General features: G+C 47.1%; 3 protein-coding genes and 2 long non-coding RNA genes across 36 annotated transcripts; 2 read left to right on the top strand and 3 right to left on the bottom strand.

Annotated features, from left to right (window-relative positions):
* Positions 1-9,280: 9,280 nt before the first annotated feature.
* On the bottom strand, positions 9,281-16,924 carry LOC134482450 (uncharacterized). Of its 7 annotated transcripts, none has more exons than XR_015640185.1 (7): positions 16,363-16,718; positions 14,986-16,232; positions 13,830-13,985; positions 13,494-13,685; positions 12,808-13,113; positions 12,290-12,435; positions 9,281-10,060 (listed from the first exon to the last, which is right to left on the bottom strand). It is a non-coding gene; the product is annotated as an uncharacterized LOC134482450 (long non-coding RNA). The 7 variants fall into 7 exon arrangements; XR_015640181.1 differs by having other exon boundaries at positions 9,827-11,946; positions 13,494-13,700; positions 14,986-16,235; positions 16,363-16,924; XR_015640182.1 differs by having other exon boundaries at positions 9,827-11,946; positions 14,986-16,235; positions 16,363-16,924.
* On the top strand, positions 11,713-67,589 carry Colq (collagen like tail subunit of asymmetric acetylcholinesterase). 5 transcript variants are annotated; one of them, XM_087588039.1, is made up of 18 exons: positions 11,713-11,886; positions 12,293-12,409; positions 35,291-35,417; positions 36,190-36,288; positions 39,503-39,547; positions 39,884-39,910; positions 41,497-41,568; positions 43,949-44,011; positions 44,373-44,399; positions 44,857-44,901; positions 45,064-45,099; positions 48,458-48,538; positions 52,746-52,851; positions 59,621-59,760; positions 60,376-60,495; positions 60,859-60,979; positions 62,616-62,718; positions 66,196-67,581. In XM_087588039.1, the coding sequence occupies exons 3-18, from the start codon at positions 35,361-35,363 to the stop codon at positions 66,263-66,265; spliced, it is 1,212 nt and encodes a 403-aa protein (XP_087444165.1). In that variant the 5' UTR covers positions 11,713-11,886; positions 12,293-12,409; positions 35,291-35,360; the 3' UTR covers positions 66,266-67,581.
* Positions 42,933-46,898, bottom strand: LOC148000365 (uncharacterized). The gene is made up of 2 exons (XR_015640188.1): positions 46,730-46,898; positions 42,933-43,323 (listed from the first exon to the last, which is right to left on the bottom strand). It is a non-coding gene; the product is annotated as an uncharacterized LOC148000365 (long non-coding RNA).
* An 18,771-nt stretch (positions 67,590-86,360) lies between the features above and the next one.
* Positions 86,361-100,987, bottom strand: Eaf1 (ELL associated factor 1). The gene is given in 6 exon segments (NM_001107293.1): positions 86,361-89,558; positions 91,674-91,910; positions 93,680-93,870; positions 95,524-95,660; positions 97,793-97,887; positions 99,989-100,987. Coding segments are annotated over 6 exon segments (1,068 nt in total). The 5' UTR covers positions 100,350-100,987; the 3' UTR covers positions 86,361-89,511.
* Positions 100,327-128,799, top strand: Mettl6 (methyltransferase 6, tRNA N3-cytidine). 22 transcript variants are annotated; one of them, XR_015639307.1, is made up of 8 exons: positions 100,327-100,469; positions 101,426-101,784; positions 103,060-103,194; positions 107,743-107,913; positions 109,225-109,314; positions 109,684-109,834; positions 110,951-111,092; positions 114,245-114,975. XR_015639307.1 is itself a non-coding variant. In XM_087587667.1 (7 exons), exons 2-7 carry the CDS (start codon positions 101,560-101,562, stop codon positions 128,665-128,667), a joined length of 768 nt encoding a protein of 255 aa, XP_087443793.1. In that variant the 5' UTR covers positions 100,327-100,469; positions 101,426-101,559; the 3' UTR covers positions 128,668-128,799. The 22 variants fall into 22 exon arrangements, 11 of the variants coding, with proteins under 11 accessions (XP_087443793.1, XP_087443789.1, XP_087443792.1 ...); XR_015639308.1 differs by having other exon boundaries at positions 109,225-109,521; XR_015639310.1 differs by having other exon boundaries at positions 109,221-109,314.
* The last annotated feature ends 965 nt before the right edge of the window (positions 128,800-129,764 follow it).

The following is a 129,764-nucleotide window of genomic DNA, read 5'->3' as shown; positions in this document are numbered from 1 at the left end:
GGCTAAGTGTCTTCAAGCACTCCAAAGCCTAAAAGAGTAGGTGAAATGATGGCCACATTGAGCCTGAGATTTGCAGATTACGCTATCACAGTCTACAGGGTGGGAGCCCCAGGGTTTACAGAATCCCTGGGAAAGCATCTTGAGCCAACAGGACTGTGACAGTCTCTGTGTCTTTAGTGACTGTTTCCCAGGGTTGGCCAAGCTCTCCTTTCTCACAGCTGGGATCCCAGTATGTGGAATCACAGGTGCCAAAGGCGGGCAAAGCCCTTTACCACTCTGCCTTGTGGTGTCTGCATCAGCATTGAACTTTCCATGGGTTAGGAACACAAGTTCTAAGGCCTTGCCAAATACAACCACATGCCCTCAAGTCACTATTTGAAAGTGACCTTGGGTCAAGATAAACTAAATGGGTTTTCCCTGCATCACCCGGTCACTTGAAACACCAGGGGAACAAGTTCTTGGGAGGAGAGACTGGAGTGGAGAGGAACTTGGGGTAAAGCAGGAGTCAGGGAAAGGTCAGAATCTTCAGTCCCAGATGTTATAAACCACTCAGGATCTCCTGTAACAGTCCTATGTCCCTACCCAGATGTAGTTCCCAATCTCCAGAACTGACCTGTCCTTGGGTTCTCAGCATTTCTGAATCTGGTTTCTAGTAAAGGTTGATCCGTGTTTCACGGCTCTAAAATGTACACCAGAAGACGGTAAAGCAACGCTGTATTAGGCAGACTGCCGGGGCTGGTCTCTCCAGAATTGCTGCGCTGGCCACCCGCAGACTTTACTCTCAGCTGCCGTCTGTGATCTGACAATATTAACCAAAGCGATGTAAGGAATTCTGACTCACACTATGAAGGTCCAGTCTACCGCGGTAGCAAAGGCATAGAACTAAATAAAAAGGGGTTTGAGCATCAGATACGTTTAGGGTACGAGTGGTCAATAGAGTTCTCATTCTGAGAGGGTAGAGCTGCAGCGATTCTCAACATGAGAACTCCTCGACTTTTGCTTTATTATCATTTTAAAGCTTTTAGGATTGTGTGGTACATGATGGCTATGTCGATAGGTACATATACATGTTCTTATACATCATTACGACACAATGTATAGGTGTCTGCATGTGACGGGGTGCAAGTGGAGGTCAGAGGACAACTTCTTGGTGCAGCCGATTCTCTTCTTCCAGTTCTCTGTGGATTTTTGAGGAACTCAGGGATTGGGTTTGTGTAACAAATGCTTAACTTGCTGAGCCATCTTGCCCGCCCTCCTCTACCTCTTAAACAGCACCTTTTAGAATGAGTTCCCTATCCAGCACAGTGTAGGAAGCACAGTACCGGGGAAGATTGTTGCTACCGTCGTGACTGAGCTCCGGGCGGTGTGGATTGTCCTTCCCTGAGAGAGGAAACCTGACCTAACTGCAGACCGCCACCTGTCCCACGCGCGACCTTGCCAGCAAGAAAACATGCGGGGACATACGAATCCTTGCGGCAGCCAAAACCTTTTATTAAATCTTAAAGAGAGCCCCGCACGCCCGCATGGCGGGGCTTATATACACCCTAGAGCGGCGCATCCACACCTGATTGGTCGCTTACCCATTATCTCATTAGGCACGCCCCAGAGTGGGCAAAGACCTGGCACGAAGGCACTCTTGCACATGTGCACACAGTTAACTTCCTGAAAGGAAGTCGGCTGGCGCGGCAGAGGCCAGCGCCATCTTGTAATGGCGGAGGCTATCCTGGCCTTCCACGTGGGGCGCAGTGGAAGCCAGCACCATCTTGTGGTGGCAAATGTTAAAGCGGCCCTTTACATCTCCCCCTATTTATTTATATTTTATCACAAATCATTTATTTTATAACAAATCATGATCACCCTATCGCGTGCAATGAGGAAACCTCAGCGATGTGGAAGGGCTGATCAAAGGATCATTGAGTCTCTCTCCTCCCAGTGCAATGGATCCACAGATCCATGGGGTGCAAGAGCAGAGAACTCAGATACCGACTAATTCCTGAGCATAGATAACCAAATTCCAGGGGAGGCCTCTTGTACAATGGTCACAAGTGCTTGAGTGATAACGGCCTTGTCACATTTCTGTTGAGATCTGCATTTGCAAACCAACCATAGTATGAACACTAATCCACAGCATAGGGCAGCACCAAACAGAGCCACTCCCGATAAGTAGCGGGCACCTCATCTGGTTCACCTCAGTTGTTACCACCAAGGGCCGTAGTCAAGCCGCTCCTATAATAGAATTTAGAATTCCCAATTGTTAGTAACTACTCCAGAAAGTTTACCCACTGTGTTTGTCTAACAATAGATTGGGGGAGGATAATAACTCCAGACACTGCTATTGTAGCAGCAGTAATGGCTGCTACAATAGCAGCGAAAGTGTCAAGGTCTTTTCCAGGGCAGTTCAGGATCTCTGGAACAACCAGCAGGCAATGGAACCATTTCTGAGATCTGTACAACCAGGGCAGAGTTCCCCAGTCCACAGCAGGTGGCATTCCTGTGAAGCTACAGTCTGTAAAATGACCAGTTAAGGCAGCAAGAGTCACCAGGGAAAATGAGGGGGGGCAGCAACGGCTGGAGTCCAGTCTTCTCCAGGAAGCAGCAGTGCACAGAGGGTGAGAGAGCGGGCCACAGTGGGATGGGACACACGTGGTGGTAACACTGACTGCAGCAATGGCAAAATCTCTGTGGTGACAAAAGGTGAAGGGGAATCTTCTATCTTCCTCTCAGGGCAGAGGAATGACTCCAGGGACCCGAACCACGAGAGCTGAATCTTTATGCAACCAGGATCAGCAAGTCTCAGCAACCACTCAGGCTGCTGACACACTCTTGTAGCATCCTGTAGAAAAAACACAAACATTCCCTCTTCCCCATATAAAATATCTGGACAGGATCATGTCAATATGTGGATCTCTCTATTTCACCTAGGCAGAAGTATGCCTAGTTGTAGGGTGCCATAAACTTTGGCATCCAAATTTTTTTTTTTGGTTCTTTTATTTTTTTCGGAGCTGGGGACCGAACCCAGGGTCTTGCGCTTCCTAGGCAAGTGCTCTACCACTGAGCTAAATCCCCAACCCCAAAAGGCATCCAAATTTTAAAATTGAAATAAAAGGAGCATTATTTAGCATGCAGGGATAACTCCCCCTTTTTATTTATTAAGATATAGTAAAGATATTATTTATTAAGGTAAGTCCTCGAGGATTAAATTGAGGATACTGAGCACTTGTATTTATAAATTGACTTGTATACCAAATTATTGTCTCCAGCATTATTGTTTTGGATATATAAAGAATGAGATTTTTTGACTAATTGTTCCTATGTAAGGCCTATAATCTGTCTGGTATCATTGTCCTCCCTTGCTAAAGAGCCCAGGCAATCCAGTTTGAGTTCTTAAATGTCCTATAAAGGAATAGTACTTAGTGCTCTTAACCACTAAGCCATTTTTCTAGCACCTCACAAACTTTATTTACCTAAACATAAGCATTAATTAGAAATGTCAAATCTTGTAAATATTGTCCAATTTCAGTCTTACTAGAAATCCCTGAGCTGGCAGGGTGAGGCTGGGAGTTGAAAGTAAGCAAATGGAGTCTTCCTCTTTTCATATCAACTCCATTACCATTTTCAAAGAGCTGGGTCTATGGTTTTGTTTAGTTGTCTGAGCCAGAGCACTGAAAGGACAGTGAGTTGTCAGACAGTTTACACTGAAATCACTCACTGATTTTAAGTAGAAAACCTGTCTCTAATAAAGCATTAAGTAATTGAAATCAATTGTAAACCACAAGCCACACATTGGCTATCAGTATATGAATTGAAAGCTTGATTTAGAAACAGTGGCTAAACCACGGAATTTAATAATCTGTGTTGAAGCAACAGAAACTCAAGAGAATAAACAAGTGATCCAATCGTACATGTAGCCTTTTCATTAGATGAACCACCTATAAATACACTAAGCGCATTTCCTATGGGTTGTATGCACAAATATATAGGAAGAACAAAAGCATGCAAAGAGTAAAATTATCAATTTTGCCTGAAAAATTTGTATATGTAATAGGCCAAATATCAGTATTTAGTAGTAACCAATTAACTGGTGTTTGGAATAAGATATGTTTTATCAGGTTTCTTTTTAAAATACTCCCATGACTCTAGTCCACAACTCTGTATTAACACAGCTGAAGCTTTATCTCCAATGTGCATAACAAAGACCTAAGTCCTCTGGTAAGTTGAGGTACTTAGCCAATTAACATATCCTTAGAAGCTTGAAATTAGTTTCAAATATTCTTTTCTGGAGTAGTCTAACAGCTACTCCCCAAATATTAAAGCTCATATTGAGAGCAAAGGTTTGTAGTAAAAATTTCCATATACACTGAAAGATTCAAGCTTCTAACTTCTTACATCGAAGAAGCAACAAAATTACATAATAAAAGGCTATTAGCCATTCTTTTTTTTTTTTTTTTTTTTGGTTCTTTTTTTTTCAGAGCTGGGGACCGAACCCAGGGCCTTGCGCTTCCTAGGCAAGCGCTCTGCCACTGAGCCAAATCCCCAACCCCAGCTATTAGCCATTCTTAATGATATCACTCTATGGGCTCTCTAAAATTATAAGCAGGCTCACGAAATGAAAACTCAAAATCAATCCTCTAAATCTATCTTGAAATGGCAGTTGGAGTAAGTAAACTGGCTGTAATGTTCTCACAAGTTCCAAAACCTCATCAATCCTTCGTAAATCTTGTAACAATCTCTACCTGTTTGATTTTTTCTTAATTAAAAATAAGTTTGAGTTAGTCAATGTAACACTGGCAATCCTCAATCACAATCTTTAAGTTCTCTTTGTAACACCAGAGCACAACCACAAGGTCACCTGAGTTCTGAGTACCTGACTAGGCAGCTGTCCTTGGGGTAGTGGAACTAGCATTAAAATACAGATAGTTTCAGGGCAAACCACAACTAGGAAAGCATAACCCGACCTCCAACAAACTAGTACAAAGTTTGACTGCCAATTCCTATATATGAACGTACGATGGCGTAGTCTCTAGTACCTCAACAAAGAGACATTGTCCTAAATTCTTTTAGAAGCCTGGTTTCTAGAATAAGAATTCCATAAAAATATTATCTCAATTTAGACCTGTTTCCCTGGGTTGGCTCATGCTACATGTTGTCTAGAAATGACTCCATCCAAATTACGAGCTTTATGTCAACTTTCTGTTACCAATATTATACCTTTTTAACCATATCCAATAACTTGAAAGCCAATAGTCCATAACCAAGGCAAGTAGAGCATATTTACACATTTAAAACCAATGAGAAACAAAATTGAAGTGGCTACACATATCTTTAATATTTAGACCAAACACCATTTTTACCTTTTTAGCTATGATTTTAAGAGAAGCACCTTGTCACCTGTTGAGTCAAATAATAAGTCAGGGATTTCTCTAAGAGAAACAGCTCTCAACTCTTGTACCAAAGAAGCTGAGAAGCTGCTGGCACCTTTAAGATCAGCTCGTGCAGACGCTTAGCTTCTGGGCAGCTTCTCCAGCTGACCTATGTTCCCAGCTACAGGTGCAGGGCTCTAAAGGCCTGATTGAAACTGTTTTTTATTCATTTGTTCCTTTTTGAAACGAGTTAAAACCAAATCAAGGTGTGAACGACCAGCAGATAAAGCTTTTACCATTTTTTCTTTTGAACATGAAACATAAAACATTTAAACAAAGAGAAGCAAGAACCACAGACATAAACTGACAGACATGGGGACATCCTGGTGCACCAAGGACAGACAATAGACAAAGAGGGAAAAAACCAGATGGTGTTCACGGTGACTATCCACTCGAGTGGAGTCGATATGGACGATGGATTGTCTCAATTCCTGGACTAGTCCATCAACGTGTTGAAACCCAATTCCTGTAAGATACTGAGATATATTATCTGAGCAGCACGACTGACATTCGCCAATGGTATGGAAGTGAAACACAGTCCTGAGTATTTTCACTCACAACCCAATTACATTAACTCCATCAAGCTGTGCATGGGCATTGAGATGTCCTTTTGTTTGATTCTCCTGAATAAATTTTCAGGCGGTCTGACTCTATCAAGCCTAATCAGTATGACTCTGCAAACCTTATAGAGCCTGATCACACCTTTTACCAGCACAAAGACAAAATTTTTCTCCCAAAATACTGTGTTCATTTTATCTCCTTTTCTTTTCATTTTTTCTTTAGAGACCTTTTCTCCCTCCGACATACTTTCTTGTTGCTCTGTAAGGACCCTCTGACCTGTCCTAGCGACTGTAACGGCTTCCCACACAAAGAAAAAAATAAACAAAATTACCAGCCTTGTCCATGAAGGATCCATAACTTTCGGTTTCTTCACAGTGGGGGCCCCCATTTTTGCAGGGGTCCCTCCCTCAGTAGCTGAGGTGGCCACTGTCCCCGGGGTGTCCTTTCCCCACACTATCACCTCTGACGGTGGTAAGACCGCAGAGGGGCCTGGTGCTTGAGATCGATCAGTATCATTTTTTCGTTGCAACCTTTCACTACGCTACGTTTCTGACATGCTTTCCTATCATGTCTCTCGGAGTTTACCTCAATTCCTGCCGCTTCTGGATTCTCTCCGCGGACGGAGGACTCCCTCTCGGCACCTGGCGATGGTGTGGCGTTTTTTTATCCCGGGTTCTCGGCACCAAATGTCCCACGCGCGACCTCGCCAGCAAGAAAACACGCGGGGACATACGAATCCTTGCGGCAGCCAAAACCTTTTATTAAATCTTAAAGAGAACCCTGCGCGCCCGCATGGCGCGGCTTATATACACCCTAGCGCGGCGCATCCACACCTGATTGGTCGCTTACCCATGATCTCATTAGGCACGCCCCGGAGTGGGCAAAGACCTGGCACGAAGGCACTCTTGCACATGCGCACACAGTTAACTTTTTGAAAGGAAGTCGGCTGGCGCGGCGGAGGCCAGCGCCATCTTGTAATGGTGGAGGCTATCCTGGCCTTCCACGTGGGGCGCAGTGGAAGCCAGCACCATCTTGTGGTGGCGAATGTTAAAGTGGCCCTTTACAGCCACCCACGCATGTTTAATTTGCCCCAGCTTTCCACCCAGCAGCCCTTTATATTGTGAGGCGCCTTCCTACAGCTCTGGACTTGATTCAAGAAGATTCCAGAGGACAGACTGAGGCCTCTCACTGCCCAATTCTGTGTCTTCCCTGCTGGTGCACTGACAGAGGTCACTGGGACCTCTGTGGAACCGAACCACAGTTAGATCTGGGCCAGAAAGACTAGCCTCAGAGCTGTATGTGAACTCTGCCCGCCCCTGTGGCGTGTGGGCAAAGGACTTGGACTGGAGACTTACGGAAGAAATGCTATTTTTCTTTCTTCTTTACTCCTCAGTTGGATAGAATTTAATTCCTTGCATTGTTTAAAATTTTGTAAGATTTTGGGCTGGAGAGTTGACTCGGTGGTTAAGAGCCCTTGTTTTCTCAAAGGACCTGGGTTCAATTCCCAGCACCCACATGGAGAGGCTTACCACTTCCTTAGGCACCAGGCATGCATGTGGTGCAAAGCACACGTACTCACAAATAAAATAACGTAAAAAAAAAAAAGGCAGCAGTGGAGCCACACACCTTTAATCCCAGCCCTCTGGAGGCAGAGGCAGGTAGATCTCTGTAAGTTCAAGGCCAGCCTGGTCTACAGAGTGAGTTCTAGGATACCCAGCGCTGTTCCACAGAGAAACCATATCTGGAAAAACCAAGGTGAAATGTTTTTCTGTAAAAAATTTACATAATGCAACAATTTATAAGATTAAAAAGGAAGTCTCTAGTGGGACGTGCAACATTCTAGATCTTTCTATTTGCGAATATAAATAAAGTTTGCCCAATTGTTCAGCAGTTGAAGGACTGAGTGAAAAGAGTGTGTGGCATATGGAGAGGAGAGTAAGACGTACAGCCACATCCCTTACACGCCACAGCAGTCCACAGACAGTCTCCCGTGCCAGTACACAGGTCTGAACCTCCTCTTCAAAATATTTATTCACTTAATTATGCATTTATTTTGTGGGCATGTGGGTATGTATGTGCATGAGTATATGCACATGCATGACTTCATGTGTGTAAGTACGTGCACATATGTGTGAGTATGCGTGTATGTGCATGTGCAAGTGGGTGTGCATGTGTGTATGTGCACATGTGTGAGTGTGTATGTGTGTAGTGTATGTGTGTAAGTATGTATACATATATGAGTGTGCTTGTGTGTGAGTGTGCATGTGTGTAAGCATGTGCACATGTATGAGTGTGCATGTGTGCGAGTGCACATGTGTGTAAGTATGTGCACATATGTGTGAGTGAGTATGTGTGTAGTGTATGTGTGTAAGTATGTATACATGTATGAGTGTGCATGTGTGTGAGTGTGCCTGTGTGTAAGCATGTGCACATGTATGAGTGTGCATGTGTGCGAGTGCACATGTGTGTGAGTATGTGCATGTGTGTGTACATGTGTGAGTAAATGCACCTGTGTGAGTGTGCATGTGTGTGTGTGTAAGCACATGCACTAGTGTGGGTGTGCCACAGCACACATATGAAGGTGAGAGAACAACCTTTGGGAACTGGTTGTTTCCTTCCACTTCATGGATCCTAGGAATCAAACTCAGGTCATTGGGCTTGTCGGCAAGAGACCTTACCCACTTATCCATCTCATGTGTAACATGTCTTTTTGTCTGTTCTTACACATGATTTGTGCTTCTACCATAATAATTTAAGGTTACTAAAGGCGATTGGCTAACCTTAGTTGTTAATTTGATGAGATTTAGAGTCAACTAAGAGATACATCTCTGAGCATGCATGTGAGAATAATCCCAGGGAGGTTTAACTGCAACGACGACCCATGTTGATTGGTGGTGGCACCATCCCTGTGCTGGGATCCTGCACTGAATAAAAAGGAGAAAAACCCTAGAGCACCAACATCTCTCTCTCTGCTTCCTGACAGCCAGTGCCCTGTGACAAGCTGCCTCACACTCTGACTGCCATGCCTTCCCCACGGTAAACTGTACCCTTAAACTTTAAGCCAGAATCAACCTCCTTAGGCTGCTTCTGCCAGGTATTCATCACAGCAACAAGGGAAGTAGGAAGGCAATGCACTAAGATAGATCCTGCATTTAGGTCTATGATTTCTTTTGAACTGATATTTTAGGATACGTTATAATAGCCTGTGACTCTCCTGTGCAGTCTCCCAAGAGCTGTGATTATAGGCAGGCCCAGCTTGAACGAATTGTTTTTTATTATATTTATTCATTTATTTTTTTAAAGATCTATTTATTTATTTTAGTTATGTGAATACACTGCCACTCGCTTCAAACATATCAGAAGAGGACATCAGATCCCAATACAGATGGCTGTGAGCCACCATGTGGTTGCTGGGTCTCTGGAAGAAGAGTCAGTGCTCTTAACCAATGAACCATCTCTCCAGTCCTTACTTATTCATTTGTTGTGTGTGTTATTTGTGTATGTGTGCACACGTCTGGTGGAAGCATGGAAGGGTGTACACATGCACATGCCCATACACTCTCTTCCTCAATTACTTTCCCATCTTGGTGATTTTAGAGCCTCTCACTGAACCCAGACCTCATCAATTCCTCATCGATTCCTCTACACTGTTGGCCAGCAAGCCCCCGGAATCCACCACTCCCAGCCCTAGGTTTATGGGTGTGTGTCACCCTGTCTGGCTTTTACATAGGTTACATTAGAGTCTTCATGCTTTTTACAGCAAGCACCTTATGGAGCCTTCTCCCTAGCTCTTTGTCTTAGTTACGGTTTTACTACTGCGAACAGACACCATGACCAAGGCAACTCTCATAAGGACAACATTTAATTGGGGCTGGCTTACAGGTTCAGAGGTTCAGTCCATTATCATCAAGGCAGGATCATGGCAGCATCCAGGCAGGCATGGTGCAGGAGGAGCTGAGAGTTCTACATCTTCATTTGAAGGCCGATAGCAGAAGACTGACTTCCAGGCAGCTAGGATGAGGGTCTTAAGCCCATGCCCACAGTGACACAGCAAGGTCATGCCTCCTAATGGTGCCACCCTAGGCCAAGCATATACAAACCATCATTCTCCTGAGCTAATTCTTAACAGGTGGGCTAAGGTAAGAAAGAGTTACTCTTCATTTCTGTTTTGTATGTTGACGTTCCATTTTTTTCTAGCACCTCTTGGTACAAAGATTTTTGCATTTTTTTCTATGCTAGGGACTCCAACCCAGGGCCTCCTGCATTCTTGGCAAGTGCTCTACCACTGATGTATATTCCCTTCCTATATTTTTCAATGATTGCATACCATGGGTTACTATTTTCATTCCGATGAACAATGTATATTTTTGAACCTAGCCACTGGGCAGTTGACTGTTTCCCACAATTCCTCAGTACGGTGGTACCTATTTTTTAACAGGAATTATTCTCCAGCCAACATTCCTATCTGAACCGTCTAGGAGGCAGGTTCTGATTGGCTTCATTGGTGTGAGCCTCTCTCAAATGCTAGGTGACTTCCTCATGGACACATGGCCTCAGTTCCTAGATTCTGCAGGAGTCAGTCCTTCTGGAAGGGTCTGAATAAAATGATCATTCTGCCTTGGGTAGTTGGAGTATCATAGGAAAGAGGCTCATAAAATACACTGGCAAGCAGAAATTCCCTAAGAATTCCTTAAAGAGTGGAGGCTTGTAGGCACGTCTCTGAGGGGCCCCAAAGGGCAGCTGTCACTGTGGTGACTACATCAGCTTTTTATCAATTAGCTATTTCTGCTCTTTTTCTGGTACTTGAATGACGTACACACTGGAGATGTAAGGTATTTGGACGAGCATCTTTGTACCTCGCCTACCACAGCTCTTTGGATTTCACTGTCCTGCCTCTAAGTTCTAGCCTGAGTACAATTCATCCCACAGCTTCTCATTTAACCTTTCCAACAACCCTGTGAAGGGAACTATCTCTGTCTCTCGGATGAGACAGCAGAGGCGTACAGGGGAACAAACAGTTTGTCTTCAGCCACTTAGAGCTGAATCAGGGCCAAGTCTGGTTCCGAGCTGCAGAGCGTGGTATCGTCATACTCTCCACCCCGGCCTCAGCTTACCTTGCCCCAGATGAGTACCAGTACTCACTGGATCTGAATAAACCTTTACAATGAGTATATTATATAAATTAAAGCTAATCGAATATGGATTAGTATTTTAATTGTTTTTTTTAATCTAAGGATCACCGTAATAGTCTTTACAAACTCTTTTAATAGTATTTTTTGTTTTTTATTTATCTTTATGGAAGGTGCGGTAGGATGGGGTAGGGGTGGGGTATGTCCACATGAGCGCAGGTGCCCTGGGACATCAGAGGCATCAGATCTCCTTTCTTAGGGCCACAGGCAGTTGTGAGCTACAGTGCACAGAGGCCGGAAACTAAATTTTGCGTGTACATGCTCTTAACTGCTGAGACATCTCCCTAGCCCCTGGAATTACTTTTGTTTCAGGAAATTTCGCCTAACCAAGATTAAGTTGACGATGTCGTTGCTCCAAGAACAATTTGATAGCGAATGGCTCACTTCAACGTGCGTTCACTGTTTGCATCTGCTTTGTTTTGTGTGAGGTTAAAGGGTTGCAGCTTCTGGTGGTGGGGAGTGGGGGGTGGGGTGGGGTATCTTTTCATAGCAACAGCTGTTTGGAAGTGCAAGTTCCCCAGCAGAAAGTCCCAGCTCAACTCGAGACTTGAGTTTGCTACTGGTGGGTGAGACTGTCCCAGACCTGCAGCTTGTCCACACCGAAGGCAGTTTATGCCAGAGACTTGATCAGTGGTAGGGCAGGACAGTGCATTCCCAGTCTATAGCTGATGGTGGGCAATGGAGCAAGAAGTCCATCTGCCCTTGAGGGTGGTGAGGTAAACACTGGAGACTTGGCTGCCCTCTTTCTCATCTTTTCCGTAGCCACTTACCTCAGACTGAAAAAAAAGAGAAGATTCTGACATGTTAATTTTAATGTGGGCATTTGACCCAGTGCTTGAGATAAATATAACCCTGTGTAGTACGGAGAAGGTTTAATGGGACATGGCTGGCATTCTTTCTTGATAAAGGCATGGGGGACAGAGAGGGAGGGAGAGAGGGAGGGAGGCAAGCAAGGAGGGAGGCAAGCGGGAGGCAAGCAGAGGGAGAGGAGAGAGAGAGAGAGAGAGAGAGAGAGAGAGAGAGAGAGAGAGAGAGAGAGAGAGAGAGCACAAAAGCAGTTAGGACAAAGCTGAGCTAGGAGAGGCTCCCAGCAGCCTTGCCCTCTGACTTGATATTTACCAGACCCGGCCAGCATGGCTGTCCTGAATCCAATGACTTTGGGAATTTATCTCCAACTCTTCTTCTGCTCCATCGTGTCGCAGCCAACTTTCATCAACAGTGTCCTCCCAATCTCAGCAGGTAACTGATGACCACGGCTTCCCTCTCTTCCATCCAGCAGCGGCAGAAGGGGGTTGGGGGAATCAAGATTGTCTTGCAATATCCTGATATTTTTGCCATTCTGCTCTTAGCAGAGGAAGGCTCTGGGGCAGTGACCCCCAAGGTGCTTCCTGTCACCCGAGCTTGTCTCCAAAGCCCCTTCTGTCCTTGTTCCAACCGTCATCGTCACTACTCAGCTGCTCAAAGCCAGACTCTAAGCCACTGCTTCTATGTCTCTCTCTCTCTCTGCTGCCTGTTTACTGCATGAATCATTTTGGTCAGGGAACTGGGAGCCAGGGATAGAGAAGTGTAAGTTCTACAGAATCGAGTCCCCGGTGTTTCCATGAGTCTGTCTCTGATCTCCTCCCTGTTGGGCTTACCTTAGAATGTTGTGAAGCAAATATCTGTCAACCTCGCTGAAGGGCAAGGGATTCTGCCTGGCCACTGTCAGCAGGGCTTGCCGTCTCCTCAGCCCTGGTTGCTCTCATGTTAGGCTTTCTTCTCTTCAGCTCTGACAACCCATCTAGAGGTTCTAGGAGTGGCGAGGGCTTCCAGAGGGTCACTCTGGAAGCCAGATGTGCCTCTCTGAGTGCAGGGCTGGGAGGTTGAAGACGGCTTGCTTGGTCAGCCAGCCAGGCAACATTTTCTGCAGGCACCACCAGGCTGTCGCCCTTGTCCTTCCCGACCTGGTACAGGGGAAGTATTGGGTTACTGGAGGAAATTTGAATATTTCCAGAGGGCCCAAGGAAGCAAGCAGACCCCAGGGCTTGCTGCTTTCTCCACACCCTCCTCAGTTTATCCCAGCCACTGCTCTAAGGCTCCCTTAGTCCTTATTTTCTAAGCACTGAAGTTGATTCAGTGTCTTCGCCGGTGAAATACAAGGAGGGCATTCCTCCGGACTCACCGCCCACCTCTCTCTCCATTCATAAAAACAGCTCACGGGCTGTGCTGCCAAACTGCAGGCCCCGAGGGAGTGACAGGGAGATTGCCGTGAGGCTAATTATAAAAGTGTGAGAAACACAAGAAGCAGGGAAGAGAGACAAGAGGAGAGGGCTGGAGAGAATACCCGGGAGGCAGAAGAAGCAGGTGGCCGTATCACCAAGAGTGTGTGTCAGGAGGCACGTCTCTCAGGAGTTTGTCTGTGGCTCACTATTCTCTGATCCATTGGGAAGTTTGGTAGCTGAGCACGGTGCCACCCGCCTGAGGCTGTTCTTGGGAAGCTGGGGCAGAAGGATGATGTGTTCGAGACGGCCCTGGGCTACATAATGAGACCCTGTTTCAAAAATCCCAAGAGGACTTGGTAGCTCATTTGGTCTGACCTAATGTTTGCTTCTGTGTTATTTTCGGGTTATAGATCTCTTTGGGAATCTGCTGAGGACTTAAAAGAATTAGGGAAACTCACTTCTCTGGTTTCAGCTCGGCCTCTCATGAGCCATCTGACTTCTGGGAGACCATCTCGTGTAGACCGTGCACCATGGGGGCGGGGACTGTGTCATCTTGTGTGTCCATAACTATAGATGTTTCCAGTGTCAGAGCTGGATCTGCTGATGCCCAGTAGCTACCCATTGAATGAAAGAACAAAAAAAACTTTGCATCTGTGGATTGAGGGGGGTTATCTACATAAATTTTAATTATTTAACTTATGCAAAGTCAAGTCACTAACAAGGCCTTCATAAATCTAGACAGAAGAGAACCTGTAATTTCTTTGCCCTGCTCACTCAGGAGAGAACCCGCCCAATGGAGACCTCTCTCAGAGAAGGGATTTTAGAAGGTTGTCCTGGTCAGGGTACCACGGTGACAAGATACAGCTTAGCTGTGTCCAATGTACAGACTTGAATGAAGGGCTCACTTTCAGGGGGACGGGGTCAAGGACACTTGCAGTGTCCAGGGTCACAGGCACTTTTGACTACCACTCTGCTTGAGAAGGCAGGAAAAGGAAGTGGGGAAGTAGATCCCATAAGCCTTGGTGTCTTGCAGGAGCAGGTTGCAAGCATAAGTGATGTCACAGAGGGACTAAAGCAGGGAGGAGGGAACTCTCCCACCTCTCTCCTCCTAGCCCAACCACCTATCGCAGAGCCTTCCACTGCCCAACCCAACCCCAAGCCAAGGACTAGTAATATGGAAGTCCTTGACGCAGACCGTGGGGTCCATGTGCTGGGCACAGGTACCGAGGCTTCCTTTTCGTGGGGCTAGGGCCTCGAACAAGCCATACAAACACTTTGCAGCTAGGCTACACCCCCAGCCACACAAGGACCTCTAGATGCTTTGCAAACCCTGGATCTGGTGACTGGGAATGTGGGCTCCAGGAATTTGGCTAAACAGTGTAGTCAACCAGAGAAATCACTACCAATCTAGCACAAGTATCTGGGGTCTCCTGTGGGAGTCACTTCCCTCTGTCCCCTTCATTTAGTTGCCATGGCTGTCCAAAGCATCACTCTGAAATGGATTCAGGCCTTGGAATGAACCTGTTCCCTGAGTCAGGACCATAAGGAGTCCTTTAAAATACTTAGCAACCTGACCATCCGACCTCCTCTGTTCTAAGCTTTGCAGATTCTCACCATTTTGAAGAAGGTAAGTCGTGCAGGTGCTGAAACATGGCCACCAGGAAAACCATTTCTTGCAGTCCACGGGACCCTAGGAGAGTGCTGTGTGCTTGACGGGGTGTAAAGTCCTTCAGGGTTTCACTGGGAGAGTAGGACACAGCCAGTGTTCTAAAGGATTGTGCCGTGGCGCCGGCTCTGAGTCCTCCAGGACTGTGGCAGAAGAAGTTCTCTCACAGGATTGCAGGAAAAGCTTGCCCATATGGGGGGCGGGCATGACATAAGACAGGAGAGGGGACAGTGGGGGTCAGACAGGGGATGACCCTTCCTTTTCTTCAGGAAGGACCCCTCTCCTAAACCATACAATGGCCCCAACTCTCTGAATCGGGTGTACATTACCTGACAGGCTCCAGGGCAGCAGAGGAACCTAGCAGGGAGCAGAAAGCACTAAAGAGGCCACACTTGTGACATCATCAATTCTAGCACGTAAGTTCAGGTACTTGACAGACTACTAACTCGGGCTATCTCAGCTCTCACCCCGGTCTGTTAACATTGAACATCACTCTTCCGTGCTCGCACACTGCTTACAGTAGATACAATGACAAGCATTTTTACTTATTAATGTGGTAGCAAGGGGTGCACAGACGACAACTTAGAGGAGTTGGTTCTCTCCTTCCGCCACACAGGTCCAGGGATAGAACTTAGTTCATCAGACTTAGTTGCGGGTACTGAGTGTGATGGTGCACACCTGTGACCCAGCCTTCTCGTGACCTGGGGCGGGAGAAGCTCAAGTTTGAGACAAACTGGGCTGAATACCAGGACAGGAAAGAAAAAAACAGTAAAGAACTGGGAAATGGTTTCGCGACCACAAAGAGTGGTTGAGGGGGATGAGACAACACAACCCTTGTGGGTGACCCTGAGTAGGAACTGGTTCTCATTGTGGTGATCACGGATGGCCCAGTAAACACTGAGGAACTGTTGAACATCTGAAGGCAGGAAAGTGACAGATACAGCTCAGAACAGAGTTTGTTAAAAGTGCCAGGAGCTTGGAGTGCCTTGCCTTAGCCATTTTGGTGGGTAATAAGCTTACCCTCTGACGCTTAAAGTTGGGATCATTTATTGCTGAAGTTCATGTCTTGTGGGTCACTTGAAGGTCATCTCATCTGTCATGCTATGGGCTGACCCTGGCTGGCTGTGTTCTGTCTGGGTCCATAGACCAACTTGGCACTAGTGTCCACTTACGGGTAGACGTTCAGTAGGTGTGGCTGCTAGAAGGATAAGGCATAGACCCATAAGATGCATGTGATAATCACACACCTGGGGTGGAGTTAGAGCAACACTCTTGCTTCTTTGAAAAAGATACCCAGGTGCAGAGAGGTTAGTTAGAGAACTCACCCGAGGCCACACAGCTGGGCTGTGGGAGATCTGGAGAGTGGAGTCCGAATCTGCTTCAGGTCTGGATAAATGCGCAAGTGTCCTTCTCAGTACCGAGAGGCTGCCCCTCTGTCCTCGGAAACTCTCCTCTCTGTCCTTCGTCATTCCTTCCCTCCTACCTTGTTCTCAAGTGGTCCGTACCCAAAGTTCCAGCCAACAATTGAATCCTGACTTAGGTGGCTGCTGTTGTTGTTGGCTTTTGATCTCCTCTTATTGTCCTCGTGGCCTTGAACTCACCACACAGGTCAGAGTGGCCTAGGTATCAGTCACCGCTCTGTCTTAGTCTTCTCTCTCGTGTGCTCTGGTTCAGACACACAGCTCCCCGTTCAGCTGACTCTGCTTTGTAAGTGTGTGCGTGGCTTGCCCTGTCACCGGTTGATCTCTCTGACACTTTGATGTTAGTGGGAACCTAAAAATCAGAGTGAGTCAGGGTGTTTTGGACGATGGGGATCTCCTTGTAACCAAGGCAACCTCCACGAGCCACCCTACCCTCTGCCTACATGGACATAAGCTCTATAAAGGTTTCCCAGCCAGGCAGGAAGAAGGCAAGTGGGAACTTTCCCAGGACATTTGCGGATCCACATTTCAGAATCCAGATCAGGAAAAGGCACAAATCTAGTGCGGTAGAGCGTGACCACCGGGGAGGACGCGGTTCTGTTTGGGCGATGGAACCCCCCGTCGTTACTTTTGTGGTCTATACAATGTCCAGCTACACACTCTGTTGACTGGAAGCCTGCCAGACCACTGATCGGGGACATCCAGATTCTTGGCAGTCGATCACAGGTCATTTATTTGTGTCTGATGCTGGTCAGCTATTGCTTGACGTCCCATAATGCACTTGCAGGCCATCTCCTCTCATTTAGCTCCCCATATTTCCTCTGGATAATAAAATCAGAGAGGATTCTTAAGTTACAGGGCTCTCTAGGAGGTCTCAAGCATCTGCCATCCCCATCCCAAACCTCTATAGAAGCAGGGGCTTTCTCACTGCCTTCCCCCCAACCAAGCTCTATAAAAACAGATGTGCTCTGGGAGGTGGAAGGCTCGCCTTTGGCCATCCTGACCTCCTCTCCATCCCTCCCATTATCTTTCAGGATACCCAGGCCTGCCTCCTTTATGCACAATCATACAAAAGCAGCATAACTGCTTTGGGGACTGAGAGTCTCTGGCCTCCTTGTGACACACAAGAGGCTGGTGACCAGCCTGCCTTATGTGCTCCTATTGCCCCTGAGTTCTGCCCATGACTGTTACCAATGCCCATGCCCCAGACCTCCCTGTTGCAGAGCTCTCTGACATCTAGAGAAGGACCTGCTCCTTACAGCATCCCCCACAGTAAGGGGTCCCAGGTTTGAACGCTGATCATCACGGCTAGGAACTGAATTGTGATGGGACTTGACTTCACTGGGGTGAGCTTCAAGTTCCTGTCTGTAAAATGAGCAGAGCAGTCTCTGTCCCACAGACATACTCTGGGAGAATTTATTCATTCAGCCAAATTCCAATGAGAGCCAACCATGTGTCTACACAGACACAACTATCCCACCCACAGGGAGCTTCTGTCAGCCATCTGTGAGAACTTGTCCTGGCTGGCCTGCTGGTCACTGCTGGTCACTGCCTTTATGCTTTGGATCATGGAGAGAACAGGGAGTTGAAGGTTAAGTTGTTTTAATTGTTAATGGTTAAAATGTGGATGGTTTTATATTTTAATATATTTCTGGTATCTCTTAAAAACAAATCTCTTGGGATGTTGACTGACCTGGTGGTTCTGAATCCTCCTTTTGGGATGGCACATCCACTGTGTGTAGAATCTGCTCCTGTCATCCAGAGTCCATGTCCTCCTACCTCACACCTACCCCACACCTGCCTCACACCTGCCTCACACCTGCCTCACACCTGCCTCACACCTGCCTCACACCTGTCTCACACTTGTCTCACACCTGTCTCACACCTGCCTCACACCTGCCTCACACCTGCCTCACACCTGCCTCACACCTGCCTCACACCCATCTCACTCTTCTCATTGTATCTGCTGCTTTGGGCCCCTCTGGGCATGTGACTGTAAGCCCTGGGGACAGAAGTCCTGCTGGCCTTTCCCTCCCTTTACAGTCTCCAGACTGTCTTTCTAGATTCCAAAGGTCTGCACGGTTGAACTAAAAGGCAGCAGTCCACGGCAGCAATCTCCACAACATGGTTCTGGAGAACAGCAGTCTGTGACAGTGACCCCCTCCCCATAACACAGTGCTGGAGAGCAGCACTCCACATCAGTTTCCTCCCCATAACACGGTCTGGGCTGGGCTCCACGAGCTAGACCCACCTAGCATGGGCAACATTTCAAGTCTTCCTGGTGATCAGAAGGTTTAGCCATAGCTAACCACTGCACTGTAGCCAACCGCAGAATCAGTGAGGCTAAAATGCAGACCCGTGGGACCCGCCAGGAGGTTCTGGTTCTGAGGGTTCTAGGGTGGGGTTAAGCACATGCATCTCTGTGGTGCTTCAGACGCCTCCAGACTTCAGGCCCGCAGTCCACACTGAAAACCACTGCTGCAGCTCACTGCAGGGCTACGTCATTAGCTTCCCGTGGACACAAATCACCTCCAGCTTTCCTACAGTCCCAGAGGACCAAAGTCGGAGATGATTTCCAGTGGGTGGAGGTCAAGGGCCCAAGGAAGACTCCGTTCCCTTGCCATTTTAGAGCTAAGCTGTAGTTCTCAGATTCTTTGCTTCTTTCTGTGTTCATACGCAGCCATGCTACATGTTGCCTCTCACTCTCCTTTCTCAGTCTGCTGTGTTTGTTTGTGATCTTAGGGTATGAACCCAGGGGCTTGTATGTTTTTAGGCAAGCACTTTAACACGTAGCTACCTCCCCAGCCTCCGCCTGGCTCTTAACGGAACACTTGTGATTGCATCTGGGAAGGCAGATAACACAGGATCGCCTCCTCAGTCTAAGTATCTTAGTTACCCACAATGCCCCTTTTCTCACAGAAGGTCACATTTACAACCACTAGGTCTAGACACTCATAGAGGCCACGTTTGCCTCATTCTTTGTTTAGACGCTATGGGATTTGATGTGGAGTGTGGTTGCCAGCAGTTTATTACCCAGTGGGGCAGTTGTTGTGTCCAGATCAGGAAAACCCCAGAGAGACCACCAGGAGCCACAACTCTGATGCAAGCCCATGAGAGTCTTTATTCAAGCTCGAGCTTGGGCCACAAACCTTCCTGATGCAACAGGATAGGAGAGCATCCCCAAGGTCTAGGGGAAGGGGTTTATAAAGGAAAAAAAACCTCAAGCTGGGGTTTCCAAGCCTTGGCATTTTATGTGAGGGTAAAGGAATGTTGGTCTTTCAGCTAATTGGTTTACAGCCACAAGGAGGTAGCCTACATCAAAAAGAGCACCTTGACCTGGGAAAGACATAGGTTTCCTTAGCCCCCTCTGTTATTGTCAGCCATCTGCAGCTGCTGTGTCTATTTTGCCACTGCCAGGGACATTTCATGATTTTTTTTCAGACCTCAAAGGTGGGGGCCATGCCTCCCTAAGGGCAAGTTAACTTAGAATGGAGTCTTAAGCACAAAATGGAGTTTATTCAGCTACCTCAGTTCCTTCACAGTGAAGAAAGTGAAACTCGAAGTTCTGGTGAAGTGTTTGCCTGAACTCGTCACCACGTGGGTCACTGGATTTCAATGCTACTCAGGACCTGGGGAAGACAGGGATCTGGACTAGTTCCAAGCCGAGTCGTGGGGACCAAGCTTTCTCCCCTCCAGTGGCATCAGGAGTAACACTTCCAGTACTCTGCTCCCTGGGGTCAAGGTTTTTGTTTCTCGCAGTAGTATGACTTTAAGCCACTTGCCATCCGTGAGGCTAAAGGACTCACAAATACTTCGTCAGGACGGAGGGGGCTCATTGTGAACAATGTTTATCGCACCCAAACCAAAACTCGAAATAGCTTTTTGCTTAAAACACGTAGTGAATTAAAGCAAGAAATCCACATTTCTACCACTTTTCGTTTGCAAACGAGGCCTTAAGGAAGGATGGTGCTGGGCAGCTACTCCACGAAGAAGGCTTCCCTTCCCTAGTGATGGGCTTCCCCTGATGTCTTAAAAATATACCTGGCTCTCTCCCATCTGTGAGCCCCAGGCATCTCCCGATTCTCATCCATGCTTATCTCCCCATGGCAACCAACGAAAACATGGGGGGGGGTGGGAGTTGCTCGTTTGAGAACTGGGAACAGCTGAAGGAAGCTGGTGGCTGGTGTGGTCTTTCAGTCAACTACTGAGATAAGGACTGAAGAGAGGAAAGAGGGGAGCATGAATGAATCATGCAAGCCCCGCCCCTTCCGACCTCCCCACTTCCGGCCTCTCCTTTTGGACTTCCCCAGGCCCTCCTCCACTCACCCTCTAGCTATTTCCTTTTGAAGAGCTTGGGAAACCCCTGGCAGCTGTCCTCTTGCTTCAGGGACTTCCCTCTGGGACTCGTGCTCCAGAGAGGCCTTCCTGACTTCAGGCAGAGTGTACAACTCTTCAGTGACAGGGATGGCAGGAGGTAGGGTGACCACAGCCGTTCTACTTACAGAAATCTGCATATACAACTGGAGCGCCCCTGTTGCGGCGATCCTCGTTCAGTCCAGGGGTGAGCATGTGCCTTATGTGAGGGGACTGGAGGGTCTCGCTATCGGGAGAGGTTGACGCTGGTTGGTGTGCCACTTTGTGCCCATACAGGGTCAACTTATCTTCCACCGCCATCTTTATTGGGGTAGACGTCACCGTGGTCCCTAGAAGCTTCCAAATGCTCCATGATCAGACAGAAACCAAGTTCTCAATATGGAGAGTTAATGTTTGGAGGGATGAAGACTCCAGGGTCTAGAAGGCAGCAGGGTCTTGTGAGAGCCGTATTGGTTTGGCTGACATACTCCCTCAGTAGAGGGATTTCTATAGGAAGCAGAAGTAGACGCCTGAGTCGGCTCAGAGAGAGTTGGGCCCAATGAATGAGCTAATGGACAGTTCTCAGAGGAAGCAAGAATGGCCAACGAATATATGAAAAAAATGTTCACATCCTTAGTCATCAGGGACATGCTAATCAAAACTGCACTGATTTTTTTCACCCCAGTCAGACTGGCTATCATGGGATAACAAGGTGGGGGGTGTGGAGGAACCCTATGTACAGATGGTGGGAAAGCAAAACTCATGAAGCTGCAGTAGAAGTCCATGTGGAGGAACCTCAGAAAACTGAAGATACAGCCACTGTATGGCCCAGCCACACCACTCCTGAGCCCACCCAAAAGGACTGTGTCAGTGTTCTTCCGAGATGCCAGCACACCCATGTTTATTCTAGTCCTAGTCACAGAGACCAAGATACAGAAGCTGGCTAAATGTCCATCTACAGATACAAGGACAAGGAAAAGGTGGTGTGTAAACACAGTGAGGTTTTCTTCAGCCATAATGAACAAAATTACACCATTTTCAGGAAACTGTCTGCAACTGGAGATCATTGTGTGGAGCAAAATAAACTAGATTTAGGCAAATATATTTCTCTCACAAAAGGACTCTAGATGCTATTTATAAACACAGAGATAATATCTGTTTATAACGTGCATAATTATTAAAACATTGTACACACACACACACACACACACACACACACACACACACATATATATATATATATATATATATATATATATATATATATATATATATATATATGAAATAGGAAGGAACCTAGACAGAGGAAGGAAATGGACAGGGAGACAAGGAAGAAAGACAGAAGATAATGTCGCTCACATGCAGAGTCTATGTTTAGGTGCAGTTTGATTGTGTGCAGGTTGTCACAGCTGCAGTGAGTCTATGAGTGCCTCAGCTGTGTCAACTCCATAGCAACCCCACCAGCAGCTCTTGAAGGCTTCCCTGAGGCTTGTGGATGTGTGTGTGCAAATGGCCCGTTTGTAGCCAAGAGTCACTCACTCTCAGCTCTTTGAGTTCTGAATCTCTGTATGAACCATTACAGGAGGCAGTTCCCCCAAACCTGTGGATAGAAATGGAAACATGTCAGGGCAGTTTGTTGCTCAACCATTTAGCAAAGCAACAGTATGAGGGACAAAGATGTGTGTTCTCTCCCCTCATGTGTGGAACACACACACACACACACACACACACACACACACACACACACACACACACAAAGACTATTTTGGAGAAGAGAGGAGACCAACAAGAGTAAAAAGTAAAAAGGGGGACAAGGAATGGCAGGGACAGGTACATATGAGTAAAATGAATTATAATTATATATATCAAACATGATAAAACCCCATTATTTTGTATGCTAACTTAAAAATTAATAAAAAGGAAAAGTAACTATCTAAGAAAAAGTAAACACATTTATATCTTATACTGTAATTAATTACAAACTAGTTAAATAGAAAATACCGGGATAGATATATTTTAAATATTAAATAGGTACTGTAAAATTATTAAAAGAAAGCTTACGAGATTATATATATCCCCCACTGAAAAATGTGTGTCACAGCTGGACACTCATTGGTTAAGAGCACTGGTCTTTCCAAGGACCCAGGTTCAATTCCCAGCACCCCCATGGCAGCTCACAGTATCCCCTGACTCCATTTCCAGGGCTTCTGACACCCTCATACATACAGGCAAAACACCAACAGATACAAGATAAGTTCTAGCTGGGCAGTGGTGGCACACGCCTTTTATCACAACACTCTGGAGGCACAGGCAGGGACTCAAAGTTCCTAGTTCAAAGACAGCCTGGTCTAAAGAGTGAGTTCTAGGACAGCCAAGGCTACACAGTGAAACCCTGCCTCATAAAAGTAAAGAGAGCGAGAGAGAGAGAGAGAGAGAGAGAGAGAGAGAGAGAGAGAGAGAGAGAGAAAATGTTTGAGGCCTTAACAAACAGAGAAAAGAAAGGAAGGAGATGAAGAGGGGTGGGGGGAGGAAGAGGAAGAGTAGTCATATAGTGGGATATAACTCTCCTTATTGATAAGAAAAAAGAATTAGTTCCAGCAGCCCCCTGAAGAAGGTGGGAAGGTTCTGCAGCATGTGACAGTGTCATCCACTGTGAGGGAATCGTAAATGAGAACCATAGGACCATGCTATGTCTCACTTCTCACAGCTATGGCAGTGGGCTGTCCGTGACAGCGCGGAGACAGACAGACAGACAGACGCTTTCATCCCCTGCTCCTAGGAAGGAAGGTTGGCTGCCGACACTTTGTGGAGTGAAGCAGACAGCACGTGCAAACCCCACGCCCTGACTGGTGTAAATCCTCTCATACACAAAGCGTAAAGGAGCAGGAGGTGGTTTTGTGGCCTCAGTTGCGTGAGTGTTTGCAAGCTGCCCCCTTGCACATCAAAAGGAGAAGAGCAAGCAAATTTTGGTTCTTTGGAGTGAAGAAATATTACAAAGCTGAATAAAAGAATGCGTGTGCCTTGTATACAGTGCGGCGGCCTCTGCAGCCACCTCAGCCAGCAGCGTGATGGTCCCTGGGAGGCCAGTTTGGTTCAACATAACTAGGCAGTGCTTGTACATAACCAGCCAGTGTTTGTACATAACTAGCCAGTGTTTGTACATAACTAGCCAGTGTTTGTACACAACTAGACAGTGTTTGTACATAACTAGCCAGTGTTTGTACATAACTAGCCAGTGTTTGTACATAACTAGCCAGTGTTTGTACACAACTAGCTAGTGTTTGTACATAACAACTAGCCAGTGTTTGTACATAACAACTAGCCAGTGTTTGTACATAACTAGCCAGTGTTTGTACACAACTAGCTAGTGTTTGTACATAACAACTAGCCAGTGTTTGTACATAACAACTAGCCAGTGTTTGTACATAACAACTAGCCAGTGTTTGTACATAACCAGTCAGTGTTTGTACATAACAACTAGCCAGTGTTTCTACATAACTAGCCAGTATTTGTACATAACAACTAGCCAGTGTTTGTACATAACAACTAGCCAGTGTTTGTACATAACTAGCCAGTGTTTGTACATAACTAGCCAGTGTTTGTTCAAACTTCTGGTGTCTGACCCCGATTAGTATGTTTTAGATATGTTTAAGCACAGCACAAGTTAGTGAAAACTTATTCTGGTGTTTAATTAGCTCAGCCCCATGTGCACCACAAAGCATACTTAAATCTCTTAGAGGAACAAAATAAGCTAAGTCCACAGCGGATGTGACTACATCAAACCTTCTTGTAAAGTCCATAAAGATGAGTGCTACAGGGGTGGGGATTTAGCTCAGTGGTAGAGCGCTTGCCTAGCAAGCGCAAGGCCCTGGGTTCGGTCCCCAGCTCTGAAAAAGGGGAAAAAAAAAAAAAAGATGAGTGCTACAGATTGCCTGGAGAAAGCTGGCTTATAATAAGGTCTCTGTCACACAGATAGTGTGAAGGTCACCGAGCTATTAACCATGTCTGCTTACAGCTTTCTGGGCAGATAACAGGTTACACATTCCTTCCCTTGAAGGAACAGCACCTTGTGTTTAGTATTCCAGGTTCCCCTAGTGCTTACTGTGAGCACAAAGACCATTGCACCTCCTATGACACAGCGAGACGGAATAATCCTAGGGGTGCTAGAAAGGGGCTCAAAGGGCTGGGCATGAGAAATCCAAAAGTGCTCCTAGTACTTAGGAAGTGAGGGCAGGAGGATGTCTGCAGTTACAAGGTTACAAAAAGCCTGGCTTTATTTTGGCAACTTGCTCCATTGAAACGTTGTTGCTCAGTGGAGTCCAAAGAGGCAACCCTGTGTCCCCCTAAGTTCTGGAATACAGGGATTCGTGAGTTGGCTAGATACAGTATCTCTGGGCCTTGAGCAGCCAAAGGCTCCGGGAGTCCAGCTTCTCTCCTTTTCACCTGTGGAACTCCCTCACTGCAAGTGAGATAGAAAAAGCATTTAGGGGAAGGGGTTAAGGGAGCCACAGAGTTTTGTATTCCAAGTTTCCATAGTGACGTGTCACTGTGGAAAAATGAAGGCATGGTCTTTCCACCCGGCCACAGCTGTCAGCAGGTGTTGAAAATAACTCACCCTGCAGGCCCAGGGCAGCTGACCTGTGGCCAGATTTCCTGAATAATTGCACAAACTTGGCCTTCCCTGTCAAGCCCAGCAGAAGATTTAATAGTGCCTGTTGATTGATGCCGGCTGCTGTAATCCAATTCTGAGCCAAGGCACAGCCAGCCTCCAGGAGGCTTCTTCATGTTCCTGGCCTCCTAATAACATTGTCTCTCCTCCTCTCTCTCTCCATCCACCACAGGCCATTTGGTCAAATTAGAAGATGAACTCAAAGAAGCAGATGCCTTTCTTTAGATAAGATCCAAAACAACTCCCCTGTGGAAGGAAAGGGGGATGGGTTTGTTTTCTTTTGTTCTTGTGGGCTAAGAAGGCGTTGTTGATATGTGGCTTTAGTTAAAATAATAACAACCAGGAGGTGGCGCTCTTTCACCCTTGTGGCTCCTCTCAAGGTGTGTGTGTGTGTGTGTGTGTGTGTGGCAGGGGTTGGGGGTCTTGTCCTCATGATGAGTGGCTGCAAACTCCCAAAGCATTGACACCTAAGTTCTGTGTAGCCTCAGTGTCCCCAGATTGGTCAACAGAGGCTCAAGGCAGGCTGACCTGCCTTAACCTTTATCTCGGGGTTCTAAGTAGCTTGTTTTCTCTTTTTAGTATTATAACTATTTTCAAAAAATTCAACAGGAATTGTGGAAAGAATCATTCAGGAGTCACCAGTATTCAGCTCACTGCTCTGGGCTAAACAGTGCCCCCTTAAGTCACCAGTATTCAGCTCACTGCTCTGGGCTAAACAGTGCCCCCTTAAGACTCCTCTCCTCTACCCACGGCCTGTACATCAGAGTGGAACTGTTAAGGCCAAGGGGGTCTTTAAAGAAGCAACTGAGTTAAACAAGGCCTGAGGGTGAGCCCTAATCCACTCTGACAGTGGCCCGATGAAAATTAGGCTTTGGCATACCAAGAGAGACCAGGGACACAGGCACAGAGGAGATGAGTGGAGGGGCACAGCAAGATGGCACCTAGTTGCCCACAAGTCAATGAGGAAGGGCACAGGAGAATCTAACCCGTCAACACGTTGACTTTGGCCTTCTGGTGACCAGACTTGTAAGGCATGAGGGGGTGTTAATGAAGCCACCTGGTCTGAGATGGGCGGGCAGTAGCCGGGAGGGAGGTAGCCAGCTACCTCCTAGAGAGGTAGAGATTGCTCCGAATGGCGGGGAGCTGCTGGCCCACGGAAGCAGTGGGAAGAACGGGAAGGGTGGAAGTGGCTGCAGAGCTGTCCACCAAGCTTGGCTAGGGCGGCTGTGGGACGCTGCCTCCTCACAGGGTTCTGCGCAAAATTCCTTATGCACTCCAGTCTGCTCTAGCTCTATAGCCCAGACCCATTAACATGGTTTCACCAAGAGTCATTTTCCCCTTCGCCAAATGGAAATGGTCAGCCAAGAGGACGAACAACAGAATGTGTGCAAAGTGCTGATCCAGATCACCATTATTTGAGGGTAGAAGAGGCACAGGCATTTAAGAAATATTTGAGGACTCCAGTAGAATGTAGGGCTATCCTACCAGAGCACTGGATCTGGAGACAGAATTTAATACATTTCAAGGCCTTTGCCATTGGCGTAAAGACTAGCCCAGAGGGAAACAAAGGTTTAGATCAGCTCCAATACAAGGACAAGTGGGGACTTACAGCCAAGGAACCAGCTGGATGGGTGGATGGATGGAAAGGTACTGAGAAGAGACCTTAGGGGATTCTGGCAGAACCAGCTCGGGGGGTTTTGCAGGCCAGAGTCATTCAGTGTCAAGGGTGGCAATGAGGACTTGACCTGATGATGCCAAGGATGAGGAATTCCTTTAGACTGATTAACTGGGGGAGGGAGAGGCGGCTACAACTGTGAGAACGGATGTAGGAGCCCAAATTCAAGCTGGAGTCTTAGTCAAGAGAGGGAGGCAGGGAGGTTTGGCCAAAACTTGGTCAAGGGGAGGGGGCAGTCTTTGCCAGTAGGCGTCTTTGACCCATCTCACTGCCCATCAAAGTCTGAAGATGGGACTATAGATTTGAAGGGGTCTAGGACTGGTGGGATCCCACACTCTGCTCCCAAACATGGTGTGTATGTGTGTGTGTGTGCGTGCGTGCACACGCGTGATGACACAAGGTCAAGGGTCCGCTCTCAGGAGTTGATTCTCTCTTTCCACCATGTGGTGCCTTGGGCCTGAACTTTGATTGTCAGGGTTGGTGACAAGTGCCTAAATCACTGAGCCATCTCAATGACTCTTTCCCTTGAACTGTGAAATAGGGTTTCACTATGTAGCCCAGGCTGACTCACAACCCTCCTTCCTCAGTCTCTAGAGTGCTAGGATTACAGGATCATAGCTGTTCACCACCATATCTGGCTCCAGTGTAGACACCTTCGCCTCATATAAGAACTTGGGTGCCCGGGGTCAGGTGCTGGAAGTAGGGTGGCTCACAGATATCTATCTGAGCAGCAGTAGTAGGAGAGCCAGAGGAGGCAGACGCTGTGACAGAATCCATTTTGGCTGTGAATGTCAACTACAGGCCCGTACAACAGTGGGGACTGGAAGGTCTGGAACGGTGCCCGAGGAGGCAGAGCTCCAGAAGTGGTCTTCTAGCCTGGTTGATAAATCCCAGAGCCACAATTAAGACAAAGCACTGTGAATGTGACACCTGTTGACAGCGGCAGGATGGGCCAGAAACTGATTATGAATGTGGCTTTGCAGGCAGCTCGTCGGTAGTAAGCTGGGCCTGGCCCACACATAGGAGTGAAGCTAAGGGCAAGACTTGATACCGGGGAGGAGGGCTCACCTCTAGTTATCCAGGGCCTTGTGGAGGGTCCCCCTTGTCCAGGAAGTACAGCCTCTATAGAGTGAAGCAGGAGAGAGCTCAGAGCTCACCTTTCACATGCAGGGAAAATAAGTCATTCCCATTCAAACAGCAGTTTCCGGCCAGGGATCTTGACCAGGGATCCTAAGTCCCTGGCTGCTAGGAGCTTGGGGAGCAGCAGGAAGGTGGAGATGTGCCTAAGTGTTTGACTTAAGGAAATGCCGCTGTGGGTGCCTGAGAAGACAGAGGACAAAGACAGTAGGTGAATGAGATAGAAAAAGAGTGGTCAAAAGACATACACGGAAAGATGCAGGTCACAAACTTGCAGCCCGTTATGAAGATCAATAGAAATTGGGAGCCAGCCAGGGCCCAGTGTCTGCAGAAGCCCGTTGCCTTGCTTTCACAGTAGTGACGTGTCCGGCTGAGCTGGCTACATAAGTAAACCTTTAAAAAGAAAAAGTTTGGGGTTGGGGATTTAACTCAGTGGTAGAGCGCTTGCCTAGGAAGCGCAAGGCCCTGGGTTCGGTCCCCAGCTCTGAAAAAAAGAACCAAAAAAAAAAAAAAAAGAAAAAAGAAAGAAAAAGTTTAATGTTGGGATCTGGAGAGACGGCTCAGCAGTTAAAAGCACATGTTGCTCTTGCCAGGGACCCAGGTTCTATTCCCTGCACTCACACAGTGGTTCACCACCATCCACAACTCCAGTTCTAGGAGATCTGATGCTTTCTTCTTAGCTCTGAGGGCACCAAGCACATACTGGGTGCACATTAATGTATGCAGGCAAGGCATTCATACATGAAATAAAGTGAATACATATATTTTTTAAAAAAGTTTGGTGCTACGTGGTTAAAAAAAAAAGATTTTTGCGGTGAAACTGGGCAAAACATCCAAGGGCTGAAAAACGTCCATGATGCTGGGGGGGAAATGAAGATCTAATCAGACGTGGTGGCAAAGCCTGCTATCCCAGCATGGAGAGCGCAGGCAGGGGAATTACTTGAAATACTTAACTACACAGTGAGTCTTAGGATGCCTTGGGTTACAGAATGAGACTTCTCCAAAGAAAGAAAAGGATTAGGATTAGGAGGAGGAGGAGGAGGAAGAGGAAGAAGAGGACTAGGATGAGGAAGAGAAAAACAAAGAGGGGGAAGCAGGAGGAGGAAGAGGAGGAGGAAGAGAGACAACAAGGGGACAGTCTTAGTTACTTTTCTATTGCTGTGACAAAACACCATGACCAAGGCAACTTACAGAAGAAAGCATTTAGCTGGCCCCGGCTTCAAAGGATTAGATCCATGACGGTAGAGCAGAGTCAGGGCAGCAGAACCAGCTGATAGCTCACATCTGGGCAAGCAAGAGGTAGAAGAGAACACAGCAGAACCTCAGGCTGCCCACCTAACCCCAGTGACACACCTCTCCCACAAAGCTAACCCTGATCCTTCCCAAGCCAACCCATCAACTGAGGATGGAGTATTCAAGCAAATGAGCCTGGGGGGGCCACTCTCATTCAAACCATCACATCAACATGGCCACACAGGGAAACCGGGGAAGACCTGCAGGTGCTATTGTTCAACTGTTGGGCCTCTGAACTGAGTGTGCCCTGTCCTTGCGCTGCTGGCTCTGAGGTCTTAGACCTGGTTCCCAGAGGAACTGAGCCCAAGCCTTTCTCTCTCCCTCCTCCCCGAGTTGTGCCAGAAAAATCTCTGCTTTTAAGGCTCATCTCAGATGCCACCTCTTCCAGGAAGCCTGTTCTGACTACTCACTTCATTCTCTCTCCAACTATCTCTTCCTCCCGTAACTCCCTCCAGACACCCCTAAGCCTATGCTCCCTCTTTCATCCTGACCAAGTTACCCAAAAATAGGTTAATAAAGAGCCCTCGTCTGTGCCAGAAATGGGAAAGCCTTGGTTCCAGTCCTTTCGGATGAGTAGCAGAGTAGCTTATGCAACACCCACTTTACAGGTGAGAAAGCTGAGGCTCAGATAGATGAAGCATCTTGCTCAGAGGCAACAGCCATTAGGTGCCAAGCCCAGGAGTTCAGGATCAGGACTGTTAATGCGGCCCAGAGCAGCACACTCCTGAGCCCAGATATTAGGTCTGGTCACTGCGTGTCCACACAGTTGGCCTTCTCTAACGAGTTCCCAGAGGATGGTGCATACAATGAATGGATCTAGTCACCGAGCTTAGCTTTCCTTTGGTGCTTCAGGGCTGGGGTTGACAGACTACATTTTGGGGGCACCCCTCCTATTTTTATAAATAAAGTGTTATCAGAACCTGGTCACACTTATCTTTAGATATTGTCCATGACTGCTTTTTATACTTAATAGCAAAGTTCTTCGACACAGACTATGTAGCCCATGAATCCTGAAACATTTAATATTGGTCCTTTGTAGAGTAACTCTGCTCCTCTCGTTACAAAGCTCATCACCAAGCTTCTTAAGTCAGTGCTTGTTACTAAGTACCAATAAGTCAGTGCTTGTTACTAAGTACCAATAAGTCAGTGCTTATTACTAAGTACCAATAACCTTATCTTTTATGGTTTAGAATATTACGTTTGTTCATGCTTTGGGCACATTTCAGTGGATATCTGGCATGTGCCACTTTGTTATTTTATAGACAAGGTTCTTATAAAAAAAAAGATTTGAGACTGGGAATATAGCTCAGTGGTAGACTACATGCTTAGCTTGCATGAGGTCCAGGTTCAACTCTCATGGTCTTTGGAAAATACATATATGTATGTGTATGTGCATATGTATATTTATTTACATATGTGAAGACTACATAGCTACATACACACACACACACACACACACACACACACACAGGTAGAGTTTGTGTTCTGTTATTTTGCATGTGACTTATTGGCAGCGCCTTGCTAGATTTAGCAAACACTGAGCAAGGCAGATCTTCCCTGAAGCAGAAGAGGGCAGAGTCTCCATGGACACCCTCTGTGGGATGTGACTCTGATGCATGCTGAACAGTACTGATGAGGCAGTTTTGAGGCAAATGAAAAGCCTCCTGGTTGACAGATTGTGCTGTCTCCTCTTTGCGGTGTCTGAGGTGATCATTGTACGGAGCTCCCAACCTCCCATCCTGCTAGGGTAGAGGCTACTGTGTCTTCACGTTCTGCCCTGCAGGAGCATCCTGAGCGGTTAGAGCTGCCTACCCAGCCCAGCTCCCTGGACCTCAGGACTGGCCCCAGAAAGGCTGGCATCTGGGGCAGGAGCAACATCAAAGCAGGGATTGGCCGACTCCCACCACAAATGCCAAGCAGGCCAGGCGCGGGCAGCACTCTGGGGCGTGACAAATCTCAGCCTGTCTCTAGCTTGTGTTCCCCAGGCCAGTCTGCCTTGGGCTTGCCACATGATGATAGGTCTGTCATTCAGCTTCACTCCTCTTCTCCTCATTGTCTCGGGACTTCTCTGTCACTCAGCTGGCTACTGGGGTAAGTGTTTGTGTGTGTGTGTGTGTGTGTGTGTGTGTGTGTGTGTGTGTGTGAGAGAGAGAGAGAGAGAGAGAGAGAGAGAGATGGAGAGAGAGAATTTGAGAGACAGAGAGAGAGAGAATATGCATGTATTATTTTTTAAAAAAAGACTTGAAAAGTAGGCTTGTCCTGGTAGCATCAGCAGACTTGAAACTTGAAACTTCTCAGTGAGCGTTAAGATGGCAGGGTGAAGGGATAGGACGGAGTCCGCGGGGGCCTTGCTTGCATGCTTATGTGTGTGAAGTTCTTTGTTGTCCCTCTTGTGACCTTGACTCCAGAGTGGCCGGCAGCTGCTGTCCCTCCCCTTGACTTTGCAGTAAAACAGTGCTCTGTGGTCCACAACTCCCCCTGGCATTAGGTGGCTGGGGTGCTCGCCATCATTCCCGGCCAACTGGCTTGGGTGATGTGGCTCAAAGACAGCAGCCACCAAGCCACCAGATCGCTTTCTTTGCAGGTGTGTCCTCCCTTGCTGCTTACGCTCATACAGGTGCAAGCCTTGGCTGATGCAAAGTCCCAAGGAGGCGGGCTTCTTTGGATCTGTGCAGTGTGGGCAAGTTTGGGCAAACTGCAGCCAGCTAGCAAGTGAAGAATGTCACTGTTGCTGGGCCTTGCAGCCTATCATGGGTGTTCCCAGAGACACCATGGAACATGTGTCTCTCACTTTCTCACTTGTTCTCCCCACTCCCCCAACAGGCGGGGGAGAAGTGGACAGGCTAGGCTCAGACAGGTACAGCATCACTAGCAGAAGACTGCACTCGGCCTTTTCCAGCCCAAGGTGGGCTTTCTTCCCTGGCTGCTTCCTTTGCTGGCTGTGGTGACACACTGGCTCGCCTTGAGGGGTGGCACTTGGTGTGAGAAGTTGGAATAGGAACCTGGTGGTCTGCTGATGGACTTGTCATGTAATGTAGGGAAAATGAGAGATAGACCCAGTGGCGATCCTGGCACTACACCTCCTGTCATCGGAGGTGGTATGGGCCAAACTCTCGATGGTACAGAAGAGGAAACTGAGTCCTTGGGTTGAGGAAGTGAGTGTACGGGGGCGCCACATGCACTCCAGACTCAAACTCTTAGATGCAAGTTCCTGCATTTCCAGGAGTCCATTGGTGTGGATCGATTTCCAAGAATGTGCCTCAGTTTCTCAAAACAAAGCAGGGAAAAGGCTCCTTTCCAATGAGGGGGAAAAGAAACAAAAAACAAATGCTTGCCAAAACCTTCATTGGTCAATTGCCTATCCTCGGGTAGAGCAATACTGGGAGATACAATGGCGTCAGTATCAATAAGTGAAGACCAGTGGTCCTGGAGTCCCTTGGTAGTTGACATTGCTGAGGCAGAGCCATGCACGTGGTGGTATAGCAAGTCACAACAGGCACCACGAGCTACACGCCCAACAGTTTCCATTACAATGGAACCTTCTGGGACTCTTCCAGGCTGGACCCTGAGCTTGGGTACTGTTCCCAGGGAGACAGCACAAGCCTGGGAGAGATACATAGGGCCATTCAGCACCAAAATAGACATGTGAAGCCCTGGCTTAGCTGACAGGGAGAGCGAAGAGGGGAAGCTACTCCCAGACGCATCCACCTGATGGAAATACTCAGTGCTGGAATGAGCTGTAAATAAACCAGACTGTGCTAAAAACAAACAGCTCCTGGGGCTGGGGGAGGGGCAGAAGGCGGAGGCCCTACACCTGCTGGCACAAAGTAGGTCAAAGGGGGAGGAAGGGATGGGGGGCGGGTAGAGTAAAGGCCGATGCTTTGGCAGCAAAAGCAGCTGATAATTTATGTTCGCTGGAGATGCCTCTCATTTCCAGGAAGAAGCAGAAGTGATTGCCTTGAGAGACCCAAGATCTTTCACTAGGGGACTTCCAGTGTGCTGGACAGGCAACATTAGAGACCATATATGGCCTTGGAAATCAATGGTCATGGTGCAAACTAACCACATGGCCCACCCAGCTCCCAGGTGTCCCTTCCAGGAGGGCTGCAGCCCTGCTGTCTACTGAGACAAAAGGCAGGCAAGGGAACCTGGATCTGGAGGGGCTCTAACAGGCTTCAGTGGCTAATGTGTACCTGCCGTCCTCTTCAATAGCCCAGCATAGCATGGAGAAACCAACGTTGTCCACTCCTGGCTTCCCGATGCTGGCCAAGAGCTGGTGATAGTTTGAAAACATAACTATCAAACCAAGAAAGAGAATGGTGGAGAGTGGAGGGATGGCTCTGTAGTTAAGAGTGATGTCTGCTCTTCCAGAGGACCAGGGTTCAAATCCCAGCGCCTCTGTGGAGGCTATGTCCCAGGTCCAGGAGATGCCCTCTTCTGGCTGTCTCAAACACTGCATGGGCGTCATGCACAGATGGAGCTCAGGGATGTGAGGCATGGGGAGACACACCTAGGCTTGTTCTGTGAGGTCAGAGATCCAGGAATCTGAGGTCCAAGCTAGGAACTGGAAAAATATGGCTCTCCTTGTTGTCGTTGCTACAAGCATTCTAGGTCACCTGCACTTTCTGTTAGTGAAATCCTAGAAGTGAAATCGCTGAGCCGTACCTTCTGTCCACATCCGGCTTTAATAGAAAACACCACGCAGTTTCCCAAAGACCATACCGATTTCCATTCCTACCTGCTAGAATAGGATAACAGTTCTGATTGCCCCCGCTCCTTGCCATATTTTTCTCCTGTCCCTTTTCACTGTAGCCACTCTGGTATGTAAGCATCAGTACCACCTCATGCATACCAGTGACACTCGGCGGAATGGGTAAGAATGTTCTGGTCTAGCCACACAGCAGAACTCTGTAAGAACTGTAATTACAGCCTGTTCTGCTCCCTCGAGTGCTGTGTTGAGAAGGAGAAGACAGACATAGGGATTCACGTTGTGAAACTCAATTTGCTTAAAATATAAACATCCTCCTGATGCATCCCTAGTGTTAAGATCCAGCGGTGTGTGGGGAGTGCGGAGGTTAGAGGTTACGGGCCTCTGCAGCTGGCAGGGTTTTTCTAGCTCTGAGGTGCTGTCGTCTAGGCTCTGTTCTCTTTGTAGAACTCTACTGTGTTACAGTGTGGGATCTAAGTCTTTTTACCTTAACACCGGCCACATATTAAGGCCAAACATAGATAAGACTCTGTGAAAATCAAATATGTAGAAGTCTAGTGGCCCATTCACCTCCTCGTGTCAGGAATTTGGTTACCTACATAATGAGACTTTTACGTGGGACTCCTTAGCAAGTGGAGCATCCGCCATGGCTCTGAGCACCTTGGAGTCAACACTGCCTCCAGCCCTGGTTACCTCCCTGTTTCCTGAGGACAGCATCACACGCACTTCCTCTGCCCAACTTTGGGACCATGATAGGTCTGTCTAAACTTTGCATTCCTTGCCACACTTACAGAGTTAGTTTCTGAAGGGGAAAAAGACACACACAGCATCTGGGACATTTCCCTTCAGCAGAGGCAAGAGAGGGTCTGTGTATGTCGTCATTGCCTCGAGGTGATGAACGGGGGTCTGCTCCGATGTCAGGTGACCATGTATGTGCCCCCTGAGCATGGTGGGCATGACGCAGATGACCGTCCTACCCCGTGCTAAGGAACAGCAGTTTTCTCTGAACAGCCCTTCCTGGCCTGGATCAGAAGAAACGAGGCAACCACAAAGCATGCTGCCTACTGATGCCCCCGCCACCCCCACTCTTCCCACCGCCATTCTTCAGAGGCAGCCGAAGCCCGGTGAGTACGCTGGACTCGGTGAGTGAAAAATCTCCAGACTCCGCCACGTCAGCCCCATTCCCGGCTCGACATGGTCACCTCAGAACCCCACTTAAGAGGGGCAGCTCTGATGTCACTCGAGGACAGAGGCCTGGAGTGGGCATTGTGTCAGTTGTACCAATTCATTCACACGTCTGTTCCCTTGCCAGGTCCGGTCTGTGAAGAGGGGACCTTTTTCTCGTCTGGGAGTTAGATGGGACCAGGCTTGGCAGCAAGACACCTCATCTTTTTGAAAACACGAGGGGTTGGGGATTTAGCTCAGTGGTAGAGCGCTTGCCTAGCAAGCGCAAGGCCCTGGGTTCGGTCCCCAGCTCCGAAAAAAAGAACCAAAAAAAAAAAAAAAAAAAAAAAAAAAAACACCACGAAGGTGCATTCAGAGGTTCCAAATCCCCATGGGCTGCAGAGTTCCCCCATTTTCATTGCTTTGCTTTAATCAAGCATTCATGGAAATCTGTGCAGTGGGGGCGAGGATGGAAGAAAGAAGACGGAAATGGGAAGTGGAGGATAGAAAAAGAGAAGCAGGCTAGAGAGACACTCAGTAGCAAGCATCAAAATACAGTTAGAGTAAAGCACTGGGATGCTACAGTCTGATACAATGTACTGTCTACTTAAAAGGGAAAAAAACATGGGGGGGGTGCAGAGGTTCCCACTGCATAGAAATATAGCGGGGGCCAGCCAGGAGGCAGCTCTTTCGTTGGTCTGACCTCTAACCCATTGTCACCTTCCTCTGTAGCTTCTCTCCCCAGACATGAAGAATCTTCTGGAACTTGAGGCCTCCCCATCACCCTGCATGCAAGGCTCTCTAGGCTCTCCTGGCCCCCCTGGGCCCCAGGTGAGTTCGCCCTTCCAGGCCCCCTCCTGTGTCTTCACATAACCCAATGGACACAGCCTCCTAGCGTCTGCCCTGTGATGTGCTGTGCGGCTCCTCTCCAGCCTCGGGGCACTGAAGAGCCTCTGGGTGAATCCGGCCTCGCCTGTGCAGCCCCTGCCACGATAGATTTGAGGGTCTCACATCATATTTGAGGATGCTGCTTATAGGCGGTGGCTGTTGTCATTGTCATCGGATAGAACGTGACCATCCACCCCACCTGTGGACTAGAAGGTTTCATGCTCAATTCAGGAAAGTGGCTCTCTGAGGGACCTTAGGTTTCCCGGGCTCTGGACTGCTATGAGCACCAGCAGCCCCCAAGCGAGGTACAAGAGAAGATCACTGCTAGAGAAAGAACCTTTGCACTCCGCAGACTCCCATCCCAGGCTGATCTGCTGCCATGAGTTCATGCTGCCAACTGCTCCAAGGCTCTGGGTCCTCCACCAGGTGGAGTAAGAGGATGCCATGAGCTTGTATGTCCCAAGTGTCATCCTAGACGGGAGGCATCGAAATCACCACTCAGCTACTTGACCCTCTCATGGCTTCCTAGCATTAGGGGACTAAAAGCCAAATGTCCTGACCTGGAAGACAAAGTCCCAAGACTCTGGCTCCCTCAGCTTGCACATTCTCCACCTTGAGCTTAGCTATGATGTCTGCCTCTCTTCCTCACGCACTGCAAGCTTGCCTCAGCCTTGGGGTGTGCACTCCAGGGCCCCGCTCAAGTTTTGATGTACTCCTCCTAGTCTCTCAGAGGCTGATTTCCATGTTCCCTCCTTAGAGCCAAGCATAGCTCTAACTCCAGCACTCAGAGGAGGCTGAGGCAGGAGGATTACTATGAGTTTGAGACCAGACTGGAACCCACTATATGAGTTCCAAGACTGCTCGGGGTACAGAATGAAACCCTACCTCAGGGAGCAGAGGAGGGGAAGAGAGGGGAGAGGATGGGAGGGAAGAGGAGGTGGGGTGCAGGAGGGGGAGAGGTGAGCCTTTCACTATTGCCAAGTCTGAGAGTGTGGCTCTGAATGCAGCCCTACCTCTTTCTGTAACTACAGTTTTACTGTCTGTGGCTGCTTGCAGGCCAGCAGGGCAGAGCTGAGGATGTGACAGATGTGGCCCTCCAAGCCTAAGAGAATCACTCTCTGACTTTGTAGAGGAAAAGTTATTGATCCACTTTGGACAGGGACAGGGATAACATCCACCCCACTTCCTAGTCTACCCAACCTGGGGGCTATAACTAGCCTGCTCTCCATAAACATTCATTGACCGTGTGTGATAGCATAATTGTAATCCCAGCACTTGGAAGGCTGAAGCAGGAGGACCCTGAGCTTAAGACTAGCCTGAGACCCTATCTCGAAAACAAAATGAATGAGGAAGCAAACGATAAAATCATCTGTTAGATGTTATAAATGAAAATGGGACCCAGAACTCAGAAGCCAGAGGCTATCATAAAGGGGCTGGGGAGTGCAGGAAGTCCAGGTGAGGTACTGTAAGGTGGACTCCTTTCTTCAGCACCCTTCTCTGATGGGTCTTGATGTGCATGAGAACCAACCAAGCATTTGGAAGGAGGTGGGGGGGGGTCCTCTGGCCATCTCAGATCAGCAGTCCCAGTCATACTAGTGGACCTCTGAGCTCCCACAAGCCTGAGTCACATAGAGGCTCCTCTGCCCACACACGGAGTCTGTGCAATGTGAGATCTCTAAACCTGCAACTAGCATCATTAGAAAGGCAATCTCACCAGGTGCAGTGGCTTAGGCCTGTAAACCCAGCACTCAGCAGATAGAGGCAGGGAGACTGCCTTGAGTTAGCCATTTTGAGTACCAGGACAGCCAGGGTAAGACTTCTACCACAGCAAAGAAGAAATGGAGGGGGAATGAAGAAAGGAAAAAGGGAGGAAGGGAGGGAAAGAGGGAGGAAGGGAGGGAGGGAAGGAGGGAGGGAAAGAGGGAGGAAGGGAAGGAGGGAGGGAAAGAGGGAGGAAGGGAAGGAGGGAAAAAGGAAAGGAAGGAAGATCTCGGGTACACGTGTATGTGCGTGCCCACACACACACACACAGACACAGACACACACACAGACACACACAGAAACAGACACAAACACACACACACATTCACACACACACATACACACACCCCTCCATTCGATCAGAATCCATATTTGTTTGGTGCGTGCTAAGCTCGATGATCTTTGAAAACAGTTCTATAACCGTTTCAAGAAACAAAAGTCTTGGAAATAGAAAGCAACTTCCCAACTCTGCCTCCTAAACCAGAAGGCAGATAACCCAAAGGTGGTTCCTCCCAGCTCTGTCTTCCCCTGAGATCCCCGGGAAAGGCAAACACTCTCAGAGCTCTCCCACTCGCACTGCCCCAGATGACCAAGTGATTGCTCTGGGTTTGGCCTGAACTTTGGGAAATTGTAACGTGAGGACAGGATCGTTTGGACAAGTTTTGGAGAAATCTCACTTGAGACAGGCTGTCATGTTGGTCACTTGTAGACAGTAGGGGTATGGAGGCCAAGGGATTGGGCAGATTACTCTCTGCTATTCCCAGAAATTTGGAAAACAGTCGTGAGCTTTTCAGAGATATGAGAGCAGAAAGCAGGCGCTTCTGGCTGTGAATGTTCAAAACACTGGCGTTTTTACAGCCTCTGCTGGAGCCTCCTGTCTCCCAGATGGGATGGCAGCCATTGTAAACAATGTAACAACTCTTTACCTTTCATTAAGAAAGTCTCTGGCAGGAAAGGATTATTCCGCACCTGGAGCCCACAAATCATTTGTGGAAAATCTTTTTCTTTCCTTTTTTTGTTACTTATAAGACAGGATTTCAAGTAGCCTAGGCTGGCCATGAATACCTGATCTCCCGCCTCCAGTACTCATGTTCTGAGATTACTGGACTGGGCCACCAAGCCCAGCTCCTCCCTGAGGTTATCAGAATCAGTTGCTCTCCATGCAGAACTAAACTTTCTTTCCTGTCAGGGCCTCAGAGAAGTGTAGCCAGAGCACAGAAGGAAGAGAGCCAGCAAGGGGAGTGGGTTGCAGGACTGAGAGGTCCCTGCGGGTGTCCCTGGACCTCCCCTCCCCGACCAGGGTCAGCCTGCTCTGTAAAGGCCCAGTGGCAGTCTCTCCTGCAGTCTCGCCTTGGTCAGACACATGTTTTCTTCACCTCTTTTCTCGGTTGTGTAGGGTCCACCTGGGCTTCCTGGCAAGGCAGGACCAAAGGGAGAAAAGGTATGAACTTCTGCTTTCTAATCAAACCTCACCTTGGTAGCCACCACTTGCTTTCTGGCCATGCCACTGAGAATGTTCTGGTCGGGATTTCAAAACATGTGCACATTCCGTTTTGGCAGATGAGAAGGGCTCCCCATTGAGTGGATGCAGCTATAATAGGGGGTGGCGTTGGTGTGTCCCGCTTCAGGCCGCTGGTATGGCAGGGGTGCTGTAACTGGTCAAGTGACCAACTGATTGACTAAGCCACAGCATGGCCAGGCCTCAGCCCTCCTAAGTTGTCAGTCCCAGAACTCCTCTTTCAAACAACCTCTGTTTATCTGTCTTCTCCATGCACAGGGGGATCTTGGCCGCCCAGGAAGGAAGGTAGGACCCATGCTGTTTTGTCGGGTAACTGTGCTGCGTGTGCATGCAAATGTGTTCAGTGGCAGCCAATACCCTGGGGGAGTGGCGGTGCTGGCGCCCACTGATGACGTCAGCACTGATGACGTCAGCACCCGATGACGTCAGCACGCTCGCCTTTTCTGCCAACGCTTTGGTTAAGAGCTGGAGCACGAGGCTGCTAGCATCTGACCAACCTCTTCCAGAGGCTGCTGGTCACACTTCCCCAGCTTCATCCTGCCACCCAAAGGGGAACTCTCCAAGTCCCCAACCGGTGACACAAAATGACTGTCATCAAACTGGAATAAAGTGTCGGAGTAGACGGGAGTGAAGGTCTTTGCTTTGGACATTCCAGGGGCTCTGAGTGGACTAGCCTCGCACCATCATTAGCGTCAGCGGAAGAGCCAGCAGGCTACGTCACCGAGGTCAGCGAGTGGTAGCTCTTAAAGTTCTTAAGGGATTGAAGGAAGAGCAAATCCATCCTAAAAGATGCCAGTGACTTTATTAGCGACCGAAGCCATAAATGGACCTTTGCGTGGTACAAATAACAAGGCCAGCCACAGCTCAGTGACTGTTGAATGCTGTCCTGAAGAAACTGTGGTGGTAGGAACCTGCAAGGTCTGTGTTGATTAGTAATGTCTGCCATGCCCGTGAGCATGGTCTGTGTTGATTAGTAATGTCTGCCATGCCCGTGGAAGGCAAAAGCAGAGTGAACATGCCAGCACCTGGCATCCCTGAGCTCTCAGCTGAGTTTTTGGAATCCCTAGCTAACTGTGAAGTGAGCCACCAAGTGTAGAGCTCAAAACAGACACCTCCACCCCCCAGTCTCATCCTCGTTCACGAAGGTCATTCTTCTGTAACCCTTAGCTGAGATGGGGTTCTCTGGAAGCAGAGACAGGTACGAGTGAATAGATTATGGAGGAACACTAGCAGGAGGAACCTGCAAAGAGGGGAGAAGGGTGTCACGAGAGTGTGCAGAGGGGAAGTCCAGCTCTAGCAGCCTGAGCTTGGGTGTATCGACAGCCTGTCTGTTTGTCCTTCCTTGACGCCTTCATGGTAAGAGGTCTGTGATGCTGGGTATAGAAAGGGAAGGTTCATAAGTTACCGGGATGTTCCAGTGCCCAGAAGTGAGCTTCATGGATGCAGGCTTTTATGGAAGCCGACAGTGTAGCCACTGATGGGTGGTACAGCAAGCAGGCAAAATGCTTCTGAGGGAGTCCCAACAGCATCTGCTGCTGCTCCCAACACTGTCCCAGCTCGTGCCACAGGACAACCTGTGGAGAACTCACAGGAAACAAGTGACAGGCAGGTATGCTCTATAGAGATAATGAAATTTGAGAGACCGAGAAGTTTAGAATCCTGCTGGCCACTGGTCTCCATTTCTTAAGTAAAATAAAATGTTTGGTTTTAAAAATCCAACTCTGTTTGACACGGGTTTTTAAGCCTTCATTCTTGGTAGGGTAGGGATGGGCCCATGTCTGGTGGCCTCATACTCTTATCAGGACCCCAGTTATTCCTGGCTGGAGGGAAGCATACCAAGGTATCTTGACTTTTGTTCTTGGTCTTTGAAGGGTAGACCTGGACCCCCAGGTGTTCCTGGCGAGCCCGGGCCCGTTGGCTGGCCAGGCCCTGAAGGACCCAGGGTAAGTGTCATATATGTTTGGGGCTCATGTAGTATCAGAATATGAGGGGGACGATGGCTACCTTGGGTCAAGCACATCACTTCCTTCAGAGGGAAATAGCTGGAATGCAGCTCCCAGCCCCTAAGTGCTTCTTCTTCCTGTCGCCTGCAGACCTTGGTCAGTGCTGTGACTCTGCTCCTGTAGAGAAACGGGGGCTGCTCCCTTCTTTCCCAGGATCTCCACTTCCCCTTTGTCCCGAGAATGAGTGTGCTAGTCTGATTTCTCTGAGAGGACCCAAAGGGAACTTGGGTCTGGGAAGCTCTCGCCTGTTCCACCGATCTGACGGGTGGACAGTCCAGGACTCTAGGCAGGCTGGAAGGATACAGATTCCCCTCTGAGAGAGTGCACAAAGCAAACACACCCCCATCTTCCTTTGTCTTGTGTTCCTGCCGCCTGCCACAGACCGCAGGGTGCCGAGGCCATGACCTGAAGATTTGACCAGCAGAAGCCAGGGCAAGGCAAGCGAATATCCTCTGTTGCTCTGCCTTACTGGCTGCATTGGTAATAAATATGAAGACGTCCAAGGAAATCTTCCTTAAAAGAACTACTGTATCTTGAGCTGGAGAGACGGCTCACGGTTAACAGTGATGCTGTTCTTGCAGAGAACATGTGGTTAGTTCCCAGCACCTACACTGTGGCTCACAACCATCTGTAACTCCACTTCCAGGGCATTCAGTGCTCTCTTCTGTCCTCTCTGGACGCTAGGCATGCACATGGTGCACACAAATACACGCAGGCAATTTTCAGTTTACTGTATGGCCAGGCATGGTGCCTCATACACATGGACCCGTACTCAGAAAGCTGAGGTAGGATCACTATGAGTTAGAGTCCAGCCTGGGCTACAAAGCAAGTTCCAGGTCAGCCTGATCTAGAGTAAGATCCTGACTCAAACAGAACAAAAGCCCCACTGTAGAGAGCTAAGCTGTCCATCACGACAACCACAAATAGCTGTGAACCCCTTGAAGTGTGACTAGTATAAATGAAGACCTGAACGTTTCATTTTGACTCACCCAAGTTTTAATTTATAAAACTATTCAGGGCTGGGGAGATATATCAGTCAGTAAAGGTGTTTGCCACCAAGCCTGACAAGCTGAGTTTTATCCCTGGAACCCACATGTGAAAGGAGAAGGCTAACTCTCACAAAAGTTGTCCTGTGACCTCTACATGTGTGCATGTGTGTTGTGTGGGTTTTACACACACACACACACACACACACACACACACACACACACACACTAAATAAGATGCAATTTTAAAATCTTATTGTATCGTGATTACATGTTGAAGTGACAATTATATTAAATAAAAGTAAAATACTGGCAAGATTAATTTCACTAGCTTAATTTTACATTTAATGGAATTTCTTTTTAAAGATTTATTCGTGTGTGTGTTTTATGTATACAAGTGCTCTGTCTTCAGACACACCAGAAGAGGGAATCAGATCCCATAGCAGATGTTTATGAGCCACCATGTGGATGCTGGGAATTGAACTCAGGACCTCTTGAAGAACAGCCAATGTTCTCAACCACTGAACCATCTCTTCAGGCCTATTTAATGTAATTTATAAAGACACTTGCAATTCAGAATATGTAGCCAGGCGTGGTGATAATATTTCCTGTAATCCTTGAACTCAGAGGCAGGGAGGAGCATCGGTTCAAGGTCATCATCACATGAATTCTCATAAACCGGGAGGGTGGGGAGTACATGAGACCTTGCCTAAAAAACAAAACCAAACAAGCAAGTAAACAAAGGCAACAACCGAAATGAACATCACAAAATAATCCCCCTGATAGCATATAATAGACTCTATATTTCTACCAGTTAGAGGTGGCATACAGTTTTGTAAGAGACCATGAATATGTCCTACCCGACTACCACCTTCCTCTGGTGTCTATGCCCTGAGGCTGATTTTCCCTCTACTTGGCTTTAAACTGAGGGTGAGAGTGTAATGAGATGTCTGAAAGATCCTCCTTATGCAAAGAGCAAAGCAAACAAAGACTTAATAGGTGGGACAGCCTATCTTCTGAGACCCTCATGCTGTCTCCCCTGCCTTATCACACCCCTTTCCAGGAAAAGACCAAGCACCGCCATTTACAACATGTTAGTGAGTATTTAGTTTGGTGATCTGTCCACCACAGGTGTTTTTTGTTCTCTGTTTAATCTCAAGGACCACAGTGAAAAGTGGAAAGAGGAACCCTGGGAGGAGGCAAAGGGTATATGGAATTCATGTTCCCAATTGCGCCCCAATACCCTGGCCCCACCCCAGTTTCCCTGGCAACTGCTTCTGCTTCTCTGAGAAATATCACCACGGGTCTTGTTTTCTATCCTCTCATTGCCACAGGGCGAAAAAGGCGACGTGGGTATGATGGGTCTGCCAGGGTCAAGAGGACCGATGGGCTCTAAGGTCAGTGTGTGGTGCAGATGGGTCCCCAGGTCTCCTCACACAGACATCTACAGAGAAAGGGAGGGCAGCACTGGGACACTGTCACGGTGCTGGGAAGTCAGCCCTTTGGGGGACAATCGTGCCCTGTTCCTGGTCTCTTCAGCTGGCAGGGTTAGGCTCCTGATTAGGCATTTGGGAGCCGAGAAAAGCGATGTTGTTTGTATGTTGCCTGTTCTAAGCACACACCTCTTGGATATCTTCGTGTTTACTGCTGCGTGTGCCTTAGAGCTCACACTACAGCCCGTTCAGGGACTCCTCCCATTCTTCAGTACGCCCAGCTGTCCTAGGGGCTGAGTATAAACATCTGCCTGCTTTCTTTTAGGGCTTCCCTGGATCCAGAGGGGAAAAGGTCAGTGCGCCTCTGTCTCCGGCCGTTCCAGACCCCGGTCTGGGCACAGCTCTGGAGTTGGCGGTGGGTGGCAGACAGACCCAGCCCTCTGTTCAGTCACCAGCTACTCCTCTGTCCTCGTCCTGTGTAGGCGAGGGAGGCCAGAGGGGCCTCCTGAGACAGGACAGTTCTGGTAAAAAAGGGCTCTCAGTGAGGCTCATACCCTGCCCCTCGCAGGGAGAAGGGAGCAAATGGGACAAGGGAAGAGTTTGGGCTTTGACTATTCAGCAAAGGGGCAGTGGAAAAAGAGGATTTGTCCTCGGGCCAGGTTTCTTCCAGAAGCCTAGAGCTTTGAAAAAGTGAGGGTGTTGGCTTAGGGAGTTTTCCGATTTGAAATGTTCCTATCACTACCCCTCACCCCAAACCCCAACACAATCCGATATGAGGCCATTGACCCTCCCTTTTGTTTTTCTCCTAGGGATCCAGAGGTGAAAGAGGGGACTTGGGTCCCAAAGGAGAAAAGGTAATAGCAAATCTGTACAACTTCCACAGAAGTGTCAGCTCGGGCTCCCACGATCTATGGACTGGTGGGCAGCCATCTTGAAAATGGCTGATCAAATCCGCCCACAGCTCTCTTCCAAGTGGTATTTGAAGACAGTCACGGTATTCGTTGTTCTTTTCACAGGGTTTCCCTGGATTTCCTGGAATGCTGGGGCAGAAAGTAAGTATCTAGACGTAGAAAGACTAGACCTCAGGCCCTCCAGACATAGCAAACAGTCCCTCCTCTGCCCTTCAGGCAGAGAAACTGATTTTAATTGTGGGAAGTTCCAATTTGAGATGAGGAATCGGTGTCTTATATGCTGGGGAGAGGGTAGTAGGAAGGTCTGAAGTCAGCCTCCAGTTTAGCAGGGAAAGACTGTTCCCACTCTCTCCCCATATGCACCACAGAGAGAGAGGCTCCCTTTGCTTCTCCTGCCTCCTGGAGCTCCATGGTAAGATTTAAAACCTGAAAGTTTTGTGAGGAGCGAATCCTATCTCCTATCTGAGCCGCAATGGTCAAGGACCCTCTTTCCTCTCAAACCCTGAGTGATGTGTTTGAGAGTCACTGCTTCCTAAACACCCAAGGGTGGCAGACACTGCTGGAGGAACTCAGGGTTATTTTAAACAGATGACAACGATTTTATTTAAATAGTGAGAAATTTAGTATCTCACTTTGGACAGGCCTAATTTGAAAAGGAGACAGGTTTAGGTATTAAAGAAAAATTATTCGGTAAATAACCATGGGGTGATGTATTGATAAAACAAAAATGTGAAGGTAGCAGTAGACAGGCAGATTTGGGAAAGCTTTGGCTTAGACTGAGGATGTGGAGTAAGGTTAGGTGTTAGACAAGGGAGGATGCCACAGTGTAAAGAAAGAAATGCATAAATGACCATGTAGGACAGTCCTAAGCTGGCATGAAATGCTGGGTTCCCAATGCTGTAAGGTACTGACCATGTAGGACGGGTTCCCAATGCTGTAAGGTACTGACCATGTAGGACAGTCCCTAAGCTGGCATGAAATGCTGGTTTCCCAATGCTGTAAGGTACTGACCAATCAAAACAGTTCCTGAGATAATATGGTTGCTTTTCTATTGCTGTGATAAGACACCATGACCAAGGCAAGTTGTGTGTGTGTGTGTGTGTGTGTGTGTGTCTCTGTGTGTGTGTGTGTGTATATGTGTGTGTGTGTGTGTGTGTGTGTGTGTGTTGTTTCAGAAGCTTAGAGTCCATGACAGTATCAGAAAGAGCTAATGGCTTCCATCTAGATCCATACTTGGGAGAGGGAGGAAGTGGGGGGTAGAGAGAGAGAAACAACACACTGGACATGGCACAGTCTTTTGAGACCTCAAAGCCCACCCCAAGTGGCACGCCTCCTCCAAGAGCACTCCTCCTAATCCTTCCCAAACAGTCCCACCAAGTGCCGACTAACCAATCAAATGCACGAACCCATGGGGGCTGTTCTCATTCAAACTAGCATGCATGCTAACTCGGCGATGCTGGGTCCTCGTGTTATAAGTCATTGGCACTGGAGATTGTTATCTCTACCTGGATCATAAACTGGAATGGTTAAATATGCAAACGAATGTTTTCTTAGTGTCTTTAATTTTTAAAAGCATTCGCTTTAAAGGGTTACTTTCTATAGTGAAACAGTTCTATCCTGTGGTACACAGCCACCGGTCTTTATGCAAGTCGATATGACTTACCTCAACCTGTCAGGAACTCAGTTCCTGCTACCCTAGGTGGATGCTACCTTTCAAAAATAGATTAATCATGTAAACAAAGCAAAACAAACTTTGAAAGAGAAGAAATACCTTAAGATGCTCCGTCTAGATTTTCATTCCCTGCAACAGTGACTCTCGAAGACTCATAGGTTACTATTAAATTAAATTTGACAGGTTCTCTGGCTTCTGCGCCATTTTCCAGGCTTGGCATAGAAAACGCAGTCTTCCCCGCTTCGTGGCAGGCTGCTTTAAGACAGGGCTGATATGATAACCGTAATTAGGTCTTAGGAGAGAAATTAGATCAGAAATCCCTAGCTGCTTCCAGCTGGTAAAGAGAAGAACCACACTTCCTTCCAAAGACCTCTTTTTAAAAATGTATAATTTTTCATGCTGATGTTTTCTTCTGGCCAAACAAGATATGCCCTGGGCCTCTCTGAACAGCTCAGGAGGGTTGAGAAAACATCCCCAGGGCCATGTGGAACCACAGACCCCTAACAGAGACGTAAGGAAAATTCTTTCTTTAAGTTTATTTTTAATTGTGCGCGTGTGTGTGTGTGTGTGTGTGTGTGTGTGTGTGTTACACACGCCAAAGTGCACATATGGAGGTCAGTGTTCGCCTGGTGGGAGGTGCTTCTCTTTCACCTTTAGTCTCAGCAGTGAGTAGCTTTTCCCACAAAGCCATTTTGACAGTCTGAAAAATAATTTTTGCAAAAGGTTGGCCTCGAACTATGAAAGAGTTATTTTCAATTAGGCATGTAATTTACACTGTTTTCCATATTTTAATAATATTTCTGTGGTAACTATTTGAATAAATACTTGAAGCCTCTCTTCTCACAAAAAGGGTTTTCATCTGAGCTGGACAGAGTGGCACATATCCTGCACCCGGGAGGTAGAGGCAGGAGGAGTTCAGGGCCATCCTCAGCTATATTGACGGGTAGAGGCCAGCCTGGACTACAGGACACCCTATCTCAAAAAGAGTTTTCTTAAATATTTTATTTATTTATTATATATATATGAGTACACTTTAGCTGTCTTCAGATACACCAGAAGAGGGCATCAGGTCTCATTACAGATGGTTGTGAGCCACCATGTGGTTGCTGGGATTTGAACTCAGGACCTCGGGAAGAGCAGTCGGTGCTCTTAACCACTGAGCCATCTCTCCAGCCCCCTCAAAAAGAGTTTTCTAAGTAGGGAGAAGTGAGCTGGAACTCAAAATAATACTTACTGATTTGTGAAGAACTGATGAACGTGACTACCCTTTAATCCCAGTGTGCAGGGGACAGAGGCAGGTGGGTGTCTAGGAAGGCTAGCCTGGCCTACATATCAAATTCCAGGCTAGCCAGAGCTCTGTAGTGAGACCCTATCTCAAAGGAAAAAAAAGTGGAGAGCTGTGTAATCCTCAATAAGAATCAGAAGCATGCCCAGCATTACGTCGGAAAAGACTATTTCCCAACTATCAAAAACAACTCACACGTGTGAGTCTGTACTAAAAATGGAGTTGTTCAACTAGACAAGAAAGCCTTTTCCCCAGTCAGGAGTGACACACGCTCATATGCAACTGAAATGCAGAAGCCACCGCTGACCGCTATGGACCAGGTTGTCTCTTCCGTTTGACCACCAGGGCACCTATGGCTTTACTAAGTCACACACTCGGGGCTGCCTTCTTCTTTACTGTTCCTTGGATATGAGCTCAGCACTCTCCCATGCTCCCGGGACAGCCCTACCTGGGAAGGACTTAGTATAAAGAGAAGATGCTGGTGCCAAGAGACCAGCATAGGTGTGTCTCCTGTTTCTCTCACTTCTCTCTCTCCTCCCCAGGGTGAAATGGGTCCAAAGGGAGAATCTGGGATAGCAGGACATCGGGGCCCCACAGGAAGACCAGGGAAACGAGGCAAGCAGGTAAGGGCCTCCGGGTTTGCTCCCACTGAGGTCACACCCTGTGGCTTGGAGGGGTGTGGAGAAGCATTCGGAGTCAACTAGAGCCATCCCACAGCCCTGCACTCAGGCATCCTCAGGACTGGTGGACAGAGCAGCCTCACCACTGACCAGCCTTTGGGCTTCTCACAGCTGCCACGGTCCAAGAGTACAGGCTCTGCTCAAGGTCAGAAGTGAGAGTGGGCAGAGTTCACCTAGGTCATAAGCACACATACGTCTCAACTAAAGCAAGGAAGGCGGCTGAGGTCATTCGGCAGAAAACCTGCCTTTTGCCCAGTGTACTGGGTATAGATGGAGTTTTAGAGGAGGGCCTAGGCACTTCCTGGCTGCTAGTAGGTCTTTTGGGCCCCGGTGACAGTTTTTTCTACACAAGCTTCTATTTGGGGGTGATTCTCTTCATTGGGTTTGTTAAGAGTTTAGGGAAGTTGTTCACCCTGAGCTCCCAAGTCAGCAGGGCAAGCCAGGTCATGCAGTTGGGAAAGGGAGGAGGAGGGCTCGTGCTCCTGCATTGGCTTGAGGACTGTGCTAAGTGCCCACAGGAAAACTAGCCCCTTCACTCGTGGACAGAGGCATCTGAGAGATGAGCCGTGCCACCTTTTGTTGTTGTTGGGTTTGGTTTGTTTGTAAGATGAGGTCTCACTATGTAACACCGGAGGGCCCTGGCCTTTTCTACACCTTCATTGTTTTTCTTTTTATTATTATTACCATAACTTTGCTGCCCATTTCTTTTTTGTTGTTTTGTTTTTCGAGACATGGTTTCTCTGTGTCACCCTGGCTGTCCTGGAACTCCCTCTGTAGACCACACTGGTCTTGCCCTCAGTAATCTCCCTGCCTCTGCCTCCGAATAGATACTTGAAATCTAGCTTTATGTAGGGGCTGGGGCAGTTACTTATGGGTAAAGTTCTTCCCGGGTAAGCATAAGGCCTGAGCCTGATGCCAGCATTCATAAGAAAAGCCAGTGTGGCAGCTCATACCTGTAATCCGAGCACAGGGAGGCAGGGTCCCAACCACTCTGGCCAGTTCCACAAGCGAGAGACCCTGTCTTAAAATAAGGTGTGTAACAAAAGAGGAAACCACCTGATGTTGACCCTTGGCCTCGGCTTGCACACCCAGAAACAAGTCAGCTTATGTAAATAACCTTAATTGTTGAAAATTGATATTTATTCTTGTGATATGTATACTTGTAATAAGTATACTTTTTAATATTAATGATGTTGAGTGTGTTGGAAGAAGGTTATTTCAAGCACATAAATAAAACATTTCTTACTTTTAATTGTTATCGTATTTTATGGGGTAGATGGTGATATAATTATGTACATACCTACATTGTGGAGTGGCCAAATCCAGTTCTTTTTTTTTTTTTTTTTTGGTTCTTTTTTTCGGAGCTGGGGACCGAACCCAGGGCCTTGCGCTTCCTAGGTAAGCGCTCTACCACTGAGCTAAATCCCCAGCCCCTCAAATCCAGTTCTTAGACATAGCTAGCACCTCCAATTTTTACTGTTTCGTTGTAATGAGAATATTTGAACTCTATCCAGCTCACTGGCTTTCTGCCTCTATCCCTTCGTTGGTTATGGCCTGACCTGGGTATGATAACCTTACATAGTTTTTCCTTCTTTCATTTTAAGATGTCTTCCTTTGTTTATCCATTTATTATGTTCTTGTTGCTTTGAGACAGAGTCTCATGTAGCTCAGGCTGGCCTCAAACTCTGGCCTCAAACATGCTGGGGTTACATGTAGTTCAGAATTATTTCTTTTCTCTTATGTCCAATATGTAGTTATTTTGTCCTTTTCTTATAACTTAAAATCGCAATGTGTGCAGCTTATTGTTATTGTACAAATTAATGAATTTGTAACGTCTTCTAAAAATACCTGCATCATATTCTAATAAACAAGGAAGATTGCGTGGGGCCACCCAGACCATAGGTAATGCAGAGAAGAGGACACGCTTTTTCCATTGGGTTGGCTCTTTCCCAAGGCAGAAGTGAGGATCCTCAGATTTCAGTCCAGGAAAGCTGCTGTTGACTTGATCCTAAAAACCTCCATGGGGTGGGGATATAGGTCAGTAGTAGAGTTTTTACCCAGTGTACAAAGGGCCTTGAGTCCCAGCATCACAAAAAGAAAAGGAAAAAAAAATCTCCAGTTAAGGATACAGAACCATTTCCATAAGAGAATCCTCCTAAGTTCACAGCAGATAAAGACTAAATAATGTTTCCCCTTTAATTCAGCCCAGGGAAACCTCCCATAAAGACATGGTACCTTCCACACAATGAGCAACGAAGCAGAAGCTTCCTCTGCCACTGGTGTCAGAGTCAAGGAGCGTTTCCAGCTCCTTCAGACTGTGCACTTCCTGAGCCCGGAGCCAGCTGGCCTACTGTTACAAAAACAAGCCTTACTGGCTATATTAAGCTGGTGTGACTTCCTTTGCCATTCTGGGACCCATCTTGGTTGCCGTTCGGAATACTTCACCCTGGCCTAAGGATTAACAGCCTCCTCTGTGAGAGTGGAATTGGAAACAAACCAACCTCATGGGTCCCCTGGGACAAGCATAGGAAAGTCTCCAGGGGCCATGTTGGCAGGAAGGTTGCTCACTGAATCAGTGTGGTGATTGGAAACAGAGTAGCTACAGGTGTGGCTCTCTTTAAGAAATCAGGACTTCTTGGGTGTAAGGGACATTTGGCCGGGACATCTGTCATCCAGTTGGTCATCATGGTTGATCTAGCTGGTCTGGCTGTTGAGGAGGGAACTCACTGGTCCATGTGCTTCTTCCAAAGCTGCACGGTTGGATGAGGAAGATGGCCTTCTCCAACAGAGGACTGCTGTTTGGTCAGTGGTATAGAGGTCATTGTACTTCTCTACCAGGATCTCCAGAGGGCTCTAGGAAATCAGAACTTGTGTCCCCATGAGAGAAGATGAAGCCTGGCCAGCCACAAGGGCAATCAGCTTGTTCCTCCCTTCATTCCTCACAAGCCATATCTTCAGTCCTGCCATCTGTGTTAACCTCACAGAACCTAAGTGGGTGCCTATTTACTGGTCCTACTTTAGAGAAGATAAAAGCAATTACCAAGGCACAAAGCAATTACCTCGCAGTCAAGGTAAAATATCTTGACAGAAAGATCATCAAAAATCCCTCCCCATCCACTGCCAACTTCCTTCTTCCCCTTCTTTTGGTCTGGGGAGAGAAGATAGACAGGGTTAAATTCTAGCCTACATGGAACTTATGTCTCCCAGGGAGACCGTGATGAATGATCACACAATAACTTATGACCAGTGATCTGAAATAAATGCTAGAAGAACCATGCTGTGTGTGTGTGTGTGTGTGTGTGTGTGTGTGTGTGTGTGTGTGTGTGTGTGTGTGTGTGTGTTTGGTTTCTGAGACTGAGTTTCACCCTGTAGCTCTCCGTGGCTTAGAACTAGAACTCGCTGTTTCTCAGACTGCCTTTAAACTAGTAGCAATCCTCCTGCCTCAGCCTGTTGAGTGTCGTGATGACAGGCATGCACCTCGCCACTCAGCCTGAAGAGAAGCTTTAAGAGAACACGAGGAGAAACACCAGTGTTGCCTGGGGAGATCTTGCTGCTGAGACATCAGAGCTTAAAGCTGAAGGCAGAGGGGCATAAGGAAGAGCTTGGAGTTTGAAGAGAGAGATTTTTTTTTTTAGAAGTAGGATAAGAATCATGGTGTTTTTGACAAAACAAGACATCAGCAGCAACAACAAACCCTCTGACTCAAGGCCAGTCCAGGACCAGCTTCTTGAGCTCAGTAAGGAGTACTATCTCTACCAAGAGAGCAACAGGAAGTCCGTGGGTAGAAACAACTCTTCTGATAGAATGAAAACGACCCTAACATGTAGATGAATGTTTACGTGATAGGTCCAACTCGGCCACCTGAACGTAAGGCATTGCACAGATTCTGGTCTGAAATGCCAGGGATGAGGTGAATTGGTTCTGCTGTCCTATGCCACGTTTCTAGAACAGAAATGAACTTCCTGAGGTCATTGAACTTGCAAGTGTTGCTTGCTCTGTTCGTCTCAGGAGTGGGGTACTGGAGACCAGTGATATCGCACTACGAGCTTTCACTCTTCTGAGCAAGGTGGTCTCTGACTTAGAGACAATGTGGAGGAAGACCCTTGTCATGCCATGATATAACAACGGGTTCCATCTTTCTCTCTGTTAGGGTCAGAAGGGAGACAGTGGAATTATGGGCCCACCAGGCAAACCTGGGCCTTCTGGTCAACCTGGCCGTCAAGGTCCTCCCGGGCCCCCAGGACCCCCATCTGCAGGTAAGACTTATGTAGCTTCACTTGATCTACACAGTAACACTCTCAACTATGTCTCCCAGAGAGGACACAAGGAGACACCAACAGAGCTCTGCTTTGTATCTCTTGCTAGAAACTACCAGAGTCTCCTTTGCATAGCTTCCTAATTTCTCTACGATTTGTCTCACTGAACTTTGTTTTAACATTCTGGAGAACATACAGAGGAAGTAAAGAGAGTAAATTACATTGGTGATACCATTTATATTTTCAGGGGAAAGGGTACCTATTTCATCAACTACAATCTTTTTCACATGTTTCATGTCTCCAAACATTATCTTAAACCCAGAAGAAGGCATTGCAGATTTTTCTGTCTTACACAGTGAGGTGAAAGCTATTTGCATTGGGTATATTGGAAGGAACTTCTAAAAAGAAATTAAGAGTCAATCATTGAAGATGAAATAGATCTGCTTCTACCTTGTTTTATCTATTGTCTTAGGGTTTTGCTGCTGTGAACAGACACCATGACCAAGGCAAGTCTTAATAGGACAACATTTAATTGGGGCTGGCTTACAGGTTCAGAGATTCAGACCAGCATCATCAAGGAAGGAACATGGCAGCGTCCAGGCAGGCATGGTGCAGGAGGAGCTGAGAGTTCCACATCTTCATCCGAAGGCTGCTAGCACAATACTGGCTTCCAGTCAGCTAGGATGAGGATTTTAAAGCCCATACCCACAGTGACACATCTACTCCAACAGGGCCACACTTTCTAATAGTGCCACTCCCTGGGCCAAGCATATACAAATCATCACACCCATTTAATTTGATTAGCTAGGTCCTTTAGTTTATTCCCTGGTCAGCTCAACATAAGGCCTTTTGAAGCACCTCACCTGTAAAAAGACGACATTCCTAAGTCAATCTTCAGCTATACGAAAGGAATCACAACTGTAATTACATCTTTCTTTTCCTTAATAAAATAGAAATATTTTAAAAGTCCACAATGCCTTTCTTCTACTGTATTTATAGGAACATGTTTGCCCACACATGCTGAGGTTGTCATGGAATGTCCTATTCTGTTAGATTCCCTCAAACCAAAGAAAAGTTTGCTCTTAGACTCTATCTTGACAAGGCACCATGAAGAATCAGTCTCACTCAAAGCTCTTTTGGGTTTTTTCCCTACCTTTCTAACTGCCGCAAAAAAGGTTATGTGAAGAGCTAGGAAGTATTGGCGCTCATCCCAGCACTCAGAAGGGAGAGGCAGGAGCATCTGTGTGAGTTCAAGGCCAGAGTGGTCTACAGTGTGAGTTCCAGGACAGCCAGGGCTATTACCCTGAGAAACCCTGTGAAACAAACAAAACCAGAGACGATTAGGTGAGGAGCCTGGTGAACTGTGGCAGGAACACACTGGCGAAGGGCCCTTCTGCTTTGGCCTGCTCCTTCCCCACCTCTTATTTAGCTAATTGTCCATGGATTCTGGGGACCATTGTCTCAAGCTGTGCTTGGGCATCACAGCATCTCAAGACAGGGAGTCCCTGGAGCCACAGGTACCAGTCATGGTGGAAGCCAAGCTTTGCCTGTGGGAAGAACCTCCTTGGACCTTGGAGTGTTTCGGGGCTAATGTCCCGAGGATTCTGGAGATGTGGTGGTGGGGTAGATGCATACGAAGGTGGGTGGCAAACTGAGACCTCCCTGCTGCCCCCCGTGTGCTTTTGTGTATTTGCAAACCTGGCCCCATCTGACCTCAGGATGTGTCTGGGAACGGTGAGCAGGTTCTCAGAAAGCCATGCGTGTACAGTCTGTTGAGAATTGCAACCCAGAGATTTGGCAGCCAGCAGAGTTTTGTTGTCCGTCCCTGGCCTCTAGTTCCTTCTCTCTGGACGGGTATGACTGTTTACCTCTCCACCCTGGCCTTTCCTAACAGGATGGACTGTCATTTCTTAAATGGCTCTCACTGTTGGTGACTTTCTTTCTCTTTCCTTTCTTTTTTTCTTTCCTTCCTTCCTTCCTTCCTTCCTTCCTTCCTTCCTTCCTTCCCTTCTGTCTTTCCTTATTCCATTAGAGTGTGTGTGTGTGTGTGTGTGTGTGTGTGTGTGTGTGTGTGTGTGTGAGACTAGTGTTGAGCACAGGTCAGGGCTTCTTATACAAAGTCTCTAATGCTGATCTATACCCGCAGCTGACTCACGTTTGACAGATGTGTTTCATTTTCCTGCTGGGCGCCAACCACCTTGAAAGCTGAGTCAGCATCACATCCCCCATGGCATCACAGGACTGGTCCCTACAGAGACTCACTGTCCCTCCCTCACCTGCAGGTTTGAAGGTCATCTCTTCAGACTGATGTCCCCTCCCTGTTCCTTCCTTTCAAATGACTTCCTTTCTGAGGAGCTACCCAGAGGAAGGGGTGAAGAGGACAAAGGGAGAGTGGGTCAGTCTCCCTGCTCTTTGTGAAAATCTGGCGCGGAGGGTGTAGGTAGGGGTTTAGAAGAGACATCCCTGTGTCTAACTTGGATAATAATACAGAGTTTGAGCGGTTCTCTGGAGTGACTCCCCCACATTTTAATCTGATAAAAGCCCCCAAACCTTTAAGAGTATGGGAAGTGCTAAGGCTGGCCTGGGGAAAGAAGTAGATCAAACAAAAGCCACAAAGCCACTCCAGAAGAAACTGCGCCCTCTGCCCCTTCCTCCAATCCTCTTCTTTCAAGAGGACACAAGTTACAGTGTGTTCTGTCCAATGCCCTATCCCAATCCTTCCTTTTATGTCTAAGAACCTTAGACTTCCTCAAGGCCACAGAGATCGCTGGTGGTCCAGAGTGCATCTGTGGCTCCTGAAACCCCACACAGCCCTTTGGTTGTTATTCTGGTTCCTCTGCCTTCTCATGCTCTCCTCTTCCTGCTTCCCACAGGCAGCTCCTGGGAGAGATGGAGAGCGAGGTCCTCTGACAATCGGGCATGGCAGTGAGACTGGGGTGTAGAATTTACGAGTTTTGGTTTCTTTGAAAAAAAACACAGAAATATGAGAACATGTTCTCATTTTAATCCCAGGTGTGGGATATGAGGCTGCTTCAGATTGTCCATAGCACCTGACTATGATTTGTCTTGTGCTCTAGCAGGGGCGTGACTTTGTCAGCTGCAGGGAGTTTCTGTGAACTTGTCAAAGGGTACATAAATGCTAACGCCCTGATAGGTGGGTTGGAGTTTGTTAAGTAGTCATGTGTGGAAAAAAAAATTAGATATCCAGACGGCAAAGATCAAAGGAACTTAATACCCCTAATCGATTGGAAGTACTCTAACGATAATGTCACCCCCTGGGGGATGGAGAGATGGCTCAATGGTTACAAGCAATGACTGCTCTTCTAAAGGTCCTGAGTTCAATTCCCAGCAACCACATGGTGGCTCACAACCATCTGTGATGGGATCCGATGCCCTCTTCTGGTGAGTCTGAGGACAGCAACCATGTACAAAATAATGTCGCCCCCTCTCCAATTCCTAACTTTATTCAGGGATCTCTTTCTTTTCCTCTCTGTCCTCTTTTTTTTTCTCTTTTATCTAGGATTAGGGGGTAAAGGGGTGGAAGGAAAGGGGTGGCAAAGGGTAGAAGAAAGAAGAACTCACAAAGTAGCAAAGACAGCTGCCCTGGGGTAAAGAAGTTCAGGCTGTGTCTTTCAGAGCAGGAAGCTGGCAGGATGCTGGATGTCCTCGGACACCTGGGAGGAAGTGGAAGCAGTGGGGGACTGCAGTGGTAGCAGCAGGCTCCTTGCCACATCCTGTTGGAGGCCACCTCAGGTCTGTCAGCACCATGGAGCCAGCTGATGTAGGAGTTGGAGAGGATAGGAACGCTTTAACTACTCAGGTTACGGGGAAGGGGGGATGGGAGTAAGGAAGGAATACAGGCAAAATCTAAGATGTAATTTGCAATAATACGATTATAAATTTGGACAGTTCTTTCCTGTAGCCAGACAGGATATGAATGAATCGACATGGTACCTGGGAGTGCCCATGTTCTTGGATCTGTCATCCGAATGGGGCAGTTATTCAAATATCAGTCATACCACTAATTAGATAAATATCTGAAAAGCCCTGGCTCTTTCCGGGGCTGTTTCTGGTGGAGCTCTGAGGTCATAGAATATTCCAGAAGGTTGTTGAGGTGCCTCTCTCAAGTTGTCCCTCATCTCTCTGGAGTCATCTGAAAATATCAAAATCCAAGACTATGCTTTCCCACAGAACTCTACTCCTATTCTTCGTTAGAACTGTAGTTTGACGTGATGTTGAAGCAGCTTGTGAGCCAACTCAGGAAGACTTAAAGCAGGTGGGGGTCTTCCAGGGGGTCCTTTCTACTGTGTGGCGTCTTCCCTATGGTCCTAACATAGGTCGTATCCTGGGTTCACTTTATTTGCTGCCCTTCTAGGATCTACAGACTCTGTTCCCAGGAGTCAGTCTCTCTCTCTCTCTGTCTGTCTCTCTCTTTCTCTCTCTCTCTCTCTCTCTCTCTCTCTCTCTCTCTCTCTCACTCACACACACACACGCACGCACACACTCTCCTCTCTCTGTCTGTCTCTCTGTTTGTCTCTGTCTCTGTCTCTGTCTCTGTCTCTCTGTCTCTCTCACACACACACACACTCTGTCTCTCTCTGTCTTTGTCTCTCTCTCTCTCTCTCTCTCTCTCTCTCTCTCTCTCTCATTCTCACTCTCACTCTATCGCTCTGCCCAGTCAAATGTCTCCTGTTCCAGCCTCTTTCTGTCAGACAGATGTGACTTCCAGGAAGACCTTTGCTTGCTAATTAGTTACTCAATCACCAAACAGATACTCTGCTTCCAACATGTGTCAAGCCGTGGCCTGCCCTTGTCAGACTTACCCTGTGGGAAGAGAGGAGGTGATAGAATAACCTCAGAATGTGTAGGCTTGTAAGTGGAGGGGAGTGCCAAGAAGAACAGACAGACGTAAATGTGACAGAGTGGCAGGCTTCTTGGAGGAGGTGATGTTTGAACTGAGGGCAGAGGGAACCTAAGAGACTCTTGGAGAAGGGAGGATGGATGCTGAGAAAGAGGATTTGATGGGGAGATATTCAGTACACATACCATTTCTCTAGTGATTCTCCATCATGAAGAACACTGGATCCTGAAAACTTAAAATTATGGATAGCCAAGGGCTCGAGTGTGGCTCAGTGGCAGAATGCTAAACCAAGCGTATGCAAAGGTCCTGGGTTCCTTCAACAGCCCTGATAAAAACAAATTTGCAGATGCCTGGGGGTCTGTGTGGAATCCGTTTTGGTGTAACTTAAGCATCGAGGTCCTTAAAAGCTATGGTGAAGAGTCTGGGTATGATGGCTTAAACCTGTGATTCCAGTACTTAGGAGACGGACAGGAGAATTGCCACCATTTGGAGACCAGCTTGGGCTACATAGCAAGTTCCCGGCCAGCCTGGGCTACCAAGTGAGACTCAGTTTCAGAACCCTGTTTTTTAAAAAAAAAAAGTCAAGACAAAACTGGGTATAGTGGTACATACCTGAAGTTCCAGCCACTTTCAAGGCTCAGGCAGGAGGATTGCTTAAATCCAAGCATTCAAGACCAGGCTAGGCAATGTAGTCAGACTTCATCTCAAACAAATAAATGATCAATATGAGTCAAAATGTGGCTGTGTGGTGGTGCACACCTTAATCCCAGCACTCAGGAAGCAGCAGCAGGCGGATCTCTGTGAGTTCGAGGCCAGCCTTGTCTACAGAGTGAGATTCAGGACAGCCAGAGCAACACAGAGAAACCTTGTCTCCAGGGTAGGGGGTTGGAGGAAATCAACATGAGAACTACGAACCAGGACATTGCTACAGAGTGAATTTCCTAACCACACTCTTCCAGGATGTATCTTGACTTTTCTTAGTACTGGGATGGAGATGGGGTTAGGAGAGAAAAATGTTCTATTTTCTTCCAGGAGAAATAAAACACACACTCAGAAATTCCTCTGTAAATATCCTCTATATAAGAAACTTAGAAGGGCTGGAGGGATGGCTCAGTGGTTAAGAGCACTGACTGCTCTTCCAGAGGTCCTGAGTTCAATTCCCAGCAACCACATGGTGGCTCACAACCATCTGTAAAGAGATCTGATGCCCTCTTCTGGTGTGTCTGAACACAGCTACAGTGTGCTTATATATAACAAATAAATAAATATTTTTAAAAAAAGAAACTTAGAAGACAGTGTCGGTTGGACAGGCAAGATGGCTCAACAGGCAAAGATACTTGTTGCCACAGCTGATGGCCTGAGTTCTGTCTACAGGTCCTGAATGGTGGGAGGAGAGACCTAACTCTCAAAACTGGTCCTCTGACCTCCATCCGTGTGCCCTGCTGTGCCTCAAATAAATAGTAATCATTTTTTAAAATACAATAAAAGTCTTCCATCCACTGCATATCCATCTACAAGATAACCTTTTCAATTATGGTTACAAAGAAGGCTTGTCCTCCACCAAGGAAATCAAGAGCCATCAGCAAATGGTCTATTAGCTTGGTTCAGTCTCTAGATGCTGCTATCAGGGCTGGAGGGTCCACAAACCCCTCGTCTTTCTGACAGGTTGTTACTTCACGGTCAAACCTAAGGCTGTTGTGGGATCCGAGGCATTGTCTGCCTTCCAGGGAGGATTGAGGGGAGGCCCCATTACTCGCTGGTTGGTTCTCCCTTATTCTGTCACATCATGGCCCAGAGCCTCTCCCTCTGCCTGTCCGGCCTCGAGCTCTCACTCCTCTTCTTTACACAGGTTGCTCCTATCGCCTGACCTGCTTGGCTCTAGTTACACAACAGTCTGTTGCTTTCTAGGACAACTTGTAATGGGACTCAAAGGGGAAAGAGGATTTCCAGGGCCCCCGGGAAGATGCCTTTGCGGACCCCCTGCGAATGTGAATAACCCCTCCTATGGGGACCCCATGTATGGGCGCGGCTCCCCTCGAGTTCCTGCGGTAAGACTCTTCTGGGGCGTGGTCTGGGTGGGTGCCGCAGATGCTGTCTACCAAATCTTAGGCCTTCATGGTGTACTTTGGGAAAATTCACTCACTCTCTTTTGTTACAATGGCTTCCACCCACGACTGGAAATTGCAAAGCAGGAACAGAATCAAAGGAAAACAGGCGACCTGTTACTTTGGATGCGAGGTCATTAAGGGGCTTTTTCCACACTCTTAATTTCAAGTCTGACTTTGACGTGGTTGAGATTGTATTGTCTGAAAGAGCTGTGTTTGGGCTGGGGTCGTAGCACAGTGGTTGAGTGCTTGATCATGTGCTCTGAGTTCAACACACCATACTAGATGTAATAATCACCATTGTGTATGACCACTCTTGAAGAGTCATCCCCAGACAACAATTACTTACCTTTGTTGGTTGTGTCATCTTCTAAGCCTTGGTAGCCTGATTTTTAAAAGCATTTAAATAGTTAAATCAAGGTGGATAGCTATGGTTCAAACTCAGACATTCTGAACTGGCTCAACACTGTCCCCTGAGAAGTGGACGGAGCATCGGTTCCTCTGGCCTTCCTCTGCAGGGAAGCTTCTCTGGCCCCTGACCACTATGTTCTCTGGCAGATTTTTGTGGTCAACAACCAGGAGGAGCTTGAGAAGCTGAACACTCAAAATGCCATTGCCTTTCGAAGAGACCAGCGATCTCTGTACTTCAAAGATAGCCTTGGCTGGCTCCCCATCCAGGTACTCTGGGCTAGCCCTTTGGGCTGTGATTGCCCTGTCCTTATCCAGGAGAGAGATGCTCCTACTAGAAGGGAAGGAAGCTGGACAATTGAAGCTGGACCAAGCTTTTGCTGAGCTGCAGGAGAGGGCCAGATATCTCCCTCCCTTATCTCCTGAGCAGCCCTCCACAGCCCCATGTCCAAACAGAAGCTCATCCTGAGCCAGGATTCCCTTTGGGAAAGATGATCTCTCTCACCCCCTCCCCAGACGAAGACGAGGGATGCCTCCTAGACCCAGAACATCCGCTCCAGGGCCAGAGACTCCCCTACCTTGTGGCTACTTAGGCATACCACCATCTTAATGCTTTTGTGTTTCTCTGCCCAGCTAACCCCTTTCTACCCAGTGGGTTACACCATAAAGCAGCATGGCACCTGTGGGGATGGGGTCCTGCAGCCTGGGGAGGAATGTGACGATGGTAACCCGGATGTGAGTGACGGCTGCATTGGTGAGTGGGGCCCAGGCTCAGAGGCCTGGCCAGAGGGGCAGGGGTGGGGATGAGGGGGTGGGGGAATAAGCCCATAAGCCCTGGCTACTAGCTGTGATGGTTTTAGACCAAGGCAAGGAGCAATGTACTGGAGGCAGAGGGTGGGTTCCCCAGCCACATTTAATTCTTACCCCATCCAAGCATGTCAACAGGAGAGGTGTTCAGGGTCATGTCTCCAGAGAGGTTTCCTTGTCCCTGACCCTCTTTCTTCCAAGCCTGACTTCTTGGCAAACACATATTGCAGGCTTGGGAGAAGGTAACGGCCCTCTCTTTGTACGCTAGAGAAAGGGGCAGCAAGAGGAGCCGAGAGTGAACCAGAACTCCTTTTCTAATGAACACTAGGTATGAGCCCTGTCAGCTGTCGGCGGAACAGTGGGATGGCCAACTCGGCCTCCAGACTCTCGGACAGTGCTAGGACCAGGGTCTGGAGGATTTGCAATGATTTGGGGGTTTTGCTGTTTTGTTCTGTGCTGGTTAGTATGTTGTTTACATAAGGGGACCAGAGCATGAGGTGAGATGGAAGCACAGTTTCCAGAGTCAGCGCAGACTTCCACAGCTGGCTCCGGTTGCCACTTAGCCCATCAAGAAGGTGGAGGGCCACCTGAGCCTGGCTCTCTTGACTGTAAGAGAGGTTTTATATGACCGTGGGTCGTGCCTTCAGAGAGCCCTCAAGCTGATGTTGTCTGGATATAGCTTGGGGTCAGTGTGTCCATCCATGACTCGGTTTGCTGAGGTCAGAACTGGAAGTGTGTGGACAACATCCCTGTCCTTGCTTTCTAGAAGCTCAGGGGACAGATGGCAGACACTGAGAGGAAGATCTAACCAGGACAGGACTGAAAGGCAAGGAGAGATTGTTACTCTGTCTGTGTAGTTGCACCAGACCTCTGACAACTTTTGGGTGACAATCTAGCCAGTGCTGGCTTTTCTAAGGATCCCTTCAATAGGAGGCATCATAATCAAAAGAAAGCAGTGTGGCCTCCTTGTCCTTTAAAAATGAGGGTGGTCAGGCATTGTAGCACATATAATCAAGGCATTTGGAGAGCTGAGGCAAGAAGATTGCCAAAAATCAAAGGCCAGCATGGGCTACATAACTAGACCCTGTGTAGTTGATATGTAGGTGGGTAGGCAGGTGGACAGATGGGTGGGTGGATGGGTGGATGGAGTCCTACTCCTTGTAGGAAAGCCATGATCTTTGCATGGTTCCTCAGGAACCCAGGCCCAGCCCAGTGGTAGCTTGCCTCCCCAGAGCTCTGTGGTGGCAGAGGCTTCCCCATGCTCTCTCACTGGGCTCTGCTGTTCCAGTCTCCTAAGCCTTACCTACCAATGTTCCACATTGGTTCTATGAAGGGGAGGCAGTGCCACTATCTTAGTTTTACAGAGGATGTGAAGGCTCTTGTCCCCCGTAGGCTTGCTCCACAGAACCTTCACCTCAACATTCTTACTTCAGTGTGACGCTTGGTCTTGGGTGAGTCTGAGGCCTCACGCAAGTTGGTTCTGAAGTGGGTGCGATGCTCTTGGGACTCCTCTGGGTCCTCACTCTGCAGGTTAGCCTGCCCCATCCTGCCCTTTCTCAGAGCTATACTTTTTGTCCTTTTAGACTGTCATCGGGCCTACTGTGGAGACGGTTATCGGCACCGGGGCGTGGAGGACTGTGACGGCTCTGACTTTGGCTACCTGACGTGCGAGACCTATCTCCCTGGGTACGGAGGCCTCCCACGCGCTCACAGCAGCTCCTCCCCTTCACAGACATTTTTCAAAGACCCTTTGTATTCCTGGTTCTTTGTAAACACTGAGGTAGGGTAGAGTCCAGGCTCCCCCTAGTCACCAAAGTGCCTGAGAGGCCTCTGTCAGGCAGTCTTGCCATCAGTGGCACGCTGGGCCAGGGCAGAGAAGCAGTCTCCAGGTCTGCTGGCTACAGTGGTGACTGGGTGGTGGCCGGGGAGGACAAGGTGAGAGGGCAGCAAGTTACATAAGGACATTTCCAGCTTCTATCTGTCCATCTAGCCGAATTCCCAGAGCACACTACCTACCTCCACAAGGTCAGACCAGAATTAATATGTAACTTTAAGGTCTTAAGATCCAGCTCAGAAAAGTAGAGCACAGTGGTACATGCCTTTGATCCCAGCGCTTAGGAGGTAGAGGCAGGCAGGTCTCCAAGTTCTAGGACAGCCAGGACTGCACAGAGAAACCCTGTCTCAAAAACCAAACCAACCAACCAAATGAACAAACAAACAAACAAACAAACAAAAGAGGATATCACTCAGTAAGCCAAGGTTCCCTAGAAAGAAAAAGGAGACCAACAAGATGGTTCAGTGGGTAAAGGCTCTTGACTTGCAAGCCTAGTGGTCTGAGTTCAATCCTCAGAACTATGGACATTCGAGATCTGACTCCACAAAGTTGACCTCTGACCTGCACATGTGCACTATGGCACACTCCTAACCCCCCTCTACGCCCTTCTCTCTCTTTCTCTCTCTCTCTCTCTCTCTCTCTCTCTCTCTCTCTCTCTCTCTCTCTCTCTCTCTCACACACACACACACACACACACACACACACACACACCACATACATACATATACACTCACACTGAGACAGACAGACAGATACACATAATTTTTTTAAAGGAAAAGGAAAAATAACCTAATCTGGCCAGCCCGTGGCCCCTCCGAGAAACTATCCCCTTCAAGGACCCCTCTAGCTGCCTCAGAAAATCCCCTGTGAATAATGACATGTGTCTGTCCTGGCTTCCACAATGATGTCTTCCAAGTTACCTAAAGACCCCAGCTCCCTGCCCTAAAGGTAACCTTCCAGTCAGAATGGCTCTAGATGACACTGTGATCACCTGAGCCAACAGAATCAGACGTATGGTGCTCTAGGGGGCAGTCCTGGAAGCTTCCAGCCTCCATACAATCTTATCCAGGCCTAGAATGTTTTCAGCCTCTGAGATTTGCTGCTGAATAAGCTCACTCCTTCTTGTTCTGTCTGAACTCTGGCTGGTGTAACTCAGCTATTCTGACTCATAACTTCTCTCTCAGCCTCTCCTGAATTTCTCTGCTTGGCCTCACATTAACTCTAGCAATCTGTTCTAATCTTCTGGCTCCTTCTGTCTTCACCTGCGTCTAGCTTGCTCTCTCTTCACCCTTGTCTCTGTAAACCTCTCCAGGTAAAGCTGCCATCTTCCTTTCTCTTTTTCTGTCTGCACTGCTCTCTTAAGTAGCTTCCCTTTCCTCTCTCTGTTCCTGTGAGAGTTGGGAATTTCCTGTCTCTGACTCATTCTGTCAAATCTTCCTCTGATTTGTCACTTTGTCTCTCTACTCAATTAGACATCATTTTCAAACATGGGTGCTTCCTTCTACAAACTAACTTTACCCTCATCGTTGGGATTAAAGGTGTGTGCTAAGGGTTGTGCCACACCTCAACTAGAAGCAGGTTTCCCAGTAACAACCCAATCTCGGAGGCTCACGGTGTGATCAAATACCCCGCAGCAGCTGAACTTTTAGTTCACGTATCTCTCATGAGTCCAATATCCTCAGCTTTAGCTTTTATCGCTTTTACTGCTTCCCTTCTGGCAGGCCTTCAGCGGGCCGGGAGTAAGCATCACCTTTCCCTCAGTTACCTCTGACCCACATTCTCAGAGGTCTCCTCAACACTCAGTCTCCAACACGTATCAGCCCATGCAACCTGGCTGCAGGAGCTGCACACCTCCAGCCACCCCAAGACTTCACTCCAACTCTGGGTAGGCTCAGCCAGGATCCCAGGAGTGTGTGTGTGTGTGTGTGTGTGTGTGTGTGTGTGTTTGTGTATATGTGTGTGTTTGTGTGTATGTGTGTGTTTGTGTATGTGTGTTTGTGTGTATATGTTTGTGTGTGTGTTTGTGGGTATTTTTGTGTGTGTGTTTGTGTGTGTTTGTGTGTATGTGTGTGTTTGTGTATGTGTGTTTGTGTGTATGTGTTTGTGTGTGTGTTTGTGGGTGTTTGTAGGTGTGTGTTTGTGTGTATGTGTATGTTTGTGTGTGTATATGTGTTTGTGTATGTTTGTGTATGTATTTGTGTGTGTGTTTGTGTATGTGTGTGTTTGTGTGTGTATATTTGTTTGTATGTGTATATGTGTTTGTGTGTGTGTGTGTGTTTGAGTTTGTGTGTGTGTTTGTGTGTATGTGTGTGTTTGTGTGTGTATATGTGTTTGTGGGTGTGGGTGTGTGTGTGTGTTTGTATATGTGTTTGTGGGTGTGTGTTTGTGTGTCTGTGTGTGTGTCTGTGTGTGTGTGTTTGTGTGTGTGTGTGTTTGTGTGTCTGTGTGTGTGTGTCTGTGTGTGTGTGTTTGTGGGTGTGTGTTTGTGTGTTTGTGTGTGTGTTTGTGGGTGTGTGTTTGTGTGTATATGTATGTGTTTGTGTGTGTGTATGTGTGTGTGTGTTTGTGTTTGTGTGTATATGTATGTGTTTGTGCGTGTGTGTGTATGTGTGTGTGTGTGTGTTTGTGTGTGTGTTCATGCTGCCTGAACTAAGGAAGGCTCCTCCCAGCCATACAGGATCTACTCAGACTGAGCTGCTTAATGGCTCATAGAGTCCGGTAGTGTCCTCTGCCTCGGACTTAAGGGCTGAATAGAGCCTGGGGCTTATTCTCTAGCTCACCAGAGCTGTTTCCTTTAGTCTCTGGAAACCTTAAGAGACAGTTGTGAATGTGTGTGGGTCAGACACTGCTTAAGGATTATATTTGGGTTTGCAGATGTGAAAACTACACTGTCCAACATGGCAGCCCCTATTCCGTGTAGCCATTCAATTTTAACATTATTAGGATCTTTAAATTCAGCTCTTCAGTCACACTAGCCAAATATTAAGAGCTCACCCATTGTACCAGGCCAATGCTGTCCCTTGGCACAAGTAGAGGACATTTGCATTAGTAGAGAACGATCTCATAAAAAGCATGGGACACCCTTAGGCCTTGAGAAGGGGGTGGGAGTCTCCTAGAGGATGTGTTAACATCGGACTAGCCATCCCTCTCACCTTAGTCTCTCTGCTAGACCTTAAAGTGGAAAACGCCAGAGATCCACACCCCAAATAGAAAAGATTTCCTAGACTTTGGCCCTCGTGGTAGTCTAATGCACTTTTAGAGTGTGATTTTCCCTGCCCACTATGCTGCCTGCTGTCCCTGCCCTGAGCAGTAATTTTGCCTCCCCGCAGATCATACGGAGAACTTCGGTGCACCCAGTATTGCTCCATCGACTCCACACCCTGCCGATACTTCACGTGAGAGGCTGCAGGGACAGGTGGGCTGTGGCCCATGGACCCGTTGGCTGTTTCTCTACCCTTCACATCAAGCTGGCCTTGCCCTCTCCTGGGACAGTGCCCTTTGACCTTCATGTGACAAAACAAGGATATATTCTTGCTGCTACGACATGCTTTTGACTCCGTATGACTGGAAGTTTTGGACCACTGAATCCTGTCTTAATTCTAAGAACCAGAATCCTTCTATACGCCCACCCTGGAAACTTCCCCATCCCCTCCAATCTGGCTAAACAGCTGGCTGTAATGCCTGATCTCTTCTGGAAAGATGCTGGCTCAAGCCGTGGATTTGGCTTAGCACTGTTAAGCATACAGGCATCTACAGGCCTGGCGTGGTTCGTTCTGGTCTCATCCAGGTTTAGGGGTGCTCGTGAACAGGCTTCTGCACCTCCAAGCACATCTGTTCCGACCCAAGGCAGCCAGCTGCTGGGTCTCTCAAGATTTAAGAACCACATCATAGGAGGTGAGAAATTCTCTTGGTGCAGCTCCCAGCTTCAGACCTGCTAAGGGGGACCCTTCAGCTGGCTGGAGCCTGGATCAACTTCATGTTGATCAGTCAGGGGTACGAGAGAGCCACAAGGCCCAAGCTTGGTCCCAGGAAGAGGGTGAAGGCTCAGCTGAGTCACTGCCATGTGACCCCTACCAGAACAGAAACCTTCTTCCTCCCGAAGTTCTCTGAGGGCACCATCTGACCTTGTGCTTCTCTCTGCACCTTGACCTCTGTCTTGACAGTGCCCTCTGCAACCGTGTCCTGTGTGAAAGTCTCACCCCTCATGCCCTCCCATGGCCCGTGCTGCTGTTTCCTCATGCTGGCTTCCCTGGCTTGGGCTCCACTGCCAAGTCCTTGGCTGCAGGACGCGCCGGTGACTCTCTTCCATGCCCATCTTGCATACCCCTTGTTCCCTCACTGTGTGCCCAACCTCTTCCTTTATCCTGGGATTCTTTTTCCTAAGCCCTGCATTTCTGAGAACTGCCTTTCCCATATTTCATGAATGGGGTTTGGCTCTATTTGGGGAAAACATCGCTTTTTGTCCCCCTCCCCAATGCGCGCACCTGCCTTGCCCCACTACCCAGGCTGCCTCTGGGCTGTGCAAAGCTCTTCAGTGAGCCCAAGCCTTGGGAATTCAGCAGGTGGCACCTTCTCACCCAGCAAGTCCGAGCTGTGAATGGTATTTCCTGAGAGAAATCAGCCTGAGGCTGTCTTCATGGGCAGACAGCTATGCTATTTACTATTCTGGGACTTCTGGGTGGGCAAACAAGAAATAAAGGTGATTCTTGGCTGTGGCTCAGTCTCCCTTGGGTGCTGTTGTGAGTGCTTACTGATCCTGAATAGAGTGGGAAGATTGGATTCAGTTCTACTTCCCAGATTCAGATCTAGAACCACAGAGCACCCAGCTTCCTTGAGAATATGGGAGAAAACTGATGATGTCCACGGGGGTTGGGGGGTAGGGAGGCTTGCCGGGACAGTCCTGACTCTAACTGTGCTTAAGGACCTGTTTAAAAGTGGGTGGAGACTTAGTGCCACCTGTAGATCTAGCTAAGAAGCATTCTGTCATGAGTCCCAAACCTTGGGGAAAGGCACTTGAGGCCTTGGGTGGCCTGACCCTCTTCACAGGCAGCCACAGAGTCCACCTGTGCCAGGTCGATGTCCCCTGAGGTAATTTTATGACTAGCATGGAGCTAGATGAGGGGCTATCGTGTGGTGAGAGCATTGGTGGACACTCCCTAAGTTCACACCTGGTGAAGCACCTCTCCTAGCCTCAGGAGGCAGAGTTAGCCAGAGGCTGGACTTTCTTCCAACCCCACCAGCTTGCCTGTGTAGATGCTACTCTGTAACTCTGTCAAGGAACTCTAGAGGTAGGAAGGGATCCCTCAGCTGCCCCTGAGGCTGTTCCCTGAATGGCTGAGATTATGACTAGATCTTCAGAGATGCGATTAGCAACCAAACGAGGTTCTGCCAGCCACAGGGTGGTATTTATTGAGTCACAACTGAAGTTGTGGGTAGGCAGCATTTAATGAAGGCCCCTGCTTCATTTCTCTGTATCCTCTCTGTGGCCAGGGTCTCTTCTGCTAGTGTAAGCTGACTACAGTGTGGCTTCTAGCTCTTTCTGCTCCCCAGCAAGACTCAGAGGAATCGAAAACAACTATTCACAGGTTCTCAACCTCAAAGCCTCCGTTAAATCTTGCCTTTAGACCATTTGTCCTGTTTTGGGTCCCAGGACTGTTTTTAAACAGTCAGAAACATGACGTCTGCTGAATCACTCAGAGCTGGGTTCCTGAACACATACTGGCAAAGCTCACAACATTACACTTAGCCTATCTGAGAGTTCTCCAGAAACATAATGGCTACCTGGCTAACCACCGGGGGTGGTGTGGGGTCAGGAAGGGAGATGGTTCAACAGGTAAAGGCACTCACCACTGGGCTTGATGACCTGAGTCCGATCCCTATAACCCACATGGTAGAGGACAGCATGATGTTCTCTAAGCTCCACACGCGCACCATAGCATGCATGTACCCACATACTTATACACGGATGACAGATACCTGTGATTTAAAAATATTTTAAAAGACAAACTTAGGAGATAATGGGTTTGTTTTTACTTACAATTATAGGCTACAGCCCATCATAATGGGGAGGTCAGGGTGGTAGGAACTTGAAGCTGCTAAGTCATATCCACAGTCTAGAGCCAATTAAGAAACTGATGTGCATGCGTGTGTGTGTGTGTGTGTGTGTGTGTGTGTGTGTGTGTATGCATGCATGCACGTGCACGCTTAGCTCACATTCTCCACTCTTAATTCGGGCTCACTGCCTAGGGAATGGTGCCACCCACAGTGGGCTGGGTCTTCCCACCTCAATGAACATGATCTAGACAGTCCTCGAGGTTGTTGCCACAGATCTAGACAATCCTCCATCAAAACTGTCTTCCTGGGTTCAGTCCCCAGCTCCGAAAAAAAAGAACCAAAAAAAAAAAAAAAAAACTGTCTTCCGAGGTGCTTCTAGATGGTGTGGAGCTGTCAAAGCTCACTATTACAGATGCAAACACTCTCCATCCCTGTGGCCATCACTCTGGATCTTCTCTCTTTCTGATAGGACATCAGCCACTTGTAGTAGATGTTCAGGAAGACTGTGCATACCCAAGCTCTAGACAGGCTCTGTATGGTCTAGTAAGAGAGGCTGGGTCACAGGGGACCACAGCTGTAGAAAGATGGAGAGTTTAGGGGGTGGGGATTGGATTCCCATATTTGGGTTATTATTTACTGGCTTGGGTCTAATAAATCATCTATCTAGAGAGCCAGCAGTGGGGGTTTTTTTGTTTGTTTTTTTGTTTGTTTTTTTTCCCTTAAAGCTGGTTATGAATGCTGATTTGGGGACCTGTTTGAACCATAGCTCTTAGTGCAAAATAGAAAAAAAAAAAAAAGACAATGGTTCTTATATTGCTGCACAGTTTCCCTACTGGCACGTCCCACCAACAAAACAAAACAAAACAAAAAACAAACAAAAAACAACAACAGAAAAAACCACCGAAGTAGTTTCCTTCACTTGCAGGGTGACAAAATGCCATAACAAGGGACAGCTCTTCATGCCAAGACAGAGGGGACAGGATTTGAGGAAAGATGCGTATAATAAGCTGACTGTAAATTGAACAGTGATGATGTCAGCTCAGAGCACAGCAGGCTACTCAAAATGGATTGACATCAGGCCCCATGGCAAGGTGGGTGCAGGCCCGCTCCTCTCCAGAGTTGAGATGCATAGGGAGTGTTTTGCCTGGAAACCTATCAGGAATTCTGAGGCTAGGAACTGGCCAGTCAGTCTGCAAAGGCCTTGCCAGACAAGCACCAGGACCTGAGTCCTGAGTACTATCTACGGAATCAATGTTTTTAAAAAATAAAGCTGGGCCTGGGGGGTGTGTGCTTGTAAAATCATCCCCAAGGAGGCCAACACAGGTGGATCCCTGGGCTCAATGTCCGGCAGGCAGCCAAGCCTAATTAGTGAGTCCCGGGGTAGTAAGAGAGAGACCCTGTCTCCAAAAAAGGAAAAAGGAGGAACAACACGCATTGAGGTTGTCCTCTAACCTGAACACACATGTATCTGCATACATACATACATGTAGAGAGGAGGGAAATAAAACAGGAGAGACGGGGAGAGAAGAGATGGGAAAGAGAGGGAGGAGGAGAGGGGAGAGAGAGGAGGGCGGGGAAAAGAGGGAGAAGGAGAGGAAGAGAAAGAGAAAGAGAGGCAATTCTGTGTTTAGGCTAGAAGTCGAAACTGCTTTTCTACGGCAGCATGACCACGAGACCAAATCTCCCAGGCGACATTGGGATGCTCAGTTCACACCGATAGGCCTTTGAGGCAGGAAGGTGTAACAGGCTGCTTGTTCAGCCCAAGGCTGACCTCTACAGGAGTGTCAGGTGAGAACAATAACAAAGGGAGGCTGGAGATCTCCGAAAGGGCAGCCACTGCTGAGAGGAGAGGCCACTTGAAACTGCAGTGACAGAGAAAAGTAACGTCACTTCCTTTTTATTTTTTTAAGCTGGCTTTGTGGTGTCTGCTAAGGCAGGGGCATAGGTGGCTTTGACTCCTTCTTGGCTAAGTGTTTACACTTTGGGTACTAAACTGCCTTTTGACGGTTTCATCAGTAAGAGAGGCCCACGTTCTACACAATTCACTCCCGAGGACACAATCTGTCAGAGGTCAGGCCAGGTCTCCTCACTACCCCGCTGTAACGTTACATGATGTAAACAAAGTATGACCTCTGGAGAAAGCCTAGCAACTGGTACTTAGGGAACATGGTGGAACAGAGTACTTCCTGCCACACACAAGCATCCATCACCCTAATAGCAACCCAGGGAGCACACTGTGCATTTCAATGGAGGACCCCCAAAGTTCATCATGATCGATGGGTCAGCCTATGCCTCAGTGCCTGTTCCTGAGAATCTAGACCTTCCCATCTTGGGTAGTAGGGCAAGCCAGTTTAAATCATCAGCGAGGTTCTTTCTCCCACCCGTGTGTCAAGATCAGCTCCTGGGTCAAGGTTCTTGGCCACTGACCAAGGATCTCACTTCAACATTAACTACATATGTGACAGAGGTCCCAGGGGGAAAGGTTCCTTGGCATATGACATAGAGTGAAGCTGGGTGTGGTGGCACTCACCTATGATCCCAGGACTTGGGGACTGATGCAGGAGGACCATGAGTTCAGGCTAGCTGAAGCTACCTAGCAAATTCAAAGCCACCCACACGACTACTTCTAGGTACGTGGAACTGAAGGTCTATTGTAGATAAAAGGGAGAGCACAGCCAGAAGCAGACACATCTGGAAGAGTCCAGAGTGAATGTGGCCGAACTGAGCTGGGCCAGACTGTGTGTGAGTGTGAGTGTGTGTGTGTGTGTGTGTGTGTGTGTGTGTGTGTGTGTGGTGGTGGTGGGGTGGGGGAAGCCTTCAAGTATCTAAAAAGAAGCAAAACTTGTATAGCTCAGATATACTTTGTTTCGGTAAATATTAGAAAATGATACGGGGCACCAGAGACCAATACACACTACCTCCTGTTACTCTCTGTCCCCAGTGATCTCTTGCCCCCATGTCTAGACCCCCGTTGGCACCAGCTACTCTCTAGCCCCAGCAGAGCATCTCCCCTCTTGTGACTGTCTGCTGCAAACTCTGCTCACCTTCTCAACATCCGCCCCCTGTAGTCACAACTCCCAGTAACCCGTTAAAATCAAAACTCAATAAACTTGTAATTTATCAATCAGATTTATATCAGTAAATTCTCACTCCACAAAACATCCACACAATAAACTCACAACCAACTGATTTGATGTAAACTGCCCACCTAGATAAGACAAATTGTCCTATAAAACTCCATCCATTATGAACTATTCATAGCTACCTGTGGCCACTTAAAGCCACACAGATCTGGGTCGGCCTTCTCTGTCTCCATCTTGGTTCTTTTCCTCCCTTCTCATTTCTCCCGCCTTACAAAAACTGTGCCCCCGCCTTTCTTTTTCACTGCCCAATCACAGGCCTTGCCTTATCTTGTGCCTGCCCTCACCTGTGTATAGACCTCAATCCACAATACTTAATGGATAACGGACCTCAAACTTGTCAGAGATCTGCTGAATATGTCATTCAAAATGTTTAAGCTTCCCATAACAGACATGCTCCTTCCTAATGGGAACCCAACGGTCCCCAGAGAAAATAAGTGGGCCATAATGCTGCCACCTGAATTGTGGTAACACCTAATCACCGGACAAAGCTTCCCCATGACTCAACCCCACCAGCGCTCTCCTCTAGATGTGGACACTTTGGGGCTGGTTGCCTTACTCTGCCTGGTCAGAGTATATGGTCAGTCCCCCCAAGTTGTTCTTCTACTGAAAAATCTCAGACCTGAATCTGATAGCTGAAGGTCTGAGGAACTATGTGTCTATTGTAGGATATTTGATCCAGAAAAAGCTCGTTGTGGTGTAGTTTAGCTCTAGCGCGCATCTTTAACCGAGCCTCTGTAAACAGGAGCTAAATTAAGTCAATAATAAGTTAAGAGGTGGAGCAACCAACCAGTTGACAGGAAGTACACAAAAGGAAGTAGAAATGGGGGACATTGGGCTGAAGGGTATTTAAGGCAGCATGGAGAAGGAACTTTTTCCTTCTGGGATGTCAGTGGGGTAGGAAGGTCAGCTGGGTGCTTTCTCTCCTTCTCTGAGCTAGCGGGTTTTTACCACAGTGTCTGGCTTCTGAGCCTTCATTTGGTAAAATTGAGCAGCTTGGAATTCTGTTTTTGAAACATGTGTCAACTAAAGATTAAACGCTGTTCTATATGATGGCTGAAGACTAACCACCACTGCCCAGCCACCCAGACACTGGAGCCTAGAGCAACCATCTAGGTAACGGGAGATTCTCTGCCATTTCAACTGATACAGAGGCCATTCGGATTATACTTCCTGCTACAATGTATCCTTCTCAGGTCTCTGACCGCACTGATGGCTAGACTAACTGTAGCTTTGAAAGTTTAACAGCAGCAGGTAACCAGCTCCTTCCCCCAAGACTGCAGCCACCTTTTTAGTTTATTTCATATATAAAAGTCAGGTCTTGGTGGGTTTTTTTTTTTAGAGCTACTAGGTCACTTGTTAAGAAAAGGCAGACAGGGACTGGAGAGATGGCTCAGGGGTTAAGAGCCCTGACTGCTCTTTCAGAGATCCTGAGTTCAATCCCCAGCAACCACATGGTGACTCACAGCCATCTATAATGGCCTTTTCTGGTGTGCAAGTGTACATGCAGACACAACTCTATAAATAATAAATAAATCTTTAAAAAAGAAAAGGCAGCCAGGTCTCCCTTGCTAACGTGCTTCATAGGAAAGGACAAACAGGTTTCAGATGTAACTTTTCACTAAAGGGACATATTTTACAATAGTTGTTCTTAATAATACCTACTCATACCTCTGATAAATAATTTAGCAGGAAAGAAAAGGGTTAAAGTCTATGCAGGTTCTGAAGAAAATGTTCCAAGATACATAAATGCAAGTTGTAAAGATCTAAAATGTGATTTAATGTATATGAAAAAATGTTTCGGACTTCTCCCCACTCCACTATTTTTATACTGAGATTTCTTGCAGACACCTGTTACCTGCTTCTTCTACAGTTTGGTTGTAGTGCAGATTATAATCAGTGGCAATGATAATATATTTAAACCTTTATCTCTTTTTGTAAACTAAAATATTCATGTATGCTTCATTGACCTGGGATCCACCTTTTTTCAGGCCAAATGGACTCCAGCCAAGTACAGCCTGAGCTTCCCCATCTTTCTAAGCCTTTAGGATGGGATGGGATTTTTTCTTTCTCTCTCTCTTGTTCTCTCCTGGCCTTGGGACTCCTCCCTTTTCCCAATCACCAGGACTGTGGGCCTGAGAGTTCCAAATGTTCCTAAACTTCATCCTGTGTCCCTCGTCTGTCGGACGAGATTTCCACTTGGCTGACCGGACGTAATGCAGGAGTCAGCTGAGGACTGCAAACTGCTGAGCTCTGAACTTGCTGAAAGCTGATGTGAACCAGTCCAGCCAATGTGACTGTTCCCTGTCCCTTCAGCTGGGTCAGCTAACCAGATGCTGACGAATGTGCCATTGCCCAAATCCCCTCCTGGCCTTCCACTAGCATTCAGCTTACCAGGCCTGGAAGTAATTACAGAAGAGAGTATGTCTCCCCTCGCCCCCAACAGGCTGGGAAATTAATTCAAAAGAAAGCTCCCGGGGCTGGGGATTTAGCTCAGTGGTAGAGCGCTTACCTAGGAAGGGCAAGGCCCTGGGTTCGGTCCCCAGCTCCGGAAAAAAAGAACCAAAAAAAAAAAAAAAAAAAAAGAAAAAGAAAAAAAAAAGAAAGCTCCCTGGCATAAGGAATAAAATGGCTACCTATAATCCCAATTGGAATACCAGGAAGTAGGCCCAGTTCTATACACAGGTAGAGTCATTCACTGAAATAGTTATACAGAAAAGGTTAGGCTGACTCCATGACAGGCTTCAAATTGGAGTTCAATAGACAAGGCCTAAATCTCCATTTCCAAGAACTGGGCAAGTCCAGGCAAGCCTATGCCTCGGAAGCTGCCCTGCTGTACGGCACCCTCCAGTGGTGAACAACGGTACTGCGCATGCGCAGGTTTTGCACCTGGTGTCAGTTGGCCGGTAATATGCTAATGAGGGGGCGGTACCATGCTGGTGGGGTGATTCGTTCTCTGCCAATCCCTGGAGGACAAGTAGTGGGGTGATAGTGGGGTGACCCGTGCCCCACCAATCCCTGAGAGATTATTAGCATACTGTTGTGTATATAAGGCGAGCGACTTTGCCGCTCGGAGTCCCCTGTCCCTGTTCAAGAGAGCTGTACAGTAAAGGCTTGTTCGCAGAAGAATCCTGTTGCCGTGCGTCGTTCTTACTGGCAAGACGTTGGGCGTGTGACACCCTGCCACCTGCCCTGGACAATGGGTCAGCAGCAGTTTCCAGCCCCAAGCCCCAGTATTGGAATGTCCCTAGAGCAAGATAAAGGTCACCTACCCCGGAATCCCCTAATGTGCTTTAAATCAGGTCTGTGAGCTCCCTTGGTTGTTTCTCTAGCTTGGTAATGGGAGACCCCAGCATGCTGGACTTCTGCAGAAGAAAACACTCTTTGCATTTATATCTATTTGAGTTCAGGGTATCATTCTTTGGGGGGAATCATGGACCCTTATATTGCAATGTGTAAAACAGAGGGGTTATTGGATAGATTTAGGAGGAAATTGTTGTTTCTATTCAAACCACCAAGGAATCATTAGAGACAATCTGGTTGTACTCAAAGAAATATTGCAAAAAGTGGGACCTGAGGTGAAATAAATGACTGGAACCCAACATGGCTGCCCGTTCTCATCCAGGCTCCTCGTAGATGTTAACTCATGTTAGCCATGCAAGGCCTTTGACCCTTCTGTTTCTGCTAATTACTGTTGACTCTTGAATCATCAGTGCCTTAACTAGATGATAATTCCTGTCTGGGCATCTTTTGATCCTGATATAAACAGATACCCACCATAGAGTCAAGGGTTTTACTCAGGATACAACTCAAGGGGGGAATATAAGAGCCAATGTCAACCATTAAGCCCCACTTGCCCAAGGGCAGAGAACTTCCTGGAATGCTGGGGGCTGTGGTTTGAGATCTGCTGCCTGCCCTGCTTTCCTCTGGGGCAGCCAACTTCTCTATGCCAGACTGAGGAGAACAAAGCAGAGCTGGAGACAAATAGGTTCCTCAGGACTCTGATCCAGCTGGGAATGCTGGGTGGGTTACAACTGTTAGAAGAGAAATAAAGAGGTTTGGGTGGCCTGCACAAGGCAGGTAGCCAAGGTCAGTAAAGAGGCTCTCAGATGACCCTCAGTGAAATAACTTGTGTGCTTTATTCCACACAAGGGACTATATGAACCTTGGAGAGTGGGGTGGGATTTGAGGGTAGATGTTTTCTATTGGCTGAGTTTGAGATGTTAGTGATGCTCTATTTGCATGGGGAAGGCCTCCAGGCTCTACATTACATGACTGACTGGACTGACTGCCCATGGTCCTCTCAGCTGGGTGTTGTGGTGACATCTTCCAGAGTAGGTACAGAGACAGGTAGGAAGTGGCTCCCCTCCTGCCATTTTCAGATCTCTGAGATTCCCAGTTTGACCTCACTCAGCCTCACAAGTTCTGATGTCTGTCTGGTGGCATACCCAACTTGCCCTACACTGGGTCTTGAGGAATAACAAGCTACATGTTTGCTCCCCTAGACAAGTGTGCATCGGATGTGTTTGATTGGATGTGAGAGGGAGGGACGTAGGCAGCGATCAGTATACATGCTTAGATCTGATGGGATCCCATGGATTTGCCTGTGTAAGCCTCTGCAAAACCTCAGCGACTCATTACCATTTCCTGGGAACCCCAGAATGAACGTGCCAGGGTCCATCATCCTGGTCAGTATTTAATTGAAGCTTGCTTCAGTTTTTGGCTCAAAATTGTGGAACTGGTTTTTCTCTATAATTCTCAGGTTTAATGAGGGGCCAATTCCTCCCTGCAACGGCTGGAGTCTGTTTCCTCACCCCTAGTGACGCATAAGCAATTGTGAGCGAAGCATCGGCTGCTTTCCACACTCTTAAAAAAAAAAAGATTTTATTTTGTGCATTTTACTGCATGCATGTGTACTGCATGAGTACCTAGCTGGTGGAAGCCATAAGAGGATGTCAGAATATCCTGGATAGGTACTTATAGATGGTTATGAGTTGCCATGTAGATGTTAGAAACCAGGATACTAGGAATGGAACCCAGGTCCTTTGCAAAAGCAACACATGCTCTAAACCACTGAGTCATCATCATTCCACCTCTCCTCTCTAGCTCTTGCTTCCCGCCTTTGACAGCCTGGACCAGGCTGCCAGACGGAGACAAGGCTCATAGAGCAAGGGTGTCACAGCTCCATTTGAGCTGGCCAAGGCCATGTCAGATGAATTTAACGTCACACTGCATAGCCTATGAAAGAACCAGTCATCCCAGCACTGTCTAGCCAAGCCCAGTCTAAATAGTTAACCCACCAACTCATGAGGCAAATAAATGCTTGTTGCATTCAGGTACATAGTTTGGGGTGATTTCCTGTATAGCATGACAGAGGTAGTCATTCACTGAGGAAAAAACTCCCCTGGGAGGTGAATTATGCAATCGCTTTCTACTAAGATGGCTCAAGTCTGCGTTCACCTGAGAACAGAGATCTCAGCTGCAAAACAACTAGAAGAATCCCAGGATAGCTCTCTTAGAATGCAAGCTTAGCCAGCCCAGATTTGCTGGGTATCTGATTAGAGACACTGGAGAAAAACATCTAGAAGCTTACAGTTGTCTTAGGGTTTCCACGACTGTGAAAAGACACCATAACCAAGGCAACTCTTAAAAGGGACAACATTAAATTGGGGCTGGATTACAGGTTCAGGGGTTCAGTCCACTATCATCAAGGCAGGGAGCACGACAGTGTCCAGGCAGGCATGGTGCAGGAGGAGCTGAGAGTTATAGATCTTCATCCAAAGGAAGCCAGGAGCAGTCTATCCTCGGGCAGCTAGGAGGAGGCTCTCAAAGCCTACCTTCACAGTGACACACTCCAACAAAGCCACACTGCCTAATAGTGCCAGTCCCTGGGCCAAGCATATCCAAACCACCACAACAGGCCAGCAGGGGAGTCAAGTTCACAAGCCAGAGATGGGTTGTGATGGAGCAGTTGTGTGAATGGACCCAGGAAGGCAAAGTCACTGCCAGCTGAGTGTCAGGTGCATGTCCCAGGTGTGTATACATGTGTGGCAGGCGAAGTGGGTGAGCTAAAGTGGCCGGATGACATACATAGGGATCCAGCTTAACCCTCAGACCCAACGCCGAGCCTCTTACACATCAAGAACATGCCCTCAAATGCCGTGTGTACAGTTTGAGCTCTAGAATCTTTATTCTTTGCCATTTGATACATGTACAATGTTTATTTCTGACAGGGACTTCCTATGTGTGATGGTTTGCATATACTTCACCAGGGACTGGCACTATTAGGAGGTGTGGTCTTGTTGGAATAGGTGTGTCACTGTGGGCGTGGGCATAAGACCCTCATCCTAGCTGCCTGGTAGTATTCTGCTAGCAGCCTTCAGATGAAGATGTAGAACTCTCAGCTCCTCCTCTACCATGCCTGCCTGGATGCTGCCATGTTCCTGCCTTGATGATAATGAACTGAACCTCTGAACCTGTAAGCCAGCCCCAATTAAATGTTGTCCTTATAAGAGTTGCCTTGGTCGGGGTTGGGGATTTAGCTCAGCGGTAGAGCGCTTGCCTAGCATGCGCAAGGCCCTGGGTTCGGTCCCCAGCTCCGGAAAAAAAAAAAAAAAAAAAAAAAAAAAAAGAGTTGCCTTGGTCATGGTGTCTGTTCACAGCAGTAAACCCTAAAACACTATGCAACCCAGGCTGGTCTTGAACTTTTAATACCCCTGCCTCTTCCTCGAGTGCTGGAATCAGTATTGTTGGAGTTCTGGAATCGCACCTTGTCTGGAACTTGTATGTTTAAACTAGGATAAACATGCAAATATCTGTCCTTCACGGTGAAAATTTCAAAATAATCTGTAGCAAATGATGTCATTTGTAATGGCTGAAGACTGTTCTACTGTGTGTACAGACTACATTTTCTTTACCAGTTGATTTCTCAGTTAGGCTGCTAGCAGATACTGACTTCCAGGCAGCTGGGAGATGGGTCCTAAGCCACAGCCACAGTGACACCTACAAACCATCACGGTTGATAAACACTTAAGGCTGTTTCTGTTTCTTAGCTCTTGAAAGTAGTGTTAGAATGAGAAAGCAGATGTCCCTTCAACAGACTGACTTCATTTCCTTTGGATACAATACGCAGTAGAAGAATCGTTGGGTCATAAGGAAGTTCTAAGTTTACATTTTTGAGGGATTTCCATGCTGTTTTTTAAAAAATTATCTAGTTTTATTTTCTATTGGTGTGAAGGTGTCAGATCCCCTGGAACTAGAGTTACAGACGGTTGTGAGCTGCCTAGTAGGCGCTGGGAATTGAACTCAGGTCCTCTGGAAAACTGGCCAGTGCGCTTAACTGCTGAGCCGTCTCTCCAGCCGCCATATTGGGTTTTTTATATATATAATGAATGTATTATATTTCTGTCATTAAAGTGCAAGGATTTCTTTCTCCATAGTCTTGATAATAGTTGTTTATCAGTCATTGGCATTAGTCATTCATACTAGGGTGAAGAGAGATCTCTTTGTGGCTCTTGAACTGTGATTTCTTGATAATGATGTTGAACATATTTTCATGCACCCATTGGCCCATTTTAATATCTTTGTCTGGTGTGTGTGTGCGCACATGATATGCCCACATGTATGTGGGGGCTAAAGTTTTAACTTCCTCTATGCTCTCCTCTCTATTTATTGAGGCAGACTCCCTCACCGAACCTGGCACTCAGAAGTTCTGGCTTGCCTAAACAGCCAGCTTGCCCCTGGGATCCCAGCTTCGCCTCCTTCACACTGGGATTACAAGCAGTGTGTGTGCACATACTCTTGTATGTGTGCACCATATTCCTGCCTTGCTTGTTTTTGAAATGGCTGCTGAGGATCTGGACTCAGGTCCTCATGCTTACACAGCAAGTGCACTGAGCCATCTCCCCTGCTCCTAACCGTATGTCTTCTTTTGAGAGCTGCCTATTTAGATATATTGTTCATTTTAAAATAAAATGTGCTCAAGAGTTCTTTGTGTGTTGGGAGCGATGCCCTTGAAACCCTCCATTATTGATGTTAATAATATGGTTAGAGTTAAGTATGACTGGGTTCATGGAAAATCCCCAGCCAGCTGCAGAAGAGGAATACAAATCTGGTGGTCAGGATGAACAATGATATGATAAAGTTCTGACCTTGCTGAGAAATACATCAAGATACCCAATGTGATGACCTGTAACCTTTCTGAGAAACCAACATCCTGTTGACATCAGCTGACCACACGAATACTGTGTCCTTGGCCTGTGTAAATGTTTCCCACTTCCCCCCTCCCTCTGTTACCCCTGCTATGGTATAAATTCAGCCTTGGGAAAAAATAAAATTGTTACCTTGATCAGACTCTTGTCTTGGCGTCCTTCTTTGTGTCTCTTGTCCCCCATTCTCTTCCAGGCACCCTCTGCACCCTCGTTGACATTTGTGTATTCTGCATATATTACCAATATTCTCTACTACTCTACTAGTGTTGAATGTTCCCTTCGCTGTTTAGAAGCCTTTTAGCTTTATGAAGAGGTAAATAATTAATTCACTCTGTGCTCCCTGTGGGTACATCCGTGCATCTGCCCAAGAGCTCTGGATTCACAAATGAACGGCATGCACACGCAACCTTTATATTTTGATATGCCCTAGCTACTTCAATGGCTGGGCCACTCCTGAACCTCCACGTAGCTAACACACTCCCCTCCGATATTCCTGATTAATACTTGATAAATCTATATTTCATCTTTGCCCCCAGACCTAGCCTTACATGTCTCTCCCTTCCCCTCCCCCCAATGGTAGAATCTCTCTTCCCATCTCTTGCCTGGGAATCCTAAAAGTCCTGCCTCTATCCTTCTGCCCAACCACTGGCAATTTATTAAACATCCTTCCCCTTCTCCAAAGCATGTTCTCAGCCCTTCTGTTGAACAGTCAAAAAACCAACTGTTGGCAGGGACCTGCAGTGGACATGCGAATTCCCATGTAAGCACAAATGAAATCCCCAACAGCTTCGTGTAGTCCTGTTTGCCCATTTTGCTTTCATTTCCTGTGCTCCTGGGCTATTAGCAAAGCAAACAAACATCATCCACCCTGTGCTGAGATTACAGGCTTCACCACCAAGCTAGCTCCTCGATGTTTTCTACCAATACTTCCAGGCCTTACATTTCAGTCTTTAATAATTCTGTCGTTGATGATTTTGTAACCAGTGGGAGATGGGGAATCTAGCTTCATTCTTACACGTGTGGAGACCCAGTTTTCCCAACAGTATTTATTAGAAATTCTTCCCCTTCTCCAAAGCATGTTCTCAGCCCTTCTGTTGAACTCAATCAGCTGTAGAAAGGTGGGTTCCCTTGTAGGCTCTCTGTTCTGTTCTTACCTATGCATCTGTTTTATACTGATATATTCTAGCAGGGGTGGGGTTGGGGCGGGGAGGGAAAATTATTTGGTTTTTAAGAAAAGTTCTCACTGTGTCTTTGAACATGTGGTTGTCCTGCCTCAAACTCCCTAGTGTGGAAGTTGCCAGGCTGTTTTGATGACTATAGCTTTGCCGTATATGTTGAAGTGTTCTAACCTGTTCATTTCGTTTACAGTTTTTTAAGCTATTTAGGGATTTTTTTTTTTGTGCTGTCGTTTACATTTTAGAAATCATTTTAGTTCTATGAAGAGGCGGTGATGATTTATAACTGGTCATCGATTTGATAGGCTCTAGAACCACCTTGGAGACAACTATCTGGCCACAGATAGTTGTGAGGGATTTTCCAGATTTTCCAGCCCTAATTTAATGTTTTCCTTTGTAAGAGTAGCTGTGGTCACAGTGTCTCTTCAAAGCAAGAGAAATCATTGCTAAGACAACACCCACACAGGAACCTACATACCCAAACTTTGAAATAAAAATTAAGCAGTTATGCAAACAAATGTTTTAATATTATAAGCCCAATGCATGAAAAGTTGAATTCTCACAGTTGCCCTCCAATCTCTACGTACATATTTGCCCCGATAAATAGTAATATTTGTGCCAGGAAGTGTATATGAACCCCCCTAAAAAATAAAAAAAATTGATTTTGATGTAATCATATTAGGGTCTCTTTATTCAAGCTCAAGCTTGGACCACCTCCCTGTCTCAGAACAGGAGGGTATATCTCTGAGCTCTCATCAGGACAAGGCTTTATAGGAAATGGAGAGCAAGTGGAGCGTTTCAGTCTGGCAAGCATCTAATCGTATGACTATTGTAAGCCAACATCTGGGTGCTCTGAAGCAAAACCAACAACAAGCGTTTTCACGATTACTTAAATAGTGACTAGCTAAGAATAACCAATGTTTGACAGTTCAGTTATGCTACAGATAGTCTTCAAAAGTGTCAGAGATCCACAGAGTATAACATTTAACATTATTTCGTTATTAAAGACCATTTGAATGTGAGACATGTGTGCTCCTAACAGTGTCCCCCTTCCAGGGAAGACATTGAGCATCATTACCTCCAGGCAGAGTTGCTTCAATCGTGGCAAGGTAGTCACTGGGCAAGAATTGCCCTAACTCATCTGCAGACAAAAAAATGCTGTCCAAAACGGACAGAGGTGGGATAGTTGACTGCTAAGCTCTGCCAAGTCAGGGTAAGCTAGTCCTTCATAATTCCTGCCTCACTTAAGGTCTGTCAGATGGTTTTGGGACAGAAGGCTAAAGACGGATGTTCTAATGTTGTAAGATATTAGAGGACTGTCCAGGCAGTCAGCTGACTCTACAAACCGCATAGTTTTGGAACCTAAATCTTTGTGCTTCTTATGTATTCAGGTGATATTTAATGTCTTCTCAGATCTTTGACAGGGTTGAAGATCAGCTATAGTCTCATAATTGAACTTAAGTTGTTTAGCATTTAAAGGAGTTCCAGATGTGAAAGGATGGATTTCAGATGGTAATACAAGTTAAAGTCAGCAAAATTCAGGCACAGAAGAGTAAACTCTTTAAGTTAGGATAGATGACAGAGTGCTTTATCTAAATTGGATGTTAAGTGTATATCATCCCTTAAAATTTGCATTAATTGTTATAGTTGTGCTCAATTTGTATCTATAGAAAGAGCCTTTTTTTTAACATTTTTTTTTTGGTTCTTTTTTTCAGAGCTGGGGACTGAACCCGGGGCCTTGCACTTCCTAGGCAAGCGCTCTACCACTGAGCTAAATCCCCAACCCCAGAAAGAGCCTTTTTAATTGGACGAAAAGGGGGAAATGCTGTGAGTTGCCAAGATGCTGTTTGTATGCTGATGTCAATTCTGCTTCCTTGAGAGGGGTTGCCCCCAATGAGCAGTCGATCACATATTCAGGTGATCTCATGTGAACCTTCCTCGCATTCTAACTGGTCAATAAAGGCTAGGGCCTGTGACGGGGCAGTGGAGGGGAAAGGTGGTTAAATAAGAGGTTTGGGAGAACGAGAGAAGAAAAGTAGAAGGGAAGAGAGAGGACAGAAGAGGAGGAGGAGCAGAACCTCATGGCCAGGAGAAACCACAAGCAGCAGAGGGTCTTATAGCTGGAGAGTAAGTTAGTATAGTGCTAGATCTGCCCAGTCTAAGCACATAACTTATAATTATAACTGGATTGTGTGGTTTTCATATGGGTTTATTGGGGTTGGAAATGAGCTAGGGTCCTGAGAAGGGGTGGGTTGTTGTCGATTGATGTTCATAGTGGTTTATCAAGTAGTGATGTACAGAGAGGAAACAAGAAATTAGATATTCTGACAGTGAAGATCAAAACTTGCTCTAAGGAACGTAGTGCCCCTAATCAACAGGAAATAGTCTAATGATGACACCACCCCCTTTCTAACCCCTGATTTAATCCAAGGATCTCTTTCCTTTCCTTTCCATTTTCTCTCATATCTAGTGTTAGGGGCTGAAGGAATAGGTCAAGGTTAACAACTGAATTGTCCTTTATACCTGCTGGGAAAGGAAGAATTAATTTTCTCCAATAGAGTTGATATTGGGGTATATCAACCACTCCAGAACAAGCCTCGTGTTAGTTAAGGGGTACTTGACCAACATATAATGGGCTACATATTTTTTTTTGTGTAGGGTTTTTTTTTTTTTTTTTTTTTGGTCAGTTTGGTGGGTTTTGTTTTTTTTTCCCTTTTGGAAATTACTTTGTTTTCTTGATGTGGGGGTTGTTTAATTGGGATTTTGCAAAAGAAGTTAAAGTAGGGTGAGTAAAGAGGTGGAGAGGATCTGGAAAGACTTGGAGGAGGGAAAATATGCTCAAAATACATTTAAATTTAACAATTGTTTTAAATAAGAAAAAAAAAAGAATCAAAAAGGAAGGCCCTGCATAGTCCAGCTCCAAGGCTCATGCCACTCCTGGTAATGGTGCAAGGTCAAATAGAAGTCTATTCTGCTGAGTGGAAGCCAACTGTAGAACACCATCTACAACCACTGGGGTCAGTCAGCTAGTAGAAAAGGTCCCTTATCAGCAAAGTTGATAGCAACCTGGGTCTTATCTGAGTCTAGTCACAACGACTCTTAACACTCAGGAGGGAGCAGGCAGGTATTCCCACTCAAGGTCTGACATAGTTGAAAACAAGTCGGTCCTATGGGTGCACAGGAACCCACCTGATGGCCAACCAGGTCTTGAGGCTGAGCTTTGGCCTCTGCTCCATGGAAGTCCTGTGCTTTGATGCCCTGCTCCCCAGAGTGAAGTTAATTTTGCTCAGACTCTGCTGCTGATTCTCGAGTGGTTTCCAACCTTCCTAATGCTGTAACCCTTTAATATAGTAATTAAATCATGTAAATTATCTTTGTTGCTAATTATAATTTTGCTATTATTATGAATTGTATTGTTAAAAAAAAATCTGTGTTTTCTGACAGTCTTGGACAGCCCCTATGAATTGTGTTTGACTCCCGAAGGCGTTCCGGGCCCCAGGTTGAGAAATGCTGCTATTGGGGGTGGGGGTGGGTTGATGCTTGACCTAACCTAGATTTAGATATGTATTCTGCAAGTATTAGTCTAGCGGTTAAGTGTCAAGGGGCTTTGCAGTGTAGTGGATTTTACAGGGGTGCAGGTTTGGGTACAGGTCAAGTCTACAGCATGGACTTAGTGCATTTCACTGCCTTAAGTGGGATGTGCCTTCCCCCATGACTCCCTAGAGTTGAGGAAGAGCTGCTGTGAGCAACCCTTGCCACCTGGACGGGTCTTGTTCTGTTAAACTAACTGTAGGCAGTATGGTCTCTCCTGATTTCCTCAGCTCTGGGAAGACATTCTAGTGTGACTAGTTGCTCAATTTGATACATACATACATACATACATACATGTACGTGAGAAAAGACTGACTACCAGAAGATCTTAGCCACTGCCTTCATCCAACCCCAAACTTCGTCTTTTTTTTTTTTTGTTATTAGTGTTTTGCTTTCATGTACATATATGTCTATACATCACATGCACACGGTGTAGCTCGGGACCGAAAGGAAGTGTCTGATGTTCTGGAGCTGGCATTATAGATAACTGCTCGCTGCCATACTCAGAATCAAGCCCCGTTTCCCTGGAAGAGCAGCCTGCACTCTTAATGGCTGAGCCATCTCTCCAGTCCCCTGACCCTCTTATTTTTTTTTTTTTTACAATCCATTCATTGTCCCCCTCCCAGTCTGCCCTCCCACAGTTCCTCATTCTGTTCCTCCTCCCCCATTTCCAAGAGAGAATGTTTCCCCCACCAGACCTCCCCATTCCCTGGGGCCTCAAGTCTCTCCAAGGTTAGGTGCATCTTCTCCCACGGAGGCCAGACCAGGCCATCCTCCTCTGTATAGTGTTGGGGGGCCTCGGACCAGCTCCTGTGTGCTGCCTGTTTGGTGGCTCAGTGCTGATCTCAGGGGTTCAGGTTAGTTGAAACTGCTGGTCTTCCTATGGGGTCGCCCTCCTCCTCAGTGTCCTCTAGCCTTTCCCTAATCCAACCGCAGGGCTCCTGACTTCTGTCCACTGGTTGGGTCTAAGTATCTGTGTCTGTCTCAGATGCTTGTTGGGTCTCTCAGAGGACAGCAATGTCTGTAAGCACAGCATAGCTCAGTGTCAGGCCTTAGAGCCTCCCCTTAAGATGGATCCTAAGTTGGGCCGGTCACTGGACTGCCTTTCCCTTAGTCTCTTCTCCATTTTTGTCCCTGCAGTCAGACAGTTTTAGACAGGAACAATTCTGGGCCCTGACCCTCATACCTTTTTAAAAACCAAAATTCATTTTTTTTTGTTTGTTTGTTTTGAATGTTAGATCTTCTTAAAGCTCAGGGGAACTTCATGACACAAAAATGATAAAGAATCAAGTTAATGCATTAGACTTAGGCATAAAGGATTCTTAACTCTATTTCACATAGATTTTCAGCTTAAAAAAAAAAAACCCAAGACATTAAATATATTGCTGACCTTCATTTTTATTTAAATATATTCATCTTGAGAGGAAACTACACAGGAAATATTTTATATAAATGTAAACATGCATGTCTACATCAGAATTAAGCAAAATAAATTTTGAGTCACAAGATTTTAAATATCATTAAAGGACACCAGGAATTGAAGACGGAAGTGACAGGAAACAAGAACACAGATCCTAACCCTTGAGTTGGTCTTCCAAGCTACTGGGTAAGGCCTGAGTTTCAAAAAGTTTATGTTCCTTGCCAAGTGGAAATATCCAGTTTGGCTGTTCTTAATACATATCTACAAAACAAACAATTCTCTTTTAAAATAATTAATAAATATGACACACACACATACACACGCACACACACATACACATACACACATACACACAAACTAAACCAGTCTCTCAAAAAAGGGCAGGACTTTGGAATTTTCAAGTTTCCCTATGCTACAGCACATCACCCACAGAGAAGATTACTCTGCTATGGAATTCAGCTACAAGTGGCATTACTACAAACCTCTAGTTTATATATATTGCATTTCCCAATGTTTGCAAAGGATTGCCATGGCGTCTCGGTAGAGTGAGTTCCCACCTCACCCAAGTGGCCAACATTGCATAGAGCAAATAAAAGGTAATTTACAGATTCAGTAGAGCCCTGCATGGCCTTGTGTACGTATTTTCAGCTTTGTCTCAATGGCTGGAATGTTTCCCTGTGTTACCCTCTGTCCTTCACTAGGTACTTGCCTCTATCTCTTCCCCAGCCAGAGTAGGAGCACCGGCACGTCTAGTTCCGTGAAGCCCCTGCTTTGAGGCGCTAATACGGAGCGAGACTGGGTAGGAGGGTGGTTCGTACGTACACCAGGGCACACCCAGGGGTTGGAAGAAATGAAGACAGAGTTTGTGAAAACTGTGCCTGAGGAGCCCTGGGGAGGAGAGGTTTAGACCGGGCGAAGAGAAGGGGACAGCAAAGGCACAGCAACAGGAAGGGAGTCCTTTGGTTGGCACAAGGATACCCCTGAGAAGCCATCTGGGAGGCTACATTCCAAAAACAGCTTTCTTGTGGGGAAAGTGGGAAGAACCACCGAAGCGTTTGTGCAGAGAGCCAACTACAGAAGGACGTGTGGTGCTGGGGAGCCGGGTGACTGAGTAGTCTGAGGCACAGAAAGCTCAAATTTTCAAGCCCAGTCCTCATGCAAGTACTTCCTATGGCAACAGTCACCCCTAACACACCAACACCACAGTTCTGTCTACACAAACCAAGGCTTTTAGAGAAAAGCAGGGCAGGGGGAGACTTAAAGAGACATTTTTTAGTTCAAGTTCCTGGAACCTGCCCCAGTTTGAACAGGTTAAGAGCAGTAAAACAATTCAATTCCCATATCCAGTGACAATTCAAGTCACCCAATCACAACCTTCACCTTCCCTGAGCTATCATTACCGAAGAATTATAAAGCAATTATCAGTTTGCTATAAATAGGTTCTCAGCTGCCACTGGTTCCACTGAGCATCCCCCAGTGATCTGAGACTGAGCACAAGGCACTAGTGTACCGCTCTGCAGATGGCCGCCAGTCAGCGGCCTCTACTCCATCCCAGTTCACTTCGGTCTCTGGACCAAACAGCAGATCTATATGGTGCACTGACCATACAGTGGACATATATGACCTAAGGCCCCACCGTGGACCACTCACTTCCTTTTTAGGTCCAGACCACCTTCCTCCACTCGTGTAGAGGAAGGGGTGAGTGGAGAAGCCCAAGGAAAGAACAGCATTATCAATGTCTTAAAGCAAAGATAGGATTTCCTAGGATCTACTCATTCAGACTACAGAGACGGGCAGCGACACACAAGTCACCACATACTTCCTCACTGTGGAACATTGACTAGGGACCAGTTTCCAGCAAGAACATTCATTTGGAAATGGCACACAGCAAAAGGCAATCTTGTGATTCTCTTCTGGGAGTCAGGCACAAACAGTGTCACAAAAGCATACAGAGCTTCTGGAGACTTCCACACTGCAGCACTCCCGCTGCATTCTCATCTGTGGAGGCGGGATATGCTGCTCAGGGCTTTTTCACCACATCCCTCTGATTCCTAGCCTCGGCTAACATCCTTGGAATGAAGAACAACCTGGGGATGGATGTGTGAAAGCAAATGCCTCAGCTGAGCTGAGGACGTGTGTCAGCATGGCGGCTGCCAGTGGACCTGCTCACTCTGCCTCCAATGTGCTGGAACTGCCTGAGTCTGAATCCGAGTTGAATGCCAGCAGTGCTTTTGTCTGTGGAATCCAATAGGAAGCTCCATGCAGAAGAATATGAAACCAGCAAGTGTGGTTCAAAAGAGGAAGTAGTGAGCAAGCTTGCCCAGGAACAGGTGACTGGCTGTCCCCTGCTGTGTGCTTCCCTTTTCCTAGCTGTGCTGGGCTGAGCTATTCAATCTCCAGCACATGCGCGCGCGCGCACACACACACGCGCACACACACGCGCGCGCACACACACACACACACACACACACTCGCACGCTCGCTCACATGCACGCTCACACACATACTCACACACCCACCCCAACCGACCCAAAGACTCCACCAAGGCCAATTTCTATGGTCTTGTCAAACTAGGTCACAAAAAACTTCCTTACCACTTTATATCAACACTGTAAGGTGGTCTTAATGTATTTCTATGACACAATTTGAGATCTCTTTTTCCCCATGCCCTTAAAAGACTTATATTCTACTGGTAGAGACCACCCAGCCAAACTGAGGGCTGCTGGATTACTGGCCTATGAAGATACAGACTTTGAGTGTCCTAGGGTACATTGGTCTGTTTTCATTAACAATGTTAACCAAATAAAACAGAATTCTGTTAGTTCTCCTATAGATATACTTAAACTCTGAATCAAGAGATTGTTCAAAAATTACATGAGAATCACCCACCACCACCAAGTTAAAGACTGAGTATCTGAGTGCTTCCAGGCCTTAACTCCTATGGCTCTGACCGCCAATGATCACATCTTCCTGTGGCGTGCGTGCGGTCCGGGCAGAAGTGGCTGGGTCTTGCAGCATGTTTGCGCACCAGAAAGCAGATTTCAACAGCCTGGTGCTAGTCATCACTGTCACTGCCAGACTCACTTAACTGCAGGTCATTTCCTATGAAAGAAAACAAAAGCAAACCGAAAGCACGGCCATTAATGAGTTCCTTGGCTGCGCTGCCTCTCCGCTCCCCTGTGCCCGCTGGGGCGCAATGCAGCTCAGTGCACTTTAATACGTCCTATCTGCCTTCACAGAGAACACCGAGACGTCCTAGAGACTCCTCTGTGGCTGCTCAGCTAGCACATCACAGTGAAGGCTTGTTCATCAGGGCTGGAGAGACGGCTGAGAGACAATGAGCACTTGTGCTCTTGCAGAGAACCCTGGTTCAACTCCTAGCACCTACAAGGTGGCTCACAACCATCTGTGACTCCAGTTCCGGGGGACCCAATGCCCTTTCTGGCCTCCTCAGGCATCAGTGAATGTGGAGCAACACACGCAGGCAGGCAAACACACACACACACACACACACACACACACACACACACACACACAGAATAAATATAATTTAAAAATTAAAAAGCAAACAAAAATAAAAACCCAAAACTTTGCTAATCCAATTTATTAGGCAGGAAAGCCTATGTGGCTCATAGGAAAGGCTGGTGCGCTGCACTTTTGAAAGAAACACATTTTTAGCATGTGCAATGTGCAGGTTGGTACTGCTTGTCAGTACTGAGGAGGAGCAGTAAAACAGGTTTCAAAATGTTCATAAATAGCAGGAAAATATAAATGACATACATTTGTCAGACTAGCTCACATTAAATTGATTTATAATTAATTATTTTGTATATCAGAGTGTAGCTTTCATGCATGTTTGTGCACCTCGTGGGTGTCTGGCACCCTTGGAGGTCAGAAAAGGAAGTTGGATCCCGTGGAACTGGAGTGGTTGTGAGCTGCCATGTGTATGCTGGGAATATAACCCAGGTCACCTGCAGGGACAAGTGCTCAAAACCCCTAAGCCATCTTTACAGCGTCTAAGTTGGTTTTGAAAATCTAAGTGGAGCCATGAGTGATGGCTCACGCCTATAATCTCAGTGCTAAGGAGGCTGAGGCAGGAGGATCACAAATTGGAGGCCACCTGGTCCTACGCCACCTGTAGTGTGTCACTCCCACCTGCTCTCTGCCCGTTATCTCCCCAAGGTGTCTGCATCACTTTAAACTCACGTTGGCCTACAAGCTCAGGAAGCTCCAGGTTAGTTGCTATGTAGGTGCCTAGGAATCGAAAGGACTGCACACTTGGAGCTCGCGGAGGAGACATGTGGACAAAGGAATCCCAGCTGAACCGGCTGGCTGAAAGTGAGGTCTGCATTTCTATCCTAGCCTTCTCTGCCCCTGGAACCCTTTCACAGGACCCATCCCCATCCCAATTTCTGACGGTGAGGGCAGACTTTCTACCTGGACCTGGACTTGCACAGCAGACAGGGTACACCAGGCAAAATGCTAAGGTAGAGGGATCAGCAGTGGCCTGAGTAGGTGGAGGTCAGGCCTGCGCCTACACATCCACCAAGGCTCTGTACCGCCCTACAAGAAGGAACTACCCAGCCTAGGATGTCCACAGTGCTGAGATGTTAATGACCGTCTGGGCAGCACTCCTGCAGGGTTAACCAGGCCTGCAATCCCACTTCTGCTGCCAGGTCTTCCAACTTCTCAAAGGAGGATCACCAGGAGGGAGAATATTGGCCATGCAACATTCCAGGGAGAGAGCAGAACTGCCCTACTCTGAAACAAAGACAACTTTACTCTGGCTTTCTTCTGTTTTATATCGGAGGAAGAGCTACCCAAACATGACAACATTCCTTCTTTTCTCTTGCCAAAGGCTAGGAGGTATCCAAAGAAGGTAGCATGTTAACTTTTAATGGCCAGGAGGGAGGTATCCAAAGAAGGTAGCATGTTAACTTTTAAAGGCCAGAAGGTAGGCAACAGAGCATATCTTAAACCTGGTATACAGAAAACCAAAGAGCCTACCTGCGTGATCAAGTTTAAGCAGAAGTCATAGTCACAAGGGAGGGGAGAAAGAAAGAAAAGACTGGGAGTTTTGGGCCTCCCCAGTCTGTCTTCAAGACCTTTCCTGCGCCCTGACTGCCTGTACTTAGCTGACAGGTTCTGGCACAAGGCAAAAGAAGCTGCATATGGCCCTCCCTGTCTCAGTCATCAAAGGAGGGAGGGCACACTTACTGAGCGTGTTCATGAGCTGAGCGCTTCCTTGGGGCCGGCTGGTTCCATTGGCCACTGTGGGCCTGCTGTTGTAGGGCTGCTGGTGTGAAGGTTGGGGAGGAGAGGCTGGGCCATTGTCCTCCCCGGCGCTGCTGGAGCTGTCGTCATCGTCACTTCCGGAGGAGCTCTCCGAGTCGGAGGAGCTGCTCCCACTGCTGCTGCTCATCTGCTCAATGATGTCCACCTCGGCCCTCAGCTCTGCAGCGACACAGCCCTGAGATGAGCTGGGAAGCCCATGCAGCAAGGTGTCCCGTCCTCCTTGCTTCCCGAGGTAGCACCCTGAACCCCCAAACCGACAAGAACACCTACAATGTCTCCAGGGTTGACGGCAATACTGAATTCACCAAAATAAGAAAAAGGCCTGATTTAGAACGACTCTTCTGTGTAAGAAACACAGCAGGGTTATTCGCTATTCCCTTAAATGAATACTTTCATCTGGGGGTGGTGTGCTCTAGTGTGCGGTTAGACACGGGTGTTAGGGAGATCTGAGTTTAACGCCAGACTGGGCTACAGAGTGAGACCTTGTCACAGACAAAAACCCAAATGTGACTTTTGTATAAAACCCCAAGTAAGAGAAAAAGAATAGAAAAGCTTTTGTCTAGCAATTACAAGTCTGAGGGCTTATTTTAGATCTTCCTGTCTTAGTTTCTCTCTGTGTCACTGAGATTAAAAACTCTGACAAAGAAAGGATTTATTGTGGCTCATAGTTCCGGGTCCAGCCTATAAGGGAAATCAGAGGCAGGAGCTTGAGGCTGAAGAGAGAGCAGCTGACTCAAGCCCATGGAATGGGGCTGCACACTTATGTGCACACTCCTCAGTCTAATCTAGACAATCCCTCAGAGCATTGCCCAGAGGCTTAAGGAAGCCCTCGCAGGAGTGCCACGAGGCATGCACTGAACATCAACAATGAGATCGATATCAATGGACTTCGTAAGCCACGGCTGGACAGCCAGAGTCCTTTCTGACTCCCAAAGAACCCCATAAGAAGCCCTGGCAAGGGAGGGCAACTGGTGAAATGCCACACCCTCTCGTAACTCTCACACATTGATCATGGCTGTGCTTGTCCCGCATTCTGTGTGAACATCTACCAGAGGTGGGGAAAACACGCTTTCCCTAACCAGTCCCACGTCCCTGCATATATGCGGCCCTATCAATACAGCCATGGACTTCCCTGTGCAAACATCACCATGGCCTTACACAGCTATGGTCCACTCTTGGCCTACTTCCCATTGAATACAGAGATTTCCACAATAGCATTCTAGAACCAGAGAGGGAAAACAGTCAAGAAGTGCCACAGCTGTTCAAACTCAGGGTGACTCTGCCTATGACAAGGGCAGATTTCTACAGTGTAAGAAAGGCAAACTCCCCAGAACAAGCCTTCAACTTCCCGTTTTCTGCTATTAGGGGTTGCATTTGTTCCATGAAACTTATTATAAGTGTGAGATATGATGCTTAGTCCATAATGTCTGAGAGTCTGGAGGACCAGAATACTCTACCATGTGGGACGAAAGTCACAGTAAGCTTGTCTCAAGTCTGCAAAGGAAAGGCCCAAGGCAGACCTCTAAGTCCTTCTGGGCCAGATTTCATCTCCCTGGCCTGAGGGCCTTTCAGGGTTGTATGCTTTGAGTCAGCAAAGAGCATCTAACCCAGCAGAGTGCTTATATCTGCATATACTGATCAGTAGATGAGCCCAGAAGCGATATACCTACAATATTCTTTCTGGACTCTAAAGCCCTGTAAAGCTTTGCTCGATAGTGGCTTATTTAAACCCTAGGCTTCTAAGAAGACAACCACATTCAACCACCATTCCTGGATTCATTCTCGTCAAATACGGTCCATGAAAAGGTCTCAGTCCTCACAAGCTCCAGAGCAGGGGACTCTGTTGAAATAGCTGTACGGTGGCGAGTTCTGTGAGCTCCAAGAGCACCCTGCCCATCCCACACGCTAGCCCGGCTCTGGCTCCCCACCTCTTTTGATGTCATCCAGCTGGGGCTCAGGTGAGGGGTTGTCCTTCAGGGGAGAAGTTTTGGGTCCAGCCGGAGGCTTGGTCGGGGCTCGGAAAGGCATGGGTGGAGGTGGAGGGGGTGGCTGTGATGGCTGTGGGGGACGGGTGGGCTGCTGTTCCATTCGAGCTTGGATTTTACTGCTTCCCTCAGCTCTGAAATAGACATTAAATCAAGAGGCAAAACAGTCATTCTCAAGATGACCAAGCACACAGGCAGCAGAACCAATGTTCTTTCCAGGGAACTGAAAATCCAATCTTTTAATTTCACCACGAGAATGCACTCAACGCACACGCCCACTGCATCCCAGAACTGTCCTACGCACCAGCGATGCTTGCAAGGCACTCATTTCTTTTTTCTTTCCGAATCAGGCTCTAGCTACGTACAGCCTAGAACTCAAGATCCTCCTCAGCCTTCCGAGAGCTGAGATTACAGATGTGCCACATCTAATATAAGCTCAGCAGGGAGGTAAAATACAGACACGATGTGACTGAGCATATCTACAAGAAAGCTCACACTATGACTTAAATTCAATATAAATAAATATATTTATTATTATAATACACAAGTTTCTGAGTAACTGGATTATGAACTAGCCTAATGTTTCTTAGCTAAGCATCTACACGAATCCCCTGGAGGTCTCTGCGGGTTCTGACCTAGTAAGTCTTGAGATGCTACAAGCATAACAAGTACCCAGGGGTTATGCTGACAGTCCCCAAACCACAGAGTAGAGAGAGAACAGAGCACCAACGAGTATCCCAGGAGTAGCGTGTTTAAAACAGGCCTTGATACAAACCAACAATAGGCAGGACAGTGGGCTCTGATTAGGATGTAAATATATAAATAAATTAATGAAAATTAATGAAAAAAAAAGCCCCTTATTTAGTGGATCTGTGAATTAGCTCAGCCAAGTGCAGCGCTGGATCTGATGCCTAGTACCCTCCCCACAAGAACCCTAATCATTATCTTACCATGATTACTATAATGCAGAAAGTTCATAGAATGAATTGACTTTTAAATAAACTCTAACACTGAGTGAACCCAAAAGTTCACTATTTTAAAATTAGGAAACAAGTTTTGTTGCTATTGCTTTGAAGTTTTTAAAATTACAGTTTTATTTATGCTATGCCTTCTACCATTTGGGTCCTGACTGAACTCAAGCCGTCAGACTTGGTGGCAAACTCCTTTCTTCACTTAGCAATCTTGCAAGGCCACTGTTACTTTTGTTTGGAGACAGGGTCTCGTGGACTCAGACCAGTTTCAAGCTCACTACACAGCTGCAGATGGCCTTGAACTCTTGACCCTGCTGCCTCCACCTCTCAAACGCTGGGCTTCCAGGTGTGGCTCCCCGTACTCAGCAGGCAAGGTGTTATTGACAGTATAGTCACCCCAAATATATCCTAATTGACAAGCAGTAATTTAGTAAAGTTATGCAATTATTACTTTGTAATTGTAAGTCTATGCATATAAATTGAATTCCCTACTCGGTAGTATAAGAGCAATTATGAGTCTGACAAAATTGGCTCAATTATAATTGTTCTCCCCAGTGACTTCATGTTTTAGCTCTTAAAAGCATTATTTCTTTTTCTGGATTGGAGGAAAATGTACCTTTTATTGTTGATGTGTCTGAGACAGGAGTAGCTAGGATTACTGATTGAACGGTGTGGCCCTTAGGAAACTGGACTAAGTGCTCCGGAGGTTTACAAACACCTGAGGCTATTCTGCAGGAGCCTGCCTGCCGGCACACACATGAACATAGTTGTGATCCCTCCAGCACAAGAGGCCAGGGGGACACGGAGCCGCCATACCTTGTCTTCTTGACCTGGATGCTGCTGCTGAGCTTCTCCAGCACATACTCCCCAGTGTCGTGGTTAATGATGAGCACACAGTCTTTCTGGTAAGGCCGTTTGTTCCCCTTGAACACCGTCATTGGCGGAGTGGACCCCTGTTTGCCACGAAAGTGTAAACACACCAATTATGGACCGTCTACCTTTACCAAGGGCACTGCTTCATCCAATCTTTCATCAGAGCCACTCAAAAGAGCAATGACTGATCTCTGTCTTACTCCTCTAGCTTTTCAGGCAAAAGGAAAGGAACATTATAGTAAGCACCTGGTTTTGGAAATCAAGAAATATAGCATAAAAACTTTAAATTACTAGGCAAATCTTTAAGAATGTGAGGAAATATTTCAAAGAATAGTAATGCACCAACTGAGGACAATTAGCTTTGCCCTACACTTCACAGCACGGCACTAAATAACTGGTTAGAGCAGGGAGTGATCTTTACAATTGAAGAGCCCAGGGCTCCCCCTCAGGCAAATGACCAGCACAGCTTTCTCCAAGGGTAAGCCAGCCCGTTAGCCTGGAGGGTAGGAACTAACCATCACCCCAAGCCTTTCAATAACTCACAGGCTGCTCTCAGGCCAAAGGACATCTTTAGGGCAGCCCCTGGATCCTCCTCCTATTTCTGGGCTCCGTGGTCTTTAGGAAGACCTCTTGTTCCTGCCTCATGGCTTTAACTGGCCTTCTAACTGCTATATTTTGACACTGTAAATTATTTGACCTTCTGCTAAGTTCAAGTAACTCCTCTCTGGTTTTCCACAAGTGTTTATTTTGGTTTGGTTCTGAAACAGGGTCTCATGTAGCCCAGGCTAGCCTTATGCTCTCAATCATCTTGCTTCCACCTCTCAAAGGCTAGGATTCCTGGAAAGCATCATATCCAGCAACTGCCATGTATTCCTATATTTAAATCCCAGACCCTAAGCTGCACAAAGGCAGGACATGTCCTCATTTGGTTTAAAGTTAATTCTTACAGCCTAGTAATGGGCCAGCACATTGGACACTGATTTAATATTTGTTAAATATAAGATTTAACTTGGTCAGAATTTTTAAAAGTATGAAACAAGGCAACAACAACAAAAACAAACTGCTTGGCTCTTCAGCCCCTTATCTGCACAGTAGAAACGCAAGTCTGCAGGGAGCTTAGGGACCCAGTACCTAACTCCGTTTTTCACTTGGGAATTAAGGTACAAGGGAGATGATGTAATCTTCCATGGACAAGATGCAATGCAACAGGAGTGCAAATGCAGACTATTTCCTCTGCTCGAGGGCTTCCAGGTTTGCTGCAGCGTCTGCACTGTCACCAGCTACACAGAGCTTTCTGTTTGAGGACAGAGCTGTGAAAAGTGCGAAGACGCTCTTCTACTCTAACTCTGTTCTACATGTGTGTGGTGTGTGCAGGTGTGTACATGTTTTTCCTGTGTGTGGGCAGGAGAAGCCCAAAGCTGACTTTTCTTTTTTGAGGCAGGGTCTTTTATTGAACCCAACTAAGTCTAGCTAGCCAGCTTGCCCCAGGGATACCATGTCCTTGCCTCTGTAAATGTGGACTCACAAGCAGCCGCCATGTCTCTCCAGCTTTTACATGGGTTCTGAGGCACCCAAACCCCAGTCCTCCTGCTTGACTACTTCTTTTTTTTTTTTTTCCGGAGCTGGGGATCGAACCCAGGACCTTGCGCTTCCTAGGCAAGCGCTCTACCACTGAGCCAAATCCCCAACCCGCTTGATTACTTCATTCCCTCAAGCCTCTCCCCAGCCCAAAGTATGAGCGCAAACACAGTCTCCTTTCTGTTTTCCTCTGGCTGTACTGGGGATTGACCTAAGATCAGCCTGCACCGGACCCCTTACTGAATACAGAGATGTCACTCTGCCTCCTGACCTGTCTTCTGGCTGTTCTATATGTTCTCCTGCTGTGGTACATAGGGCACAAAGGGCCCTTTTCTCCAGAACTGCTGGGGTAAATGTTACATATGCCTAGCAGAGGGGCCACTGTCTAGATGGAGCCTTGCCTAGTGTACTATATATGAGGGGGAAGGGGGGTCAGGAATAAGGACAAAGAACTACCTTAAACCAAGCCCCGAGACACATGAGTAACAGCCCACCTGACTCCTAAATTCCTTTTCTACTTATGTTAGCTATTTAAAAATCCAAAATAATAAAAAATAAATAAATAGAAGGAAATATGAACTGTAAATAAAACACAAGGGTTCATCACATTAGACCAACACGGGAAACAACTTACAGGGATGTGAGGCAGTGTAATTGTGACTTCATCTCCTTTGCCAACCTGGAGCTCTCCTTCACAGGAAGTGTCTATGGATGCTGGCTTAAAGTCATCTGAAAGGAAACAATGGAGAGTTCCCACTGGGTGGCTGGGAATGAGACTCCTTGGTCTTTTAATTTCAGATTAAATAAAAATAGCTGAGGGTTCCCTTATGTATGTGTTCCTGCACGTGCATAGAGACCTGGGGAGGACAGCTCTGTCCTGTTGTTTTCAGGCAGGGCCTTTTATTAGCCTGCAATTCACTGGATAGGCCAAGCCAGGTGGCCGGTGAGTTCCTCCTGCCTCGATACCCCTGACACGGGATTGGAACTGTTTACACTGTGGCTCTTTTATGGGGTTCTAGGATTCCAACTCAGACATTCATATTTCTATAGCAAGTATTTCACAGACTGAGCCAACTCCCCAGCCCCATCATTTAAAATTTTAAGTGACTTCATCATAGAAAATGTCATATTCTTCATTCATAGTTTAATGAGCTCCGAATGCTCTCCTCCAATCCAATAGTTACCAACTCAGGAACACCTCCACATACACCGCCACCTTCAACGACACTGTATTTTAGTGCAGGGAGTTGAAACATACTCCCATGTTGATGCCAGATAATCCCGTCTTCCAAGTGACAGGTAATAGTTAGCATTTCACCACCCATCATAAGCTAATTATTAGAACTATGTGTATAAAAGCAACACAGCAAACATTCTTGACTATAAATCCTTCATGAGACACAGTGGGCCACATGAGGATGACTTCTTTTTGCACAGAAACGTTCAAAACATGCAACATTCAAGTTCTCATTTTGGTGGGGGGTGGGGACGACCTTCTGGATCAGAAGCAGACTGGTAACTCCAGAAGTTACCCTGCTTGTTCTTGCAAATTACACTTACACAACAGGAACAGCCATGTTACCTCATGTTAGCCCCTCACCTGACTCAAACTGCAGGCCAGGGGCACATGTGCAGAACCGCACATGTTTAAACTTAAACTGCCCTTCAGTGGAGGGAAGAAAATTAGTCAGCTGGGGAAATGGCAACCTTATCATTTCCCCGATACTGTCTCTCGGCAGCAGCTGGGTCTACCGTCGGTGCAAAGCACAGATGCGGCAGTGTGACAAGCGGCCTCACAAAGATGGAACTTTAATATCTGACACACCCCTGCCTGTGTGTTGAGTCACATCGATTAGCTCCCATGACAAAGCAGGTCTTAACCCATGCTAATGCTACCGGAAACCCAAAGCCTCTGAATCACAGGGGGACGTGCTTGGTCAGCCAACTCTGCCAGGGCACAGGGAGGAAGCACCCCTTCTCAGAGTCTATAATCATGTAGAAAAGGGCCCAGCATAATGACTATTCCCACATTCCTTATGCTGCTGTCTTCCTTTTCCAAACATAGATCAAGCTTTAAATTACACCAGATTCACAAACTCTAATCTTATTCTTCACCCACAAGTGAGTTGGCCCAGAAGTCAAGGTGGTGTAGGTGACCTGAAGACATTAATCTCAGCTAGGTATGGTGGATGGGGTCCATATATTCAGCACTACAGAGGCTGAGGCAGGAGGACTGCAGCAAGTTCAGGGCTGGCCTGAGTTATACAGTAACTTTTAAGCCAGCATCACCTAGTGTAAGGCGCAGTCTCAAACAGCAACAACAATAAAATCAATGCCAAAAGAAACACAGAGAGAGGAAGAGAAAACCTTATGGGTGGCACGAAGAATGCAGATCTCCTGGCTCAGGAGGAGACCAAAAGCAAGGGAAAAGGAAAGTAAGGAAAGGAATGGAGTAAATGTCGTGGCAAACGGGAAGGTTTTTCCAGGACAAGAGCCCTGATGGAAAGATTCGACCAAGAGAACGGGGACACAAGGGAGGAGAAAGGGGCATCGCTACAAAGGAGTAAAGTTTGGCTTAAGAGCTGCGAAGGGGGATCTGAAATAAAGGGTATTTGAGACTTTAAGGTAAAAGAATAGTTCGTTGGCAGAAACCAGAAGTTTGGTTTGAGAGAAGCGACCTGAAAGTAGAACAACAGGTCGAAGTTCCAGAGGATCTGGGATGACAAGTAAGGAAGGCGACGCTTTGGAGAGCCGGGATTAGATAGGAGAGTCTGGGCTGGCACGTGGCGGTCAGAGAACCCAAAGTGAACCTGGAGGGGCGCTCACTCACAGCGAATGGTATGGAAGGAGGCCCGCGGCCGTTTCTCGAAGCTCTCCCCGAGCCGCAGGCAGTGCTCCTCACGGTCCAGCAGCGGGTTCGCCGTGCCGTTCATGGCCTTGCACTTGCCTGGCACCCAGATCGGAGCTCTCCTCACGCGGCCGCAGTCCCGGATACCCGCGCGAGCAGCCCGCAGGCCTGCGCTCCCGGGACACAGCTCCCGAGCGCGCACTGAACCAAGTCCGCGCCCACCCGGGGCAGGAAACCAATCTACTCTGCGTCTGGAGAGACTCTGAGGAAGTAAGGCCGCTGCACTTCCGGTATTGGGGCGGGACTTCCGTTTCCCCAACGGAAATAGCGGAGGCAGTGCCATGGAGAGAGAATTCCCCGGAACAACCGCAACCCACAGTGCTGGGCGATTTCTGGTCTAGTCTAAGGAGGTTTACACCTCAGCTAGAAGATTCTATCCCCAACGCCTGTGCTTGCCTGACGGGTGAGTGCGCCCTGACCTATCCTTTGCTGGTGAACCTGTGAACCGATGTCCGGGAGCCCAGAGCTAGGGGAACTGAGTGAACTCGAGTCTGAGTGTAGGTATGGATGTCCCTGAACATGCCGGAGACCCTTATGGCCTTATTTATCCTGAGGGTCCAGAGAGAGATGACAGTTCTCAGGACCTCAGCCACCCGTCACTCGGTCCTTCCCCCTACTTCGCTCCATAGTTGTGGTGAGAGGATTTCAGTTCTTGGCCAACGATGCTTCCTTCAGTGTAAGGGTACGATCGGAAACTCCGGATTAGCTCCGTCACCTCCTTAACCCACCGCGATCCCTTGTTTGTCTGGCAATCGTCTACCCGCTTTCGGTTAGGGCGGTTGTTGCCGTTGTTTTGAAGTCACTTTTCCTACGGGCACTGTTCGTTGATGAGAATTTTTTTCTCATATTTTCTCAGTCGATTCGTGGCAGCGTCCCTTTGCCCTAACTAAACCTATTTCTTATAATACTTGTCTCATCTGATTTGAATTGGGAGTCCGGTCCGTGAGAGTTCTGGTCTCTGGGTGTAGTAAGCTCCGTGCAGTAGAGACTGTCTTGGTCTTTATGACCTCTCCAAACCCCGGCAGGGTGTTGGGTAGGGTCAGCATCTCGTGTTAATCGACCCCAGCACCTTAAAGAGCCCTCCAGAAACCTCTCCCCCAGAGTCTTGGACTCCTTTAGAACCCAAACTCTAGAAGTAATAAAGAGCGCTCAAGCTTGGTGAGGCCCCGATTACAGCAGTTGGGGGAGCATGAGGCAAGAGGAAGTATATTCAAGGGACAGCCTGGGCGTCTTCCATAGGAAATCCAAGGACAGCTTTTCATAACTAGACCCTGGCTCTGATGAACAGGTTGGGGAGAGAAGCAGGCAGGCTGTTAGAGAATCACTAGCCAGAATCTCTCTCATTTTTTTCCTAAGTAGCATCTTAAAGCTGGAAAGTCACCTGGGGAACTGCACCAGAGAAAGCCCTGCGTCTGTAGACTCAGCACCAGTTGCTCAGATGGTGAAAGAACAGAGAACTTTTAGCAGCTTCAGATGTGTTTCCAGCAACTGCAATGACTTCTCTCCAAAGGAAAGGACCGCAAACAAGGATTCTTAGCACTGGAGAAGAGGAGAAGCTGAAAAGAGACCAAGCTTTGGTGTCTGCTTTTAAACAGCAAAAACTGGAAAAAGAGGCTCAGAAAAACTGGGACCTTTTTTACAAAAGAAACAGTACCAATTTTTTCAAGGACAGACACTGGACTACCAGAGAGTTTGAGGAGCTAAGATCATGTCGGGAGGTAGGCTGGGGTTACTCTTGCCCTGAGCCATCTTCATTTATGATGCCTACAAGAGAGGTCCTTTATTACATGTAGAGTGAGCTCCCTGCCGAGAGCCTTGGGTGTCAGTTCTCAGGAGCTGTCTTGTTTTTGGAAACAGGGTCCCTTACTAGACTTGGGGCACACAGATTAGCTTGGGTTAGATGGCCAGTAAGCCCCAGGGAGCCTTCCTAGAACTGAGATTCCAACAGTGTGGCACCGTGCCCAGCTTTTTACGTGAGTGCCAGTGGTTGAACTCAGGCCCTTGCGGTTGTGTGACAAGCCCTTTACTGACTGAGCTACCCTAAATTTATGAAGTCTATCAAAATGTACCTAAGGAGAGTTCTGTTTCATTTCAAGTATGTTTACCAATGTCTGGGCTATTTAATAGAAAACAGAGCTTTCGGGTTTTCAATTTGCTTATTTTATTATGCATATGGTTGTTTTGCCTGCATGTATGTCTAAGTATGTATGTGTGGTGTGTGTAGAAGTCAGAAGAGGGAGGTTGGGGATTTAGCTCAGTGGTAGAGCGCTTGCCTAGGAAGCGCAAGGCCCTGGGTTCGGTCCCCAGCTCCGGGGGGGAAAAAAAAAAGAAGTCAGAAGAGGGTGTCAGAGCCACTGGGACTGGAATTACAGACATTGTGGGTTGCCATATGGATGCAGGGAATTGAACCTGGGTCCTCTGGAAAAGCAGCATGTTCTCTTAGCCACAGAGCCAGCGCCCCAGCCCCTTAATGTTTTCTACTTAGTTAAAGCTAATCTGAAGTTAGAAATACTAAATATTCAAGTAAACTTTAGTGGCAGATGGAATCTACTTAGCAGTGAATGAACCGTTCACTATAACTGTTTTCTAAGAATTTTGTATGTTTCTTAGGCTTCATAGCAACCCTATGAAGTGCATTAGTGTTGTTCCCGTTTGTAGAAAAAGAAATTGAGGCACAGCGCTGTAGAAGTGGGTTGCCCGAGGATAGAATACAGGGCAAAGGAGGGGTTGGGGTCTGAGGACGAGGTTAGCCCACAGTGTCTGCGCTGTGCTCTGCTGCCTTATTCTTCACACTGAGCTGCCGGTCGCTAGGTGGTTGTGGATGAGGTGCCAGCCTTAGCCTTTCCTTGCTAGCTCTGTTGGTTGGTATCTGCCTCAGGAGGTCAGAGATGTCCCCTGCCAACTAAACATTTCAGCCTGGTGTGTTTATTATGTAAATGCGGTGTTTTATTATGTAAATGTAATACGCTGTAACTTTTGTTCTCATTCCTCAGTATGAAGGTCAAAAATTGACTTTGTTGGAAGCCGGATGTGGGGTTGGGAACTGTTTATTCCCACTTTTAGAAGAAGACTCGAATATCTTTGCCTATGCCTGTGATTTTTCTCCCAGGGCAGTTGACTACGTGAAGGTTAGTGCACCGTATATGTATTCTACTGTGTCTGTTTCCTTAGACCTTTCATCTAATTCCTGCCCTCTTGCAGGAGCTTACCAGCTATGAGCACCACCAATGCCATTTTCTTTTGACTCTACGTCTATGAAAATATTTGCCTCAAAGCAAAGGAAAAATGTTAGTAAGCCGTCTGTGTGATTGACTCAGATGGCTTATCTTGTAGATTGGTGACTGATTGCTGGCTGCCTTAAGACAGGTTAGTGTGACCAGAATCGTGTGCGTGCTTCACAGAACTCACAGACACTCTGCGATGATAATGAAGCAAACACAATCCCTTAGAAGAAGGATGTGAATGTTTACATTTTAGTAGATAATGCTACATTTCCTCTCAAAAAAATCATGACACTTTACAGTTTTACTAGTAATTCTTTCCTCAGGTTTCTTTTTTTCCCCCCAATCTTTAAGAAAAAAAAGTCTATTATCTTTCATTTTTCCCATTTCCAGAGATACCGAAGACTAAAATACATAAGTGCACTTACTTTTTTCCCTACCCCGACCTCCTTTCTTCTGCGTGTGCTTACTGAGACTTACCAGGTGCCAGTGTGGTAAGACTTAATCTGTGCATAACCTTTGCCTGTTTTCCTGTTGAATTAGCATTTTCTTATTTTTAGAATATAGTAAGGATGTTTGTTAACATGCATACATTACAAGCATCTTTTCTCCTAGTCAATATTATTAATCATAGCTCTTTCCTAATGCAGGATTTAATTACGTTTTTTGGGGTTTTTTTTTTTGGTTTTTTGGTTTTTTTGTTTTTTTTGTTTTTTTTTTTTTTTTGAGATAGCTCAGGCTGAAGCAAGGTGAAACCGTTGATCCTTTGCCTCAGCTTTCCTGAGTCCTGGGATTACGTGTGTGCACCACCATTTCATATCTAATTTATTAGCCTTTTACTTTTGAGGTAATAGGTTTCATGTGTAAGAATTCTTTACTCCTGGCATTTAGATAATCGTGTATTGTTTTGTTTGTTTTTTTAATGATTTATTTATGTTCTGCCTGCTTGTATGTGTGTGAGAGGGTCAGGTCCCCTAGAACTGGAGTTATAGACAGTTGTGAGCTGTCATGTGGGTGCTGGGGATTAAACTCGGGTCCTCTGGAGAACACTAACCGCTGAGCCAGCTCTCTTTTGCATTCTCATCTCTATCATTTTAGTTTTCTTTTTAGATTTTTAAAGATTTATTTTCTATTTTTAACTATGTGTAGTGTGTATATGTCTGCGTGTGGGTATATGCACAGGCGTACCAGGGCCTGCAGAGGCCAGAGGTTCCAGATCCCGGTAGCTGGAGTTTTGGCAGCTGCTTCTGTCTGGTGTGATTAGTGGAAGTTGAACCAGGGTCCTCTGAGAAAGCAGATGTGTTCTTTACTGCTGAGTCATCTCCAGCCCCTCGTGTCCTTTTGAAAAACATTGTCTGTTTGTTTGTTTTTATAGTGTGTGTGTGTGTGTGTGTGTGTGTGTGTGTGTGTGTGTGTGTGTGTGTGTGTGTTCGTTCATGTGTATGCTCGTGCATGTGGGCATGCGCATGCCAGTACACATGTGTGGAGGTCTGAGGGCAACATGCTGAAGTCGATTCTCTCCACTGTGTGGGTTTTGGGGATAGACTTCGGCTTAGCAACGGGTACCCTTATCCACTGAGTCATCCCATTAGCCCCAGTGCCTGTACCATTGATAATATTACTTTAAATGCCCAAACCCCTAGTATCTCATTCAATGCCATAATTGGGTCGGGCTCTGATACTCGGCCTTCTTTCTTCAGACTTTTTTTTCTTGCCTCTTGGAATCCCTTATGTGCTTTCTGTTTAAGCTGCACATAACATCAGGACAGTAGATACTGAAGGTAATAAGGAGTTGTAATCAAGAGCTGGGTATTACATGATACAGTTTCTCTTACTCTTGTTGTTGCTCTGAATACTGAACACTTAAAACTCCTTTGGTGGCTTTTGTGTGTCTCTTTTCCTTTGGGTCTTCTCTTTGTCTTTGCCTGTCTCTTCCTGGCTGTAGCCGTACTTACTGGGGGTTTTGGCTGGAGTAAAGCGTACGACCCCTTCTTGCCACCCTCCTCTGTTTTTGAACTGTGCAATAGCTTCATATCTCAGAGAATGAACTTTGTACATTTTTCTTTTCTATTTTTTAAAAGATAGGTTTTTTTTTATGTGTATGGATGTTTTTCCTCGTGTATGTATGTGCACCACATGCAAGCCTGGTGCCCATGGAGGTCAGAAGTCAGTTGTGGGCTGCCATGTGGGTGCTGGGACTCAAACCCAGGTCCTCTGGAAGAGCAGCCAGCGCTCCTAACTATGCTGAGTCATCCCTCTACCCACCATGACATTTTTGGGTTTTTGAGAATGCAGCTTTTCTTGTCCTTCCCTCTCCCTGCTGTGAGAGAATCTACCAATGCCAATCTACCTATTGGTAATCTTGAGGATATTCTTGGGTTCACGCAGAGAAGGTCCCCACTACCCTCTGCCAGAGCTGCAGTGCTACCTCACTGGTGGTCCTAGGCGATAGCTTTAGCTTCCTTTATTCCTGCAGAGTCACCTTTTCTTGCTAAAAGGATGTGAGGAAAAGCCAGCCCCAGAAAGAGCAGCATCCTCTGTGAGATCCTGGCAATATCCCGGGGGAAACAAATTCAGCAGAAACAGCCCCTGTGACTTCTTCCTGTGCTGCCCTCTCACCCCAAAGCAGTTGCTGGTTTTCTTTTTTCAGAGGGTGAGAAAGGTCGGGTTTTTGAGACAGGGTTTCTCTGTGCAGCCCTGACTGTTCTAGAGCTCACTCTGTAGACCAGGCTGACCTTGAACTCAGATCCACCTACCTCTGCCTCCTGAGTGATGGGATTAAAGGTGTGCACTGCCACCATCCAGCTGCCAATTCTTCAATGCTATTTTTCCAAACTGGAGACTTCTGCCTCGGATAAACAAGTGCCTGGGCCCGAGTCTCCCTGAAGATGCTGTATTTCTTTTTTTTTTTTTTGGTTCTTTTTTTCGGAGCTGGGGACCGAACCCAGGGCCTTGCGCTTCCTAGGTAAGCGCTCTACCACTGAGCTAAATCCCCAGCCCCTATGCTGTATTTCTCTATCATGGCTTTTTCTTTCTCTTTCTCTTTTTTTTAAGTGTGGGAGCCGTGTTCATCTCAAGCTAAGGTCTTTTGTATCGAGTAGCTACTTTTCAGAGCATAGTGCATTGGGAGTATTCATTGCCGTCCTGACCTTTTCATTCATCCAGTTGTCATCTTTTGTCATAAAATACTCAGTTCTCACACGTGCACATGGATCTATTTAGGCTTCCTCTGTCTTGGTGAACTGCTTGCCTCCATTCTCAAACCATATTGTTTTATTACAATATTTTGTATGTTTTGATGTTTCGTGGTATATTTTCTTCTATTGGTAAAATTCCTTTGTGGGGAAGACCTAAATGATGCCCACCACTCCCTTCTGTGGTCTCAATAACAAATCAAACCACTGTCGGCCACAGTTCACCCTGGGAACCAATCAGTGAGTTTCTTGGGTTTCCTTACAGAGCATAGGTGAGAAGGTTTCCATACAGAGCATTGCTGGCAGGGCTCTGAGTGCTGCTCCCCACCCCCAACCCCGCAGGCTGCCCCTGGAAAGCCTTTGTCCAGCAAGGATGAGTGGTCCCTTTAGCTTCTACATGGGACATTCCTTCCTTTGCCCCATGTACCCAAGTGGGTAGCAGCACTCTTTCCACCCTTCCAAGAGGGGGTGTAAGCAGTCAGCAAGTCTGGCCAGGATAATCCTTAGGCAAGGGTATGTAAGTGAGCTCCCCAAGGTAGCAGTTGCTTGGCTTGGGGGACAGTCACTCTCAACATCTATTAACTTCATTTTAAAAATTGACTTTTCAGGGCTAGGGAGATGGTTCAGTGCTTAAGAGTGCTACTGCCCTCACAGGACCTGAGTTCTATTCCCCATACCTACATCTGATACTAACAAATCTTTTTGTAATTCTAAATATTCCACCCAGTAGCTTTGCATATTAATATTCTCAGGTCCCAGTTTACATGATAAAATTTATTCTCTTCCTTCATAATACTCAAGTGTGTTGGAGCCCACAAACCAACCAGAATGTCCCAGGAATACACTCAGTAGAAAGGAAGGTGGGTTAGGATCTTTAGTCTTTTGTCTCAAGGGAACTATACCAAATAAGAACTGTGGAGGCGTCCCAGAGGGAAAACTGAAAGACGTCTCATAGAGTGTAGGCTTGTCAGGGACAGCCGAAGCTGCTGACTTTGTATCGTCCTTTAGGAAAAAGACGCCTCTAAAACTCTTGGATATAAGTATGTCACAGACTGTTCTGCCCTCAGTTAAAAGCAGGTTGCTGAAATGCTGACTGCTCCCTGTAGCAGTGGTGAATGTTACGTCTCCAGTAACAAGTGACCCATTCCTTGCAGCAGTAAACAAAGAGAAACAGGATCTCTCTCCAGTGCTGCATGTTCACACGTGTGTCAGCACGGAAGCTGACTAGAACCATCAGTTCTTTCTGTTTTCCCCTTTCTAGCAACATCCTTTGTACAACGCAGAGAGGTGTAAAGTGTTCCAGTGTGACCTCACTAGAGATGACCTTCTTGACCACATCCCACCAGAGTCTGTGGATGCTGTCACATTGATCTTTGTGCTCTCGGCTGTGCACCCTGAGAAGATGCACCTCGTCTTACTAAATGTGTACAAGGTCAGTGCCCGGCTGTACTTGAGGACTGGCCACCTGTTTCCCTTTCCTGCCTTCACTGTAAGGCTGTGTGCTGCATTCCCAACATCTTCCCATTCCAGTGGGTAGACAGTAGCCAGTCTAGGGAGAAGGAGTCTGGCATAAAGCATCCCTTGTAGCTCTGGGTTTGTACAGTGCTTGACTGCTCTTCAGAGCGTCACCAGCCCCAGAGCAAGGAAGGATACGTAAGATGAGATGTAATTAAGTGGTCAAGAACAGTCAAAAGCCTAGATCCTAAACTGGGTCACTACTTGGTCAAGTTCCTTCACCTCTCCAAGCCTGTTTCTGTACCTGAAAAACGTTGGGATAATAATTCTGAGCTGGTGGCATTTGGGGAAGATTAAATAAGATGTTGGCATGTGCCCAGCACAGTGCTTCTACTCCTCTAAGTGCACCTCAAAGCCAGCCATTGTTACATTACTTCTACATCATGATTCCTCTTAAGATGGCAGGAACCCAAACTGCTGTGGCCACTAGGAGGCTGTGGTAGCAATGCCTGTAATCCGAGTACTTAGGACTGCAGTAGGGGGCTGTTGTAGCAGTGCCTGTAATCCGAGTACTTAGGACTGCAGTAGGGGGCTGTGGTAGCAGTGCCTGTAATCCGAGTACTTAGGACAGCAGTAGGAGGCTGTTGTAGCAGTGCCTGTAATCCGAGTACTTAGGACTGCAGTAGGGGGCTGTGGTAGCAGTGCCTGTAATCCGAGTACTTAGGACAGCAGTAGGAGGCTGTTGTAGCAGTGCCTGTAATCCGAGTACTTAGGACTGCAGTAGGAGGCTGTGGTAGCAGTGCCTGTAATCCGAGTACTTAGGACTGCAGTAGGAGGCTGTGGTAGCAGTGCCTGTAATCCGAGTACTTAGGACAGCAGTAGGAGGCTGTGGTAGCAATGCCTGTAATCCGAGTACTTAGGACTGCAGTAGGAGGCTGTGGTAGCGTGCCTGTAATCCGAGTACTTAGGACTGCAGTAGGGGGCTGTGGTAGCAGTGCCTGTAATCCGAGTACTTAGGACTGCAGTAAGAGTGCTGTGGTAACATGGCTGTAATCCGAGTACTTAGGACTGCAGTAGGAGGCTGTGAGTTCAAGGTCAGCCTAGCCCACTTTGTGAGTTCAAGAACAGCCTCAGCTATAGACTCTTTCTGAAAACAAACGAGCCAGCGTGAGAGTGTGCACCTTCAGCCTCAGGAGGGTCAAGAGTTCAAGGGCAAACTTGAAGTTGGCCTAGGTCACTTGATGCTCTGCCCAGAAAAAAGAGCCTCACCTGTTATGATTCCAGACAGGCTCTGCTCCCTCCGGGTGTTAAGCTGAGAGGACCAGGGAGCACTGCAGGGAGCACTACAGTGAAGAATTGCTGTGGAGGGGCCACTGAGGTGAGCTGGACACACCGCACACACAGTGTCAGCTAATGAAGTTGACAGTGGTGGCAGTGCACGACGCCCTTGATCCCAGGGCTTGGGAGGATCTCCCAGGCAGATTCCCAAGTTCAAGGCCAGCCTGGTCTACAGAGTGAGTTCCAGGTCAGCCAGAGAAACCCTCTCTTGAAACAAAAGAATCAATGAAACTAGTCATTACAAATGGTAAGTCGGGGCTGGGGATTTAGCTCAGTGGTAGAGCGCTTACCTAGGAAGCGCAAGGCCCTGGGTTCGGTCCCCAGCTCCAAAAAAAAAGAACCAAAAAAAAAAAAAAAAGGTAAGTCGGTGCATTCTGACAGGCACAGTGGCACCTGCTTATGATTTCAGCACCCAGGAGGTCAAGGCAGGAGGATTCTCAGTTTGAGGCCACCCTGAGCACGTGGGAGGACAAAACATGTACAGGCACGCTAAGAAATCTTCTCAGACGTTCTAACCTAAAGCCTGAGCGTTACTCCTTACCATTCTCACCAGTCGTCATGTGAGTATGAATGAGACCGTTGAGTATCTCATACTAACACATACAGGAGGCTGGTGGTTCTTTAAAAAGAGACAGGGTTTTAGGGGCACAATTCAATTTATATGGCATGTGAGAGGCCCTGCTTCAAACACTAATTCATAAAAGTAGCCTAAGAATTTTGAAACATTATATTTTGGGAAGATTACCTTTTGACCCAGACTTTCATAGCTGAGAGTCTAATTAAAAGGACTGAGGATGGGGCTGGGGATTTAGCTCAGTGGTAGAGCGCTTGCCTAGGAAGTGCAAGGCCCTGGGTTCGGTCCCCAGCTCCGAAAAAAAGAACCAAAAAAAAAAAAAAAAAAAAAAAGGACTGAGGATATGGCTATAAAAGTGCCACCACACGCTTTCCAAAGGAGGCAGAACTTGTCCCAAGAGATGGCATCTCTCATTGTAGAACAAGTGCTCTATGCTCGGCCCGGTGGTGTGGGTCTGTGGAACACCTCTCAGCCTTGAGGTATATAGGAGGTCTGTGGGCACTGTCTACACCACGGATGACAGACAGACTCGAGGGAAGGAAAGGACGATTTTCCTTATTCTTCCCACATGGTGCAGACCCCACATGGTCCCATACAAAGAGCAGGTGCACTTGGGCGGGGTGGGAGTCTCCCACAGGAGTGAGCCCTCAGAGCTCGAGTGGTCAGAAGCGGCCATCTGGGAGCTCAGCCTAGCGAAGGGGATGGCTCATGCCTTGCAGAAGGTGAAGCGTGTGCCTTATGTGCGTGCCTTTATATGGGTCCTGAAACTGTTATGCTCCACCATATCCAAAAATGACTTGTAGGGCATTTTATTTAGTTTTGATTTTTTGAGACAAGATCCTTTGCTATATAAACCGGGTGGGCCAGGTACTGTGTTGGCCAGGCTGACCTCAAACTCAGAATGATACTCCCGCCTGGGCCTCGTGAGCTCCGTGATTCCAGCTATGACCTCCCACACCTGTCATGTCTGTAAAGGCAACCGTTCATATTAAGGGTAGTTCGTGTGCCTTCTTTCACAGCCCCCACAGGTCTGTTTTAGTTCCTAGCATCATCAGATTATTTTATCTGACTGCACTATACACAGCCTGCTTTACTTTTACAGGTATTAAAACCAGGCAGAAGTGTCTTGTTCCGTGACTATGGGCTGAATGATCATGCCATGCTTAGATTTAAAGCCGGAAGCAAACTTGGAGAAAATTTCTATGTCAGACAGGATGGAACCAGATCATATTTTTTTACTGATGGTAAGAGGGGTGAGAGTCTCTCTCCTTAGAGTGTGTCACTCTCTGCTCTGTGTACTGACTCTCTGCTCTGTGTACTTACTGATGGTAAGAGGAGTGGAGAGTCTCCTTAGAGTATGTCACTCTCTGCTCTGTGTCCTTACTCTCTCTCTGTGTACTTACTGATGGTAAGAGGAGTGGAGAGTCTCCTTAGAGTGTGTCACTCTCTGCTCTGTACTTGACTGCACCATCAGTGGAGTGCTGCCTGGGCAGGTATGTGGCCATGCTAGCACACAAGTCCCAAGTCCTTAGAACAAGTTCTCATACACACCACTTAGCTAGCTCTGGCCTGTAGGGAGCCGAAAGGCCTCTGCTGACAGTGACCAGTGTTTGAGGCTCGCAGAGTAGACAGGCCTCAGACCTGTCATGTGATGCCAACAGGAGCTGTGCTGGGAAGGGGGGAGGAGGATCAGAAATTCACATCTCCCAATGAGTGTCTTAAGTTCCCATGGTGGTTTGAGGTACTTCCCCACACCCAAAGGCAGAAATCCTTCTTGAATAAAAGTGATTAGATCTGCTTTCAAGTAGCTAAATTTGCTATCAAAGATTACTGGGAGTGTAGCTTGGGCGATATAATGCTGACCTAGCATTGGTCAGATTCTGGGTTTAGTCCCCAGCACTGCATAAACTGGGGTGGTTGCATACAGGACTTGAACCAGCAATCCAGAGTTAGAAACAGGAAGATCAAGAGTTAAAAAGTCCAGCTGGAAAGAGCACTTGTTGCACTTGGCAGCCTGGTTCAGTTCCCCACACCCAGTGGTTTCTTAACCATCTGTAATTCCAGTTCCCAGAGATCAGACACCTCCTCTGACCAGGCCCCTGTGAGCAGCAGGCATGCACATGGTGCAAATGCTTCATGCAGGCAAAACTCTCATGCACAGAAAATAGATTAAGCCGTAGGTCATTCTGACCCTCAGCTTGTTCCTGGGCTGCATGAGACCCGTCTTAGAAAACAGTAACAAAGCTAGGTGCTTGTACCTGGGAAGATGATTCAGTTGATAAGGTGTTTGCTGTAGCCCCTTGTCATCCCTGTGAAAATCCAGGCATGGGGGCGTGGACCTGTAATCCTGGTGCTGGACGGCAGAGTCAGCAAAGATCCCTGGGGCTCGCCCGTCAGCTAGTTCTGTGGGGAGCGCCCACATTGGTGAGAAAAGTAAAAGTAAAGTGGCCCAGGACAGCCAGGGCTATCTCAAAGAGGCCCTCTCTCCCTGAAAAAAAAAAAAAAAGGTGTGTTTGTTGCATGGATGTTGAGAATTGCAGTGTCAAAGCTCTTGGGAGGCAGACGCAGATCTCTGTGAGTTTGAGGCCAGTGTGGTCTACAGAGTAACTTCCAGGACAGCCAGAGCTACACAGAGAAACCCTGTCTCGAAACACCATCACCACCACCCCCAAAAGAAAGCAAAGTGGAGGGCTGGAAAGATGGCTCAGTGGTGAAGAGTACCTCCAAAGGACCTGGGTTTGAATACCAGCAGCCACATGGTGACTAACAAGTCAAGTCTGTAATGGCTGCCATGGGCACCGCGTGGATGTGATGCAAACATCTGGCAAAACATCCATGAACGGAAATAAAAATGAATGTATTTTCTTAAAGTGGAAAATGTGACCAAAGAAACATTGCCCTCTGGCCTCTATGTATGTGTGCTATTGCACACAGGTGCACACAGACACACACATAACACATACTCCACATACAAGTTAATAATAAAAAATACTTTAAAAGGCATTTTGGATCAGAAAATGCCAAACATTTCCGTTTTTAAGTGTTTTGAGCATTAATTTTAAGTCTACCTAATAATCTGGAATAAAAGATGGTTGGTTTTTTTCTAGCTCTGTGGGTAGGGGTGAAGGGGCTCTTTTTTTTTTTTTTTTTTTTTTTGGTGATGCCGAGACTTGTCCCCAGGGCTTCAAGCATGCTAGGCAGGTGCACTGCCACTAATCCGTGTCCCTAGATCTTTACCTTTTAGTCTTAGGCTTAGGTTCTTTGTTTTGAGTTTTGTTTTGTTTTTTTCATTTCGCCTGTACCGTGTGCATGCCTGGTCTGTGCAGAAGTCACAGAGGATCTCCTGGGACTGAAGTTATGGGTAGTGGTGAGCCACCACGGAAACCAAGTCGATCTGCAAGAACAGCAGGTGCTAAGAACTGATGAGCCTGCACATCTGCAGCTCTGTGGTTTCTAGTTGTTTGTTTTTAAAACAAAACCTCAAGCCAGTAGCCCAGGCTATCCCTAACCTTATAGCAGTTCTGTGTCTGCCTCATATGTCTATTTCCTGACGTCATTCTAGATGTTAAAACTAAAAAACAAGTGTGCAATTAAATGTACCATGTCAGGTGGAAATGAAGATGAACTTAAGTTGTGGGAAATGGCCACATCTGGCTCAGTGCTTTAGAAGCCATCAGGAAGCCCTAGTGGTGTCTGCACAGTGCTCTAGAGCACAGCCACACAGTAGGGCCCTTAGTGGGGTCTGTGCTGTGTTCCCCAGTCCTTTATTCTACTTGTTTGGTTCATTTAACCTGTGTGATGTTTTGCTGGGGTGAAGTTGTCACTACCTGGTAATACACACACACACACACACACACACACACACACACACACCAATGCTGGTCACAGGTATCCTTCCTTTCTAGGAACAGGTTGAGCATGTGCAGACCTTTTCAATAGCTAGCTTGGGCTTTGTTTCTTTTTAGTCAGACTTCTGTATTTCCTAACACAAGAATAAGCCAAGATAGAATCTTTGTTGGTTCTTTAATTGGAGGTTTCCGTTTGGGTGTTAAGACCATGAGAAGTAGGAATGTGTTTGTTTTTAAAAAAAAGATAGAGTGAAGTAATGAAATATAAATGAGGAGTGAATGAATGAATGAATGAATGCAGAGAAAGCAAGCCTGCTAGCACAGCCTGTATTCCCAGCACTGGGGGAGTTGAGGCAAAAGTATTAAAGAGTTCAGGCCAGCCAGAGATGTAAAGTGAAATCCTGTCTCAAAAGTAAAAAAAAAAAAAAAAAAAAAAAATCAAAGAAGAAAAGTTTAAAAACAAAATCAATATTAGCATTGAAGTTTTCATTACAGAAACAAACCTTCCAGCTGTCTCAGCCCTCAAAGCTCATCCTGTTGCCTTCTAGAATTCCTGGCGAAGCTCTTTGTGGATGCAGGTTATGAAGAAGTGGTGAACGAGTATGTGTTTCGAGAGACAGTGAATAAAAAGGAGGGCCTGTGTGTGCCACGAGTTTTCCTTCAGAGCAAGTTCCGGAAGCCCCCGAAGGACCCAGCTCCTACCACTGACTCTGCTTCACTTTTAAGAAAAGAATTTTAAACTGTTTTGTATTTTTTTATATTCTGAATTTTTAAAAATTGCATGTGTTATTTTTGTACTAAGAACGAGTGAAGCCTGGGGAGCTGGCCCAGCAGGTAAAGGTGCATAGCTGTGCAGGCCAAGCAACCTGAGTGTGGTCCCAGCAGTCTGTCCAGGAATAAAGGCAGGGGGCTGGCTGTTGGATTCCAGCACCCACAGGGCTGCTCACCACACTTCCCCGCCCTTAATTCCAGGCCCGAGGCATTGAGTGCTCTCTTCTGGCCTCTGCAGGTGGTGCACAGACATACATGCAGGCAAAACACCCAAATTACAAAAGAAAAAACCCCAGGTTTGGCAATTTGAATTTATCCTCATATTCGTACCTCAAGACGAGAAGCAGAGAAGGAAGAATCATCCTGCAGCTCAGGACCAGCTCACCTGGGGTACACAGTGTGGCAGACCTAAGAGACCTGGCCTCACAGAGGTGGAGTGAGAGCTGCTGACAATTGTTTTCTGACCTCACATGTGCGCAAAGAAGTAAATAAAGTGAATTTGTGTGCACACTGTAGTAAAACAGAATTGTAAGTCCTAAAAGGAAAGTCTCTTGGTTCAGTTGTGTTCCCACAAGGGAAACGGGGGAGCCGAGTGTGCGATAGATGAATGGGTCTCAAATTTTGCCAGTAGTAATTTAAGACAGTTGTTGGCACACATACAGTCTTAAGCACTTAGCGAAGACTAATGCAAATGTGCATACCAATCGGGTGCTCGTGCTTGTTAATCTTTACATAAAGGATTAAATCTTGGGTCCTAACTGCCTGTAGCTCAGTTGGGAGAATGCCAAGAAACCCTGATTACATCCTCAGCCCTGAATTAACCAGGTATGGTGTCACCCACAATCCCAGCACTTGAAGGATAAAGGCAGGAAGACAATCAGTGCTGGGGGTGAGGCGACAGTGCGTGCTATGCAAGTGAGGAGCTAAATTGAATCCCACAAATCTGCCTAAAGCTGGGCATGGCACATGTCTGTAATCCCAGCAGTGGGGGCTGGGGACAGAAAAGTTTCCAAAGTGTGAAGGCCACCTAGCCAGGTATATTCAACCACACAGAGCAGAGATAACCTGGTGTAAAGGAGAAGGTCCAACCCCAGAGGTTATCCTACCTCCCACAGTGTCCCAGCACTGTGTGTCCCCTCTCACAGGAGAATATGTGCATACGTTCATCAAGTGTATAAAAGTCAGTGAGGTGAGAGCCAGCGATGTGGCTCAGCAGATCCGGGCTCAGCAGTTCAGTATTAGAGCCACGTTGTGGAAGGAGAATCACTTCCCACAGCTGTTCTCTGACCTCCATATGAGCACCATGGCTCACGTTTACACACAAAGTAAACATTTAAAAGAGGTTTTTTGGGGCTGGAGAGATGGCTCAGTGGTTAGGAGCACTGACTGCTCTTCCAGAGGTCCTGAGTTCAAATCCCAGCAACCACATGGTGGCTCACAACCATCTGTAATGAGATCTGATGCCCTCTTCTGGTGTGTCTGAAGACAGCTTCAGTGTACTTAGAAATAAATAAATCTTAAAAAAAAGAGAGACTGTCTCAGAAAAGCAATTCAAGATATATTTAAGTTCTTTATAAAAAAAAAAAAAGGTTTTTTTGTTGTCTTTTTTTTTTTTTTTTTTTTTTTTGGAACTGCTGTATAGACCAGACTGGCCTTGATTCACAGAAATCTGTCTCTTAAGTGCTGGAGTTAAGGGCATGTACCAGCGTGCCGCACCAAAGTTTCCTATCCGAAATTCAAGGTCATTCCTGGCTACACAGCAAGTTTGATGCCAGGCTTAGCATCAAACAAAACAAGACAAAAAGCCCAGGATTGAGTCTTGGTTGGAAACTTCATACAGTAGATGTCAGACATCTTCAGTTCTTTCATGGGTTATTGAAACTTTTTGCAATTGTTGCTGCTGAAAACACTACATAGGTCTGTGTAGTACAAAATGGAAACAGGTTTGTGGCTGTTTGAGAAATCGTTGGGAATTCTGTCCTAAACCTAAATCAAAATGTAATGACATTTAAAGAAACACAAGTCAGCAACTTGTGTGTGTGGGGGTGGGGGGGGTGAATAAATGTGGAGGCGTCCGTTCCGGAAGACGCTGTATCTTCCCCTCACTCTCTGCCTTATGTCCTGGACAGTCACTGACTGATGTGGGGCTTGTCATGGGCTCTCAGATCCCCCGTCCATACCTCAGTGTGGTGTGGGGTTGTACCCAGCTTTTTCTGTCTGGATGCTTGGGATTTGACCCCAGGTCCTTGTGCCTTCACCCCTTAACCACTACATGTTTGCTTACCGTGTGTATAGGCGGTTTGTTTGCACATGTCTGTATATTACATTCATGTGGTTCCCGTGAGGGCCAGAGCTGTCAGGTCCCTGGGACTGCAGTTACAGTGGAGTCTTGAGTCACTGGGTGCTGGGAATCGAACCTAGGTCCTGTGGAACAGCAACCAGTGCTCTTAACCACTGAGCCATTTCCAAGCCCCCCTAAACAGTGATCTTAAAAATCATCCTAACAATGCAATTTTAAAGTTTAGTAATTTGATATTTACATGCTAAGGACTTTGGTAGGAAAATATTAAGTCCTTGCTTGGCATAATTAAACCATTGTTCCTGGATGTCTTAATTTTGGGGTACTACTGCTATGAAGAAACACCATGACCAAAAGCAGAGTAGGAGGGAAGGGTTTACACTTCTACACCTGTAGTCCATTGTTGAAGGAAGTCAGGATAGGGACTTAAACAGGGCAGGAACCTGAAGGCAGGAGCTGATTCAGTGCGTGTACGTAATAAGACAACTTTTAGGAGTTCATTCTCTGTACTCTTTCAGGAGATCAACCTCAGGTTGTTTTAGAAAGGATTCAGGTTCAGTTCCCAGTACCATCTGTAGCTCCAGCCCCAGCACATCCAATGTCATCTGCCTTTGGTACCAGGCCCTTGTGGTGGACATGCATATATGCAGGCAAAATTCATGTTCGTGTGCATTAATAAACCCAAAAGCAATCTGTTGCTATTGTTACTTTGAGACAAGGTGTCCCTAGCCTGGCTAATAGCCCTGGTTGGCCTGAACACTCTGTAGGTCAGGCTGGCCCCTGCTGGGATGAAAAGCATGCACCACCCTGCCTAGCTAAGCTGGTCAGTATCTTGCTGCTTTTGTTGCTGTAGTAAGGATTGAACCCAGGCCCTCAAGTGCTGGGCATGTACTCTACTGCTGAGTGAATTCCCAATTAACTCAAAAACCCCAGGTCCTCAAGCTTTATCTGCTAAACGTCTTGCCAGCCTTTGTGTCCGTGTGTGGATGCCCTCTGTAATTGGCCAGTTGCCCTGGACGGGGAAGGGAAGGCCAACACCTATCTTCCCATCTGCCCAGTGCAGTTTCTCAAGAAACAGTTGATACTACTTCAGAGTTTGCATTTCACCTGTGAAAGGACATTGGCCTGGGCCCAGTTCCCTGTGGAGAAGCGGTGGCTAGAGAGGATTGCTGAGGCCCAAAGCTAATTTTGTAAACTATGGGGAACTCCCTAAATTAGTCCAGTGACCCATCTCCTGGGCACTGCCATATGTGACTTTTGAATTATGACACATGAAGTTCTTTCCTGCAAGCCTTTTCTGTGCTTGCAGAAAAAGTTGGTGAGAATATCCTCGTGAACACATGGCTGGCCAGGGCCTTGAAGAGGCATGGTCCTTGTGGGGATGCAGCTGGGCAGTAGCCACTGTGGTTCTGTCCTGGAGAGGAGAGGCGCTGACTCGGAACTCAGTTGTGCTTCCTGGCCGGCCTTCAGGACCATCTGTTTCAACTTGAGAGGAGCTCTTTTCTCTTGCTAGTCAGATACTCTATGTAATCTCTTCTTCAGAGGCTCAAAAAATGGCTGAGTAAGAACAAACCTGATAACATAGAAGAGTTTGGATTTGTTCATTTGGTTGGTTGGTTGGTTTTCTTTAAAATCTATTTCTAAAGGATGGACACCTATAAGAAATCACATAGGTCTCAGAGGAGGAGCCAGGAGGGTCTAGGGTCTCAGTTCAGTCCCTGGCCTCCACTAAAGGCATCCCATGCTGGCTTAGCCCAGGATGCTGCTCAAGGCCTCTTCCAAAAAGTCCATTCCGTGTAGGTCTAACTGCTACCTCAGACTGTGGCTGAGCCTGGTAAAGACAGAATAAAGTAGGAAGTGGGAAAGGCAGTGTGTGGTAGGGAAGCTCACCTGGGAATTCTGGCCCAGTTCTTTCACTTTTGAACCTCAGATTAGATTCCCCATGATAAAAAAAAAAAAAAAAAAAAACAAAAACAAAAAAAACAAAAAAACAAAAAAAAACCTTCAAAGTGTGAGGATTAAAGTGAAGTTTTGTGATGTGTGACTCAGGGTGAACTCTGTGTACACAGGCCTCATCTTGACGTGTTACTGTTTAACCTGCACACAAAGAGCTACAGAAAAGCAAATGCTTGCTTCAGGGATGTGACGGTGGGCACCCCTGCATGACAAGCATCCAGCTGAAGAAATGGCTGATCAATAGTCCAGAACCCCAATGTTCCGTCTAGCCACCGATCCCCCCAGCCAGGGTGACCACCACTCTGACTTCCAGCATCCACGCAGTTCCTTTCTGTTTTAAAATCTCCCCAAAAGAATTTAAAGATGACTTGTACAGAAACGGTGCTCTCCATCCACCATGCGGCTCTCAGGAATTGAACTCAGATCTTGGCAGCAGGCACTGTGATACGAGCCATCTCACTGAAGAGTGTGGCATTGCCTCGCCCATACAAAACAGACCCCAGAGACCTCCTGAGTCTGCCGAACACCACTACAGAAGATGCTGTGCGTATTGTACTAGTCAGAGTTGGAGGTGTGTGTATAAAACACCTCACAGTGTAAACTCTGTTCTCTACAAGACCCTATGCGCATATACGGTGGATGCTGCACTCCACAGTTAAACAGACTGCACACATGGATACGAACAAAATGTTACAGGCTCCGAGTCTGACCAGCCAGGAGCAAGTGGAGGACTTGCCCCATGCAATCAGCCATGTCCCCGAACCTAGGGCTGCCACCAGGGCTAGAGGAGACCGTCCACATCCGAGGGTTTTATCCATTCTATAAAGTCCAAATAGTATGAAAGTCAGTTACATGCAAGGTATTTCTAATATGTGTGATATTATGTGATTATATGTGATATTATGTCCAAATGTTCTAAACAGGTCACAAACCAGCTCCTCTTCAAGAAGGCTTAATTTCTGGAATCCTTGCAAATACCTTGGATTGAACTAGGCCACCACAAGGTGGTGTCAGATACTCAGTGTTCAAATTGACACCACCACCACCCCTCCCCCTTTATTTTATTTTTTTTCTTTTTCTTTTTTCTTTTTTTTTCGGAGCTGGGGACCAAACCTAGGGCCTTGCGCTTGCTAGGCAAGCGCTCTACCACTGAGCTAAATCCCCAACCCCAATTTTTTATTTTTATTTTTTAAATTTTTGCCAATGGTTAACTTGGTGCTAGACTTGAACTCAGAAATCCTCCTGCCTCTGTGCTAGGATTAAAGCTGTGTGCCGCCAAGGCAGAGCCTCTGTAACAGTTACACAGGGAGCATTTTTCTTGTCATTACAGAGGAAGGAAAGGATTGCTACAGATGTGCTTTCTAGGTCAACATCAGCTGGCGAGAGCAATTCACTGGACAAAACGAAATGGGATGCCTTTACCCATTCTTCAGTCTGCTTCTGTGTTCTGTAGTCAGTTTGCTCCCAGCTAAAGCTTCGCCTTTTAGGCAATCTCTGAGGAACCGACTGGGCAATCAGAAGCTTTTCCACGTGGACAGATAGAATAGACCCCATAGACCCCTTTTCTTGGTAAATGGCTCCACGGAGGTACCACGTGTGAGATTAAGGTGGAGCAATGTCGGGGCTGTATCCTGGATACAGGTCTGCCTCACGCATTACTCATAGTGGTCTTTTGTGCTTTGGGGGGGGGGGGCAAAGGTTACGCAGGCTGGAGGTCAGAAGAACCACCTTCCAAGAGTTGGTTCTCTCCACCATGTGAACCCCAGGGTGGAACACAGACCCTCAGACTTGGTGGTGGGTGTCTCGATGGGCTGAGCCCTCTCCTGGCCCCAGTATCCTGTAGCTGGTTTTCCCGTCCACAGTTGCCACAGAGGACATGGAAATGGGGAAAAGGTAAAGCAAGGGTTACGCAGAAGAACCATGTTTTCTGTTGGGAAGAAAATGTTTCCTGCAAACTTCTATATATTCTCTTTCCAAGAGCAAATAATTTATTAGAAATAAAGTTAGGCCGGGTAGTGGTAGCACACGCCTTTAATCCCAGCAGTCCGGAGGTAGAGGCAGGCCTGGTCTACAGAGTGAGTTCCAGGACAGCCCGGCTCACACAGAGAAGCCCTGTCTCAAAAACAAAACCAAATAAAGTTAAGACATTTTTTTCCAGTTTTCTTTCCTGCTCTTTTCAAATGTGTGACATTTTGTTACATGTTCAGTGGGTGCCATGAGAGTACAGGGCCCCGTGGATCACTGTAGCTGGAGCACCAGGCCGGGAGAGAAGGCAGTGCAGATGCATGCTGGGAGGTCGGGAATGCCGTCATGGTTTCAAGGATTAGCATAGAAGGGACTCAGCACAGCACCTGGACTGGACGGTGCTGGGTAATTTTATGTAAACCTGACACAAGCTAGTCATCTGAGGGGAGGGAACCTCAATTAAGAAAACACCTCCAAGGGGCTGGGGATTTAGCTCAGTGGTGGAGCGCTTACCTAGGAAGCGCAAGGCCCTGGGTTCGGTCCCCAGCTCCGAAAAAAAGAACCAAAAAAAAAAAAAAAAAAAAAAAAAGAAAGAAAACACCTTCCAAGCTCGGTGTGGTGATGCACACCTTTAATCCCAGCGCTTGAGAGGCAGAGGCAGGGGTTCTAGTGAGACCAGCTTGGTCTATATAGTGAGTAGCAAGGACAGCTAGAGCCAAGCTACATAGTGAAACCCTGCCTCAAAACAGAAGGAAAGAAAGAAAGGGGGGGGGGACAGACGGAAGGAAGGAAGGAAAGAAGGAAAGGGAGAAAGGGAAGGAAGGAAGGGAAAGGAAAGGAAAGGCCTCAAAAGAACAGGCAAGCCTGTAGGACATTTTCTCAATTAGTGATGATATGGGAGGGCCCCGCCCATTGTGGGTGGTGCCCTCCTGAGCTGGTGCCCTATAAGAAAGCAGGCTGAGCACACCAGTATAAGTAAGCTAGTAAGCACCGCCCTTCTGGCCTCTGCCCTGTTTGAGTTCCTGTCCTGGCTTCCTTCAATGATGAACAGTTGGGACAGATGAACAGATGGACATGTAAGCCAAATATATCCTTTCCCTGTTTTTGGCCATAGTTTTGTCACAGCATTAGGAATGCTGACTGAGACACAGGGAGGGGTTTTGGGAACCACGAATGCGACAGCCACCACGGTTGTTTAGAAGGAATTTTTCCACATTTTCACAAGGAAGCTGAGACCTGGGCACTGCCACAGGGACGAGAACGTGAACATGATTGCTTCCTAGTATCCTGCCAGTTGTGATCAAGACTGGCAAAGCGAGGTGATTCCCCAAGGAGTTAACAGCTGCTACCAAAGTGGCCAATTACAACTCAAAATGATTAGAAACGAAATCAAGACTCTTTTCTGCTTGTAAAACTTATTTTGTTTAAAAATTCTGATGTGGGACTGGAGAGATGGCTCAGCAGTTAAGAGCACTGACTGCTCTTCCATAGGCCCTGAGTTCAATTCCTAGCAACTACATGGTGGCTCACAGAACACCTGTAATGGGATCTGATGCCCTCTTCTGGTGTGTCTGAGGACAGCTACAGTGTGCTCATAAAATCTCTTTTTAAAAACATTCTGATGTGTGTGTGTGTGTGTGTGTGTGTGTGTGTGTATGCACATGCCAGGAGAAGAGTGTGGGGTCCCCTGGAGCTAGAGTTACAGGGATTATGGGATCTGAACCCAGGTCCTCTGGATAGCAATTTCTGCTCATCTTTCCTGCTGCCTCAGGATGATATTCTTGATGACAATGTTTTTCTTTCAGCACTTTGAATATATAAATGACCTATAAGACTTCTGCTGGGAAATTGATTAAGATGAGCATATTAGTGCCCACTGATTATCCCAGCACTGGGAAGCTGAGGCAGGAGATCATGAGTTCAAGACTAACCTGGGCTACATGGGAAGGCCCTATTAAATAAAAGAAAAAGAGAAAATGTGCTGTTAGTACAAAAGTCAGCTACGGTGGCTTGTTTTTCTAATTTTGTCTTGTATTTCCCTTGCTTTACAGTGCTAGGGGTCAAACCTTTCACAAACCAGGCAACCACTGAGTCCAACACCATTTGTATATTCTATTTTGTAACCAGGTGACCCAGGAAGACCCTAAACTTGGAATCTTCCAACTTCAGTCTCCCACAGAGCTGGAATTCTAGACCTGTCTTGTACTTTTGACAGATTGAATATGATAGCCCTTGTATAGGATCTTTTGTTGTTTGAGACATAAATTTATGTAGTCCAGGCTAGCCTCTGAGTCCCTATGAAGAGAATCTAACACTGAATTCCTGAGCCTCCTGCCTAGAGGATCCTTCATAGTCAAATCTATTAAGATCCTTTGAGCTTCCTAGACTTGATCTCTATCTTCCCAGAGATTTGGAAAGTTTCTACAAGTTTTCATATTATTTTGGGACAGGGTCTCCCAATGTAGCTGTCTGTCCAGCACTTGCTGTGTAGATGAAGCCAGCATTAATCCCACCCGGCTCCTCCCGACTCTGCCTTCCACTGGGGCACCATGTTGACTTCAGCAGCTGTTCCATTGCATAGGATTTCCAGGGTGCTCGACTTCTCTCCTCCTTAAGGAACCCTGTTCTGTTAGTGCTCACTTGTTTAATTGTGACCCTCGGGTTCAAAGGCTTGCGTCATCATTTTAATTTTCCGGTCCCTCTCCTCTTATATGGCTAGGTTGCTTCCAAAGGCCTTCTTCAGGCTCAGGAACTCCTTGTTTTGTTTGAGCAGGGTCCTGCTGCATAGCCTCAGATGGTGTTAGAGTCGCTGTGTAGCCCAGGCTGGCATGGAAATTGCTCTGCCTCCTGAGAGCTGGGAGTCCACGTGTGTGCTGTGCCCATCTGTCAGTTTTTCCTTATTATTTTCATTGGGTTATATTATGTTCTTTGCACATGGTATTGGGTTCTACAAGGTCATTTTCACTCAAGTAAATACATGATTTTATGTATCTGTGCAAAAATCTCAAATCCCTAGCAGAGAAGACAAGCTGAATTTACTTAGTTATGTCCAGCTGAATATACTTTCTTGCAAAGAACACAACATTCTTCTATATAGTTAAAACTGATGTGTGGATATACTACATTTCTTTATCTATTCCTTTATTAATGACATTTAACTTACTACTGTGCACAGTGCTTGCAGTAAACTGTAATGAGCAAGTCTGTCTCTGATACATTATTGACTTAAGTCCTTTGGCTAAACTCACAGAAGTGCTAGAGGTGGGTGTAGTTATGATTTTGGAATTTTGGTTTCTTTAAAAAGCATAAGCATATTATAAGAATGTTTTCATTTCATGTTTAATCCCAGTCGTGGGCTATGGGGCTGCTTCAGACTGTCCTCAGCAGCTGACTGTGATTTGCCTCGAGCTCTAACAGAGGTCGTGATTTTGTCAGCTGCAAACGGTTTCTGCAATTGCATGCTGTTTGGAATTCTGGGGACTCTTCAGAGACTGTATAAGGCATGGTGAGCTGTTGGTTGGTTGTTGGTGGTCATGGTTTGTTAAGTAGTCATGCACAAAGAAGAAACAACAAGAAGAAATTAGATATCCTGACTGTGAAGATCAAACTTGCCCCAGTCATCAGGAAGTAGTCTAATGATAAGACCACCCTTTCCCAACTCCTGCCTTTATTCAGGGACCTCTTTCCCTTCCTCTCCTTTTTTCTTTCTTATCTAGTGTTAGGAGGTAAAGGGGGCGATATAAAAGGGGTGGCCATGTGCTGTGTTGTGTGTCTGCCTCGGAGGGGCAGTCTGAACACCTCTGTAATGGAGGCCCTCGGTCCACACTTTCCCTGTTAGGGAACAACAATGGGATCTGGGATGATTGCTGTGTTCCCGGTCTCAGGTGTGCCCAGTCTCCTGTGTTTCAAAGCGCTGCTGGAGTTACTGCTGGGAGTTGGGAATGAGGTGAGGGGGTGAGGGGTAGGTCTTCAGTCAGAGATTGCCCTCAGGGGATCCATCCAAAGGTCTAGAGGAATCCTGTTTGGTTCCTAGAGAGTACAGGAGGGGCTGAGAGAGAGGAGGCCTTCTCTGGGAGATTCAGGTGGGGCTCTTTATGATGGCCTCCCCCTGCAGCAATCCTTGATGGAAGAGATGGTCCTTGCTTGTCCAAACAGGTTTATTTGGTGACAAACATGAATGTATACAGTTTACACAGGGTGAACCAGGAATTAAATGCCTTTTTCAGGGGCTGGAGAGATGGCTCAGCGGTTAAGAGCACTGACTGCTCTTCCAGAGGTCCTGAGTTCAAATCCCAGCAACCACATGGTGGCTCACAGCCATCTGTAATGGGATCCGATGCGCTCTTCTGGTGTGTCTGAAGACAGCTGCAGTGTATCCATATACATTAAGACATTATATAAGTCTTTTTTTTTTTTTTAAATTCCTTTTTCGGGAAGGGATGCCCAGGAAGGGAAGCTCATTGGCTGAATACTCAGGCCCATCTCAATACCTCATTAGCATGGAGAACTCCAGGTTTTCATGCTACACAACTTTTCTCAGATAGATGTGAGTCCGGTGGCTTAGAATCCTCCAGACAGATCAGAGAAGGCGAAAACCTGCTGACAGGGGAGTCTCCCATTTGCCCCAGGCTATGGTGGGCTTCACCTTACTTAGAGCTTTCCCACAGTGACGTGTGGAAGAAAAACCCACAAAGTAGGGAAAGCCACAGCTGAGTCAGATGGAAGACGTTTTAGCTTTTTGACAAACCTCCATAACCTTCCCTAGACTAGCGTTTTACATTCCAAGTAACAGTATATAAGGTTCCCTTTTGTCTGTGTCCACACCAACACTGCTGACTTGTTTCCTTGATGGTGATTGCCATTGTGATTGGGCTAAGTTAGAGTCTTAATGGTTTTTTTTGTTTGTTTGTTGTTTTTTTGGTTCTTTTTTTCGGAGCTGGGGACCGAACCCAGGGCCTTGCGCTTCCTAGGCAAGCGCTCTACCACTGAGCTAAATCCCCAGCCCCGAGTCTTAATGTTTTAATTTTCATTTCTCTGATGCAAGGGTTGAATTTTTTTTGTGTGTTTACATTGACCATTTGTATTTTCATCTTTTTGAAATGTGAGTGTGTGTTCACCTATGAGGTGCCTGGATAGACGCGCGTGTGTGTGTGTGTGTGTGTGTGTGTGTGTGTGTGTGTGTGTGTAGGCCTGAGGAGAACCTCAGGTATCATCTAGGCCTGATATTTGAGACCGAGTCTTTCATTGGCCTGGGGGTCACAACTTGGGTTAGTTTGGCTGTGCAGCGGGTTCCAGGGATCCTCTGGTCTCTGTCTTGGGTGGCAGGCGTCTGCTTCACGTGGGTTCTGGTGCGAGCCCAGGCCCTGATGTTTGCTTTCCCGGCTGGGCACCTTCCAGGCTCTGTACTTCACCGTTCGAGTAATAGTTATCCACTTCATTCACCCACTTATCAGTTGATGTCCCTAATTTCTTGTTCTTTAGTTGTGGGGTTTGTTAGCATTCTGTCTAAGCTCCACCCCCACAGTTACCTGGCAACAACCAGGCGTGCCTGACGCTATAAAAGGGGCTGCTTGCCCCCTCCTCGCTCTCTTGCTCTTGTTCTCTCTTGCTCTCTCTTGCCTTCTTGCTCTTCCCTTTTGCCCCTTCTCTCCACGTGCTCATGGCCGGCCTCTACTCCTCTACTTCCCAACTCTCTCTCTATCTCTACACTACCCTCTTAACTCCCCTCCCCATGCTCTGAGTGAACTCTATTCTATACTATACCGTTGTGTGGCTGGTTCCTCGGGGGAGGGATGTCTCAGCATGAGCCCACTGAAGCATCCCCTTTCCTCAGACCTCACAGAACATATCCCCCCTCTCTTTATCTTTTTATCAATACAACCTTGGTGCCGAAACCCGGGACATATCCTCTCTTTATCTTTTCACAAACACATCAGGGTTTGGTTTTTTTTAAAGCCCTTTGTATATTGTATTTTTACTTTTTTTTTTTTTTTTTTTTTTTGTTCCTTTTTTCGGAGCTGGGGACCGAACCCAGGGCCTTGCGCTTCCTAGGCAAGCGCTCTACCACTGAGCTAAATCCCCAACCCCGTATTTTTACATTTTTAAAGCGTGTGTGTGTGTGTGTGTGTGTGTGTGTGTGTGTGTGTGTGTGTGTGCGTGTACGCATGCGTGCGTCTGCTTGTTCATGTATGTGTATAGAGTCCAGAGGCATCAGATATTATGGAGCTGGAAGTTACAAGTGGTTTTGAGCCACCTGATGTGGGTACCGGGAATCTTTTTTTTTTTCTTTTTCTCCCCCCCCCCCCCGCCCCCCCCCGGAGCTGGGGACCAAATCCAGGGCTCTACCACTGAGCTAAATCCCCAACCCCGACAGGAATCTTTTTCAAGTTTTTTTTTTGTTTTTGTTTTTGTTTTTTTTTCCAGAGCTGGGGACCGAACCCAGGACCTTGCTCGTGCTAGGCAAGCGCTCTACCGCTGAGCTAAATCCCCAACCCCACCAGGAATCTTTTTATATTCTAGATATCAGTCCATATCAGATGACTAGCTAGCAAGGCTTTTGTTCCATTTCGTGGGTTGTCTCTTCATTTAATCAACTTTTACATTTGTGTGAACAGAAGCTTCCTGATTTTGTGAGGACCACTTGAAAACATTGCTTATTGGAGACTGGCCTGCGCTACATGAATCCAAGCCATCCAGGGCCACTTGACATGGCTGTCTCAGAAAAGAGAGGGGCACGGGTATGGGGGTTGGGAATCCAGAGAGCAGAAAGGAAGAGACTTCCAGACCAGCTGGAGTTACTTGGTGACACCCTATCCTAACTCCTCCCCACTCCTGAAACAATAAAAAGATGTTGACTGTAGTAGGGGTAAGGGTTGGGCCTCTATAGTCCAGTGTGTGGGAGGCTGAGGCAATGGATGGGCAGCCTGAGACCAGCCTATTGTTACTGGAGAGCCTGTCTCAAAGGAAAGAAAGGAGCCCTTAGCATCAGACTAGTCAGGGCCATTGGGAGGGTTGAGATATGAAGACACAACTTTCCAAGTCAGCCATGACATCTGAGAAGCTGAGCCTAGCACTCCTGCAGGCAGAGTGATCACTTTGTGTGAGGGTCCTTTCTCTGCACCATGGCAACAGGGCCTGTCCCTTTACAGTGAGCATCAACACTCAGCAGGGAGCCATCAAACCACTGGGAAAAGGGAAGGAACTTTCAGTTCTTCCTATAATGACAGTCAGAAACGGCTCACCATGACTACCTCCAGTAGGAAAGTGACAGGGACCAGCCACTGTGTCTGCTGAGGCATTCCTGGCTTCTTTAGCATGGTGCTTCTGCATAGCAGAAGATGCCTCAGAGGGAGAACCTGCCAGATGGCCTGTAAACCTTGGTGTGTGCCCCCCACCTGCATGCGTGCGCGCACACACAGACACATACACAGACACAGACACAGACACACACACACACACACACACACACACACACACACACACACACTGTTCATTGCCCGTTTTTGACTGACTTTGTGAAGTACAGAAAAATGAGTTAGACCGTGTTGAATTACTCTTCTGGTACGCAGGCTGGTGGGCCACCATTAACTGATTGGAACCTTTGTGCAAACTTAGTAGCCAGCCCTGGGTAAGTGTGTTGCCTCAAAGCTTGGTGCGGTCCTTTGGTGGAAGGTGCTTTCCGCCCCTTAGGTCTTCCTGGGTAGGATTGCTCAGTAAGCAGAGCCACAGGGGAATCAGGCCTCCAGCTCCCGGCACCTCTGTGCACTGTGAGAACCACACTGCTCAGCTGGGCAGGCCCAGAGCTCAGGCTGCAGGAAGGATTTGTTCCCTGTCTGTCCCATATGCCCCTCATAGCAACAGTGCCAGAAAACACAAAACTCTTCCTTCAACACTAAATTATATATTTTTGTCTAGAAACTGAGCCTGCTGTGAATGTGAAATCTGAAATAAACACCAGATCTTAATTTCCTCACAGAATAGAGACCTTCTGAGAAGAAATGGCACAATAAGGTCTGTGAAGAAGAAACATTGTGGTGGAGGGTGAGAAGGAAGTGGACTCTGCCCTGGGATTCCTGGTCTTTGAGTCCATGGAAAAGAGGGTTCCACCAGCAGGTACAGCATGGCGACCACACTGTCCCTTTTTAAAAATTGGATATTTTATGTATTTACATTTCAAATGTTATCCCCTTTCCTCCTCTCCTATGCCCCCTCCCCCTGCTTCTATGAAGATGTTCCCACTCCTACCCACCCACTCCCACCTTCCCACCTTGGCATTCCCATACACTGGGGAAATGAGCCTTCACAGGACCAAGGGCTTTTCCTCCTATTGGTGCCAGACAAGGCCATCCTCTGCTACATATGCGGATGGAGCCATGGGTCTGTCCATGTGTATTCTTTGGGTGGTAGTTTAGTCCCTGGGAGCTCTGGGGGTCTGGTTGGTTGATATTGTTGTTCTTCCTGTGGGATTGCAAACCCCTTCAGCTCCTTCAGTCCTTCCTCTAACTCCTCCATTGAGGTCCCTGTGCTCAGTCCAATGGTTGGCTGCAAGCATCCTCATCTGTATCAGTAAGGCTCTGGCAGAGCCTCTCAGGAGACATCTATATCAGGCTCCTGTCAGCAAGCACTTCTTGGCATCAGCAATAGTGACTGAGTTTGGTGGCTGCATATGGGATGGATCCCCAGGTTGGGGCAGTCTCTGATAGCCTTTCCTTCAGTCCCTGCTCCACCCTTTGTCCCTGTATTTCCTCCCATGACTATTTTGTTCCCCCTTCTAAGAAGGACTGAAGCACTTTGGTCATCCTGCTTCTTGAGCTTCATGTGGTCTGTGAATTGTATCTTGGGTAATTTGAGCTTTTGGGCTAATATCCACTTATCAGTGAGTGCGTACCATGTGTGTTCTTTTGCGGCTGGGTTACCTCACTCAGGATGATATTTTCTAGTTCCATTCATTTGCCAAAGAATTTCATGAAGTCATTGTTTTTTAATAGCTTTAGTAGTACTCCATTGTGTAAATGTATCCACTCCTCTGTTGAAGGATGTCTGCGTTACCCCTGTCTCTTTTGCTGCAGATATAAACT

This window comes from Rattus norvegicus, chromosome 16, assembly GCF_021556685.1.
Source record: "Rattus norvegicus strain SHRSP/BbbUtx chromosome 16, alternate assembly SHRSP_T2T, whole genome shotgun sequence".
Lineage (NCBI taxonomy): Eukaryota > Metazoa > Chordata > Mammalia > Rodentia > Muridae > Rattus > Rattus norvegicus.
Note: the sequence above shows the minus strand (reverse complement) of the source record. Positions and strands in the feature narration are given on the sequence as shown.

What these genes read in the sequence shown, in the direction of transcription:
- Colq (XM_087588037.1), top strand. Translation starts at nt 31,595, where the DNA reads ATGATGATAGGTCTGTCATTCAGCTTCACTCCTCTTCTCCTCATTGTC. An exon ending in TTGGCCGCCCAGGAAGGAAG is followed by an intron (nt 39,911 to 41,496) that starts GTAGGACCCATG and finishes TGGTCTTTGAAG; the next exon opens with GGTAGACCTGGACCCCCAGG. An exon ending in CAGGGAAACGAGGCAAGCAG is followed by an intron (nt 48,539 to 52,745) that starts GTAAGGGCCTCC and finishes TCTCTCTGTTAG; the next exon opens with GGTCAGAAGGGAGACAGTGG.
- Mettl6 (XM_087587663.1), top strand. Translation starts at nt 101,560, where the DNA reads ATGACTTCTCTCCAAAGGAAAGGACCGCAAACAAGGATTCTTAGCACT. An exon ending in GGGCAGTTGACTACGTGAAG is followed by an intron (nt 103,195 to 107,742) that starts GTTAGTGCACCG and finishes TCCCCTTTCTAG; the next exon opens with CAACATCCTTTGTACAACGC. An exon ending in ATCATATTTTTTTACTGATG is followed by an intron (nt 111,093 to 114,244) that starts GTAAGAGGGGTG and finishes GTTGCCTTCTAG; the next exon opens with AATTCCTGGCGAAGCTCTTT.